The sequence below is a fragment of the Epinephelus fuscoguttatus genome, linkage group LG7 (genome assembly GCF_011397635.1).
Source record: "Epinephelus fuscoguttatus linkage group LG7, E.fuscoguttatus.final_Chr_v1".
Lineage (NCBI taxonomy): Eukaryota > Metazoa > Chordata > Actinopteri > Perciformes > Serranidae > Epinephelus > Epinephelus fuscoguttatus.
In genome coordinates, this window is record NC_064758.1 from 45,798,501 (window position 1) to 45,917,490 (window position 118,990).

The following is a 118,990-nucleotide window of genomic DNA, read 5'->3' on the forward strand; positions in this document are numbered from 1 at the left end:
GACTGCGGAGCAGTGGACACGTGTTCTGTGGAGCGACGAGTCACGCTTCTCTGTTTGGCAGTCAGATGGGCGAGTCTGCTGGGAGAACGCTACCCGCCTGGTGGAGGAGGGACGATGGGCTGTTGTTCAGGGTTTGGGCTCGACCCCTTGTCTCCAGTGATGGACGATCTTAATGCTTCAGCACACCAAGACATTTTGGACGATGCTATGCTTCCACCTTTGTGGCAACAGTTTGGTGATGGCCCTTTTCTGCTCCAACATGACGGTGCCCCAGTGCACAAAGCAACAACTATACAGACATGGTTTGATGAGTTCGGTGAGGAAGAACAGAGCCCTGACCTCAGCCCCATCGAGCACCTTTGGGATGAACTGGAACGGAGATCGCGAGCCGGGCCTTCTCGTCCACCATCAGTGCCTGACCTCATCAGTGCTCTACAGAATGACTCGGCACAAATTCCACAGAAATCTGGTGGAAATCTTTCCAAGAAGAGTGGAAGCTGTTGGAGCTGCAGAAGGGACCGACTCCATGTTAAAGCTGATGTATTTGACTACAGTGTCATCACAGTCCCATATAGCGTGTGTACTGCACGCCTGTCAGCTTCATGTGTTCAGATCCTTTCAACATGGAGCTGTGCGTTATCATGATGCAACATGAGGTCATGGCAGCGGATGAACGGCACAGCAGTGGCTCTCAGGATCTCGTCAGGTTATCACTGTGCATTCAGCTGGAATATTTTGTGCACATAAATGTAGTCACTGTGGCACTAGGCACAGAGCCAAGGGCCTCAGGGTCCTGATGGTCCTGATGGTCCTGATGGTCCTGATGGTCCTGAGGGGCTTGAGGGGTCAAGGGGGGGGGGGGGGGGGGGGGGGCCGTGGCCTGGAGACACAAAGAGAGGAGCACAGATGGCAGAATGATGTCTTGTCCCTGTAAGAGGCCAGGGGCCCCCTCACATGTCAGGGCCCGTTGCTTCATCATGTGTCCAACAGTTTGTGGGCGTCTGGACTCAGACTGGAGACCAGAGTGTGTGTTGTGTTCTGATGAAACCGTTCACTGACTGTGTGAGAGTGTTGTGGTTGATAATCACCATCAGCGGCTCAGTGTCGCACCTGACGCAGAGATAATCTGGCCGTCCTCCGACCACCAACCGCCCTCTGTTCCTTCTGTTTATCTCCTTTTTCCTCTCTTGGCCTTTTTTTTCTGGCTCCGGAAAACCAGAAGCCTCCTGCGTTGCACAACAGCGGCCTCCAGCAGGCAGCCTGGAGGGAAGGAGGGGGGCAACCAGTGATACCAGCAGGCTGCCTTCACTGTCTGCTTCGACATCAACACATGATGCTCTTCCTCCAGACTGAGGCCCCTGTTACACCTCATCTATCCATGTGCACCACTGCTGCCACCACAGAGCAGACACAGACACAGACACAGAGCCCTCTGAGATACAGCTGAGTGACAACACAAGAAGCCAGCAGTCAGACTGGAAGCTGAGCATCAACATGTGTGCAGATCTGAACAGGAACAGGTTCAGTCACGTCTCCAACAAGCTGGGAATCACTTTAATAAAGCTTGTCTTTGTCTTCACAGTAGAAACAGAGACCAGAGTCATCTGGACTATCAGCTCAACATTGATCAGTTCAGTTGAACCACTGAGACGACTGCAGACGACTGACTCAGCGTTACTGAGGTTCAGTAATGATCCAGAGTCACTGAAAACAAACCCAACATCCACATTAAGGCTCTGTGCACCAGTACAGAGATGCACATCTGCTGTCACCAGCGGTCGGCACCCAGATTTCTGTTTTACTAAAACAGTACAACGTACATGAGTCTCAAAAGTTTCTGAGAACTGTGGGTGTGCTGTGTGCCACTTTGCTCAGCGTCAAGCTGATACCACTGTGACGTGACCTTCCAACGCTTTCCAACAAACCCCAGCCTTCGTGCACCGTGGATGCACAAAATCAGGAGCAGAGGGTCTCCAGTGACCTGACACACTGAGGCTGTGATTTTGTTCATCATGAAAGCTCCCACAGTCCAAAGACATGCAGGTTAACTGGTGACTCTAAATTGTCCATAGGTGTTAATGTGAGTGTGAATGGTTGTCTGTCTCTGTGTGTCAGTCTTTAATCTGAACAGGTTAGATGAGGAGTTAAAGTGAAACACAACTAAAGAGGCTCTAAAAAGACGCACAGTACATTCAGGAGGTCTGCAGATGAAGAGGAGCGATGCTGATGGGTTTGTATATTTAATATCTAAGACTTTATTTATCTGTATTAATGTTTGTAAACACTCGGAACATGGCTGTGTCTCTGGTGCACTTCACCGCTCTTCTTCCAAGGAGAGGACAAAAGCCTTAAGCGTGGCGAAAACCACCACAAGTCTGGACATGGAAAGTTTCAGCCACGAAACACACCAGCATCTTGATCTGATCGCTCCGTAGATCGTGGCAGAAGACGCAGCAGCAGCACCGTGAGTTGAGAAGTGGAGGGAAAGTGTGATGACGTGACGTCACATAGGCGACATGTAGTCTTTCTCATTACGTTGTTTCCACAGCCTTTAACTGAAGAATCATACAATGAACTGTAAAACTCTTAACATGAAAAAATATTATTTAGAACCACACAACACATTTGTGTAATCAAAGGCATTTAATGACTGGGACCAGAAAATAATAATTTTCTCTCCATCGACTCCCATTCATATTTTCCGAGCCTAGAGGTCTGATGGGGGTCTACTGGACTTACGAGCTCTATTAGCCCAAAATAAATGATGTAGGCTAACAGTACAAAGTGCTCGCTGCCAACCAAGAGTGATGTAGGGCCAGCTAACGAGCTAAATGAACCCTGAGATAATGTTAGCCAGCTAGCTGTGAGTTAGCTTCAAGGATCTGATGTTGGTAGCTCCGTAGCGTTAGCTACAAACAGTAGGTACTTGGTATCACGGAGCCAACGGTCCAAATGAAATACAGGAACATTACAGATAGTAACACTTGTCTAAATATGATTTGAATTTATTTTCCAGCCGTCTGTCAACATATCACGCTCACTGCTCAGTGTGTTGACATTAACAGATATTAACTGTGTTGTTATTTAAATGTATATTAAATCATACAAACTGTAAATGTGAAGAAGTGAATTAAAGAGCAAAGTGATGGCAGCTGATTACAAACATTTATTTTAAAGAAAGAATCAGTTCACAGGAAGCTTCAATGTGTTTATTACAGAAGTTGAACAAATACAGAAATAAAATCTACAGAACACAGAGAGTACACATCTCAAATCTACAGAAATCTACAGCAAAACAGGGAGGAGGAGGAGGAGGAGGAGGAGGAGGTCACAGGGCACCTGTGTGAAACATGGGCTGTATTCAACACACTGCAGCACATACTGTGTTCATCAGTAATCTGCTGTATGAAACAGTTAAACTGATTTATTTGGCAGGTAACGTTAGCTGCTCCACTCTACTGGCTTCTGGTTTTGTAAAGTATAAAGAGTTGCCGTGTGTTCACCAGCACGTATCCTGCTCTGTTCTCACCAACCGCTTGTCAAGGTTAAAGTGTATGTTTTCAGACGTTAGCTTAGCAGGCTAACTTAAACACAGTGGCTTTGTTATGAGTAAAAGGATGAAAGTAGCCTGGTCGTCTAGCACAGGAGTGATTACGTGACAATGTTAGAACATTTATATTCCTCCTCTGACGCAGTGATGTTGCTGTCCAACATTTCAACAATGACCCTCCCAGTGCATTGTGGGAGCCAGTAGGTGAGGTAAACTGGAGATCTCTTCTAAATCATTACAACATCCAGGTGTTTCTGTTCTACTGCAGATTTAGTTTTGTTTGCGTAGCGCACATCACGTACCAGCCTACGTGTTGGCCACATCAGTACGTGCTGCTCGTACAGTAAGTGGTGTCAAATACAGCCATGGCCTCCTCAGTGGGCGGGGTCAGTCGGGACAGCTTCATCTCTGATTGGTCAGATTTCCTGCTCCTCTTGTTCTTATTGGTCACTTTACGGTTTCTGGTTTGGATTCCATCTTTCTTCATCGCCAGCGGCCGGTTGACCTGAAACACACAGAGTACACATCTCAAGTACTGTGGTAGTATCTGTTGTACTTTGTAGTAGAGTTGTAGTACCTGCTGTAGTTTGTGGTACAGTTGTAGTACCTGGGGTAGTTTGTAGTACCTGGTGTAGTTTGTGGTACAGTTGTGGTGTAGTTTGTAGTACCTGGTGTAGTTTGTAGTACAGCTGTGATGTAGTTTGTAGTACCTGCTGTAGTTTGTGGTACCTGGTGTAGTTTGTAGTACAGTTGTGGTGTAGTTTGTAGTACCTGGTGTAGATTGTAGTACAGTTGTAGTACCTGGTGTAGTTTGTAGTTCCTGGTGTAGATTGTAGTACCTGGTGTAGATTGTAGTACAGTTGTAGTACCTGGTGTAGTTTGTAGTACCTGGTGTAGATTGTAGTACAGTTGTAGTACCTGGTGTAGTTTGTAGTACAGCTGTGGTGTAGTTTGTAGTACCTGGTGTAGTTTGTGGTACAGTTGTAGTACCTGGTGTAGTTTGTAGTACCTGGTGTAGTTTGTGGTACAGTTGTGGTGTAGTTTGTAGTACCTGGTGTAGTTTGTAGTACAGTTGTAGTACCTGGTGTAGTTTGTAGTACAGTTGTAGCGTAGTTTGTAGTACCTGCTGTAGTTTGTGGTACAGCTGTAGTACCTGGTGTAGTTTGTAGTACCTGATGTAGTTTGTAGTACAGTTGTAGTACCTGGTGTAGATTGTAGTACAGTTGTAGCGTAGTTTGTAGTACCTGCTGTAGTTTGTGGTACAGCTGTAGTACCTGGTGTAGTTTGTAGTACCTGGTGTAGTTTGTAGTACAGTTGTAGTATCTGGTGTAGTTTATAGTACCTGGTGTAGTTTGTAGTACAGTTGTAGTACCTGGTGTAGTTTGTAGTACCTGCTGTAGTTTGTAGTACAGTTGTAGTACCTGGTGTAGTTTGTAGTACGGTTGTAGTATCTGGTGTAGTTTGTAGTACCTGCTGTAGTTTGTAGTACAGTTGTAGTACCTGGTGTAGTTTGTAGTACCTGGTGTAGTTTGTAGTAGAGGCCACAGGCGTTGCAGACGGGTTCTCCTGCAGAGTTTCGTCTCCACAGCGTTGTCGTTCCAGTTGCACAGTTGACACACTGAGTTCCTTTCCTCTTAGCCACAACCTGAAAACAGGAGATATATATTTATTATATTTTTACACAGAGAATCTCAGAGATGTGACAGGATGTGGTTAGCCTAGCTTAGCACAAAGACTGGAAGACTGTGTGTGTGTGTGTGTGTGTGTGTGTGTGTGCGTGTGCGTGTGTGTGCGTGCGTCTCTCACAGCTCTCCTCTTGGGTCGCAGCAGCGGTCTGTTGCTGGTTTCCTGTTGGAGGCAGCAGGTGTCACACAGGTGATGACCTGCAGCGTCTCTCCTCCACAGGGCAGCGCTTCTCGTCCCACAGCTCACACACTCACGCTGCTCTAAACACACACACACACACACACAAACATCAGTCATACTGCAACACCGCCAGACAGACGGATGGACACACACACACTCACACACACAGGTAGATGTCTCACCTGGGGCACTGCCCTGCCTCCATGACAGACTGCCAGGTAATGGCCAATCACTAGAGGAGGAGGAGGGGGAGGGGTAAAGGTTGCTGTAGTAACCGTTCCATCCAGGTGTTGAGAGGAGGCAGTTGGGGGGCGGGGTTACAGATGGATTACCATATAAGGAGGAGGAAGGAAGAGGCGGGACATAAGCAGAACTGAGTGATTGACAGCTGGAGTCGTCCAACCAGAGGGAGGAATTGATGACGTGGTAAAGCTCTGGCTCATGGGATGTGTTTGGTGATTGGAGGTAGGTGTGTGAAGGGGCGGAGCCAACCTGTGAGGAAGAGAACGTTAATTGTATTCATTAAACACAGAAGAAGAAGAAGGAGAGCAGAATAATCGACTCTGAGGTGTGTTAGAGTTTTAACAGTTATGGCTGCCTTTGGAGCGCCTCAGGGTTCAGTATCAGGGCCTCTGTTGTTTTGGTTTTTCCTTAAACAGCCTTTGCCTTAATGTGCATGATTCATGTGTTCATCTGAACGTCGATGACACAGTTATTTATTGCTCTGCTTGTACTCAGACTCAGGCCCTCATTGACTCCTGCTCAGTCTGAAGTTCATCCTGTACGCCGATAACACAAAGTACTCGTTATTCTCGAGTTAGAAGCTCTAAAGTCTCCAAACTATTGTTACACATCAGAACAAGAGCAGTGTTTCATCCTGGACATTATGTTAGACAAGTGTCTTTATTTAAAGGCACAAAATGAACTACATGTGAAAAGGCTAAAACTGAAAAAAAAAACCCAAAACAAAACAAAACATAAAAATAATAATAAACTTTATTTATACAGCATCTTTCATGTAAGAAATGCCACACAAAGTGATTTACAATATGGACATTATAAGCTCTGAGTGCTTCACATGAAAACAGACAGAATGAACTGATTAATAAAATCAAAGAGTTGTAAAACTATAAATCATTAAATCAAGTAAGACTTTTCATACAGCGCAGGTCTCGACTGTTCTGTCTTTAAGAAAATCAGGTCTCTATGAAGTGATTATTGGGTTCATTTGTAATAAGTACAACATGAGTGAAAATGGGTCGGCCTGTGGCAGAGGCTCAGTGTGTGAAAATGTAAAGTGTTTCTGACCTTTGTGTCGAACATCAATGTTTTGCATGGCATCGTTATGACAGCAGAGGACCAATCAGATAGCTGCAAATAATCCGACGTCATCACTGCGTGTCAGAGAGGAAACGGAAAGACAAAGAACGGAAAGAAAAATGTGAGACAGAGTGAGAGCTCCTTCTGATCACATCACAGGAACTCTACTGCATCACCAGAAAGATGTATTAATTAGAATTATTAGTTAAAGAAAGAGGATAAAAGAAGAAGAAGACAAAACAAAAAGATAAAACACAAAACAGAGATAAAAGATTAAAAAAATGAAGATAAATGATAGAAGTAAGAAATACAACATAAAACAAAAAATAAAAATAAAATAAAGAAATAAAAATAAAAAGAGAACAAAGAGAAAAAGATTAAATAAAAATAATCAACAGATAAAAACAAAAAGATGAGAAAGATAAAAAGGATAAAAGGAGATAAAGATAAAACAAAAAGATAAAAATATGAAACAGTGACAAAAGATAGAATAAAAATTATCAAATAAAAAGATAAAACAAGGTAAAATAGAGAGATGAAATAAAACTAAATGATGAATCCATAAATCTCCTCTGTCCTTTAAGTCTAATTTATATAAATATTAAAGCAACCCACCTGTGTTCGTCTCCTCAGGTCTGCAGGAGCTCAGAATAAACAGACAGGCTGATAATAAATGAAGCTGAAGGCAGTTTACTGCTCGTCTGACTGATGCTGTGAGCTGATGGAGGAGAAACAGGAAGTGTGGGAGGGAACTACATGAACTGAATTTTTTCCTTTTTCAGTTCAGTATTTGATTAAGAGAGGTTTTTATTTATTTTATCGATGCTCACAGACCTGATGTGTGAAGCAGAGAGAGGAGGAAAGTAACTAAGTACACTCATACTTCATTATGAGGTACTGTACTTCCATTTATTTCCATTTTGTGCCACTTTATACTTCTCCTTTACATCTCAGGGGCAGGTATGGTACTTTCTACTGTGTTACATTTATTTAACAGTTATAATTATTTGTACTTAAACACTGACACGTAAAACATTTTATATGACTTGTTTGCTTTGTTAAAGGTTAAACTCCTCAGCAGTGAAGTATTAATGAAGTCTGTAGATCCACCTGGTGTCTGCACACAGCTCTCAACATGGAGGTGTCTGAGCCTGTGGCTAACAGCTAACAGTGCTAACTCATTGAACAGTGCTGACGGAGCTAACGGTGTTAACCAGGGTGGAGCTGGAGAGTGGACAGTACACTGCCACAATGACGCCGTCCTGATATCAGCAGAAACCACCATACAAGCACAGTGCAGAGCGGCAGCGATCAGCTAACACAGTGGGATACACGCAGTGGCGCCTGTATAGGGGAGAAAAGTTAGGACGATTCCAAATAGGTAAAATTTAATATAAAGTTATTAAACCATCATCATTAAGAAGATTTTTTTCAAATATAGTAAAATTAATGATCTCTTTGTTTTTACATGCGTTTGGCAGTAAAAGTTTAATATCCCCATTGACCCAAAAGGAAACATCCATACTGACTGTGGGAATCTCTCTCTCTCTCTCTCTCTCTCTTTTTTACCATTACAATAAAGAAAACGAAATATTTTTTAATGACAGAAATTCAAACAAATTATTTTTCCACATCATGATCATTATGAAACAAAACCAGCCTCCAGCTGTCTGTACTGGATGCTGGACAGTTGGAAACATTAAGTAGCCTAACTCAGCCTGTATTAAAGGTACAGGCAATAATAAAATAATCCAGATGATTGATGCTTTCATTTAGATTGAATTATTATTTATTATTCCCTCATGAAGGGCAATTTATTTGAGCAGCTTGCACGCACACACACACACACACACACACACACACACACACAAACTTCATTCTCTGCTCAGGATGACATCAGGGGTCGAACACATGCTTCAACCGCCTGGAAAACATGAGGTCGGGCGCTGGGCGCTCCTCTTGTACCTGCTTTCAAGGGTGTGGTGGCAGGTTGCGTCTGGGGTTGCTAAGCAACCATAACCAGCACTGTATCATAACCTACATACCAGAAATCCTGAGTGCAGAGCTGATCTCCTAGATGCCGTACTGTAAGTGTGTATTGGTCAAAAGTATCGTCCATGGGACAGATGTAACGCTCTGACAGCTCTGCACTAACATCAGACAGGAGGTGACTGTGGTTCGGAGGTAAAGCGTGAAAACTCACTTGTTCAGCACTTCTGATTAATTGTTGTTTAATGTGATCTGTGTATCTGAAACTCCTCAGACTCAAATCCCATAATAATCATCTCTTCAGTAAAGTCAACAGAAGCCTCGAACACGCCGTATTTAATAAACGTGATTTTATTATTCATATTGTGTTGTTTCACTGCAGTAATATGTTGATGTAGATCTGAGTAAAGAGGAAACGTGAAGGTTCTCTTCCTGTCGGAGAGCGTCAGCAGGTGAGACTGAAGAAAAACACGTCAACAAGACAAAACAAAAAAATAAATAAAAATAAATATAAAAACGTTTGTAAACATCAACACTGACGTAGGAAGCTGATTGGTCGGTCAGTCGTCTGTTCAGAGGCAGGAGGCGTGTCTCTGCAGCAGCGCAGGGTCTACCACGCTGTTCTGCAGGGGCAGGTCCACTGAGAAGTCAGTGGGCGGAGCCTGCAGCCGCTGACGGGGGGGTCGGCCCCCCCTCTGAGGAATGGGCAGCTCTGAGTGGTGAGCAGGAAGAGGAGAGGAGAAGAAGTACGGATGGAGGAGAGCCTGCAGAGAGGAGGAGAGGGTCACCAATCAATCAGTCAATCAATCAATCAATCAATCAATCAATCAATCAACCAACTAATTATTAATTCAATCAACCAACCAATCAATTAAACATAATAACACACCGCCTGCAGCAGCAGAGATCAGTCGGGTCCAGAAACAGTTCAACTGATATAAATTTTATATCTCTGGACTTTACTGGCGATCAAAGCACTGAAACAGTAAAGAAGAGAGGACCTCAGGTCGAACCCTGCGGAACTCCACCTTTAGAGTCCACTTCCTGTTTCCTACCTGCCTGGCGGAGCACCGCTGTTTGGACGGATAAACCAGGAACTTGTAGAGCAGGTCGACGGCCTGAGGAGACGTGTCAGGGACGATCTCCTCCAATGGGATGGCTGGATTCTCCTTAAAGGTGATTTTATTGTAATCTGGCAGCTCAACGATCTCCTGGAGAGACGGAGAGGATCAACACACTGATGTCATCAGAGATCTACTTATATTACTTCTATACATAATGTTTGTAACATCAGAGGTTCTGCATCCTTTTAACAGTGGACAATGTCAGCAGCCAATCAGAGAACAGAACTGAGCCTGACTTCTGTTTTCATTTTGGAGACACAAATATTATTTTAACCTCTGTGTGTTGCTGCTCTGACTAATGGCTCCACTATAGTTTCTATTTTTATAATTTTCTAAACTATTTTATGTTCTTTTAATCTTTTGTTATTTTATATTTTAATCTGTTCTTATTATTTGATTTTGTTTCTGACTGTATCTGCTTTTATCTTTTATTCTCTCTCACTATGTTCATAAGTAATTAGGAGAAATTCTTCTATGTGAAAACCTGCTCGGCTGATTCTGATTCTGACTTTGTGCTGCTGAAACACTTGAGTTCCTCCTCTGAAGATCAATAAATGATGATCTCATCTCATTGATCAGTGATCAGCTGATATTGGTAGATGTGTCTAACTCCAGTTTAAATGTTAGAAAAGTCAGATTTTGCTGCTTTATGTTGAAATATTAATGTCAGTTAAGACACACGTATGGATTTATGAATGACACGTGTGTGTGTGTGTGTGTGTGTGTGTGTGTGTGTCGTACAGGCCAGCTGTCCTGTGTTGGAGTTCCCAGCACTCTGAGGACGCAGCAGAGCTGTTCAATGTCGTTTTCTCCAGGAAACAGAGGAGACGAGTTCAACAGCTCCCCGAAAATACAGCCCACCGCCCTGAAACACACACACACACACACACACACACACACAGATCAGGGCTTTTATTCTAAAGAGCTACAGGAAGAGAAACATGTCAGCGTAGACTCAGTGATAACATGTCATCATCGCCCCCTGCTGCTCAGCTCTGAACACTGCACTGCATTATTTGGTCACTGCCAATGTGTTGGAGTTATTTAAGTAACTATATGATGTTTTATTTTTTATATGTCCTGTGTGTGTGTGTGTGTGTGTGTGTGTGTGTGTAGTGTGAGAGCGACCGATTATATTTCACTGTGCTTTGTTGTAAAATGAATGCTTGTTTCCTCCAGGTGCTCTGACATGTTCTCCCTGTGTCAGTGTGGGTTTCCTCCAGGTGCTCTGACATGTTCTCCCTGTGTCAGCGTGGGTTTCCTCCAGGTGCTCTGACATGTTCTCCCCGTGTCAGCGTGGGTTTCCTCCAGGTGCTCTGACATGTTCTCCCCGTGTCAGTGTGGGTTTCCTCCAGGTGCTCTGACATGTTCTCCTTGTGTCAGTGTGGGTTTCCTCCAGGTGCTCTGACATGTTCTCCCTGTGTCAGCGTGGGTTTCCTCCAGGTGCTCTGACATGTTCTCCCTGTGTCAGCGTGGGTTTCCTCCAGGTGCTCTGACATGTTCTCCCTGTGTCAGCGTGGGTTTCCTCCAGGTGCTCCCACATGTTCTCCTTGTGTCAGCGTGGGTTTCCTCCAGGTGCTCTGACATGTTCTCCCCGTGTCAGCGTGGGTTTCCTCCAGGTGCTCCCACATGTTCTCCCTGTGTCAGCGTGGGTTTCCTCCAGGTGCTCCAGCTTCCTCCCACAGTCCAAAGACATGCAGGTTAATTGGTGACTCTAAATTGTCCGTAGGTGTGAATGTGAGTGTGAATGGTTGTCTGTCTCTATGTGTCAGCCCTGTGATAGTCTGGTGACCTGTCCAGGGTGAACCCTGCCTCTCACCCAGTGTCAGCTGGGATAGGCTCCAGCACACCCTGTGACCCTCAACAGGATAAGCAGTTACGGAAATGAATGAATGAACCTTGTAGCTAAAAATGTTTTTCCATCAGCAGACGTTACAGCGTCGTCACGATGAAAAGAATAAAAACAAAATTGATCAAAACTAACAATAACTAATCTTCAGTATTAATCCGAGTAGTTTTCTCACCACAGGTCGACTCCCTCGTCATACTTTCTGGCCCCGTACAGCAGCTCAGGAGCTCTGTACCACCTGAAAACACACACAAACACACACACACACACACACACACACACACACACACACACACGATCATAATGAAGTTCATTGTTTGTATGTTTACAATGTGAGAATAATAGTGTCGTTTTTTTGCAGACTCGTCTCTCCCTCTGACACAGGCTCCTTTAACACTTCCTGTTCAAGGCGGGAATATCATGCCACTACGCTGCCTCGCTGTTTGTATATAAAGAACAATCATGGAACAGGGGGACAAAATGTCTGTATAAGGGACAGCTGACAGGACGGGATCATGTGTTATGTGTACGACACACCACAGGAGTTTTAAAAAGCAGCTGTTAGCAGTTAGCAGCTAACTCAAAGAGGAAGAACAGCTGCTGTTAGCAGTTAGCTAGACTCACAAGTCAGTCTTTAGATGCTTTGCTTAACTAAAGACTGATGACTTTCTCCCTGATTTTGTGTTTAGATGGGCGGATACAATTTCAGAGTTTAAAAAAACTCCTTACGTTGCAGAACCAATAGTAAATCTGCAGGGCGGTCCTTCGGTGGCTTGCTGAACTCTTGTGCTCGTAAACATAGTCCCACTAGAAACGTGTAGCGGTACAAAATGGCTCAAGTCGCTGTAAGTCCTTCATTTCCACAATCTTGTGGACTGAGCACACGTTTGATAAAGTTAAATCTCTCGGCATTCATTTTCAAGCTCTCTGTGTGTTTGTTTCTTTGCGGACGAGAAAAGGGGGAGTGCACATTTCCAGGAGGGCGTGTCCTTTTCAAAAATGCAAGAGCCGTTGCTTTGTTGCCGGCCGTTTTCACCGGTGTGTTAAACACACTTTAGAAAGGAGTGTCCCCAGACTATCAGAAGACGGAGATCTCTGATTGTCTGGTGGCGAGACTAGCACTTAGCAGCTAACTCAAAGAAGAAGAACAGCAGCTGTTAGCAGTTAGCGGCTAACTCAAACAGTGAGGTCCAGGAACTCCTTACCCTCCGAGCAGAGGATGAGATCAGCTGCCATATAACAGGGATGCTAAATGATTGTTATTGACATGTGATGTCATTGTTACTGTTTATACGTATGACATATAACATATGTTGACACGTATGTTATATGTCACACTAGAGGCTGACGCTGTTGTGTTACATGTCACGCCTCTTTTGATTCTGTGATGTCATCATGCTGTCTGACATCACACACTGGAGCCACATGATGCCGCTGTGATTTGGTTCTGTGTAAAAACCTGTAAGACAGTCTCTCTGTCACACAGTCCGGTCTGTTCACATTAACGAAGCATTTTCTTATTTTCTTGATAAATAAAGTTTTATGGTCTTTTCTGATTTTAAGGTTGAATGAGTGACTTATTTTACACTCATAGTGCACATCCTTTGTGTGGGATGAATTTATAGTGTGTGAGTTTCGTCAGAATATCTCTGGACCGACACCCTACAAAACTAAAACCCAAAAATAATACTTGCACACAAAGGTGTCTGTGTGTGTGTGTGTGTGTGTGTGTGTTACCTGGTGGCCACCTGGTGGCTGTATAGTCTCTCTCCCTGCTCACTGAACAGTCTGGCCAAACCAAAGTCTGCGATCTTAAGGTGACCTGAAGAGCTGATGAGGAGGTTCGCTGGCTTCAGGTCCTACACACACACACACACACACACACACACACACATCACAGGTTTTATTCTGAAGGGCTACAGGAACAGAAACGCAAGCGCCCAAAACAGAACCTCAGGAAGTGCGCTGGGCTTTGAAGCCAATTTTTGTAGTGGCCAAATAGTGGTGCTGATATTTCTGGGGTCTGCTGCATGATGCAGCGCAAGAAAGACTTTTTCACATTGTGAAAGAAATGTCTTTAAATCAGTAGATGATCTTAGTGAGTGCCCTCACTCCCAGGAAGTGACTCGTTCCATGATCAGGATTTGATCCATTTGGTCCAATAACATTTGGAAAGTTTGGAAGAGCTGCAAGATTAATTTATTTTATGCCAAAATAAGTTGGTGAAGTGCTAAACTGGAGGTTGGCTGCTCGTGGTGTTTTCCACTGTAATGATGTCATCATGTTTTATATCTCATACGTGTTTTTAACCTTCCTGATTGTTTTCACTCTGTAACTTTGTTATTAAGCTGCTGTGTGAATAAGTAAATAAAGTGATGACCTCACCCGGTGCATGATGTTGTTGTGATGCAGGAAGGCCACGCCCTTTAGCAGCATCATCATGTAACCTTTGACCTGAGCCGGGGTCAAAGGTCGCTGAGAGTTCCTGATGACCTCAGAGAGGTCGGAGAGCATGAAGTCAAAGACCAGGACGAAGCCCGTCCCGTGAGGGAAGACATCCTTCAGCTTCACCACCTGAGGAAGAAGAGGAGGAGGAGAGTGAGGTTGACCTCTGACCTCTTATCCTAATAAGATGTTGTCTGAGACTCACATGTTGGTTGTCCTCGATCTCCTGCAGGGCCTTGATCTCCCTCAGAGCCTGGTTGGGGATGCCGTCCTCCAGACGCCTCAGAGCCACTTTCTTCAGAGCCACCGTCTCTCCTGTCTGACAGGAATGTAATGAAGGTTAAACAGTCTGTTAAGTCTACATTAGTCCTCGTGTTTGTACCTGATGCTGATTCTTTTGTTTGACACAAAAGACCTGAGACACTCCACTACATCCTGTGCTGCACTGTACACAGGAGGAGGACTACACCGTCTCTCTTATTTATACAGTATCATATATCTGACAAAATTAAGCTGAAACCAGAAAATATTTTACTTGAAAAATGTCTGGATTAATTAGATGATCAAAGCAGTTATGGATCATTTTTATTATTATTATTATTTGCTATAAACAAAAATGATTGTTAGTTTATTGTTGTTGACCAGCTGAGTTACCTCGATGTGTTTGGCCTTGAAGACGATGCCGTGAGCTCCTTCTCCGATCCGACCCAGAATACTGTACTGCTCCATGTTCTCACGGTCACTGCATCAACCTGGACTACAGGTCTGAGCGTTGAACCTGGACTACAGGTCTGAGCGTTGGACCTGGACTACAGGTCTGAGCGTTGAACCTGGACTACAGGTCTGAGCGTTGGACCTGGACTACAGGTCTGAGCGTTGGACCTGGACTACAGGTCTGAGTGTTGAACCTGGACTACAGGTCTGAGTGTTGAACCTGGACTACAGGTCTGAGCGTTGAACCTGGACTACAGGTCTGAGCGTTGGACCTGGACTACAGGTCTGAGTGTTGAACCTGGACTACAGGTCTGAGTGTTGAACCTGGACTACAGGTCTGAGCGTTGGACCTGGACTACAGGTCTGAGCGTTGGACCTGGACTACAGGTCTGAGCGTTGGACCTGGACTACAGGTCTGAGTGTTGAACCTGGACTACAGGTCTGAGTGTTGAACCTGGACTACAGGTCTGAGCGTTGAACCTGGACTACAGGTCTGAGTGTTGAACCTGGACTATAGGTGTGAGTTTTTATCCAGTCCTGACTGAACTGTGTCAACACTGAGTGTCTGATCTGTGGTCTTGTTGAATCAAATACTTCCTAATTTAAACTGTGTTCAGTCCTTCAGGATTTGTTCTGACCATCAGGAGGAACTTTTAGCAGAATGATTGTTTCTGAGGTAAAAAACACCAGTCAGGGTTTTTCTTGTTGCTTCCGGTTTACTAGAAAAAGCTGAAAATCAGAGGGACTGAAGCAAAACACGAACTCCGTTAATAAATCTATCATTTCACCGATGTTGAGGTTATTTGCTCAGTAACTAAGAAAGCTACACAACCATATGTTAAATGATTTAAATATTATAACCGTATACTTTGATTCGGGGTGTGAGACAACCGTAAAGAAACAACCTGTTGTCAGTAAACATTAATTTCTACAGCGACAGCCTCTGAGGGGAGCTAACTGCTAGCCACCTGTTAGCTAACGTTGCCTTGGTAACCTACTAGCTAAGATAGCAGAGCTAATTGTCCGCTCTGAACAACTGATGGTGTCCCACCACGCGTGTCCGACAGGAACTAAAGAGACGCAGAGTTCCGTCTGTTAAAAAACACACACATTTGTTCATGCGCAGCATTTTAACTACAGTTGTTAAACCAGCTAACTACAGAGCGACCGGTGGTCCGCCATATTTGTTTACAGTGACGTCAGGGACGAGTCCCGCTGCAGAACTACAGCAGGTAGAAGAAACTCACCTGACGATCCGTCAGACTGTGAAACGCTGAGCCGGCTGTCAGTGCTCGATCATGCGGGATTATTTCTGAGAGAGCAGAGTATATTTTACAAAGTAGTATTACTCACATTTAGCTTGGTGCTTCTTCACTGTTTCTTTAGAATTGTTTCTTCTATTCACTCTAGTTCTGTGTGCAATGCGTCACCGCCTCCATATTGAAACCTGGAAGTACTTGTTTTGCACATCCGGGGTATGATCGGTGTTTACGTTACGTGAGTCCTCAGCAGCATGCTAACCGGACAGTTTGTGGACCGGTAACGACTCTGAGGCGTTGCCGTTAACATCAGTCAGACACCCAGCCGGTTACCGGAGAAGCTTGTCTTCCACACAGTTTGGATTTAAGGAGAAAAACAGAGAAGATGTCTCCGCCTGCCGATGCTAATGCTAATGCTAATGCTAACGTGGATCAGAAGGTTCTGCAGTATGAAACTTTCATCAACGAAGTTCTGAGGAGAGATTTACAGTAAGAATAGTTATTAAACATTATTTACACAACCAGAGGGAAGAGACACAGCAGGATATAACTGGATTATAGTAATAAAGTTTATTGTTGTTTTCATTCTAACTGTTGATGTTTGTGTGTTTGTCAGGAGGGTGTTGGAGCAGAGAGACACTGTGTATGAGAAGATCTCTCAGTATCTGCAGCTGAAGAACACCATACAGAGTCTGCAGGTACACACACACACACACACACACACACACACACACACACACACACACACACAGATATATGTATTCAGAAAATAAGAATGAAGAAATTAAAATCAAGACGTTTAGATCTTGTGCTGAAATAAATTAAGTTCATCTTTTTAACATAAAAATAAATGTTAACAGCGTTTTTGTTCGGTAGATGAAGAAATAATTTCACATAATTTTGACATCATCAGAAATTAGAAAATTAACATCTGTCCAACACACTGAAGCAGGGCTGCACGATATTTGATTTTAAGTGGATATGCCGATACTTATTCGACTGATAACTGATACTGATGTCAATATATCCACTTCTTTCCCACCTGATGTCAGTGATCATCATCAAGTCTCTTCTGTAGTGAATTCACATCACATTACACACACAGACTGTGATGGTGATGGCCCACCAGCAGGTGGAGACATGAAACACTGTGCAGTGTCTGTGACATTCAGTCATTGTGCTAAACAGGAAAAAACATGTTGGCTGATTCTGAGAGTTCATTTCAAAGCTGATCAGCTGATACTGATGATGCACAGATGTTATTGTGCCTCCCTGTTCTGTGGGTTTATCAAAGTAGTTTGTGTTGAGATGAAAATATGCTTTATCAGAAAATCAGTGACACAAAAATTGTCTTTTTAATTCAAGTGATGACTCGTTCTCCCAAATCTCTCGGCGTAAACGATTGGCTTGTTCAAGATGAATATGGGCGAGATCAGGCGGTGACAAAAAGCTGCATTGAGGTTGGACAGTTTCCAGGAGCCTTTGGTCTGTACAGGAAGTCACAGAAACACTCACATCCTGTCAGATCTGAAGACAAGATAAAATCAGCTGTTAGATCAGATGAGAGCCAGGCGTTTGCAGTCCGTGGAGCCTGGCTCTAAGAACTGCGACCACCTCGCTCCCGTGAGATTACCGCTGTCCACTTTTGTATGACGTCAGAGCGAGTTGGGATGAAGTCGAACACAAATCTAACCAGCATGCACTGTGCGCAGATCGCCAGTGATCAAATAAGTACAGGCCTGGCTCATCTCTAACGAGCTCACTGAGAAACATGAAACATGTTCAGTATGAAGGTCACGTGTTAGTGACATGCTGAGTGATGTCATTTCCCTTAGTGTGTGTGTGTGTGTGTTCCTGCAGGAGTCTGGCTCTCAGCAGCTGAAGACAGACGTGGATCTCGGCTGTAACTTCTTCGTCCAGGCTGAAGTGTAAGCTGCTGATACACTGATCAATAACTCTGATCGATCAAACTTTATTCATGTTTATATGAAGACGTCAGAGGTTCATTACACTTTGATCATATTTAACAAGACAGTCTGAACTTTTCTGCTCATTTCTATGTTGTATTCATACGACTGTGTTTAATCAAGTGTTTCTGTTTCGCTGCTGCTCACCACTTATTTATGTATTTGACTGATTGATTGATTGATATCAGCTTTAGAACACCACATTCTCACTGTCGGGGTTTTCCATCTTGTCCTCCCACACTTCCTCAGATTAGAAACAAAACAGAGCTGTCTTGGTGTTTTAGACAATGCAGATGAACCTTGGAGGATTACCCAGAATCCTCTTCAAACCCGTCATTTCCACTTCCTCTTCTTCTTCTGTCAGGGAGGACTCATCCAGGATCTATGTGGCGGTCGGTTACGGTTTCTTCGTGGAGATGACCCACGACGAAGCTCTGCGATTCATCGACAAGAAGACGAGTCAGCTCACAGCGTCAGTTCACATCAACTGCTCTTCTTCTGTGGTTTTATTCCTGCAGCAGTTAAGAAAAAAAACAGCACTGACTTTAGTTCACGTGTTTGAGATCTCAGCCAGACTGTACGCTAAAGCTTTGTGAGGTTATTTTTGCGGATTAAGTTTAAGTGAAAAAGGAAAACATCCTTGTGTGTTAGCTTGATGCTAACTGTGTCTGTTGTTTTGAGTGCGACATGCTAACTGTGCTAACATTATGTTGCAGCTTCACAGAGCAGCTCACCAAAGACTCTGCAAAGATTAAAGCCAACATCCGCATGGTGCTCGAGGTCAGTTCTCTATTGACACACCGTAAAGTTACTCATGATCAGTTTATTTTCATTCACATTACTGATTAATCTACTGATCTTTTTTTTTTTTTTTTTTTTTTACTGATGGTTTTTTACTGTTTTTTATTTTATTGATATTTTTGCGATAATTTACTGATATTTTGGAGATTTTTTTTCAGATTTGTAAACATTTTAAAAATCATTTTCTATAATATTTTGGATATTTTGCTAATATTTTTTCAAAGATTTTACTGTTTTTTATTATAAATATATTTTTACTAATATTTTGGGAATATATATATTATGATAATAATATATATATATTTATATTATATTTCAGATATTTTACTGATATTGTTATTTTTATTTTTTACAAATGTTTTTCTGAAATAATCCAAGTATGCTTCAGATAATTTATATTAAAAAAAATAGATAATTTGCTATTATTTTGGGATATTTTAATGATATTTTTTTCCAGTGTTTTTAAGATATTTTCCAGATTTTAAAAAAATATTTTACTGATATATTTCAGATAATTTACTGACAAGTTTTGGATTTTTAAAAATATTTTTAAGAATATTTTTTGTAAAACAGAGTTTTTGATATAATTTACTGATTTATTTATTCATCCTCCTCCTCCTCCTCCTCCACCTCATCCTCCTCCTCCCATCTCCACCTCCTCCTCCTCCCATCTCATCCTCCTCCTCCTCCTCCACCTCCCATCTCCTCCACCTCCTCCTCCCATCTCCTCCACCTCCTCCTCCTCCTCCACCTCCTCCTCCTCCTCCTCCACTTCCTTCTTCTCTTCCTTCTCCTCCTTCTCCTCCTCCTCCTCCTCCTCCCATCTCATCCTCCTCCTCCTCCTCTACCTCCTCCTCCCATCTCCTCCTCCTCCTCCTCCTCCTCCTCTACCTCCTCCTCCCATCTCATCCTCCTCCTCCTCCTCAGGGTCTGAGGGAGCTGCAGGGACTGACCGATCTGCCAGAGAGCAGAAGAGAGGTCTTTTAGACGCGTCCACGTGTTGGACGAGCTGAGGACGTTCAGACCTGCTGACTTCACGTTCAACAGACTGAAGCTTTGTTCAGATGGGACGAACAGACCTTGACTTTAATACAAACTTATCACTCAGTATACTGTAACCATGGTGATGGGATAGGATATTATGGTCTGTAACAGAGAAGGACATTCAGCAGGACAGATGTCTCCACAGGAGGGCGCCAGAGAGGCGAGCAGGAGGTGAATTAGAGTCTCTCCTTCATCGCTCAGTGACCGTGAACACACAGACGTGAAACACATGTTGATCTCGTTCAGTGTGACGTCTCAACGTCTCTGATGTTCGTCCAGACGAAATAAACCCGCTCAGAAATCAGAGACGAAAGAATCATCATGTTTTCAGTTTTCCTCACTCGTCCGTGTCGCTGCAGCAGCTGTGGGTCTGATTCCAACCTGCGACCCTTTGCTGCCATCATCCCCTCTGTCCTCCCCGTCACGCTGCCACCGTCCTGTCAGATAGAGGTCAACAAGACCAAAGAAATAATCTAAAATAATAATTATAGTGTCACAGGAAGTGACTGAAGTTTCAGTGTGCTGCAGAGTGAAGATTTTGTACATTTAAATTATTTTCATCAGACCTTAAAAACTCTTCAAATCACGTCTCACTGCCAAGAATATGTGGACAGCTCAGTGTTTCCTGGTTTGGAATCTGACCACTGCAGAGGACTCCTCAGATATTATCAAACTGTAGACGTGACACTTTGAGGTGGAGAGACCTCCACAGTTAGTTGTCTCGTGTGTTTTAAATGTGGTGGTTCAGTTTGAATAAACAGCTGCTGAGTGTTCTGCGTTCACACACTCTTTGTTTGATTTTGTTTCACCTCTGCAGACGTTCACTCCTCTGAGCAACAGCAGGTCTGTAAAACTGAAAGTTAAGTAATAAAAGTTCAGTAGAAGTACAAAGTCTTTATTGTCACTGTGGAGGAATTCGACCACGTTAGTTGTGACACAAAAAAACACAACACATGACGTTCAGTGAGGACGAACATGCAATGAACAAATAGATAAATATAAACGTATTTAAAGTGCTCAGTGGATGGCAGAGCCGTGTGCTGATGGCTGCAGGAAAGAAACTGTCAATCAAATGATACTTAATAATTTGAGTCAGTGAAGCAAATGTCTTGTTGGTTGGTAATCGTGTTCAAACGCGTCGACCTTGGACACCAAAGACGTGAAGGAGCCGTAAGTCACAACTGTATTTGGCACCACGGCTCTGTGTCCAAATACTTTTGGACATGTGACATGAGCAGTGGTGAAGGACGTCTTCAGATCCTTTACTTAAGGGAAACAGAGCAGGAGGAAACAAACACTGGACTGACAAAAATAATCATTGGATTCTCACATTTCCGACGGTCCTTCAACACATCATGTGCAACAAACGCTCCATCAGGAGGAAATTACCCAAAACACCAAAAACACATCTGATCTTAAAAAGTGACATTTCATCAAAATCACTTTATTCTACGTCTCATTATAAATTTGTCCAAAAATAAATCGTCTGCACGACGAGTGGAAAACTGAGACTTTTTTCAACTCCAGGAGTTCATCTTTAACTTTCAAACATCAAAGTTTTAAAAATCTAATAACTCATTTACAGAGGAGGGAGGGTCATGGAGTAAATAAATAAAGAACAGTCCCTAATCAAGTCCTGCCCCCTTCTTCATATATTTTAATATCAAACATAAATATTCTCTTTCCGCCCCAGTTTTACACATCTTGATCTCGATTAAACAAAAATGTGACATTCAAGATGAAACAGGAACAGATCAATCTGATTCACACACACACACACACACACACACACACACAAAGAAAACAAAACACTATCAACAATAAGATGCTGCAGAGTTCAGTAGTAATAAAACCATTGAGCTCAGCTGCTCTCAGAGCTGTTCTGTCAATAACGCGGACGGAGCCTGTTGCCATGGAAACTGGATGCTAAATAGAGGCAGTGGCGTGAAGAAGCCGAGAGATGACTCTTGAAATAGACACACACACACACACACACACACACACACACACACAGAAACGCCTCCTGTTTGGTGCTCAGGAGGAAAACGTGACGCTGACTGAAGGACTGCAGCTGAGTTCACTGCTGACACAGTTTACAGCAGGAAGTGATCATCACTCCACCTGCAGCAGCTGATGGGTGGTGCCCTGCTCAGAGGCTCAGAGGCAGCAGCTGATGGGTGGTGCCCTGCTCAGAGGCTCCTCGGCAGCAGCCATCTCTCCTCTCAGGGCGCTGATGAACAAAAACTAAAACCTTTAAACACCACAGAGATCAAACTGCTTAACAAACTCAATGGAGTCATAAAGTTTGACAACGTGTGTGAGATCGGCTCAGGGACTGTTCTTTTGACCCTCCCGCCACCATAAACGAGTTATTAGATAGAAAACATGTCCACCTGTGTCCTTGTTAAAAAATCAGTACAGTAAAATAAGAAAAAAAATTCCGAAAATTAAAAACAAAAATTGCCAAATTATTAAAACGACAAAAAAGTTATCTTTCTAAACAAGCAAACAAACAAACAAACAAAAATTGTTACATATATGAAAATATTGCCAAAAAATGTCAAAGAAAACAACCTGCCTTCCAAACCTGGTTTCTTTAAATATCACCAAAAAGGTTTAAAGAAAAAATAAATCACCAGAAGTTTAAACGAAAAGAAAATTGCTAATTTGTGGTAAAATATATAAAGACACAATCACTTTAATTTGTATGCCCCTCCTCTGCGCCGGTGACAGCCTCGACTCCCTACGTGTGTACGTACATCTGCCCATCCCATTTTTGTGAGTGATATCTCAAGAACGCCTCAGTAGAGTTTCTTCAAATTTGGCACAAACGTCCACATGGACTGGAGAATACACTGATTAGACTTTTGTGGTCAAAGGTCAAAGGTCAGCTTGACTGTGACATCATCATGTTTTAACGTCATATCTCAGGAACAGAAGGGGAGACATTTGGTCAGATACTGAATTGGTGACTCTAATCTTGAAACTGTGCTGATTGGATAGATCTTCTGTGTGTGAAACATCCTCCATGTTTTCACCAGTTTGTCACGTCGTGGTTTAACGAGCAGAAAGAATTTCTAACTTTGAAGCTCCGTCGGTTTAAGAAGTTAAGAAGCAGCACGGTGATGTTACGAACCGCTGAAGGAGAAAAATAGATTTGCTCTGCGTCAAATAAATTAGTTCTTTATTACGTTTATATCAAATATATTTGTTATATATTAAATATAAATTATAAATAAATTAAACTTACGTACGGACGACTGCTTTCCTCATATTTGTATATTTTAGAAATACTGACGTCATGACACACCTGGGGAATCTGACCCGCCACCTAAACTCTGTACAACACTGAGTATTCTGAAAATATATAAAACACTTCAACTGTACCTTTAATTTATGTGTAAATGTTTTCACCTCACATGGTCTGGTGTCAGCAAGATTCACAATGATCCTGATCATGATCCTGGCTGACACCAAGTTACTACCAGGCAGCTTTTACTCTGAAACACGTGTTGCTCTGCGGCTCCTCGGCAGCTGGTTGTCGGTTCGATGATGAGCAGAAGAAGAAGAAGAGGCGTCACATCGTGCTGACGTCACCACAACCGCAGCTGCAGAAACACGAGCGAGCGCTGCGTTAAGTTTCACCTGTTGAAAAAATACCGGAACTCAGAAAGAACACGACGTTTGACCTTCAAAAATAAAAGCGCAAACTTTCTCGGGAAACTTTTTTAAAACCAGATATTTGCTTAAATGTACGTTGTACAAAAAACAAAAAACAGCAGAAACATGTGTAGGAGCTTTTTATCTTAATAAAGTTCACCTAAACTGTTTTACATTCGGCACAGACAGGTCACCTGCTCAGGTGTGATGAAGCAGCTGTTTGTTCAGGTGGTCTCTGAACACACAGAGAAACATCCTTCAGTTCATCACAAACATCTGGAGTTTCTTTCTCAGCTGGACCTGAAAAGAATCTAAAACTGTCAGACAAATGTAAAAAGTACAATATTAACCTGTGAGAAACAGAAGAGAGGAGGAAGTAGGAAACAAACCCTTGAGAAAGGTAGCTGAGTACATGAACTAAGGGACTGTTGGTTACAAGGGGTGGTGCAAGAAGGGGGACGCATGTGAAATCATTTTTAACCACTGGGGAGGACTTTTTTTTGGCTTATGGGCTTTTGGCTGTTATAAATCACAACTTTCATCACAGCCGGAAACTGAAAACAGAAGTTATCGTTGGATTTACGCGTTCATGGGACAGACAGACAAAACACTATATACTATATGATGCTAAAAAGAGGAGGCATGTCATTTTTTTAAGCACTTGGGAGGGACTTGTTTTTTAAATTGTTGCTTATGGGCGGGGCAGACACATTTAAACAGTTGTATTTTGTATTTATTTTACCACAGAATCGCGAAGACAACATGTGTGGATGGAATGTTGTCCTTTAAAACAGCCAGTGACACCATTTATCAGCCAGAAACTGTAAAAACAGAAATTATCATTGGATTTTCAAATTTCCAACGGTCCTTGGACGCATCATGTCAAGAAAATGCTTCCACCAGAAAAAACACAAAACTCAAATCTGATCTTAGAACAAAGTGATAGTTCATCCAAATCACTTTGTTCTACGTCTCCTTTAGAATTTGTCCAAAAATAAACTGTTTACACGACAAGAGTGAAAAACTGGGACTTTTTCAACTCCAGGCTTTCATCTTCAACTTTGAACTTTCAAACATTGAAAGATTATTTTTTAAAAATCTACTAACTAACTAACTAATATGTGGACACGTATTCCATCATTTACCATCACTGACAGATCGTTTGTATCATATTTAATATAAACTTTATATTGTTTACATTGTCAGTGTGGTTTACTCCCAGAGTCGCTCATGACTTGTTTGTTTGTGTGAACAGCTGAACATGGGCGCCAAAAGCAGGTGTGTAGGACCACAGACATGTATACGTCTATGGGTAGGACTCCATGGAAAATGTAAATATAATGATAATCAGGAAGGCTCAGGGAGAAATATTTGTAACCTCAGGGAGGGTAAACAACCCAACAAGGGTCACACCCCCGTCCTCTGATAAGTAAAGAACAGTCCCTCAGTAGATCTCACACACTCTAACTTAATCATTCTGTTTTCATTCAGCAGTTTAATCTCCATGGTAGTTTAGTTTCCGCTGAAGTTTCTCTCCACCACTTCAAGTGAGCAAACTTTGTCCTCTTTCCCAAGGTCAACAATCAACTTCGCTCTGGAGATACGTTTTATTTTGAAATCCATCACCGGAAGTGTGACTGTGTGAATGGCGGGTAGCCTGACTGGTGTAAAGTAGTGAGGAGGCGTCCGTCCAAACAGGAACTAACTGGGAAAACACACCGAAGTGATGTATTTGTGTGTCCCGACACACGGACACCTCGCTCCGCTAAACTACGAATAAACAACCGGGCGGATTCTACAAACTACTTTTCCTCCGTGTCGGAGGCCTCTGGGCGGCTCACGGTGAACTCCAGCCCGCAGTGAGCAGCGCTGTTTGGGGGCTGACGAGAGGAGGAAGGCGGTGGGGGGCTGTCACAGCAGCAGGCTAGGCTAGGCTAGGCTAGGCGATTAGCACGCTAGGCTAACAGCTTCAGCCCCCAGAAAAGCCTGAACTTGGAGAAACTTTGTCAAAAATCAGTCAATTAATCGGCTCCTCCGGAAACACCTGAGAACATTAAAACATCGCTAATTTGCCGCCAAAACAAAGGTGTTAACCTTCCAGTGTTAGCATTGCTAGTTAGCCAGCTAGTTAGCTAATTAGCTCCCACCAGTGTTGTCAACACATCCAGGCTGTGACAGCAGGGTGTAGCGGAGAGAAACACATCCACTGTAACGTTATCCACAGAGATACTTAACTTCTACTTTATGTTAATGGGCATGAATTAGCATTAGCATATTAATTAGCACCAAGTTATATGCAGCTAAAGGCTGAGAAGGCGCCTGTCAGTGCTGTCTGAAACATAAATCTGTTTTATGTCGGTGTGTTATTGGACGGTGATTTTCGGGCTGAGCTGAACTTTTAATTTCTCCGTGCCGTGTGTAGTTAGCATGGAGGCTCTGGAGCCTGGCAGCGGCAGCGGCAGCGGCTCGGAGCGGTTACATAACGCCAGCAGGTCGAGGGAGAAGCTGCTGCACGTCGCCTCCTCCTCAGCCTCCTCAGCCCGGCTCTGACAGCTGTAAACTGCTCCGACATCCTCCCCACCCTCCACCCACCCCCCCAATAGACGGACGGACAGACAGACGGAGACAGAGACACAACACAACAACAAGCACACAGCAGCATGGAGCAGATCTGAGCCTGCAGGGACACAGAGACACAACACAGGACACATTTCGCTCAAGATGGATTCAAACCCGCTGATAAACGGTGAGAGATGCTGCTGATGGAGCTGCTGCACGCTGTGTTTACATGCTGCAGCTGCGCGCGCGCGCGTGCGTGTGTGTGTGTGTTGCAGTTTGGAGGGAAGCAGCAGCAGCAGCAGCAGCGGCGTTGCAACAGGTGTGTGGAAGCTGCTGAGGCCTGCAGCAGCCTGCAGCTCAGTGTGCGTGTGAGTGTGAGAACCAGTTTGAGTTTATACCTTCAGAGTGAGGACATTTTGGCCGGTCCTCACGTCACACAGATCCTCAGAGGCCTGTTTAGGGTTCAGACTTGGTGTTTAGGTTCAGCTTTAGGTCAGTGTTTGGGTAAGACATTTAGTTGTGATCAGGTTTGGAAGTTAGCACCAACCACCAGCTAAATGCTGGTAAAACATGCAAGTGGCTGCCAGATTTTCTTCAGTCACCAGCCCAAAAAACAGTGTTCTTCTTCTGAGTGGCTGATGGATTTTGGAGTCTATCAGCCACTGTGGCAGGTGGACAAAAAGCCCTGGTTGTGATGGTCAAGGTGAAGGCCTGGGGAATACACTATGTAAATGAGTGTCCTCACAAGTATAGAAGTACAGTGTTTTGTGTGCGAGTGGTTGGAGCAGGTATTATCCTGAATGCCAAGTTGGAGCTGGTTTGTTTTCTGGCAGCGTGTAGAAACATGCAGCCTGAGAGCTCGTCCAGTAGAGAATGTGTCAACAGGTGTGTCTCCAGGTTGTAAAAGTCTCTGTCCTCACCTGAACCAGCTGTAGCCAAGGGAAGAGACGGTGAGACCAGACATCAGAAGTAAACTCTCTTTATGATTAGATTTATGATTCTTATTTTATCAGGGTCCCTGCAGCTTCTAGAAAGTCTTGAAAAACATTGAATTCATTTGAATTGAATTTAAAGTAGATCATCACTTTTCCTCAGAACAACAGCAAAAAAAAATATATTTTATGTCACAGTAAACATTTGTGTAAAACTGTCACTAACCCATTACTGATGTCAGTTCGTGTTCAGAAGACAGTGTAAGACATCTGTCACAGTTTTATCTCTTTATATCATTTAGTCTGACAAACAGTCTGAAACCCGAACATGATCAGTTTATCACCTGAAGACACATCCTCACAGCTGAGAGGCTGCAGCCGATGAATGTTTGACAGTTTTGCACAGATCAGTATGTTCTGATCAGAAAGTTGTTTTGTGTGACTGTGATCAGCTGATGATTGATCGCAGAAAAGTTAGAGGTGACAGGAAGTTGTTTTTAAACTTTATTGACATACAGATATGACCAGAATTCCATCATTGTTTTTTCTTACCGTCAATTCACTAAAACACAAGAGTGGACGACGAAAAACAGGAATAACAATGTTGTTTTTTTATTTAGCTGACTTACTGTGGATGTGTCTGAAGGCCCTGGCACACCAAGCGTCTGTTACAGTAGTCCGTGTGGTGTGTCCTGCACCGTTGGCCCCCCATTGAGCATGTTGTGTCAGTGACAGCACAACCCGTTGGAGTGAATGAAATGAGTTCAGTTCAGCGCATAAGAGAAACAGGAAGTGAGGAAAGTAAACAAAGAGCTAAAGTCCAGATGGAGGGAGACCAAAACAGACTTGTTTGATATGGTCAGATTATTTCTCTCTTCAGCAGAAACTCCTGATGGTTTGTGTTATTGTTCACTGGCGCACAGTAAATATGCTCTGATTGTGTTGTTCATGTGCTAACTGGCTAACTAGCATCACGTCTTCTGTCTTCCTGTTTCCTTTTTTGAATGATTACGATGACAGGGTCTGCTGGTATTTCCTCTCACGCAGGTGCAGAACCTACGTGCTGGTTGGCTGTCAGCTGTAGTTTATGTGATGTGCAACTCTTTGAGACATGGCAACGTCGGGCAACACAGCAGGGGGCCTTTGTTCACCGCTAGTTCTCTGAAGTCGGTCTGGTGTGTCTGGGCTGTTTCAGCCCGTCTATTAGGGATGTTTATTCAAGTATTTGCGTCCCTGATCTGAGTCCTTTAATACTGATTATCTGCTGATAATGAGTCTGACCTTATATTTACCTGAATGTTGATTATGTATCAGGACACTTCTGACAAATTGAAATCGATGATACATCTGATCTGACACACCTGATTTTTCAAGAGCTACTTCCAAATACTGGAGGTCCTGATTCCAAAATATAAAGTTGATCATCTTAAAAACTTGATCAGATGTGAATGAAAGTTTAACTGGACAGTGTGACGTCTGGAAACTGACATGAAAAGATCAGTCAGAGAGGAGGTGTCTCTCTTCGTTGAAGTTGTTGGAACAACAGAAACAGTTACTTGTGGTGTTACAGAGCGATGCTTCTGATACCTCAGGGGTGTCCAGCCTGTTTGAATGGTAACCTGAAAATACCAGGGGGCTGCTGCTGCTCGCATCATACGGGTTATTTTAGAAAAATCACATTATGACACGGATGCAACTGTTTGATATGTAAGTGAAAAGTTTTTTAATTTGACACCTCTCCAGAAAGCGACAGCAGGAAATATCTGGTGTTAAGTAATTGTTTGTTTGTTTACCATCCATCATTATGAAAACATGTCAGTTCCGCCTGCGTAGTTCCTACTTCGTGCATTTCTACAAGTTGTATGATTGTCCTGCCGTCCTGAGGTGAACGAAAAAAACTCTCAATGATCTTGCTTTATTAACCATTACTGTGTTAATCATATAGGATATTCTGAAAGACAAACTGAGGGCCGTTTAAACTCAGTCTGGGGGCCACAACTGGGCCCTGGGTAGGGGTGGATGATGTGGTCCTGAAATGACATCAGGATATTTCAGGGTATTTTGTGATAGCAATATTATTGACAATTGACAAATCAGTAAAACAATACTTAATGATTAATTTAAGAACATAGATTTAAAACAAACAGTGATCTAGTTTCACAGTTTGCTTCAAATCTTCAGTAAAAACTAAAGAAAAATGATCTCTCGTTTCTTCAGTTTGTGAACAACAACAGTAACTCAGAGTCAGATTCAAATCCTGTCACAATATTAATAGTTCAACCAAATAAAATCTACCACTAATTACACATTTAAACAAATGTCCCCAGGGATCTATTTATATAAATCATCTCTAACCATCAGGCTGTAACCTGTGACAGGCTGTTATGAGACAGTCACATATATGGAGTTTATTCACGTAGGTTTCCATCAACAAAGGTTTGTGACAGAATCAGAGAGGAGAGGGAGAGACGCTGTGCTGCTGCCAGAGGAGCCGCTGAATGAGTTCCCTCTGAGCGCTAAGAGAAGGAAGACATTCAGGACGCCACACTTTATTCCACACTACTGAAGCTGCTCCTCTTTTTACTGGAACCACAGAGGAGTCGGGAGTCATTTTGCTTTCAGTTATGCTTGTTGTTGTCGAGATATCACAAGTATCACAACATAAACTTTTAATTCATTCATTCATCTTCTAACCGCTTCATCCTCTTGAGGGTCGCGGGGGGGCTGGAGCCTATCCCAGCTGACAGCTGACACTGGGTGAGAGGCAGGGTTCACCCTGGACAGGTCACCAGACTATCACAGGGCTGACACATAGAGACAAACAACCATTCATGCTCACATTCACACCTACGGACAATTTAGAGTCACCAATTAACCTGCATGTCTTTGGACTGTGGGAGGAAGCTGGAGTGCCCGGAGAGAACCCACGCTGACACGGGGAGAACATGCAAACTCCACACAGAAGGGCTCCCACGCCCGGGATCGAACCGGCAACCCTCTTGCTGTCTGGCGAGAGTGCTAACCACCACACCACCGTGCCGCCCTAAACTTTTAATATCATATTAAAAACTATACCGGTGTATTGTTGTGAAGGATATGACGCACACCCCCCTTCTCTGGGCTGGACTCTGGACATGACTGTGTGCTATAAACAATCTTAGATTCAGGACAGACACACAGACAAGTTTCATCTGTTCTGTCATCCTCTGACTGAGTTACATTCATTACTGATCAGCTGATATGACTTCTGTGATTTTAACCAGTGACAGTGACGTCAGCACCGCTGAACATGAGAAGCTGCTGCCTGAATGTTTTCCACACTGATGTCTGATCATGTTGTTGCTGCTGTACTCACGAAAAGAGGAAAAAACGTAATAAGATATAATTTACCACATGAGGACTCTGTGAATATTTCTCAGAGTGATCAATAAAAAGATTAGTAGTGAAGTCAACTGGTGAGGGACTCAACCTGTGCTCTCCTTACAGACGTGATGCTGACTGTTATCATGGAGACAGGTTGAAGTTAGTGATGTAATATTCACACGTTGTCATGGCAACACTGACGCACTCTGATGTGAGTGTTGAATAGTGTTTGTGAGATGTGACATGTTTCTGATGTGATGTGTGTCGATGATCTGAGTTGTGTCAGTGCTGTGAGCAGTATCACAGCAGTATTACGGTAATATTACAGTATTACAGTAGTATTGGTAGTATTACAGTAATAACAGTATTGGTAGTATCCTCAGTGTCTTCTGCCTGTTGTTGAGATTTGATTGACTGACAGATGGCTGTCAGGAAGCAGAGAAACCACAGTGAAACAGGACGTGGTCACAAAACCACACTCTTCTTCTCTGATGGAGAAAGTGGTTTGGTTCTTTTTCCTCTGTCAGTATTCTGTTCTGCTCTGTTAACCGTTTGAAACAACTAAGTGTTCAGGATATTGTTTGAGACTGCACCTTGAGAAGCCCGGTACAGTACTACAGGTGTCATTTCACAGCATCAGAGATGCTTTATATCCTGTTGTGAGCTGTTGTCTTTTGTTAAAGTGTTTGTTCAGTGTTTATAAAGTGTCATACAAAAATGTTCCTTATTTTTATAATGATAATTATTTACCAAAATGTGTCCTCAGTCCCCAGCGGGAGGATTGTGTCAGTATTTAGTCCATTTTACACTGCATGCTCACAGTGAGAATATCGCACAGTTAGGCTATGATGTATTGCTGTCCTGTAGATAAGATACAATGGCAGAATGAGAGGACAGAGTTGTCTCACCTTTAAGTCGCCACAGGAGGTGGCAACAGAGCTGAAATGTTGTATAGACGGGACAGCTGGCAGGATGAGACCATGGGCACAATGGGTTGACGTTTTGAAGACGTGGGCAAACCACTGTGAGAGATTTTGTAAAAGCAGCTGTTAGCAGTTAGCAGCTAACTCAAAGAAGAAGAACAGCAGCTGATAGCAGTTAGCAGCTAACTCAAAGAAGCAGAAGAACAGCAGCTGTTAGCAGTTAGCATCTAACTCAAACAATGAGGTCCAGGAGCTCCTTACGGTTCCACGATGTCGGCATGACGTCTAAAATCACACACTGGAGCAGGATGATGCTGCCATTGTTTGGTTCTGTGTAAAAATGCAAAGGAGGCAGAAAGAAAGGACTTAAAGGACACCCCATAGTGTGAAAGGGCTTTTGACAGTTGCACCTCTGCCTGTTCATAACACGCGACTTACTGATGACTGTTTTTACACATTGACCTATAAAGGTCAAGGTTTTTCTTTCTTTCAGCCGACATCTTTGCCCAGTCTAACAAAGGTAGTCATGCAGGGTCCAACGCTAAGGTTTTTTTTCACTTGCCCAGTCGGACAAGTTGGTCAGAGATCTACTTGCCCGAAGTCAGTTTTTACTTGCCCTATAAAAATTGTTTAATTTGTTTAAGCTATCAAATAACAAAGACTGCAGTTATTTTTATGTTATGTAATCTTTATTCACACTGTATTTATTAATTAAAACAACATATGTCATGTATTGTAGCTTAATTCCTACACAAAAATGACAGTGTCAGGGCTTAAAGTGAAAAATTTGTCAATCGTTCTCCGTCTATAATTTTGCTCCCTACTTGAGCCATGCCCACCTCTATTTATTTTTCACCCCTCTCTCCAGTTCTGCTGTATTAACACCGGGTTTAATATATTTTGCTTCCATCTCTCTGCCCTGCTCTACTCTACTTCAACGCTACTTAGCTCTCTCTCTACTCTACCAGTAGACTACCACATCCACCTGTTGCACAAAACGCACACAGCAGTGTTTCCCCTAGGATGGAGTTGTAGCAGCGGAGGTGAAGCACACGCATGAAAAATAATTTTCACATGCGTGAAACTTTTTTGTATGCTTGCAAAGCACAGCCTGCTGGGATGTTTCTATGTATCTACTGGCACCAGAAGGGCTCTTTAGGACTAAGTACATACAGTACATGTGTGCACAGTATGAGCAGGTGAAATGTCTGTCTAGCTTACATATGAGGTGTCTCAAGATTTAGGAACATACAATTGTGTTGAATATAATAAAGTAAAAAGTCACTTGACATGCTGCTGTTTTGTGCTATGACCTATTTAAGTGTTGGAAGTTGTTATTTACGTGACAACACCTGAACGCAACACAAGCTCTGCATGAGTGCCATACTGAGCTGCTGTGCGAGCAGCTGTTTGTCTGTGCGTAACAGCAGTCTGTTGGTTATTTACACACTGTCCATAACAATAACTTGTCAGCTGACAAACTGCACCGGGCTCGGGGTCAGGTTTGGTCAGGAAAATGCGGCCCGAGCCGCTCTAGCGTGCTCACCTGTGTGTGTGTGGCGGAACTCTGCCGTGCGCGATACAGAGAGCAGAGGAGAATTGTTAACGCGTGACCATGTAGAGACAGAAATGACACGATGACATAACACCATAAATAGTATATTGTTATGTTATTATATGAAACGTCCGTCGTGCAAAATAATATCAGTGGGGGCTGTGGGCAGGACATTGTTACACAGCTGTGCCTGTGACTTCAGACAGAGAGACCGCTGCATCAGAGCCGAAGGAGCACATTTTAAAATACATTTATTTTATCAATTAGTTATTAACTTTTACTATTTTTAGCAACTTGCCCGATCGGGCAAGTGAGTTGTTAGTTTACATGCCCGACTGTGAGTTTTACTTGCCCCGGGCAATCGGGCAATCCCTATTGTTAAGCCCTGTCATGGCAGTGCAAATGATTTATTCTTGGCTGTAGATTCAGAGTCAGCATCTGTGCTACTGTTGCTCGATCTAAGTGCAACATTTGACACGGTGGATCATTCTATTTTATTGGACAGACTTGAAAATGACTTTGGCATCTCAGGTCAGGTGTTCCTGTGGTTGAGATCTTACTTGTCAGACAGATCTCAACGTGTCTTATACAACAACACATTCTCTGAAATGCATGCCGTTAGTCATGGGGTTCCACAGGGGTCTGTACTTGGTCCACTGCTATTTTCTACGTACTTGGCACCCTTGGGTCAGATTTTACGTTCATTTGAGATCTCTTTTCATTGTTTTGCAGACGATTTACAGTTGTACGCCTAATATCCTGCAAAATGGTTCAGAGATAACTAAACTTGAGACCTGTGTAGCTGCAGTTAGGGGATGGTCATCTAGAAATTTCCTTTTACTTAACTCGACTAAGACAGGTCCTGCAAAATTAAGGCATTTCTATGAATGTATTACTTTGTCTCTGGATGATTTTGTGATTCATTGCAGTGACAGAGTTAAGAGTCTTGGTGTGCTCTTGGATCAGACCCTCTCGTTTGATTTTCATATAAACAGGGTTCCTGCGGATCCTTAATAAGTCTTAAAAGGCATTGAATTCATTAATCTAAAAATAAGGCCTTAATTGGCATTAAAATGTCTTAAATCAATCTTTCAAAAGTCTTAAAAATGTTAACACATGGTAAGTAGGATTTTATGATTGTAATTAGTCTCAAATCTAAAAATAATAGGTAACATTTATTTTTTTAAATAATTTGCCGAATAGCAGTAACGTCACGCAATCACAAGAGTGGAACCAACAAAACAGTGATGTGTTTGCGGCCATGACTCTCAGAGCAGATGCACGTCGTTCATGTAGCAGTCGGACCACATGGGAAAGTTTGAATTCAATGAAAATTGGCTGTCCAACAAAGATTTTTCTGGATGACTGAAACCGGTACCAGGCAATTTATACGAGGCACAGTGTATTTTGCGCAAGAAATGTTTCATACTGGGCACGATGGTAATCAAGGCAGTGGAGTCCCACGTGCACAGCGCAAAACACAAAGCCTCAAAATCAAGCTGTCAACAAACGCCAGGTATTTCACTGTTCTGTTCTACTCTTGTCTCTACCGTGCCTCCACCCCCATCTCCGATATCAACAACCAGGACAGCAACACCAAATCTCCGGAAAATGTTCGGGTGCACGCCTACGCTAAAAGCAGAGGTACTGTGGTGTCTGAACACCGTGACAAAACACCAATCATACAAATCAAATGAGGGAGTTGGAGATTTATTCATTTATTTCATTTGTGTTGATTGTGTTGGTGGTCTTAAATTTCATTTCAAGTGGCATTAAAAAAGTCTTAAAAAGTCTTAAATTTAACTTGCCTTAAGCTGTAGGAACCCTGATAAAGGACCAGAATGGCCTTTTTTCACATACGGAACATTACCAAGATTCGACCTATCCTTTCATTTAAGGATGCTGAGATCCTTATTCATGCTTTTGCCACATCACGGCTAGATTATTGCAGTGCCCTTCTGTCAGGTTTGCCAAAGAAGAGTTTTCGGGGTCTTCAGATGGTACAGAACGCTGCAGCTTGTGTTTTGACCGGAGCGGGTAAATATGAGCATATTACTCCCGTGTTGGCCTCACTCCTCTGGCTTCAGGCAGAGGTTAGAGCAGACTTTAAAGTGCTTTTGGTTACTTAAGAAGCGGAGCCTGTGTTGCGTTCAGGGGTTGTCATGTAAATAACAAATTCCAGCACTTGAATAGGCCATAGCACAACACATCAGCATGTCAAGTGGGCCGAGCCCGACCATGACGCCGATATGATTTTTAAAAAAAAAACATGTGATATGAAAATTTTGTCACACCGCCCAGCCTTAGCTAGTTCCACCATTCGAGACTGACCTCTGATGGCACATGCTGTGCACTAAGGTGCATCACCTCAATACAGCATCTCCATATCAGTTTAATAAAAGAGGAGCGTCTGTATTTTTGATTGTATTTAAAATGACACCTTAGGGGTTTCTAAATACTTGTTGTACCGTAACACCTTGACACCACCCAATCCGAATCCTAATGAACATGAATGAGAATTAAATCTCTTTAAGTTTTTGACTGTTAGTCAGACAAAACAAGACATTTGAAGACGTCACCTTGGACTCTGTCTCTTGATAACCACATGTGACCTCGAGTATTTACACCAAGTAGCTGCTGAACAATGAGGTGTAAACTCAGTCAGCTGATTTTTTAAAATTAATTTATAGTTAATGTGGTTTAATTTGTCACATATTAACTCAGTTTCTAGAATCAGAGACGAGATTTGTTTTGTGTTGAGGTCCAGTTTTTTCTTCCCCGCAGTTGTTAATATAATTGCTGTTGTTTGTAGCCGTGGTTGTTCTGGTCAGCTCCCAGTGTGAAGTGAATCATACTGGGATGAAAAGCAGAGAGGAGCTCAGAGAACGTCTCTGTGGAAATAACACACAAACACACACTACCTTTTGTTGTAGCGACGCTCCGAGAACTGAGATAAGCTGCTGCTGTGTCCATTCACTGTTACGCACGCACGCACGCACGCACGCACACACACACACACACACAGTATGACCTTATATCTGATGTGTGTTATCTGTCTTCATGTGTGCTGTTTTCCTGTGTGTGTGATAAACCTGCAGAGCTCAGCTTTCCTCTGATGTGTCACCGTCCTCTGGTTGTGAAGTACAGGACGCTCTGAGGCTTCTTCTTCTTCTGCTGCTGCTGAAGCCTCCTCTGTGTCATTACTGAGCAGACAGAAGCTTTGTTTCAACACAAAGACAAACTGTCAGTCAGATGCAGTAGAACAAACCCAGCTGTCAGTGCTGCAGATTGATGAAGGCACAGAAGCTAATTACAGCCACCAGTCTGATTATAGATGTGATTTCTGAGTGTGTTCCAGTGTGGGTCAGTCAGTGCTGACAGTCACATAAAACCTGACAGTGTGAGGCGTTCAAGAGTTCCCACTGCTTGTCTTTTCACTCAGTTGCTGCCCATCGTTCTCACTGACATGATGTCAGTCAGGTTTGGGTTAAGGACTGTTGACATCAGGCGTGTGAGAAGGAGAAACAGAAATAGTGTTGTGTGATGTGCACTGTCAGTCGGCCATCTTTCATGTTGCTAACAGGAGCAACGGTTCAGTTCAGGATGAATGTTGACAATCAGACGTTTAAATCTTCCTTCAGATGTTCACAAAAGAAACATCAACATGTTTCAGTTTCTCCTTTCAAGATAAATCCAAACAGTGATTGTCTTGAAAAGAGAAGCTGGGAGGTGCTGTGCAGTGGTGTGCGTGCAAATGTGCACACGCTTAGGCGACACAGCTGCCAGCTGCAGACCGCTGTTTGTGACCAGCAAACAACATGTCGGTGGCATTTCCACCTGTGATGGTACCACCAAAAGCAGCCAGAACATGATCGGTTTAAGGGATGCACTGTATTGGATTTTTTGCCGATATACAACAATATATTCTAATATTTGGCCGATAACTGACACTGATATAGATATATCCACTTTTTAGTGATTTTAATTGATCATCCAGTCTCTTCTGTAGTGGAATTAACATCATATGCATGCATACTCTCATCACATACTTTCTGATGCATGTAATATTCATTCACTGTGTAAAACAAGAAGCTCCGATCTTTTCGTAGCTACTAACAAAATCTACTCCTGCTCCTGACCACTCGTAGTGCTTGTGTAAATGTAGTAAAGAACATAAATATTGCTTTTCACGATTGGAAATTACAATTTTAATTCATATTGCGCTCTGTTATGTACACACAGATATGTATGTATACACAGATGCCTTTGAAACACGCAATCTAAACATGACAAAAATATAACACATTTAGTCACATTAGTTGGCAATTAGCAGGTTTAAGATCCAGATTAAGTTCATGATTGTGAATTATCTCTGTAAATCGACTCAATAGATTACACGTTCTTTCTACATGTTGAATGATGATAATAAAAATATCCGTGAGGACAGCCGGATCACAGCCTCTTCGGCCTCGGTGCCACGATTCAGCAGGAGCAGCAGGTGGTGGAGCCACGAAGGAGCACATGATAGCTGAAAGAATTATTTGAGACAACACGTTTTCTTTCTTTCTTTCTTTCTTTCTTTTTTGTGTGTGGCTTTTTGATCATTTGAATGAATAAATTGATTTGAAAAATGTTTAATTTACATTGTATTAAACAGAGCTTTAGGCTATTAAGATTCAAATCATTTGAAGACGATGCATACAAACTGCTGTAGGCTATATGTTATCTGTATCATTTGTTAAAGTAAATGTTAAATAGCTCTACATTCCGACAGCCATCACTGATTTAGAGTTTATCCATTACACACAAAACACCTCTGGCTTCCCGTTCCCACTTCATTCAAAGCCCCACAAATGAATCTTCTGTTTGTTTGGTGACCTGTGTATTTTTGGTGTGTGCTTATGCGTTTCTTTGCCTCCAGTTTCATATCAAAACATTTACACTTCACCTCTGACATGGTTCTTTGTGCCACGGAGACAACATTAACAGCACCTGTTTCCTCCCTCCAGGCCTTCGCTTTGCCTGTCCCTGTCACACCACTACTAACTGAAGAAAATAAAATGTTTTTTCTTAAGTCCACTTCACCCAAAATTATTTCGATCTCCGCTTCGGAAAAATTCTTTTTTCTTTCTCTCTCTTTCTTTGTTTGCGCCATGACTGACAGGTCGACTGGATGCACCTACACCTCCTTATATGGTGGTCATTGGCTATTCATGGGCGGGGATTTATGCTAATTGCTGATTACCGGGACCGCGCTGTCACTTTACGATGGATTGGCATTGATGATCATACACACGTGTTTACGATCAAATCTGAGTTTCCCGCGGCGTTCCTGAATCCGGAGTAGGTTTTTAGTAGCGTAGGTTTTTATGTGCAAATCTACACACAGATTTACTCACTTTTCATGAATGAGACCCGCTGAGTGTGAAGTGCCTTTGAGCAGGGCAGCAGCAGCAGCAGCTCACATCTCTCTGTCTCTGTCTGTGTTTCTACCTCTCTGGACCGCCATCCTTCTGCCTTAGTTACCATTGATGAAAGGTCTCTCACCATGGCGATGGTTTCCAAGGTGTTTCATAGGTTAGTTGTGTAACAGGTCAGCCAATGGTAATGAGGCTCATTTGCATGGCTGACTGGCATCTCTCTCACTGTAATCTGTTTAATGTCGACCTTCTCTGGAGAGTCGCTGCTTCACTTTCTCATTCAGTCCACTCTGTGTGTGTGTGTGTCTGTCTGTCTGTCTGTCTGTCTGTCTGTGTGTGTGTCTGTGTGTGTGTGTGTGTGTGTGTGTGTGTGTGTGTGTGTGTGTGTGTGTCACACTCTGTCTCTGTTCCTCCATGATTGTTGTTGTTTTGTCCGTTAAAGTCTCTGATTGTGAAATTCTGGGCTGATACAATGGTTAAAAAAACCTCTTTGTTTGGTAGCTGATACCGATGTTTTTATGTTCTTGTTTGTTTGTTTTTGTTGTTATTTATTCCCCCTTCTGTGCTGGAGAAACAAAGACATCTACACTATAAAAAATAACTGAACTGTTAGTCATTCAGCCCTTCATTACTTTACCTTTGGATGAGCACAGATTCAGTCAGACACGTTTATGAAACAACCTTTAACTATTCACATGAAGTATATCTGTATTTGGAAAAAAAAAAACCTCTTCAGAAGTCTTTTTACTGTACATGATGCATCATATTTCCCTTTATAATATCTTATCAATTATATATTGCTGTGAAAACAACAACAACTTTCTCCTTCAAACAGCTCAACTTAGATTGATAACATTTGAACACATCATGATAACATTACAGTTTACCTTCTCCCAATACCTATTTGTGCTGAGGAGAACTTGAACGCATCATTTCTATTTTTAAAAAACGGTTTTGGTACTGAAACTTTACCTTTAACTTGTAACTATGTGTGTTTGTCTCTCCGTCTCTGTCCGTCCCCCTCAGCCATGGACCCCTCCATCACGCTGTGGCAGTTCCTGCTCCACCTGCTGGAGGACCAGCGACAGCGTCACCTGATTTCCTGGACAGGTGAGGACGGAGAGTTTAAGCTGCTGGACGCCGAGGAGGTTGCACGACTGTGGGGGCTCCGCAAGAACAAGCACAACATGAACTACGACAAGCTGAGCCGAGCGCTGAGATACTACTACGACAAGGTACTACTGATTCTACTACGACAAGGTACTACTGATACCACTACGACAAGGTACTACTGATTCTACTACGACAAGGTACTACTGATTCTACTACGACAAGGTACTACTGATACCACTACGACAAGGTACTACTGATTCTACTACGACAAGGTACTACTGATTCTACATGAACTACGACAAACTCAGCCGAGCGATACTACAACAAGGTACTACTGATTCTACTATGACAAGGTACGACTGATACTACTACCACAAGGTACTACTGATACCACTATGACAAGGTACGACTGATACTACTACCACAAGGTTCGACTGATAGTACATGAACTACGACAAACTCAGCCGAGCGATACTACAACAAGATAATACTGATAATACTACGATAAGAACAAAACAAAACAAAAAAATCCTGATTCTCTTTCGGTAATTTGTCTTCCTGTTGTTCTGATTATCTATTTGTTTGTTTGTTTCTGTTTCTGTGTTTCAGAACATCATAAAGAAGGTGAGCGGTCAGAAATTTGTGTATAAGTTCGTCAGTCAGCCCGACCCCTCCCTGTCTGAGGGGCTACGTACTGGAGAGGAGGGCCAGAGGAGGGACACCACTGACCCCAACAGCCAATCAAAAGGCATCGGGGGCGTGGCCTCAAACTGTCAATCAAAGGGCTTACCCCAGGTAAACTTTGACTTGCTTTGTTTTCTCTTTGTAGATTGCTGCAGGATAAGGACACAGTGTTGATATGAATATACTGATTGATTGATTGATTGATATATTTCTGTATTGATCTCCAGCGTTCTTCACCCAGCGGCCCCCAGAAAAGTTCTCGTAACGACTACATGAAGTCCGGCCTCTACTCCACCTTCACCATCCAGTCACTGCAGGCCTCACCCAACCCACGGCCAATCAAAACAGAGCTGCTGCTACAGCAAGACCCCGCCCCCAAGCTCGACCGCACGCCCAGAGAGGTGAGCGTGTGAAGATGCAGTTAAACATGATTTTGAAGCCGTGGATAAAAATTTTTTTGATATGAGTAATCTAAATTGATCATAAACCGTTTCAAATTCTACATCATAAACATTCTAAATTTGTCTCTTTGTATTTCCTGTTATTGGAATGTTTGTTAACGGGGTAGCTGACAGGACGTAAACAGGAAACAACAACAAAAATGGTCTTGTGCGAGATGTGACATATGAAGTATTAAAAGTAGCATCAGCTGGTGACGATGGTGTTTCAACACGTTGTGTTATGTGGACATTAAAACATCACCAGGTCATCGACATGAGTCACTACAGTATCGATCAGCAGCACAGTCACATTATCACACTGGAGCACTATCAGGAGAAAAAACACGGCACGTCTCCTGGACGGTAAAACGCCATCACTGACCTGAGTGAATAATCATCAGCTGTCACAGCAGACGTTGTGATGTAAGATAACAGGAAGTTTAATGAACCTTAAAATACAAGGTTATTGTCTACTGGCGGTCCCCGGGGACCTCTGTGCTGCCCCGCCATCTTTACCAGGAAACGCCAGCGCACTGAGCTTCAGAGAGTCGGGGACGAATGAGACATCATAATAGATCTGCTAATTATATTTTGCATTATTAATCTAAATCTGTAGAATAAACACTGATAGAACAAAGATGACCATTGAGATCGTCTCCACCTTGATGCCTTTTTCTGTTTTTTTCCTCCTCCTCCTCCTCCTCCTCCTCCTCAGGTCTGTGTGTTATCAGAGTCTAAGTCCTCTCCGTCATTGGGTGGAGCTGTTGACTCTGCTCTCCAGGTGATTGTCACTCAGCCGTCTCCGTGTCCGACTCCGGCTCTCAGCCCCCAGATACCAGTCAACACCACCAGCCAATCACAGGTCAGTGTCAGGCCCCGCCCCACTGCTGTCCCAGTTACAAACTGGTCATAAACTGGTCCAAAGTCCGTGGTAAAGTTTTACCTTGGTCCGTACTCTGTGTTAAGTCCTGGTTTCTCCTTCCTTCCCAGAATCCTCCTGCACCTCCTCTGAGTGACCCTCCTCAGATTTATCTCACCAGCGTCACGGACCCATCCTCCCTCACCCCCCTCATCCCCCTGGGTCCTGTTGGGGGGTCGGTGAGTCCGGCGCCTCCCCCCCACGTACCAATGGGCCCCCAGGGGCCTCAGCAGGACGACTGTGGGGGAGTCAACAACCCGGCCAGCTTTCCCCCTCACCCCCACACTGCTTCTCATCCCCACACTGCTCCTCACCCCCACACTGCTCCTCACTCTCACACTGCTCCTCACCCCCACACTGCTCCTCACCCCCACACTGCTCCTCACCCCCATACTGCTCCTCATCCGTCTCACCCTCCACCTGTCTTCGTCATCATCAACCCCCCTCCCACCCAGCAGCAGCAGCAGCAGCAGCAGCCGCAGCAGCCGGCGGCTGTGGTGGCTCCTCCTCCCTCTGTTCCTCCCCCTGCACGTCCTCCTCCCCCACCAATCGTCATCAAGGAGGAGACCCAGCCATCAGAGGAGGACTTGCTGGAGATGGTGTCCATGGGGGAGAAACAGGTGGAGCAGGTGAGAGGAGGAGATGAAGAGAGTCAAGATCTCTGCTGAGTCGTGGTTCAGACCGATGACTCATGACGTCTCTCTGCTCCTTCTTCCAGGTCCCTCAGCTGGTCTGTGGCCCGGGGGATCCAGAGCCCCCCCTCACCATCGTGGAGAGCCCACCCCCTCCCTGTATGGAGCCGGGAGTCGGAGGTCAGCAGCCTGCAGGGGAGGGGGAGGGCAAGGACACGCTAACAGGTATAGCATCCATGTTTTCACAGACGTGGATTAAGCTCTTACTGCACCTAAACAGGTTTGCAGAGGCGCACAACCGTGAGGCGGATAGATCAGTTGTTACAGTAGCCCCTTTTACACTGCCTGTTCAAGGTGGGTAATTCACGCCGTTATTCCACCTCATTGTTTTTATAAAAGGTACAATCACAGAATGGGGGGGACAAGGTTGTCTTGCCTTTAAGGCGGCATCGGAGGTAATAACGAAAACGGTGTCTGTATGAATAATAGCTGCTAGGAAGGGTGTGAGATTTTGACAAGGTGTTATGTGTGCAACCCACGGCAGGAGATTTAAAAAGCCGCTGTTAGCAGTTAGCAGCTAATTCACAGAAGAACAAGAGCTGTTAGCAGCTAACTCAAAATAGAAGAACAGCAGCTGATAGCAGTTAGCAGCTAATTCAAAGAAGAAGAACAGCAGGTGATAGCAGTTAGCAGCTAATTCAGAGAAGAAGAACAGCAGCTGTTGGCAGTTAGCAGCTAACTCAAAGAAAAGAACAGCAGCTGTTGGCAGTTAGCAGCTAACTCAAAGAAGAAGAACAGCAGCTGTTATCAGTTAGCAGCTAACTCAAAGAAGAAGAACAGCAGCTGTTAGCAGTTAGCAGCTAACTCAAAGAAAAGAACAGCAGCTGTTGGCAGTTAGCAGCTAACTTAAAGAAAAGAACAGCAGCTGTTGGCAGTTAGCAGTTAACTCAAAGAAAAGAACAGCAGCTGTTGGCAGTTAGCAGCTAACTGAAAGAAGAAGAACAGCAGCTGTTATCAGTTAGCAGCTAACTCAAAGAAGAAGAACAGCAGCTGTTAGCAGTTAGCAGCTAACTCAAAGAAAAGAACAGCAGCTGTTAGCAGTTAGCAGTTAACTCAAAGAAAAGAACAGCAGCTGTTGGCAGTTAGCAGTTAGCAAGTTCCCCTTGTTGCACTCATGCATAGTGAGCAGAGCGGCTCCCTAAAAGTTGAAGATTCAAATCATCAGTTGGAGACCCCAACTCTTCGGTACAGGCAGCTGCAGACATGGAGGCAGCAGCCTGATACTCCACAAACTGGCAGCATTATCAAATTTTGTATAGTGATAAATATTGATATTTATCACTATTGAAAAAAAAATGTCAGGATCATATTTTTGCCACATGACCCAGTCGTAGTTTAATATTATTATTGAATAAAGAACAAGCACAACATCACACAGCACCGGCCTCCAGATATTATTCCCACATCCAGTAACCTCAGGGGTCGTTCCTCTGAGACTTCAGCTGGTTACTGGGGTGATAGAGTGAGTTCACACTCCTCTCTCTCTCTCACAGGCCTGAAGCAAAGTGTGTTTTATTCTCAGCAACCCATAAGTCCAGCTCCAGACACACAGTGGAGCTGAAACTGTCTGATCTTATTAAACTGAGAATCTGACTGTTAAACAGCACGTTGGTGTGGAAACATAAACACGAGTTTGTTATATCAGGATAAGGCATGTTTGTGTCTTGAGAATCAGATCTGATTGTCTTTTAATTCTGTACTCATCTGGTCCTGAAACTGATGGATCAGATACTGATGGATCAGATCGGGACGTCACTCCTTCATAAAGTCAGTCGCTGTGTTCACGTCAGTTTTTCTGTCACAACAAACACCAGTTTCATGTCTCTGTGTGTCAGATCCCTCCGTCCTTCCAGTGACCTCCTCCTCAGCGGTGACCTCTACGGTGACCTCAGAGGCTGCTCCTCCCAAACCAAAGAAGCCGCGGGGCCTGGAGCTGCCCTCCTCTCCCTCCCTCCCCCCAGGCCTCTCCCTGGATAAGGTCAGCAGCCTCTCAGTGTTCTGACTGTAGCTACAGACACACTGACTGTATTAACCTGTTCTCTGAACTCATCGTTTAATAATTATGAGCTAATTAATTAGTGACATTTTATTTAAAATGTAATGAGCATCTGGGATCAGCTGGAGCTATGACAGGTGTGACATCACATCCTGTGTTTCCTCTTCAGGTGAATGCAGCTGTTAACAGTTTATTGGCTCCCGGATCGGCGACCAACACGCTCACACCGACTGTCATCACCTCCCACGCTCTGGTAAACACTCACCTGTCAGTCTGTGTGTGTGTGTGTGTGTGTGTGTGTGTGTGTGTGTGTGTGTGTGTGTGTCTCTGTCTCTGTGTGTGACATACAGAGGAGATCTGCAGTGTTTTTTCTTTTGTTCTGATAATGTGTGTGTGTGTGTGTGTCCAGACTCCGGTCCTGCTGACTCCCAGTCCTCTTCCCTCAACCATCCACTTCTGGAGCACACTGAGTCCCATCGCTCCGCGCTCCCCGGCCAAACTCTCTTTCCAGGTAATACACCGAGCCCACTGTGCATAACCCTGATTGTAACAGCAGCACGTTCTCTGTCGATTTTTAAAAACAGAACACAAATATAACATAAAAAATCCCAATAAAAGTAAAAGCAGCTGCTTGAAGAATTTGAATGTGAAACATCTTCAGGAACTGTTGTGTTTCAGTGACGGTAACTTCACAGCGTTTAAAAAACGGCCCGGTTTGTGCATCGGTCTGTTTGTCAGCAAGATTACAGAAAAGGTTCAGATTATCAGTGGTGTTTCCAGTTTAACACCCGGCCCACACTGCTTGCATGAGCAGTATGTGTGTGTCGTGGAACCTCTTGGAGTTTTTGTTGTTTTTGGTTTTTTTTTCAGCACCTGTGTTAACAGGTTAGAGCAGCCACACCCCCTGCATGAGCAGCGCTGCTCAGCTGTGGAACTTCTAAAGAGAAGTAATCTCGCTTATTTTTTCAGCACAACGTGCACAGTTTCAACAGAATGATCTTTTGATAGTAACACTGGCATTACACCACCTTTCAGTCATTTCAGGTGTAATTGTCACTCTGTTGTTTATGACAGGAAGTGCTCCTGGTCCTCTGCAGCTTGACTGTGACCCACCAAAATAAAAAAAAGATTTAAAAAAAAACATGTTTTTAAAGGAGCAACTCCACCGTCAAACTTCAAGTCGCCTGTTTGATCTGAGTTTCTGTAAAAACAGAAAGTATCACGTGTAGGCTGTTCTCAGGTCTGCAGAGCTCAGATCACACTTAAACCCACAACCACTGAATGTTTCACAGGTTTGTGTGCAGAGTGTTAACTGCGGCTTTGCTCTTCACCTTCACATACAGGTTACCATACACACACACACACACACACGTGTTATCACACAGCAGCATCTGTCAGTCCAACACTCGGCTTCAGATACGTATCTAAAAAGCAGCTCCATGAAGTTCTGTTCAGGTGAATCCTGATGGTGACCTTCTTTCTTTTCCTGTAGCACCACCAGCAGGTCTAAGTGTCTGTTCACTTTATCTCCAGAAACATTAAAGGTGTCCTCTGCAGGAACTGTTGGTTTCTGTTTGTTAACAGTTTCACCAGCGAACGTGAAAGTGAAAGTCAAATCCACCTTCGTCCGCTTTGCATTTCACCTCGCTGGATTTGCATGTTTTTATTTTCAGTGCTGTGTCCACCATTTTCATAGCTTCCTCTTGGATGCATGGTGCTGAAGGTCTGACACCTGGTCCCTCACTTTTTATTAAGTCTGGACCTCACCTGTGTGCCGTACCCAGGAACGTCCCGAACACAGAAAGTAAGAAGACAATAAGAACAGGGATGCACTGATGTATTGGCCGAACATTAGTAATGGGCTGATATCTCTCCGTGTTGACTGCTCCTGGGGACAACAGAAAATGTGTTTGGGGCGAACACAGATCTTTGCTGTAAGTTCCCTTTTTGCGTGTCAGAGGACGCAGCCTGTTGTTTCCCTGATGGTGTTACATTATGAGTGACAAATCTGTGATGACATCAGCAGAAGGAGAGCTAGTTAATGTTAGCTGTTAGCTGTTAGCAGCTGGTTGCCAGAACCAAAAGCTCATGAAGGTTGCACTGAGTTACATAATGATGTGTTTAAACTCTCCTAAATAAATACAGGGCAAGCAGCAACGTCTGAGGCTGTACCAAACCTGCAGTTCCTCTAATGTCCACTAGAGGCTGGCTCCAACACTGAGTCAGTCCCCACAGACCTCCATGTTCACATGTAGAAATAAACATGTTTACAGCCTGGTACAAAAACAGTTTGGTCTCTGGAGCTCATTTCAACATTCATGACGCCTGTACAGACTGAGTTTATATAGAACTCACCTGTTGGTATTTTATTAAGGATTAAAGTTACAGTTAATGGAGGGGGCGGGGCCTCTTTGAGTGACAGGCTGTCTGCAGTCACCACAGTCTCTAAGTCAGATCCAGCCCTCGCTCCTCCACAGCTCCAGCCTCTTGCCTAAATATGGTCACTTCTGGCTCCAAAAACCAAGATGGCCACGACCGTATTTTACAATCATTGCATCATTAAATAATAAACTCCAGTCAGGGGGCGGAGTCTCTGCAGATAAACACACCACACACTGGGAGTGGGTCACAGTCATCATTTCTTCTGTGTGAGTCTATACTTTTTATTTTAGGAAAATCCTGCAGAGCTTATTTCAAAAACTGTGAGACAAGATACGATCATTGTGGGATTCTCTAAAACTCCTGTGTTATTGGAAACATTGGTTTTAATCTGAGTCTGAATTAGCACATTTTATTCTAATTAAACTCCTCACATCTCCTCTACCACACACACACACACACACACACACACACACACACACACACACTGTGCACTGCATGTACCTGTACCTGATCCAGGTCACACACACACACACACCGTGCACTGCATGTACCTGTACCTGATCCAGGTCACACACACACACACACACACACACACACACTGAGCCGGTGTCTCTGCAGGTTTCTGGCTCAGTTTTTTCTCCATCTGTTTTTCTGTTAACAGACAATTATTAAAGGTTCAGTTCACTCAAATCATAAACAACATTTTCTCTCTGCTGTCTGTTCTGTTTAGTTTTTTATTTCAGTTTAATCATTAAAACTAAAACTGGACCGACGTTAATGTGTCCAGATTTAAACATTTGTATCTGTGTCACTGAGCTGAAACATGACGTTTAAAAGCTTCATCTGAAACAGAGTCTGTGTCCGTCTGAAGATCCACACAGCTCTGTTTGAACCACAACTACTGTCTGAGAAATATAATAAATAAATAAATAAATAAAGAGCAAATAAATCAGCATTATTAAGGAGACATTCAGGAGCTTGTGTCAGCGTGGGACATTACAGCACCATAATGTTGACGCTGTTTATTGTAAACATCATTGTCACAGCTGATTTGGTGTCAGTTAGGAAACAGTTTGTAATTTCTGCTGCGTTGAATAATTTTCTTCCTCTGATGAGAAAACAAATCGCCTTTCTAAAGAGGTGTGTTTGGTGATTGTGACACTTTGCTGCCTCCTTGTGGCTCAGCCGGGAAACACAGGGTGGCACCAAATTAATTTACTACTCATCTCCAGTTGGTTTGTTGTTCAGCAGAAATCCTAAAAATGAATTAAATATTTTCATTCTTACACAGAAGTTGTGTTGATATTCCACCAAGTGACACATTTTTACACCAAAACAAAAAAAACTGTGCAAAAATTATTTCAATTTTTGTGATAACTTGTTTCTCAATTAAAAAATGGTCTGTTTGAGATTCAGTTGTCACACATGTATAAACCACAGCAGGGTGTCTGTAGCTGTCTGAGATGAAACCATAATACAGATTTCTAATTAATTCTGCAGCTTTAGTTATCATCAGAGAATGATGACAAAATGTTAATCAGGCTCTGATCACACAGGAAGTGTTTCAGCAGCTGGAGGCTTTGTGTTCAGTTTTCAATGAGAATTAAACTTTTTGCTCGTGTTGTTGCTACGCTCCTCGTGTTTGCTAGGCGCCTGGTGTTTTTGTCGGAGCGCTCTGAACTCCTCGAGTTGAGAAAGCTTCATGTCAGAGCAGTAAAAATGCCCACATCATCTCTGCTTTTCCTCATTATCCAATGGGATGATGTGAGAGGCGGGGCTTCTGTGGTGGTCACGACAACCAGTTTACAGCTGGTAACCAATGGAGGAGAAACTGGTGGTAGTGGTTGCTGGATACCCAGAGCTATACGACTTTACAAAGCACAGTTAGCACCATCTGAATAGAAAACAGCAGATAAGTGCAGTACTGTAAACGTCCATGATGGAGGAGAAGCTCCTGGACCAACTGGTGGTACTCCCCATGATCCAGCCTCTTTTTTAGGGTCTCATGTACCCACACAGATCTCTGTTTATCTGCTGACAGCCTCTCACCCTCAACCAGAGCTACAGACAGCACCCTCTGCCTCAACATGGCAGCAGCTACACACTGATCACTGCAGGATACACAAACTGTAGACTGATCACACAGGAAGGTTAGGGTGAGGAGGTGATGGGGTGGTTGCCTGGCAACAATAACAAGGTGCAGCAAGAGTTTTTTTTACTGGTATCATTCAATTTAAAATAAAAGGCAGTGCGATTTGCAACCTGCTGAACACAACTAAGATAAGGTAAGATAAACCTTATTGATCCCACAATTGAGAAATTCCAGTGTTACAGCAGTCAAGAGGGAGTCGGATTAAAAATTTTAAAAAATTTAGACTTAAAAACTTCAAACTTAAAAACTAGGCATGCAAAAGAAAATACAAAAATACAAGAAACAGCAATAAATAATAATAATAATAATAATGATAATAATAATAATAATAAAGAGTCTGAATCTTTAGTTTTGTTCTTTATTCTTTGATTCATTGTTTCTCAAACTGTTGTCACATCACATGGTGAGTGAAGACAAAGACACAGCTTCATGGACAGATGAAACACTCAGAGCAGATTATGCAGAATCACTTAGCTCTGTGTGTGTGTGTGTGTGTGTGTGTGTTATAGATGTATAGGATTAGAGCAGCTTTAATGTTTCTCAGATCTGATTATAAAATATAAAATCTCTCAGAGATGTTTAACATTAAATCTGATTCACGTGTCGTTTTAACAGAACCAGTGAGGGCTGAATACTTTATATAAATTAATTTGTAATTCATTAATTTTATCATTTTATTTTCAGTGACTCTGTTTCTGAAACATCTGTAGATTTTATCAGAGCTTCATTTTACAGTTCAGTAACTCCTGAATCACTTGTGAATGATTTCTGTTCTAATTATTGGAAAAGTATCAACAGTTGGTTCAGTGAAGAGACGTGGTGTGAATCCTGTACCTGTAGTTTGAACAGAATAATCTCAGGGTCTGTGTCCACATAGTGTTTTTGTCTCAGCGTCTTTTTTCAAGTGTCATCAATGAGGAGTGAGCGTAGCAGGCTGCATGTGGCTGCCTGGAGAAAAGGTGCTGCGCCCGGCGTCTTGTCTCAGAGTACTCCACCTTTTTTGTGCGACCACTTTGAACGGTTTAAGTTGAAAATCTCTGAACTTTTCCGACGTCACTGCCGCTTTTTTTGGGAACAAGTTGGCCGGCGGACTCTGAGTGTTGCTGCTGAATGTGCTTTTATCACCGTTAGCTTTGTGAGCTTGAAGTTAGCTGTGTAGTCAACCCCCTGTTAATGTGGCGTCATGTTAACTACGTGGCTGACGTTAGTGTCATACTGTAGAAACAAAACCCAGGTGCAGAACGTCACGAAAAGCAAGTAGGCCTCCTCCCCAGCGCTCTGCCACTGCTTTTCTGCTGGAAAATAAAATTCTATATGGAGTCGTGCCCTTAACGTTCTGTGTTTTTATGGGATTTTCATGGAGAGGAATAAATGTTCAAGCTCAGTTTCATCTGTGCTCTCTCTGTTACCTGGTTTGTTACACCTGGATGGTTTTACTGGAGAATATTAAACCTTTGTAACCGTTACATGTGAACTGCTTCTTTTTTTTCTTTCTTTTTTTTTTACCTCTCTCTTTTTTTGTCAGTAAGGCCCCGTGTCCACCAAAGTGTTTCATCCCGGCTGAAAATACCAGGTGATCCTCAGGAAACGCCCAGCTGGGAGCGTTTTAGAGCGCTTTGGAGGCGCTGGATTTTTCTGCCTCCGTGATAGCGACAGCCGTTGTTGGAGGCATTATGTTTCCGGGTTGTCCATCTGTCCCGTCCTTGTGACCATGATGTCTCAGGAATGCCTCGAGGACATTTCTTCAAACTTGACACAAATATCTGAACTGAAAATATACTGATTAGTTTTTAATGGTCATAGGTCAAAAGTCAAGGTGACTGTGACCTCGTCCGTCTCATTCTTGTGAACGCAGTATCTCAAGAACAGGGAATTTTGCAGTGAAAGATCAGTGTGACCTCATAATGTTCTGCATAAAACACTTCTCTGTTCATTACTCAGCGTCATACCTCAGGAACAGAAGGGGAGACATTGTATAGATCTTCTGTGTGTGAAGCATCCATGTTTTCACTGACATGGATGGAGACTGTCAGAGACACTGGACTGGTGGGCGGAGTCATACAACCACAGGGTGGACTGGTGGGCGGAGTCATACAACCACAGGGTGGACTGGTGGGCGGAGTCATACAACCACAGGGTGGTGATTGTAGTCTTTTATAGCATCAGTACTTCAGTACGTTTGACAGTCTGACAGAAATATGGAGACATGTTGTAGCAGATGAATCCTGTAATCTGTGATCCAGCTCTCATGTCACACGAAGAAAAGAGTGAATTTAAACCTTCATCTCTCTGTTTCTGTTTCTTCTTTAGTTTCCCACTAACGGCAGTAATCAGATCCACATCCCGGCTCTGAGCGTCGATGGTCTCTCCACCCCCGTGGTTCTCTCCCCCGGCCCCCAGAAACCCTGAGCTTCCTGCCCGCCTCACACAGCTCCTCACCGGGCTCAGGACTCACATCGCCTCCCGTAGGGTCGGAGGACAACTGGATCTGGGACTCTCCACTCAAACCAGGAACCACGTAGTTTTTGGGCGCTGTCGCCTGACTGGTAAGACTGGTAAGACTGGGAGATTTGGTGGTTTATGGGGACCTTTTACTGGTAGAATATTCACAGCTGGAGAATCTTCGTCCAAAACAGACTGAAGTCCCAGTTTGGTGAACGCTGGAGACGCCGCAGCCTCTGAACTCCTCTGCTGATAGATTGCTGATATATTTTAAAGATGCAGGTGGATGTCTGGGCTTCATCCTCCTCTAACCCTCATTTCTTTCAGAGGTTTCATAGCGGCGCTCAAATGCCGTGACGGGGTCGTGGAAAAAACGGAACGCATCTGGAGAAGCCAACAGAAAAGAAATCACGTGACGACAGATGAGGTGGAGGGATTCCTCTTCTTCTTCTGCTGAAGGCTGCAACCACCAACAAGACTTTAGGACAAAGATAGTTTTTAACAGACGTGACTGTTCGTCTGTGAACAACAGAAAAAGATTTATTTTGAGATAAAATGGAGAAAAGCAGCAAACTGGAAAAACACTGATTTAATATTGTCGGACTCACTGAAGAGCTTCAGGCCAGTGAGACGCCGCTTCCTGTCAGTTTGTCACATCTTTAAATGGAGGTTCGACCTGAGCCTCGTTAATATTCATGAGGAAACTTCTGGAGACGCAGATTTATCTCACATCTTCTTTTCAGGGTTTTTTTGCTCGTCATCGTCTGTTTTTTTTAAAACGTGGTTATTTATTTCTGTTTCTCTGCAGATTGTTTAAAATGACTCGGCATCGTGGCTCCTGACTGTCGAGGGCGCGCTTGATTTGATGACTCCCTGATGACTTTTACTCGTTTTATAAACCTCTGACGGATCCCTTCAGACTTTAAGGGCCATTTAAGGGTTTTTGCTTCGCTCTTATTGGCCGCTTTTGTAAAGGCCACGCCTTTCTCCAGTTATGCATGGCCTGTTATTGGACTGAACTCCTCAGCATTATTTTTGAACTGACCAATCACAGAGGAGGGATGGTGATGGTGATGATGATGGACCTGAGCTGCAGGCGCTCAGAGATTTTAAACAGCCAAGTTCTTTCTCTGTAAAAGTTCCTGTGTGTGACAGATTGTATATTTTCTGCAGGAGAACAGAGAGTTTATTAGTCACATTCCTTCGGCTCTAACGCGCTGACAGAGGGGTTCGTTTTACTGATTAATCTCTGCTAATCATTTTAGTTTCAGCGTTCATTCCAGACCTAATGTAGATGTTTGTTGAGCAGCTCTGATGAATGTTTTGTTCCTGAAAGCCTCGGACTCATGGTGTTGTAACTCTGCAGTGATGTTGCCACAAGTTTTTATGAGAACAATCAGATTCATTCAGACGCCACAGTTCAGTTAAAGACTTTTGAACACTTCGAAAAATACTTTTCAGCTTCTGTGTTTCAGTTCGAGTGTGACTCGTCGTGGACTCTGTAAAGTGGCTTCTCATCATTTGGACTTTCACATTAATGTTCCTCATGGTTTTGTTCACGTGACGGCACATCAGGTCAGGTCAGAAAAATGCGCACACTGTGTTTGTTTACCAGAAAGTTCTTCTGTTTTTTGATTTGACGAGAGGAGGCATGACAGAGTTAGTCTGTCTGTAGAAAACTAAAACTGCACCAATATGGCAACATGTCGGGTACAGCCCTGGTGCATGGCTAACGTCACAACAGTCAAAGAGAATGTATTAAATGGTCCTAAGTGGCCTTGCTTTAGAAAAGTCAACAGCGTCAAGGAAAAATGCATGTGAGACGCTAATACGCTAAAACACTGAAAAATATGGAAATGTTTTTGTTATCTAAACTTCTTTTTTTAAATTTTATTTGCGGTCAGAGTGCAGAATTGAAAAATTCAAACGATCCCCAACCCTGACGCCACATTTATGGAAAGAGGTGCACGCTCTGAGCGCCGTATTTGGAGACTCTACCCAGCTCTTTTTATCAAATGGCAACTAAACCGTTTCCCTGACAACCGACGGCAAGATGTGGTCGAAAGCTTCAGAATAGGTTGTGAAGTGAACCTGCAGCACTCTGACCAATAAGAATGCCTCCTGACAGCTGACCTGCGTGCAGCTCATTCGCCGTGCGTCACTGACGCTCCTCTGACATTTTAAACTTGTGGCAACATCATCGTCATCCTGCACACGCCCAAAAAAACAGCTGCAGTTTTTACAATACACAAAGTGACGCTGTCATGTGTCACGGTTCTCCTAAAAAGACTGTTGTTGTTGTTGTTGTTGTTGTTGTTGTTGATTCTGATGCTAGCTGAGCTCTGTGGTTGCCACGGTAACCTGACCCGACTGTTGTTGCTGCCTTGCAGGTTGTTGTTATTGTTGTTGTTGCTGCGGAGCGTCTGAAGCTCCTCCCTGTGATGACGCTGTTAACGTGTTGCAACGCTTCTGTGTGTGACGACGAGGCTGCTGATACACACACACACACACACACACACACACACACACACACTGGACCATCAGGAGCTGAGTGACGCTGATGTTGTTTATTAGCTTTAATCTGTAAAAATAACATAATATATAATATTGTCAGCACGCTGCAAAAAGTCCAGACAAGCCAAAAACAAAGATCTTTAGTTTCAGAAGAATTATTTTATCTTTTATCAGGATTAACATTCAAACTGTACAAACTGTACAAACATGTAGAAACATGTAGAAACATGTTCTGACTGACTGCATGGCTTCAGAGGAGAAACAGTCAGACACTGGTCCGTGTTACCAGACGCCACGTGCTGCACGGTGTTACTTAACAGCGTTTGGCACGTCCAGGACGACGTACACGTCACACGCTACTGTGGAAAAGTTCGTAATCTGCTGCCACAGAAGTCAACGTGATCCTGTCCGCTGTGTGAGAGGACTCATCTGTACGTCTGAATGAAAGTCCTCTTCACAAACACATGTTCCAGGTATCGTCAGAATGAAACTCATGTTGGATATGATCGACACAAAACATAGAAGATTTGAGTTTTCCCACAACCCGACTGATTTGACCGGCATGAATGACCTCGTCCTCCAGACCTCCTAATGTTACTAACGTGACACGGTGAGCTGATGAAAGCATACAAGCATGTGTTTCAGAACGTATTTTCGCCAAGGGGTGCTGTGCAGTGGTGTGCGCCCATATGAGCGCACGCTTAGGTGAAACAGTAACGGATAACATTGTGGTAATTCATGGATCTAAAAAGCAGCTCCAAAACTGTCCCGGCAATATTCTGATCTCTTCAGCCATCCTCTCATCTTATGCTGTTTAAAATGTTTAGATAAATGTTTAATCTGCAGGTGATGGTAAAATAACTCACTCAAACTGTTTACAGACCCTGTTGTTCCTCCCCTTGTCAATAGGGGGTGCTGCAGCTCTTACAGCACCCACTTTCCTGCACCCTTGCGTACAAGAGTCCAGTGGACCACAGAATCATCCAACTCTTTATGTATTCATGCTTCTCTATGTCCAGTTCACACAGTCCGTGGATTAATCACTTCCTGCCCTCCATCAGATTTTGGCGTGTCGTAACAGTCATGTGATCGGAGACAAGCTGTTTGTGTTGTAATGATGACGGAGGGTCACTGATGCTTTTCTGCACTGTAAAATATTGACGTAAAGAAGAACATCATCAGTATAACAGCTGATTTTAAACATATCAACAGCTGTGTTCTTGGCTTGTTCAAACTTTTCAGCGGCTGCTTCCAGTGTTTCAGCTCTGAGTTATTTTACAGCTGATTGAATCTCTGACGTGTTGGAGCTCAGTCAATCAGCTGATTGATCAGCCTGAACAGAACCAGCTGTCAGATTCAACCTGAGGAGACGTTTATATAAAACTCTAAACACATGAATAACTCTCAGCCTCACATCAGCTCCTGACGGTGTGATTTCTCAGCCTCGGCGGTGCCGTGAACGCAGCACCAAGCCATCGTGTTCGACTGTTCTCTCCTTTTACAGCATGACTCTATTTTTCTATCAGAGACCACGACGTGTTTCTATTGTGTCCCGAGTTTAAAGAGCGACGAAGCCTTAAAGAGTTCAGAGACGCATCGTCATCGTTTTTTAAAGAGATATCCTCCACGTGATGACGATGATGAAGAAAATTAAGCCATTTCTAGAGAAGAGCTGAACTTTGGACGAAGGTTTGGAGTCCGACATCTTTTAACGTTTCTCTCACCAGCAGAACATGAGAATGTTTTTATATTGATTAGTAACAGCGCTGCATTCTGGGTAATGTTTCAGCTTGGCAAAAAATAATGTGCCACTTCAAACAGTAACTATAGTATCACAGGATCAAACAGTAGATAGTCTGATTAAAACCTGATCACAGTATTGATCGAGGTGTCAAGATTTCCTGTGGCGTCATTGAAATCTGATTCATCCAGTGAAAACAAAGAAAAACAAAAGTTTGGAATCTGATGAATGTGAAACTAACATCAGGAGTTTCTTATTAAATCTGGCACATTATTTTTCAGGTGTTGCCGCAGAGACGGACAGACGGTCTGTTCGTACAGACGGATCCTAAATGTTTGCAGCGTCTTGTTTCACTGAAGGTCGTCTGTCTGCGGCCGCAGAGTGAAGACGATCTCATGTTGTTAAATGCATCAACATGTTTGTTTCATTCTCGAAAGTTTCTCTACATTTCTATAAAAAAGTGTAACCTGGAGATTTCTGTCTGATCAGCTGTGTCGCCGAGGATACGACACAGCTGCTGTCGCCATGGAGACGACTCCATCCTGCTCTGTGATGAAGCAGACCGCTTAAAGTGAAACTATTAATGATCGATGAAGATCATCCTGTGACTTCAGCAAAAAGCTCTCTGATTGGACGATCCTTTGACTTCTTCACTCAGTGACTCGAGATAAATTCACTTGGCCAAAAGTATGTGGACACAGCTGTCACTTAAAAAACATCCATCTGGATCAAATGAGATGATCATGATAATAAACTTTATTTATACAGCACTTTTCTAACAGCGTGACAAAGTGGTTTTATTAAAAACAGCACATAAAAACAAAATAGCAAAAAAATACAGGGATGCACAATGTTGGATTTTGTGCCGATTTGCTGATATGTCAATCAATCAATCAATCAATTTTATTTATAAAGCCCAATATCACAAATCACAATTTGCCTCACAGGGCTTTACAGCATACGACATCCCTCTGTCCTTATGACCCTCACAGCTGATCAGGAAAAACTCCCCAAAAAACCCTTTAACGGGGAAAAAAACGGTAGAAACCTCAGGAAGAGCAACTGAGGAGGGATCCCTCTTCCAGGACGGACAGACGTGCAATAGATGTCGTACAGAACAGATCAACATGATAAATTAACAGTAATCCACATGACACAATGAGACAGAGAGAGAGAGAGAGAGAGATGCAGGTAATGACAGTAGCTTACAACAACATTAATGAAAGTAATAATATTATAGTTATAGTTCTGGCTACTGTGGTACAATATGTTGAAAGTATGTATTAATACCTGGCAGTATACATGTGTGACAATAATCATATGTGTATAATAACATATGACAGCTGATTTGGCTGCAACCTGATACTGATATATCCACTTTGTTCCCACCTGATTTTAGTGATCAAGTCTCTTCTGTCGTGGAACTAACATCATATTATACAAACCGACTTTGATGGTGACGGCCCACCTGGAGGTGCAGCTGCCTCTCCCCCACAGGGCTGTAGGCTCCATAGGAGTGTTAAAATGTGTTTGTCTTGTTGTGTTATTGGGAGCCAGAATAGAAGGAGTCATGGCTCAAAACCAGCCGCCACTGCCCGTCAACAAAAACAAAGACAACTATGGTTAAATGTGATAAGACCAAAGGACTGGACGGAGGCCATCATCAAAAATGCTCACATGTGCAGCGCACACTTCATATCAGGTTAGGGAAAAAGTATTTCCTGTTGTAGGGATGAATAAGGTTATGTGTATTAAGGGTTATCATGTCCACCTCATCAGAAACTGGGGAGGGATTAAGAGGAAGATTGGATTTCTCTGCAACGCTAACTTTTTAGCACATTAGCTAACGTTAGCTTCCATAGCAAAACAAACAAGTGTGGTCCTCCTTTGTAAGATTGGCTTCCTGTGACATCATCCATCCACTGAGTGAGAGCATACGGGTCGGCCAGTCTGGTCCGTTGGTCAGTGTTTACTTATTCAAGTAACACTGGCGGTCGCGGAGAGTGAGTGACCTGACATGGTGCGTTGGTAAATTCAGTCTGACGCTCTACACTAAAATGAGAGCCCTGTTGGTGGAAGAAACGCAGCGTTATATTTCTACATGAATGAACCAACGGTTAAGTTAATCACACATTCACTGCGCTCGGCGCTCTGCTGCTCCGTCTCCACAGACAGAGTGTCCAGAGTGCGCTCTGCCACTCTGAGAGTGCGCTGCTCTGGATAACCCAACGCTACATTCAGACAGCGCTCCCAATTTATCAACGCTCCAGTTTGTGTCAGAGTGCGCTCCCACACTCACAATGAGTGTTTCTGAACGCAACACTCACATCATCTTCCTCCATCGTCTAAAACAAGACAACACAGCTTGTTAGCTAGCGCTAGCTAATGTCTGTGGAGAACTGTTTTGCCTCCAGCTAAGCCCCGCCCACCAAAAATATCATACTGTTTACCAACAGTAAAAGGGTCTATAAGAGTACTGTTAAAGTACCTGATCAATAAGCAATATCAGTAAGAGTAGTTTAAATTTAAAAAAATAACAAAAACTGATGTGCAGAATCGATAAATAACTTCCTGCTTCAACATGAAAACAAAAAAACATGAAGTCAGTTTTTAAACAGAAGACGTTCTGTCCACATACGTTTGGCCATGTAGTGTCTTTTCATTGAAACATGATCTCTTGATGTTTCTGACAGTCCCATGATGCTTTGCAGCAGGATGGAGTCGCAGGTGGATGATGTCAGGTGGTTTCTAAGAGCTAACAGTTTTTCTGTATATAAATATAACCTAAACATACAAATCTATATATTCTGTACGACGGAGGAGGAGTGTTGATGACGTGTTGTTTCGTGGCCTATCGTCGCTGTCAGATCCTGCGTGGCCCCGCCCCTCCTCGGCTGTGACTGGCTGAGGGGTTTATTGATGTAAAGGGGCGGGGCCTGCTTTTATTTTTCTTAGACAGAGTTTTAACGTGTTCCACGTGTCATTTACTGGAAAATAATTAAAAGAAAAGCTATTTTTTATGGACATGACTTTAGTTTCTGTTTAAGTGTAAATGTTCAAAGATGATTCCTCTGGTTTTCTACAAGCTGAGAGCTCTCTCTCTCTCACACACACACACACACACACACACACACACACAAAGTAATAAACTATTTTGTTCTGTACACTCTGTCTGATCACTGACTCACCTGATGGTGCTGTGTGTGACATTTACTTGACATTAATCAATGAATGAACTGACAGGAAATGAATGAAAATATTTTTATGCTTAAATTCATTTTTCCCGTAAAAACTTTTGAACTTTTCCTTTAAATGTTAAAATATGTCTCTGGTGATTAGATCACAGGTGGACGGCTCTAAATACAAGTGTGAATGACCACACTGTGACCTGATCACTCCACTCAGCGAGGGGCCGGGGGCACATTGGACCTCATATATCTTTTATTGTGTAAACACTAACATGTCCTGATGTGTCTCCGAGAAGGACGCAGTCGATACAGGACGTGTTGGTTGTTTGGAGGAAACACTGAGGATCAGAAGCTGATCAGATATTTGATCATGATTGGTCAGAGTGAGTGTGTTTACTGCTCTCAGGTCAGCTGGAGGTGTGTCTGACAGAAAGTCTTCATCATGTTTTCAGATGATTCAGAATCTGCTCACTCATTGCTGATGATGTCATACCCGATCAATGACACAGCCTGGAGAGCCGTCGTCATGGAGACCACACACTCACTCAGCAGTAATCAATAAGATTCTTCACAAACTGAAAATAATCTGCTGACAGAGATTAACAGGAAGCTGCTGCTCAGAGTCGCTGCAGAAACTGTCAACATTAAGAGTTTTATTTGAATTAACAAAAAACGTTCAATCAATTTATCCTCAGTTAATGTTGATTAATTTGAAATCAGTGTGACAGTACAGAGAGGACGGAGTACCTGAGCAGGTAGAGGACAGAGTATCTGAGGAGGTAGAGGACAGCGTACCTGAGCAGGTAGGAGGTAGAGGACAGTGTACCTGAGCAGGTAGAGGAGGTGGAGGACAGTGTACCTGAGCAGGTAGAGGACAGAGTACCTGAGCAGGTAGAGGAGGTGGAGGACAGAGTACCTGAGCAGGTAGAGGAGGTAGAGGACAGAGTACCTGAGCAGGTAGAGGAGGTAGAGGACAGAGTACCTGAGCAGGTAGAGGACAGAGTACCTGAGCAGGTAGAGGAGGTGGAGGACAGAGTACCTGAGCAGGTAGAGGAGGTAGAGGACAGTGTACCTGAGCAGGTAGAGGACAGAGTACCTGAGCAGGTAGAGGAGGTGGAGGACAGAGTACCTGAGCAGGTAGGAGGTAGAGGACAGAGTACCTGAGCAGGTAGAGGAGGTAGAGGACAGTGTACCTGAGCAGGTAGAGGACAGAGTACCTGAGCAGGTAGAGGAGGTGGAGGACAGAGTACCTGAGCAGGTAGAGGAGGTAGAGGACAGCGTACCTGAGCAGGTAGGAGGTAGAGGACAGTGTACCTGAGCAGGTAGAGGAGGTGGAGGACAGAGTACCTGAACAGGTAGGAGGTAGAGGACAGCTGGTGTGTAGTTCAGGGACCCTGGGAGAGCAGCTCAAATCATCCCACAATGCAAAGTTACTCTGATTGTGATGTCACTGTGTCTCACACACATACACACACACACAACTGATGGGAATTAATGTTTACTTCAGTGTTAATCCAAACTAAGCTGGATTTCAGAGGCAGCAGGATTGTTTTCACTCAGCTGGAGTTCAGACTGGGAAACACACACACACACACCTCTGTTCTTGTTTTTAGATGGTGTGTGTGTGTGTGTGTGTGTGTGTGTGTGTGTGTGTTCACACAGTGAAGCTGATTCTAAGGGACTGTTGTTTACTTATCAGAGGAGGGGGGGCTGCTGGGGTGGGACATTTAAAAAATATTATTATTGTTATTGTTATTATTATTATTATTACTGGTAGTAGTATTAATCAGACCCTCCCTCCATAAATGAGTTTTTAGATTTTTAAAATTTTGATGTTTGCAAGTTAAAAGTTGAAGATGAAATGCTGGAGTTGGAAAAAGCCTCAGTTTTAAATGAGACGAATAATAAAGTGATTTTGATTAAACATCACTCTTCTAAGATCAGACTTGGTTATGATGTTTTTTTCTGAGTAATTTGAAAATCCAACAATAATTTCTGTCTTTGCAGATTTGGGCTGATAATCGCTTTGGTGATTTTCAAAGAAAACGTTAGAATTAACAACACACACAAAAAAAACATTTACATTTTTTTTTAAAAATGACAATTTTTTTTAAGGAAATCAAATTGCATAGCTTTGTTTTCTTTTCAAAAAATAACTGCAAAATAAAATCATTTGAATTTGTATGCTCCTCCTCTGAGCTTATAAAATAAGCAGTGCGACTGTACACCTGTTTGATAAAGTGAATTATTCTTTAATTATTCAGACCTGATGAAAACACACAGACCTGCAGCTCCACCACCTGCCACACATTTAATAAACAAACTGAAACCAGGTTACACACACACATACACACACACACAGAGGAGATACATGTGTGTGTGTTCATCGTCTGGGACTAAAGCCACACACACACACACACACAGGCTCAGAGGCTGACACACACACACAGAGAAATAGGGGTATCAGTTCTGTACCTAAAGGTACATTTGTCAGAAAAGTACCCTGTAAGGTACAGAAAAGGTCCCTAAGTTGATAATTGTGGACCTTTGTTTAATTTTAAAGGTACAAAATCATTGCTGACAGCAAAGGGTACATAATTGTACTTGTAAGGTACAGACAATTATGCAGCAAATCAATCACAAAATCTTGATTTAAACAGAGGGTTGGGTTTATTGAAATAAAACAGACTACTACTCCATCAAATTCTTGGTCTGTGTGGCTTGGGGATAATTTTATGAGCTTCATTAATATATTATTAATAGCTGGGTGTGTATTTTAGTGAGTTCAGCTAATCTTTACATTGCATTGTGGATATGCAAATGATAATTTAATAGTTTTAGAATATAATGTTGTAGGATCATTGACTGTAAAAGTGTACCATGATGGTTGTGTATTCCAAGAGGCTATCACCCTCATGTCATTACTTTGAAAGACCACCAGGGGTCAGTGATCTGGGTTCACCAACCGCCCCCACCCCTGCTCCACTGCATCCCTTCCGGGCATGAAAAAGCTCCTAAAACCTGAGACAAGGCTGCTGAGACCAAAATGTCCATTAGCTTTCCTGCTTTGTCGAGCTTGTCCACTGATGATTTAATCAAAAGAATAATTGAAGCTGGAATACAAATTAATGAAGAAGAAGCAAGGAAATTCAGGGGTAAGTAAGTTAACTGGACCTTTCATTTCTGTTCATGCTACTTATGCTTAGCTAACGTTAACGTTAGCTAACTTAACAAGCCTAACTACTAGATTAACCACATTATAGGTTTGTTTCCAGATCAGCTAAGTTCCATTCTTATTAGCTATTTCAGAATGTAAACTGTTTAACTTTGTGACAGGATACTTTTTTGAGCAATTTTGTTCATTTAGTTAATAAACTGTCAGTATAGCAGATTGAAATGCTTCCACTTGCCATCACTATTACTCCCTATTTTAATATATTTTTTATTTTTTATAAGTAACGTTATTACAAGTATTTACACGGTTTCGTTGAGCTCTGTAGGGACCATAGACTGTATAAATAAGGTAGGGACTTGTTTTTCCTGTAAGTTATTCATTGTCACTCCCTTATGGAGGCCCTGCAGACTTGGGTGTGGCAACCCGTTTGCCTCCCGCAGTTTGCTGTGGCATGTGCTCGTGACATAGTAACGTTCTGCTCGTCCTCCGACAGTGACTTTACCGTGCGCTCCGATCCGACGGCCTGTGCTTCTGTCATGTAAGTTTTAAATTACATTTTGGCCGTGTAGCTTGTAGTTTTTTATGTAACGTTAATGCCAAATTGCCTTGAAATGTCCACGAGTTGAAACGAGCTTGGTGTGTTTAAGCTTCGCTTGGGATTTCGGATGCAACACGGCAGATACGTGCGCTAACGTTAACGTTAGCTCATGGTTTAGCTAGCAAGCATTCATACAGTTAAGCTAACGTTAAAATGCCATTTGCCGATGGCTCTCCTCATCTCTCCCATACATTTGGTTGCACCTAAGTGTATACATGTGTTCAACACTTATTGGCCCATAACTGTGTTGTAATTTTGCGTGTGTGTGTGTGTGTGTGTGTGTTTGTGTGCGCGCGCGTGTCTATGTCTGTCTCAGAAAATGACGTGGATGGAGAAACGGTGGATTGTGGACTCACTGAAGCCATGGTTGGATACCTGTTTGATGGTTCCTTCAAAAAGCAAATAAAATTTCAACAGTTTGTGCACCAATACAAGGAGGGTGAGACCATCATTACATTGGAGCCAGTACCAGTTCAGTCTACAGCAGAGCTCCAGCCTCAGCCTTCAGCTGATCCAAAGTAAGTACATGAAACTTTTAAAAGGCAGTTGTGGTTAATTTCTTCAACACAATATAGATGTGCCACTGTCTTACAATATGGAAACACATTTTGTGTTTCTCTAACTGAAGCTACCTAAGGGGGGATTTTAGGGAAAATAAGTGTTCAAGGGGTTAATATGCCTAACGTAAAAATTAATCAATATTTTTTTAATGATGGTTGTTGTCTGCTCATTTGCATGGTGTGTGGTTCTGTTTTTTGATAACGGTATATAGTGAGACATTGTGAAATGAAACTAGAAATTGTGGGATTATTTTATTTTTTTTTAAGCTTAATCCTGGCTTTTCCTGGTCTTAAAAGGCAGCTTTACAGTAAAATGTTTAAATTTCATCAACTTATTAGACAGTTGTATCTTGAGTGAAATGAATATTGAATGGCTTTACCTGTTTATTCATTATATCCACATTACTAGTGATTCTTTAAAAACATTTTCTTGTGTGAAAATACTTTTATAAAACCACTAATAGAGTAGTCATCCCAAAATAATGTCACATCTTTGCCGCATGTTTTTTAAACCTCATTCCTAGGCTTTCTTTAAAAAAAAAACAAAAAAAAAAAACAGCTGAATGTTTTATCTGTTTTCCAGCAAGGACCACAATGGAACTGCTTTAGTACTTCATTATGCTATCCTCTGGGTTCAAATCCACATGTTTTATCATGTATGTTCTATTGTTTAACCCAAATAAATCCAAATCAAAGCCTGAAAGAAGGCTTGTATCTATTGTAGAAAAAATGGGAGCTAATAAGACCCACCTATCATATTTTTTCTGGAGTTGTCCATACAAATGTGAACAGGAAAATGAGCTTGAAGAGCTTTGTCAATGCTAGAAGTTTTTGGTATTTAAGAAAGAGGTTTGATTTTGTCAATAATGCCAAACTCTAAGTTTCCATGTGAGCAGCGAGAACAGGTCTGAGCAAGAGCTTTCTGGGTGAAGAATTTCTATTATATGGTGTTTTCTCAGTCTTCTTGAATTTGGTTCAGCTTATAGTTTGTCACAGACTTGCACATATTGTGGCTGTCTGCTGGTCAATGGTCCATAATTGGGAAACACTGTAATCTTGTTGCATTGCAGTGGTGGACCAGCTCGCAAGAGACTACCCATTGTGATTGTCCTTCCAACCTTTCCCAGAGATGTCCAGATGAGGCTTGATGCCAAGGAACCATGTCACAAAGTACCAAAACTACGCAACAAAATAATCAGAGTGCTGTATGAAATGATGGCAGAATACACCCTGTAAGTATAACTGTAACCTCTGCTACTACAACTTAACTACTTGTGATCCTCATAGATTGTGAAATTATCTTTAGACAAAACTAAGAGGTTGTTTTAAAGTTTATGGCTACCTTTGAACTAGGTATCCAACCAACGCAGAATATATTCAAGTTGCCAAAGCACTGATTATGAAATACCCTTTCCTGAGAGATATGGAGGGGAATGGCTATGTAAGTTGCATTCTTGTTTTGTTTTTAAATCATTGACTTATCTGTATGTATATATTTGCATAAGGTATTGTTACTTAATCCTTACCTGAATTATGGCAAATAATCAAATGTGTTTTATTTTTACTAGCACACCTGGCACATGTCCCTAAAGCGGAAATTTAAAGCAGAACGTGCACCACTTCTCAGCGACAGTGAAGTCAGAAAGCTGAAAGAGAAGTTTGGCCACACAAGACAGTCCAAAGCCACCAGTGCATCAATGAGTTTGTGCCGAAAGCCAGCTAATGTAACATTTGTAAGTCCATTGCCATATGCATAACTTATACTCACATTTTTAATCACTTTTACTTTAACACTTAGTGCAAGACAATATGAGGCTGATATTATAGACATTTAAATATTTTTTGTATATACTCTACTCCCATCCTTCCTCTGACTGGACACTACTGTATGTCTCAAATATTTCATGCAGTTCAGTGGATATTTTTTATCCAAAGCTCCTTAATGTAGAATGAGTGTGCAGACTTTTAGGATATATCTCTGTCATTATCTGTCGCTATCTGAGCATTATCTGTCTCTGTCCTTTTTCCAAAGGACATTTGTGTTGGGGAGGATTCCGCATCTGTTGAGGCCCATGTGAACGTGCTACAAAGTGAGTATCGGAAGACGCATCCAGACATCTCAACTGTCAAAGACCGCATGGCGCGAACATTTTCCTGGCGACGTCGCGAAATCATGGAAGGGATGTCTGTGGGGGATGTACTCAACAAATACCCATACTTAAGGACGCCTGCTGGAGTATGTACAGTGAAAAAACTTGCATGTTACAGGGGACCATTATCAATATGTGTAATAATTTAGAATATTGTAACATTTGCAGTCACTGAAAATAAATAAATTAAAAGTCTGTTACAGTCAGTTACAGTCTGTAAAAGCCATAGTATTGAGGCTTAACAGCAATTGTATGACTTACAATTACTTTAAATGATGTACTTAATGTTAATAATAATGTCTTCATGTATATTCTACAGTTTTTTGACGAGGTTGATCGAATCCATCCTTCAACAAGTAGCTTCTGTCATCGCTTCAAAGAGGGCTTTGCTCGAGTTTTGCCAAATGTGCTGAAACTTGCCGAGGGAAAATCTCCCCTCGCAAAACAGTACACTGATGCAAGACGGGATGCATTAGCTGAGGATCTACCAGGTAGTGACAGTCACCTTGTTAATGAACCTGACAGTAGATCTGCTGTAATTACCACATTGCACACTTGAAAATGTGTGATCGTGAATGTAGGATATTTTTCTGCATTGCAGAAATCGACTTAAGGGCCGGGCTTATCCTCTTGCCATCCATCTTCAGAGAAAAGACTGAACACTACATCACAATGGGAGAGGTAGGCATCTGGATTGTCCTACTGTACTGGTAGACCTCATGCAAATACATGCTCAGGAAAAGATTGCTTGAATACAGGAATTAACTGCCTCATGTAGATATGCTTGATTTAAACATTAACTTTTTAAAACTAACACAGTCTTCATCTGTATTAATATTGTGTTTGTTTGTAGTATGAAAAATATAAGGTTAGTGTAAAGCCCTTAAGCCCACCTCTCTGTTTACAGGAAATTTTCAACGTAAATTTGCTGCATTTATACAGAAAAAAATATGGCTAAACTGAAAGATTAATTGCATTTGAAATTTTGTTGATTCAGTTGTAGAATTATTTAATATGTGAATAGAAATACATTATATATTATGTGAAAAGTCTGGCATAGACTTAAATGGGTTATGTACCGATTAAACCCATGTCAGATTATTTAACATAATTGTTGATATATTGTACATGTTTTTCTTACCTAGGGGGACCCTGCTACACCCTATCCAACCATACAACTGATGGACAATGACTGGAAAATGGCGATCACAGGAAGAGGGCTTAGTGTGGTGAAAGTAGATGGAGTAGATGTGTGCCAGTGCACAGGCCTTGATGAAGCCTTCATAACAGCCTTCAGTATGTATTTTGCTTTCAACATTACCTACCCACTGCACCTGAAAAACACACTGACCTTCCTTCAGAGGCATTGTCAGTATTGTGGAAGAGGGAGACAAGCCCCTGCCAGTAACTGTACTCCGACTGATTAACCTTCTGTGTTAGATCATGCCTCAACTGCACCAGTGCCCAAAGTGCACTCGAAGGACATTTACTCTAGGGAAGCTGCTCCAACATGTTGGACTTGTTCATGCACATGAACCAAATTTTAGTATCACCTGTGGGGTAGGTGATTGCCTGTCAACTTTTCCCGCTTCCATTCTTTTAGAAAACATGTGTACAGGAAGCACAGATGCTTTGTGTTTAGGCCTTCTGATAATAGAAATGATTGTCCCATTGAGTCCACAGTACAGCAACATAGCTTGAACCTGGATCAGCAAAATTCTGAGACTGATCCAAGTGCTTCTGATCCCCAAACAGTTGAGCCAAATTTAGATAAACTATTAGAAGATTTCAGAGATAATCTGTTTGGATTCATTCTTAAATGCAGAGAGAAAACCTTCTACATTTGTCAGTCCAACAAGACATTACTGATGATGTGAAATTTCTCTTTGGTTTCTTCAAAGAAAACTATGATTCATTTATTTCTCACCATCTTGAAAAAAGTGGTTTTGATATTTCAAAGTGCCCTGAACTTCAGCAAGTTTTGCACTCATCTGATTTCTTTGATAAAGCTTATGAGGTGGTTCGTTCTCCACACATGATTAAAGAACACTGTAAGACCAAGATGGACTATACAGAACCTCTACACTACACACTGAGAGGCTCTTCAGGGCAAAAAATAGGAACCTATTCCTATGTTCCCATCTCTGAAGTTCTAAAGAAATACTGTTCTCATGAAGATGTCTGGGATCAAATAATATCTGAAAATAACGAGGTCAAAGATGAAGAGCTTCTGACGGATTACAGAGATGGTATTTATTTTAAGGAACATTTGTTTTTCAGAGAGCATCCAGATGCTTTAAGGCTTCATTTATATGAAGATGAATTTGAAATAGTTAACCCTTTAGGCTCCAAGAGAACTAAATATAAGTTGTGTGCATTTTACTACACTATTGGAAATTTGAGTGGAAAGTATCGATCTCAACTTAAGCACATTCACTTAGCTCTGCTGGTTCGTTATTCACATGTGAAACAATTTGGTATGGACGTCATATTGAAACCAATGATAGATGACTTGAAATGGCTTTCTACTGAAGGCTTAATTATAAGTGTCTGTGGAACAGAGCACAAAGCTTTTTTTCAGCTGACAATCTGTCAGCTCATATGATCGGTGGCTTCCGCCAGTGTTTTAACTCGGGTCGAATTTGTCGTTACTGTATGGCAACTCATTTAGAAGTTAAACACAAATTCCTGGAAGATAATTTTGTTCTGAGAACCACTGAAGTCCACGAATATCATCTCCAGTGTGTCCAGCATAACAAGGAAAATGCTGCTTTGTATGGTGTACATGGCCCTAATTCATTTGATGCTTTAGGTTATTTTGATGTGACCAAGTCTTTGCCTCCAGACATCATGCACGATATGTTGGAGGGAGTTGTTCCACTGACAATGAAGCATGTTATTTGCGAAGCACACAGACAAAAGCATATAACTATAACTGAGCTAAATGAAGAGCTTCAAAAATTCTGCATAGGTCAGAATGACAAGGCCAATAAGCCTGTGCTGTTGTCTGAACGACTTCTCCAAACTTCAGGGATTGCAGGAACAGCTACTCAAAAATGGTGTCTTTTTAGATTGTTGCCTTTTATAATGGGGCACCGTATTCCTCCTGGCAGCAGATACTGGCACGTGTTATTATTATGTAGAGATATTGCAGATATTGTCATGGCAGCTAAAGTGAGGAAAGATGAATTGGCATGTCTAGGATTACTTGTAACTGCATTCCTCTCTGAGATGACAGAGGTATTTGGAACCGTTTAACACCTAAATGTCATTATCTTATACATTATCCAAGACTTATGTCATTGTATGGTCCTCTTCGTTCTCTTTGGTGTATGAGATTCGAAGGAAAGCATCAGTATTTTAAGAATCTGACTAATAACTGTCGAAATTTTATAAACATAACAGTGACCCTTAGTAATCGTCACCAGCTCAAACAATGTTGGGAATTTTCCCCTATGAATATCTTGGGTGATTTTGAAAAGGTGCCTGGTAGAAGTGTCAGCACACCATTATTGTCTCTACCCATTGACCTTCAGACTGCTCTAAAAGCAAGTGTCAACTTCAGAGATGTAGAATTAGAGGGAAAAATAATTCAGCGTGTCTCTGAAATGACTGTAGACAATATCAAGTATGCTGTTAGAGATGTGTTGACATTGGACCTTTTACATGTTGAAAAAATTCCTGTGTTTGGGCAGATCAAATACATTATTAACATTGATACCATGTGGGTGCTTTGCAGTAAAATGTTGCTTCCATTGTTCTTTGACTCACATTTTCATGCATATCGTGTAAAAGTAGACAGTGATTGGATTTTGCTCAAACCTGGAGATGAGTTGGACCACACATCACTTGACACATACACAGTTGACGATAATTTGTATGTTGGATTGAGACATTTTGTATAAATGCTTGCAAGGTTTTGGCAAGGGCAGATGAATGGAATGCTTCGTGTTGTGCAAGTATTACGAGACAGAATTTTTGCCCCTTTTTACACCTGCCTTTAACACAAGTCTCCTGTCCAGATTGTAGCCAGATAAGTGATTTAAACTTAAAGTGCAAAATACAGATTGACACTCTGATCATCAGGTATGGCTGTTAATGGTAAGTGTAAACAGGGACAAAAGTAAATATGAAAACAAGTCTGCAGAAAGTTTCAGGATAGCTGGATGTGTTTAACTGCTTGAGTGTTTTGCATTAAAAGCTGATTAATGAACAGCTCATTGGGCCTGATGCTTTCAGTTTTGTGTTAAGCTCTGAAGGAATTGAAACGCATACCGCATGTTTTCATTTTGTTAATGTTGTGTTTTATGCAGAATTAATATCTTGTATGAGTTATAAATTTGAATTTTGTTCTGTACTTTATACTCAGATTTGAAGTGTTTTGCATTTAAAACTGTTTCATGAATGGCTCAGAAAAGCCTGATGTCTCCAGTTTAAGTGTCATAACAGTTAAGAAATTGAATCTTACCCTGCATGAGTTATGAATTTGTATTTTGTAAGTGTGGTTTTTACTCAATTTTGTACTCAACTTTAACATGTTACGCAATGAAAAGCACTGTTTTTTTGTTTGGCTTAGTTTACATGTAAAAGTGATTTTGTTAATGGATGTAAACTAATTAATACTTTTAATAAATTTTGGTGAATAATTGCAAATGTTTGTGTCTCTGAATTTAAGGGTATGTTTTTGTCTCTTAAAGGTACAAAATGGCATGTCGCTCCAGCTGTACCTCATCAGGTACAAGTTCTGTACCTTTCCAATAGGTACATTTTTGTACCAGGACATGAAGGTACATTTTTATCGCTAGGGGTACAGAAATATTCCTTTAGAGGTACAGACAAGAAGGTACAAGTATGTACCTTGTTCAAAGGTACATACTTGTACTCTGCTAGGGTACTGCTGGGGCGACAAAGCATATGTACCTTTTTAGGTCCATTCTTGTACTTTGATTTCTTAGTGTGCATTTACAGATAAAACAGGCCGGCAGGAAACACAGCAGTGCATTGTGGGAGTTTTTGGGTTGGTACAGACAGTGAAAACTCACTCGGAGAAATCTAACTCCGACATGACGTTCAGTCAGTTCAAATATAAAACTGCACAGAAGCCAAAAAAAGTTTCTCCTGCATGAAGCACGACGACACGTGACATTATTAAACATCTTATTGTTGATGTTTCCTCAGAGTCTGACTTTGTCTTCAGATGTTAATTCTCTCCTGACAGTAACGACACCACTCTTCTTCTTCCCTATGATATTTTATCTGAATGACAGAAACAGAGGGCTCAGTGGGGACGGAGCATCTGTGGTCATTTTGACTTGACCAGCTGACTTCACTACAAGCTGATTGGCTGTTGAAACAGGTGACGTGCTTTAAAACCAGCCACCGGCCATTTGACCAGCTGAGTGTCAGGTGACATCATCAGCCAGTTCACACCGCTGACACTTTTCTCTGTGACGTTCTGAAACAGTTTCGTCTCGTTGCCAATCTTTGGTCTGAACTGGACTTTTTAACCGTTTTCTTTTTTAATGTCTTGCAGTGTGAGTGACATCAGCTGACAGGAAGTAAACACGGACCCAAGCTGTTGCCTGGCAATGTAACTCCTGTGAACGTACGATAAAGACGGTGACTACAGGTGTGTGTTCAGGCAGACAGGATGAGACAATAATGTGTTTCTTAACCTGAAAGCATGAATGGGACCTTTGAGTTCAGTTTTGAGGTGACTTTACTTTACCTGAGTATTCTCATGTTATGTTCCTCTACACCAGGGGCATCAAACTCATTTCAGTTCGAGGCCACATACAGTCCACTCTGATCTGCAGTGGAGCCGGACCAGTGAAACCATCACACAGTAACCTATAAATAACAACACCTTGAAGTTTTTCCCTTTTTTATTCATTCTGAAAATGTTCATCTGTTTACAAAACAAATGATCCACAGCTGTGATAAATTAAGAAGCATATGTTCAAATTCAGCATTCAGTTTTTCCACATCAGTCAGTCGACTCCTCACCTTCATCACATGTGACTTTCACATCATGTCCTACTAAAATGGAAGCTGTTAAAGGCGCAGGTTAAACTAACTAACTAACAGCCTCACAAACTGTTTACAATCTGAGGTTTGTCAGTGTGATGTTGTGTTCACACCAGCGCTGTGTTACTCACACCAGTTTGAACACTAGAACATTTTGTGTTGACTCGTGTCATGCGTGTGTGAAATCACTGAATCCATGAATGAACTTCTGCTGGTTCGTCCTCACCATCATCTGTCCTGGAGGATCTCAGTGCTGATTGGCTGTCACGGTGCAATACGGTCGATTAACTTCTGATTTTTCAACTCTTGTGAATCAGTGTATGATGTGAACTCCTGCTGCTCGCTTCATTGGTATATTTTGCATCTTTACATTGACTTCATGTGATTCATGTGTGGGAATTGTTTTATTCGTGCCCAGTGTGAACACAACATCACCACCACCCGTATTGTTTAAATACAGAAGTCTGATTCAGATTCTTTTGTACTGAAGCTGCTGGTTGATAATATTTTGCACAATGTTTAATATCTTTAAATCAGACCACAGGAAGTATCGTTGTTATTTCAGAGAGCTGTTCTCTGGTCGTTGTGAAGAAGCCTCTGAGGCAACATCATACATGAAGCATCTCCTCACTGTTTAGCCCGACTCCTCTCAGCCTTCACAGGTGTGTTAATATCAGGTGTGCAGAGTCATCCAGTGGCCCGGATTGGACCCTTTGATGGGCCATTTCTGGCCCCCGGGCCGTATGTTTGACACCCCCGCTCTATGTGTCCTTTTTAAACAGGAGTTGTGCAAATTTGCAGGAAAGCCCAATCAGTGTTTTTTCAGCATTGGCAGTATAAAAACAAAATCGGGGAGTGCAGCAAAATGCCGCCTACCTACTTTTGTTTATACAGAATGTGCCTTTTTCGGGGCAATGGGGGGCGTGAGCAAGTAACAAAACCTGTAGCTCAGCGTGTGACGTAAACAGTGACGTGGGAGGGAAGCCGCGGCTGGTCAGTCCTTTGGCGATTCTCTCGTAAGTCGGCCCGTCCTTCACCGTCCCCGTCATCTGACGGTTAATGGCCTCTTCGTTTGCGAGGACAAGGAGGGCGCGCAATTCCTTGTCTCCCCAGTTGCTCATCTTTACAGTGTCTGTCAGGTTTGTGTTTCCCTCTTGCTACTAGCTGCTCGCTAATTCCTGCTATCAGCTGTTTCCTGTTTATCCACCGCCAGTGGCTCACACGTGTCATCAACAGCTCCTCCCACAAGTCATCAACAGCTCCTCCCACAAGTCATCAACAGCCCCTCCCACAAGTCATCAACAGCTCCTCCCACAAGTCATCAACAGCTCCTCCCACAAGTCATCAACAGCTCCTCCCACAAGTCATCAACAGCTCCTCCCACAAGTCATCAACAGCCCCTCCCACAAGTCATCAACAGCCCCTCCCACAAGTCATCAACAGCTCCTCCCACAAGTCATCAACAGCTCCTCCCACAAGTCATCAACAGCCCCTCCCACAAGTCATCAACAGCTCCTCCCACAAGTCATCAACAGCCCCTCCCACAAGTCATCAGCAGCTCCTCCCACAAGTCAACAGCTCCTCCCACAAGTCATCAACAGCTCCTCCCACAAGTCATCAACAGCCCCTCCCACAAGTCATCAACAGCCCCTCCCACAAGTCATCAACAGCTCCTCCCACAAGTCATCAACAGCCCCTCCCACAAGTCATCAACAGCTCCTCCCACAAGTCATCAACAGCCCCTCCCACAAGTCATCAGCAGCTCCTCCCACAAGTCAACAGCTCCTCCCACAAGTCATCAACAGCTCCTCCCACAAGTCATCAACAGCTCCTCCCACAAGTCATCAACAGCCCCTCCCACAAGTCATCAACAGCTCCTCCCACAAGTCATCAACAGCTCCTCCCACAAGTCATCAACAGCCCCTCCCGTTGCAGAAGGCCGCCTCGGTCTGTTTAAACTAAAAGCGTTCCGCCAATATGTCTACCCTACGAGGCGGAAAATTGGGCGCCCAGCTGGCCGGCAAATCAGCTCAACATTCACAGAAAATCTGGCGGTGTAAAAGAGGCTAATGTGTCCTCTCCATCACAGAGGTAAACGTTGTACTTTTCACTCCACTACATTTATTTGTAGTTATCAGATAAAGATTTAACAGAAAATATTGGCTGAGTGTGAAACACATTAAAACATATTAAACCAGTGATTCTCGACCTTTTGGACCAGTCGTGGCTCCTGGTCGTGACTTCTTGTCACGTCTCCTCATCGTGTCTCTGACGTGTCCGAGTTTCTTTAAACTTTTCACATTTCATTTCAGTAAGTGTTCAGATGATCAGTGCTTCACTAACAGTCAAAGAGAAAAGTCCCAAAGGTGAATCAGATCTTTGTATCAGAGCTTAGTTTCTTCTTCTTCTGTCCCATTAATGCTGTAACGACCCCTCAGGTTTACCTGGTGACCCTTTGGAGGGGCCCGACCCCTCAGGTTGGGACCCACTGGACTGAACTCACTACCTGTCTATGAACTGTCTCCACCTGGAGCAGCAACAACAGTGACATCACTTCCCTTTGTTCATTATCATCATCTTCATCACTCCTGCCAGCTGCTCACCTCATCCTCGTCTTCATCAGTGGAACAGTAACTCTGAGTCAGGCTGGAGATTTACTGGATGGCTGTGACATCACTGATGATGTCAGCAGCCGTCTGTCTTCACCATCAGCTCCTCATGTTTCTTCTTCTCTTGTATTTAATTCTGTCTGAACTGAGTTTTGTTTCGTCAGATAATAAAACAGTTTGTGGCTCAGACATCAACATGATGATGTCATCAACATGATGATGTCATCGACCATCATTTTTTCTGGTTTTCCTGCTCTTTAACGTCTGTTAACTTTCTCAGACTCAGAGGAACTTATTTTAATTCAGATGTCTTTTAATTAAAGTTAAAGTTGCTGATTTCTACTTCCTGTCCCACAGTGACGTCTCAGCTGGTTCCTCTTGAACCTTTAAGTGTCGATGGATTCGACACCTCGACGCACCTGAAGTCCAAATTTACAACCACATCCACCTGTTTGACTCAGCACCACCCAGACAATGTTCAGGTTTATGAGTATTAAATAACATACAGATATTCTGAGTGACTTCAGTCGGGCGTCAGCTGCAGACACCAAAGTCTCGCTCACCGTCAGCGTCATTAAAAACAGACACCTGTTTGGTTGAAAGTTGAACCCATCATGTGATAAACGATAACGTGACCTGTAAACATGATCCAGGACATGAAAATGAGTTTGTTCTCATAACACTTGTCTTTTTGTTTTCTGACAGTTTGAGCAGCTCTCAGACCTCCTCAGATATCAGCTGCTGTTTTTACTGTTTGTGTTGTTTTTAAATGTGATGTATGAATAAAAGTGATCCGACTTTACAGGTTTTGTATTTTTTAGTTTTACGGTTTTACAGTTTTACAGTAGTTACAGTTGTTGTAGTTTTACAGTGCAGGACTCGTGTCCCGCTGCAGTGACTTGATCAAAGGAGACACGAGAGACAAATGAAGCAAAAAGACATTTATCAGCAGAGATAACTCAGCGAGACAAGTTTTCACAGCAGTGATGGTTTTTACAGTGGGCTGGTTACAGTGGTGTATTTTTACTGGTGTCCCGCTGCAGAGGGACAGAGGTGAAATGAGACACGAGACACAAATGAAGTGGACAGACATTTATCAGCAGAGATAACCTCACAGAGAATCACACACTCACATACAGTCGTTAGGAGAATCTGGAGCATTACGTCATGTGCACAGACCCCTCCCCTCACCCCCCCCCCCCCTTCACCTCTGTGCAGCATCCGGGCTCTGATTGGTCCATCACCCAGTGGCCTATAAACCACATTGGCTGATCCCAAGTCAGCTGCTGCGGACCTGACAGAGGACAGGAGGGAGACACAGAGACAGAGATGTTGGGATAAAAGCGGCGGCTCAGCAGCAGCGGGACTCAGCTGGATCCACGGAACCTGAACGAACCACAGACCGGATCCTGCCCGACTCTACCGGACCCACCTGCCCGGCGCGGAGCGACTCTGCCCGGCCTGACGTGCCGCTGCGGCTCGGAGCGGCGGAGCAGGAGGAGCTGCAGGCGGAGGAGCAAGGTGAGAACATGGGCGGCTGTCCTCCAGCGCGCGCGCGCACACACACACACACACACACACACACACACACACAGGGGGACCGCGCAGTGCTCCACAGACAGACAGTGTTTTTATTATTATCATCATCATCATCAACACTCTCAGGTCGCTTCAGAGCTGCTGTTTGATTGTTAGGATGTAACATCAATAGATACGACGGTCCTTAAACGCATCATCCAGCAGCTTTTTATTTTTATAATTGAATAAAATGAAGTTATAATCAGAGTGCACACAGTTAGTGTTTATTGTGATATTATGGGATGTTGTAGAATTTAAAAAAATGCTCAAATCTTAAACAGTTTTTATTGTCATGAAGACAAACACTCACTGTTTTATTTTGTAATTACTTTATTGAATTTTAAATTTTCCAACAAAACAAAACCACCTGATAAAAAAAAGAAACAACAACAGACAGAGGAGAGAAAATATTAAAATCCATCAGGTAAAGATTGAGTAAAACTTGAAGGTAAAATAACAACAGATAGACAAAACATGACGTGATTAGTAAATTTGTCAGATTTCAACAGACTCGTTAAATGTTTGCTCATATTATAATATATATAATATTTCATGAGACTTATTGAAACTCCACATGGTGATGAACTGTGTTATGACAGGCTGATAAACCAGTGTCACCAGTTTAATATGATTCTGACACTTTATTTAATGTGACTGTTTTCTTCTGAATACTTTCATCAGATAATGATAATAACAATAATAATAATAATAATAATTTAAAGGAACTTTTCATCATGTTTATTGTTTGTTAAAGAGCTGGGATCAGAGTGTAGTTAGCTTAGCTTAGCTTAGCTTAGCTTAGCATACAGACAGTAAACAGTGTGACTCCTCCCAGCACTGACTGACATGTTTCATCTGGTTTGTTCTGAACACAAATACATCAGTATCACTGGGACTATTTCTTGATGAACCACAGCGTATCCCTCCGCCCTGTGAACCTGTGTGCGTCACATTCAGTGAACTCAGGTTTTAGTTTTAATCTCTCTGTGAAGCGGCAGCGACGCCATGTTTATCTGTCAGGACAGAGTTTGTCCAGATGTCCTATGTGTCGTTGATGTTGGACAAAGAGTCTCCACTCAGAGTTACTTCCTGTCTTATTCCTGAGCTGTCGGTCAGGTCACATGGTCTTCTTCATCTTTATGTGTTTTTATTTCTCTCAAAGAGAGCGCCATACTGCTTCCTCTCCTTGTTCCCTTGGTTGCTTCCTCTCCTTGTTCCCTTGGTTGCTTCCTCTCCTTGTCCCCTTGGTTGCTTCCTCTCCTTGTCCCCTTTCATCTCTCGTATCCACTCTTATTTCCTTTTTTTGTGTTCCCTCCTTTTATCCTCTTTCCTTATCTTTCATCCTTGTTTCCTCTCCTTCTTCCCTTTCCTCTCTTGTTTTCTCTTCTTGTGTCTTTCTTTGTTTTATTCTTTTGTTTCCTCTTTTGTTTCCTTATCTTCTCCTTTGTCTCCTCTCTTGACTCCTCTCCTCATCTCCTCTTTTGCACCCTCTCTTGTCTTCTCTCCTTCTCTTTGTCTTTGACTCCTCGCCTTGCCTCCTCTCTCCCAGTCTCCTCTCGTTGCCTTCTCTCTCCTCTCTTCTCTCCTTGCCTCCTCTCTTCTTGTCTCCTGTCCTTGACGCCCGGGCTCCTCTCCTTGCCTCCTCTCTCCTCTCCTGGTCTCCTCTCCTCAGTGAGACGGGGACAGGAAGTGGACTCGTTGTTATGCAATAGAAGTGAAACTTGATGAAAGTAGGTCACAGAGTTTCTTCAGTTCAACCGAGTTTGTTTCACATTCGGGAGGTTTCCACGGCAACAACCACCCAGTTTTATGTAATCGCTCCTCTTCCTCACCTCCTCGTCTCCTCGTTAACCCCTCGCGTCTCCTCTCAGGTGATCAGACTCTGTGACGTGAGACGTTTGCTTCCTGGAGACGAGTCCGTCCAGGTGTTTCCACAGGTTGTAGTCCAGTCACCTGTAGATGAGAAAGAGCAGCGTCCAATCAGAATACTCAGACCGTATCCAACGAGAGTGCAGTGAAACTGTAGGCGGAGCTTAGAGGGAGAGTTAATGACATCATTAAAGGGAAACTTGAGTATTTTTCACGTTTTTTAAATGTGTCCAGTACTGAGAGAGAGCTGCAGTGACACAGGCTGTGATGTCACCGCTCTGTTCACAGCATCAGAGTCCGTCCACTGACAGTGTTTGTTTTTGTCACTGACAGGATCAGATTGTTATTCTGAGTGTCTGACATCATGATGACAGGATCCCTACAGAGACAGAGCTTTGTGTTAAAGAGGAAGATCCTTTTTGTTTCACCAGAAATCACCATCACCGAACCCTCCACACTGCATTTGTCATTTCATCATCAAACGTCGACAGAAACAAAATAAAACAAACAAAATCCATCTTGGTTCGTCTCTCCACTGCTCCAACAGGCACCAGCTCTGGTTTGGTTGAACTTAACCCTTCATTCACCATTAGATGTGAAAACATGCTGCCTCCTTACCAAGCGGCATCTTCTGGGGCTGAAACATAAGGCAAAACCTGCAGTTCCTCTAATGTCCACTAGAGGCTGGCTCCAACAGTGAGTCAGTCCCCACAGACCTCCATGTTCACATGTAGAAATAAACATGTTTACAGCCTGGTTGGTCTCTGGAGCTCATTTCAACATTCATGACGCCTGTACAGACTGAGTTTATATGGAACTCACCTGTTTATATTTTATTAAGGATTAAAGTTACGCATAATGAAAGGGGCGGGGCCTCTTTGAGTGACAGGCTGTCTGCTGATAGAGGTCAGACCCACTCCTGGCTCCCCCACAGCTCCACCCTCTCGCCCAAATATGGTCACTTCTGGATCCAAAAAATCCAAGATGGCGACAGCTGAAATGCTGAACTTGAGGCTTCAAAACAGAGTCCGCAAACCAATGAGTGACGTCACATGATTGATACCGTCTGTGTTGTTGGGCCAAGATAAATTTTAATGTTCGGTGCTCTACAGGTTAAAATGAGTGTGTATTTAAATAGAGTCTGGTGGGTTTGGTGAAAGTGATTTTGGGATTCTCTGCTGATTCTGAATTAAACATCTAAAACAGAAAAGTCTCTCAGTAACACAAACTAAGTAAGAGAGGCAGCAGAGCAGCAGCTCCTGTGTTCGGTGAGGTAAGAGTAATGTTGATGTCAGTGCAGTCTGACTCTGAGGAGGACAAGTTTAACTGTTAGTCCAGTTTCTCACACCGAGCTTACGACAGGATAAATGAGACATGGTCTGTGCTGCATGAGCTGTGTGAGAGTTTGTTAACGGATGGTTTCATATTATTTGTATTTTCTTTCACATGAACCCTGTTTACTTCAAGTCATCAAGAATTTCCCCAGTTTTTGGTTTCTTCATTCACCGTGGAGGCGTCAGAGAAAAAAATAAGTTTTCTTCATGAATGTCACGTGACACAGGAGAGTGACTGATGTGCTAATGTCACAGTCAGTAATAACTGACTGTGTTCATAGCTGTCAGCAGTTTTAACGTTTCGATCATTTCTGGGATGCAGTGGATTTTTCGTTGCGACAGTGTCAGTGGCTGCTGGTTAAAATTAGAGGTGAAGCTGAGTGGCGTTCAGGGTCTGTTTGTAGAGTCACATGGTTCCTTGTTTCCTGCTCTGTGACCTCTGTTTCTACATCAGTGTGTGATAAGCTGTGATGAAGTTCACCTGCTGCTGCTCACCTGGTGAACAGACGCCGAGCTGCTCACTGAGGAGCTGCCGCAGGTTGAGTCCGTTGACCTTCAGTGTTTGAACACGGCAGCAGAGTTTTACTGTGAACACAAAGTATCAGCAGGTTGTTTTATTCTGACAGTCAGATTGTTTTAGTGTTTCCTCCCAACATGTGAAGTCAGATTCACACCTGTGACAGCAACAAAACATCTGGTTATTTTTATATATGAATGTGTTTAGAATATATAACCTATCAAAACAAAAACAAATCGATGTAGCAGCAGTGATGAACGGGGAGAAGAATTTACTGAAGCAAACATTTTAAATTCAAAACATTTAAGGGACTGTTTGTTATTTGTGAGGGGGAGGGGTGCGGGGGGGGGGCAGGTCAACTGATTTGTTAAGCAGTGGGGAGGGACTTATGGTTTTTATTTTAGCTTGGGGGAGGGGCAGACATTTTTCAATGGTTGTATTTTGTATTTATTTTACTACATATTAAATTTTGTTTTTGTTTTTACTTTCAACATTTGATTTTTTTTCTTTAAAGAATTTTGTTTTTGTTTTTTTAAATTTAAACATTTGTGGTAATATTTAAAGAAAACGTGTTGAAGTTTTCTTTGAAAAACGTTGGCAATTGTTTTTCTCTTGAATTTTTTTGGCTGTTTCTTTTTTTCATATATTTTTTTGTTTGTTTAAAAATTGCTTTTTTAATTTTTGGCAATTTTTATAGAAAATATGTTTGGAAGGCATGTTTGCTTTTGTAAATCTTTGGCAATATATTTTTCTTTCCCTTTTTTTTCAATTTATTTTTGGCATATATTTGGCAATTTCTTTTTAATTTTTTGGCCATTTGTTTACATAAGAAGTTTTCATTTTGGCTTAGGGTAGGGGCATACAAAGTTGAATGGTTTATCTTTAAAGAAAACATGCCTTTGTGTATGGAGGGCATGTTTTCTTTGAGTATCTCCAAAACTTCACAATTTATCAACCAGAAACTTTAAAAAAAAAACAAAAAAAATGAAATTATAGTTGGATTTTCAAATTTCCAACAGTCAATGGACACATCATATGTGACTCTTACTTTTGTCAGAAAAAAAACTCCAACCTAATCTGATCTTAAAATAGAAATATTTAATCAAAATCAGTTTGTTCTGCGTCTCATTTGTCCAAAAATAAACTGTTTGAATGACAAGATTTTTCAACTTCAGGATTTCATCTTCAAACATCAAAGGATAAGTTTATAATAGTCATTTATGGAGGAGGGAGGGTCATGGGTTTTCCTCCAGTCACTCAGGGAGTCCCTAACACAGTGTTTCTTCCTCCTCTGACTGTGAACACGATCTTTGCTCATTACTGTGTGTTACTGTGTGTTCTATTGTGTGTGTGTGTGTGTGTGTGTGTGTATGTGTATGTTGACAGCTCTGAGGTAATTAACGAGCTCTCATCCAATCACAGCCTCTTCAGTGGGACATTTAATGAGGCACTCTCAGCTCGTTAAATAATTAATATCATCTCATCAATATTCCATCTGCTCAGCAGCAGGAGCAGGAGGAGGAGGAGGAGCAGAGAGACGAACCTCCTTCAGTCTGTCGTTAACATGATGAAGGAGGTTCATTCACATGTTTGAACATCTGTCAGAGCTGCTGTCACTGCGCTGCATTCAGGGTCTGTCTGGGAAAACAGAAACTCCAGCAGTGTTCTACTGTGAGCTGCTGCAGTCAGCCTCTGTCCTCCCAGCCTCTGTCCCTCCAGCCTCTGTCCCTCCAGCCTCTGTCCCTTCATCCTCTGTCCCTTCATCCTCTGGCCTTCATCCTCTGTCCCTTCATCCTCTGTCGCTTCAGCCTCCGTCCCTTCAGCCTCTGTCCCTTCATCCTCTGTCCCTTCAGCCTCTGTCCCTTCATCCTCTGTCCTCCCAGCCTCTGTCCCTTCATCCTCTGTCCCTTCATCCTCTGTCCCTTCATCCTCTGTCCCTCCAGCCTCTGTCCCTTCAGCCTCTGTCCCTTCATCCTCTGTCCCTTCAGCCTCTGTCCCTTCAGCCTCTGTCCCTCCAGCCTCTGTCCCTTCAGCCTCTGTCCTTTCAGCCTCTGTCCCTTCAGCCTCTGTCCCTATAGCCTCTGTCCCTTCATCCTCTGTCCCTTCATCCTCTGTCCCTCCAGCCTCTGTCCCTTCAGTCTCTGTCCCTTCATCCTCTGTCCCTTCATCCTCTGTCCCTCCAGTCTCTGTCCCTCCAGCCTCTGTCCCTTCATCCTCTGTCCCTTCATCCTCTGTTCCTCCAGCCTCTGTCCCTTCATCCTCTGTCCCTTCATCCTCTGTTCCTCCAGCCTCTGTTCCTTCATCCTCTGTCCCTTCATCCTCTGTTCCTCCAGCCTCTGTTCCTTCATCCTCTGTCCCTTCATCCTCTGTCCTCCCAGTCTCTGTCCCTCAAGCTTATTAGATTTCTGTCTGTCTCTGTCTGATGTCATCCAAACATAAACGATGATGACCTCATGAGATCAGCTGCAGTTTTTGGAGCCTGAGCCCAGTGCATGATGGGAAAGACCTGTCTGTCCCCCGATAAAAGACACTTTTTAAATTTTTGTTTTAACTGGAGACCCTCTGATTGTTAGTCTGATTTTTCTCTCTGAAAGTTTCTTCTGTTAACAGAATAAATGTGTGGTCGATGATGACTTTTGAGTAATGGTGATATTATTAACAATAGTAATACTAATTAATACAGTCATATATTATATATAAAATTCGATTATATATAAAATATAATCAAGGTTTTAAGAGTGAAGTCACTGAGAGAGACACCAAACTAACAAGTGTGTCAGGAATCTGACAAAACGTCTGTAAACTCCTGAATAATTTTTTAAATTTGATTTAATTTAATTTAATTTAATTTAATTTAAAAAATATTTAATTTTATATACTTTATTAATCCCCCTGAGGGGAAATTCAATTTTTTCACTCCTTTTGTCATTAACACACAGGTCCAAAAGACACACACATGGACAAACAGGACCTATACATGCACAAAGTGGAGAGATGTCAGAAGTTCAGATTCAAACACACAACAGAGAGACTGTGCGGACCAGTCACAGAGCAACTCAAAGCCCCCTCCTCCTCGTCCCCTATGTCACTTCCTGGCTGGTTCCCATGGCAGCAGAGGCAAGGTGTCTCTGTTTCCTGCCCCGCTGAGTGTGTGTGTGCTTGTACATCTATCCTTGTGAGAATCTTTGAGTTTTAGATCTTGAGACTGAGGACGTTTTGTAAAGTGAGGACATTTTGTAAAGTGAGGACGTTTTGGTAAAGTGAGGACGTTTTGGTAAAGTGAGGACATTTTGGTCAAGTGAGGCGTTTTGGTAAAGTGAGGACATTTTGTAAAGTGAGGACGTTTTGTAAAGTGAGGACATTTTTGTAAAGTGAGGACGTTTTGTAAAGTGAGGACATTTTTGTAAAGTGAGGACGTTTTGGTAAAGTGAGGACATTTTTGTAAAGTGAGGACGTTTTGGTAAAGTGAGGACATTTTGTAAAGTGAGGACATTTTGTAAAGTGAGGACATTTTTGTAAAGTGAGGACATTTTGTAAAGTGAGGCGTTTTGGTAAAGTGAGGACGTTTTGGTAAAGTGAGGCGTTTTGGTAAAGTGAGGACGTTTTTGTAAAGTGAGGACATTTTGGTAAAGTGAGGCGTTTTGGTAAAGTGAGGACATTTTGTAAAGTGAGGCGTTTTGGTAAAGTGAGGACATTTTGTAAAGTGAGGACATTTTGTAAACCCGTCCGTCTGTCCATCCATGAGGAGGTGTAGCAGTTCAGAGTTCAGATGTAAAGTTGTCATCAGTAATGACATCACTTCCTGTGTGCTTCCATCCAGCCGTAGATGTGACCCGCCTCCTCTGACCCTCTGAAGGAAGTTGTCATCACAATTGAATCAACACTTCCCCTCAGCTCCGCCCCCAGTGCACCATGGGATTTGCAGTCCTTTCCACTCTCCTCCTGGTCCTGGTGACATCATCAGTGTGTGCTGCAGTGGGCGGGGCCAGTCTGGGTAAGCAGCAGTCATACAGACGTCAGATACAGACACATGAAGAAGAAGAAGGGTTAAACAGAGGCGTGGTGTGTGTGTGTGTGTGTGTGTGTGTCCTGTAGGTGGTGCCGTGCTGTGTCCTCTGCAGTGTGTGTGTGAGACAAGACCCTGGTACACGCCACAGTCTGTGTATCACCAGGCCAGGACGGTCGACTGTAACGAGCTCCACCTGCACAGAGTCCCCGCCAACATGTCAGCTGACACACAGGTAACGGTCGTTATGATGTAATACTGTGTCCATATAAAGCCTCAGAGGGAACATGCTGTCAACACGTTGTGTGTGTTGATGTTGTGTTGACGTTGTATTGATGTTGTGTTGACGTTGTGTAGATGTTGTGTTGACGTGTTGACATTGTGTTGATGTTGTGTTGACGTGTTGACGTTGTGTTGATGTTGTGTTGATGTGTTTCAGGTGCTGCTGCTGCAGAGTAACAACATCTCCTCCATCACCACTGAACTGCAGAGTCTCACCAACCTGACAGAACTGGACCTGTCACAGAACCACTTCACACAGGTAACACACCTTTACTACACCTGAGCAGTCATGTTACACCTTTATTACACCTTTACAACACTTTAATTACACTGTTATTACACCTTTATTACACATTTATCACACCTTACTACAGTCACATGATGCAGTAAACGCAGCACATTTTAATTTATAGTTTATTTTAGTTTAATGTTTGTCTGTAGGAGCAGATCATCTGTTTTTGGATCTTTATCATCAAACTTCATACTGACCTCAGATCAGACATTAATAACTGGTCCAGTGTTTGAGTCTGAACTACAGCTGAGAAACACAGTGACATCTCAGACAACAGTTTGTCTCTGTTTCCATGACGATGTCCTGGGGTTCCATGCAGCTCCGTACACTGTCTGTCCGTCTGTCTGTCTGTCTGTCTGTCTGTCCGTCTGTCTGTCTGTCTGGTGAGCTGTGTGTCCAGGTGAGCTCTATGGGTCTGTCTCTGTCTGTGTGTCCAGGTGAGCTCTATGGGTCTGTCTCTGTCTGTGTGTCCAGGTGAGCTCTATGGGTCTGTCTCTGTCTGTGTGTCCAGGTGAGCTCTATGGGTCTGTCTCTGTCTGTGTGTCCAGGTGAGCTCTATGGGTCTGTCCTCTCTGGGCCGGCTGGTGACTCTGTACCTGGAGGAGAACCACATTGAGGAGTTGGAGGACTTCAGTCTGAGGAACCTGTCCAGTCTGGAGGAGCTCTACATCAACCACAACCACATCTCCTCCATCGGACCCAAAGCCTTCACTGGACTCACCAACCTGTTGCGGTCATTACTTCTTCTTTTCTTCTTCTTCACCTTATTTTTCTGCTTCTACTTCCTCCACCACAAGCACCACCTGAGAGAATAACTTGTCTAAATGGGTTTTGCGCCCTCTGCTTTGTCCTGCAGGCTCCACCTGAACTCCAACCGGCTGGTGGCCATTGACAGTCGCTGGTTCGAGTCCCTGCCGTCCCTGGAGATCTTGATGATCGGCGAGAACCCGATCCTGGGTCTGGAGGAGAAGAACTTCCTGCCTCTGTCCCGCCTCCACAGCCTGGTGCTGGCTGGGATGGGTCTGGTCTCCGTGCCCGCCGCCGCCTTCCTGGGCCTCGACTACCTGGAGAGCCTCTCCTTCTACGACAACAGGCTCAGGTGAGTCTGAGCTCTGTCGCTGTAACGTTGTCTCACTGTGACGTCGGCTCATGAGACCGCTGTTCTCCTGACAGGTCGGTCCCTCGGGACGCTCTGAGCATGCTCCCTAACCTCAAGTTCCTGGACCTGAACAGGAACCCGATCAGCCGAGTCCAGCAGGGAGACTTCCAGAACCTTCAGCACCTGGAGGAGCTCAGGTCAGTCTGAGACAAGGATGAAGATTGAACTTGACCCTGATTAAAGTCCTTTATTATTGATTATCAGCTGATAACGACTCTGATCAGATCCTTTTATTGATTTAATTATTGGTTAAATATGTCTCTTATCAGCTGATGAAAGTCTGATCTGGTATTTCTTAATTATATTTATTGATTAAATGTGTCTCTGACTCGCTGAAATAACAGCTGTAGACTCATCTGACAGACACAAACCACTGGATCCTGATTCAAAAATCTCCACCTGATCATGTTAAATGATTGATCTGATTAAATGAAACTTTATCTGATTTTTATTGAACCAGCAGTAAAAGACTTGTTGAAAATAAAAATCTCTTTTCCTGCCTGTGTCCCGGCTGAAACAGGCAGCGGCACAAACAACACAGAACAACTTAACATGAAAACAAAGAACAACTCACAGGAACATTAAAATATCAAAAACGTCTTCAGGCAGGTGAGCGTCAGGTCGTTCAGAAACACTCTGAATGCGTCCAACGAGACTCATAAGACTGAATCAGCAGAGCAGCAGTTACACATTTGTTTTTACAGTTCAGTTCAGGACTGCAGGAAAAGTTCGCTCGAATAACTCCTGGGAGTGAAAAGAAGAAGAGACGTCTGACTCTGTTTGTGTTTCAGTCTGAACAACATGGAGGAGCTGCTGATGGTGGAGCGAGCTGCTTTCCAGAACCTTCCAGAAATCGCCAAACTGGAGCTCTGCAGCAACCCACAGCTGTCCTACATCGACCCGCAGGCCTTCAGGTGTCTGTCTGTCTGTCTGTCTGTGTATTAGTGTCATTTCTTTCGTCCGCTGTGTGTCCACGGTGACTTCGCTCCGTCTAATGAATACATGAACGTCACAGTCACACAAACATGAACTAAACAGGCGTCACAAATGAACCTTTGAGTCTTCGTGGTCGAATCAGCTGACAGTTGCTGCTCACTGCTGTGAATGTGTGCTTCATGCTAACGCTAGCTGTTGTTAGCTGCTGACAAGAGTCTGTGGCCACGCAGCGTCTCGAGCTCCAGCTCAGGGGTCGTGTTATTGTGCTGCTGGCTTTGAGTCATTTTGAGGCTCACTGTCCCCGTGTTTCTCCTCCTAAACCGTAACGTGACGTTAATTAAGTTATTGTGGACGTGACATCATTTGTGGAGCAAATAGCATGAGGACACGTTGCTGTTTACATACGTGAACAAATGAAATAGAAAACTATTTTTTTAACGCTCCTTTCCTGGTTCTCCCTCTCATCCCTTCTTATTTCATTCATCACGCACCTCCTCTCCTCTCCTCTCCTCTCCTCTCCCCTCAGTGAGCTCTCCTCCCTGCGGACGCTCCTCCTCCACAGTAACCAGCTGAGCCTCCTCTCTGGAGACGTCCTGTCCTCCCTGCCGTCCCTGGAGGAGGTGTCTCTCCACTCGAACCCTCTGCGCTGTGACTGTCTCTCCTCCTGGGGGCCTCACCTCGGCAACCAGTCGCACCTCAAGATGCTGGAGTCCTCCATCACGCTCTGCTCCTCCCCGCCTCACCTGGTTGGTCGAGAGCTGCAGGAGGTGGTGGGGGTCGGATGGGGCGGGGGCGGAGCTAACAGCTGCCTGCCTCACATCTCTCCTCACGCCTTCCCTTCCACCATGAACGTCAGCGCCGGGCAGCCAATCACACTGGAGTGCTGGGCAGACGCTGACCCCGCCCCCCAGTTCTACTGGGTGACGCCCACTGGAGACAAGGTGTGTGTGTGTGTGTGTGTGTGTGTGTGTGAGCATTAACCTTTTGTTAAATCTCTTATACTTAATGTTTCCTCCTCACCTGGTCAGGTGAGCTCTGAGGCCCTGGCTGCACCAATCATATCAGAGGAGGGGCGTGGCCTGAGCAGGAAGAAGAAGAAGCATCGAATGTCAGAGCCTGGAGCGTTGGTGATCGAACACGCCGAGCCGTCAGACACAGGTCAGTCTGTCAGTCTGATAAATCACATCACTCTTCATATCTAAAACTTTCAGACTGCTTCTGTGTGACTCTGCTGCAGATCACACTAAAGACGCTGAAAATTAAATGCAGATACAAATAAAAACAGATCGTGTTGGTAGAAATGACTCGTGGTCGTTCAGCGTCTGAGCAGTGACGAATATTTACACAGGATACAGACAGGAAGCTGGATATATGAAGATCAACTATGACATTATTAATATGGATGACACCTCTCGTCCTCTCTCAGGTGTGTACACCTGTGTGGCGTGGAACACGGAGGGCGCAGACACGAAGAGCGTCTCAGTGTTCGTGGACTATCAGGGGTCAGTGGGCTTGTGGTTGGGCGGGGGCACGAGGTGGGGTGGTGAGCCCAGCAGAGAGCAGCCCTGGCTGGGGAACTCGTCCAGCGCTGCAGCCTCTCTGGTGGTGCTGGCGAAGGTACCTGCTCTGAGATTTATGTTTATTTCAATTTAATATCTTTATTTACATCTTTTTATGAAGCACAAACAGTGAATCTGTGTGTTTGATGCGTTTTATTAATAAAGTTATTTTTAATACTGATTCAGACTCATTTCTGATCCAATAAACATGTTTCCTGTTTCCTGTACAGGTGGTGCACGCCCAGTCGGTGGTGCTGGAGTGGAAGTTGTATCCCAGCGGAGGAGCTTCGTCTGCAGGAGAGAACCAACAGGACGCCCCCCTCCCTCTGACCCGGTGGAGCAGCGCCACCGTGCACATCGACAATCCTCAGATCAGCTACACCGCCAAGGTGAGCACATCCACCCTCTGATGCTACACCTGATTTTCACACCACTCTGAAAAGTGTGTGCATATCAGTTTGTGGGGTGACTTTGTGGAACGCAATCCAACAAACTAAAGATATCAGACAGTTTAAAAAGAGGTCCAAAGACAGTATTTTCGTAAGGTAGAGGGTGAAAGAGACGTCTGTAAATCAGTGGAGCATCACAACCTCTATGAAATGACTTGTTTCACTGTCAGGATTTGATCCATTTGGTCCAATAACATTTGGAAAGTCACAAGATTAAATTATTTTATCCCTATTCGAGTTAGCAGAGTGCTAAACAGGAAGTAGCCAGCTTGGCCAGCAGAGTCTCTGGTGCACCTGCTCGATGGGCCACACAGTGCGGAAGCAGTGCTGATAATAAAGGTCATTGTATAAGAGACAGTTGGATCATTCTGAGCAGCTTCCATAGGAATAAACTGAGCCCCGCCTCCAACGCTGGTTCATACATGTGCGGTGGGGTGTCTGCGTCGCTCTGCGGTTACACCTCCAAAACACTCGTCAGAGTTTCTGTGAAGTGCTGAAAAAGTAATTGATTCAAAACAACTCAACTCAGCTTTATTCATAGCTCACCTTTCAGACAAACACACAGCCCACAGTGCTTCACGTGGCGACGCTGGAATGAAACAGACACAATTTAAAGGATAACTCAAACAACTATTTGAAGTTTTGCAAGACGAGAAAATTACAACAATAAGACATAAAATATTTTAAAAAATCAAACCAAACAAAAGGAGTGATTAAAAGTTCATAGAATTAAAATAAACAATTAAATAGAATAAAAATAATCAGGAGGGATAAATAAAGGTAAAAACCAGTGGTTAAAACCTAAAAATCAACACACATTAAACACACGTTAAACACACATTAAACACATATTAAACATGGCTTCACAGAGACAGTTTCAAACACAAATCAGCTTCACTATAACTCGCAGCATTCACAGACAAACACTTGTCTTTATCTGGACACATTTCCCCACAAATACAACATGCTAACGTTATTAGCACAAGCCTATGGCATTTTACATTGTATAAATTAGCCTAGCAGCTAGCAGAGATTTCCTCTGCTCATATTTCAGCCAGGATAAATCACACACAGTGTGTGGAGGCTTTATTGTCTTCACAATTTAGAGACAGACAGGAGGTCTGTGTCACTGTGACACTGTGGAGTTACATCTCTGAGGAGGTGCACGTCAGACTAAGGTGTAAGGTACGTGTCAACATGAAGCCTGCAGCAGAGGTATGATATCGATATGACACAGAGATATAAATGCTCCACCTGTCTGTGGTGCGTTCATGTGTCTGTAATAGCGGCAGGAAAGAGACGACTGAACTGACTGACGACATCTTTAGACAGCGTTAAAACTAAAAACTTCAGAAAACGACTTTTGTCGAGAGCGTTTCTGAGGATAAAAGGAATTAATGAGGAGTTTCTGCGCTGCAACGACTGTAGTTTTTTTCACGGGAGTTGTAGTTTCTTTCTGCGCCTGAGGAACAAACTGTGGAACAGATGCTAGACAGGAAGTGACATCATGTCTCCCTCTCTCTCTCTGTCTCTGTCCAGGTCCCAGTGGACGTTCAGGAGTATAACCTGACTCACCTCCTTCCTGCCACTGAGTACCACGTCTGCCTCACCGTCTACTCCTCCTCCCCCTTACCCTCCTCCTCCTCCCTCAGCTCCTCCCCCACTCCCATCACTCCCTCCTCTCCCTCCTCCCCTTCCTCCCCCATCCACACTTCCTGTCTGAACGTCACCACTAAGGAGGCAGGTTTCTCGGTGGAGTTGGTGGCGTCCCGGCGCAGCAGCGTGGCGTTAGCGGCGGTGATGGGCTCCATGTTTGCTCTGTCCATCATGGCGCTGCTGGTGGTGTACATGGGCCGCCGCGTGCAGCAGCACAAGTCCTGCGGACACTCGCTGAAGAAGTACATGCAGCACGCCACCTCCATCCCCCTGAACGAGCTGTACCCACCACTCATCACGCTGTGGGAGAGCGAGGCCGAGAAGGACAAGGAGGACAAGGAGCAGGAGGAGAGGGAGGCGGGGGAGAGGGGGGAGGAGGCAGGGGGGAGTCAGATCGACACCACAAAGACTTACATGTGGTAGCTGGAGGAGGAGGAGGAGGAGGAGGAGGGAGGCAGGGGGCGGAGTTTAACTGACAGAGAGACGGACACTCGAGGGTTAATGGAGGAAAGAAGAGGAGCGGGATGAAGGTTAGCAGAAGACAAGGAGAGGTCACATGACTCAGCGAGGAGCCTGACAGACAAACAGAGGGAAACAAACGTCCACGCTGTCAATAACAGTGAGAGGTCACATGATCGTCAGGTGGATAAAAACTGTTAAAGGAACATTCTGGTGTTTTGTCATGTTTTAGCCCTTTAAATGGATCCCTGCTGTCAGCGTCCGTCACGTTACAGATAATCAGTCCGTCAGCCTTCAGTTCACTTTATTCAAACAGCCTGATTCAAACTCTGATGATGCGTTTAAAGTCACTTTATTCATGGTGACCAAAGTTTATATAAAAATAAGAACATAGATTTAATAAGCCTAAGGGACTGTTCTTTATTTATCAGAGGAGGGGGTGGCTGGGTGTGACCCTCCCTCCTTCATAAATGAGTTATTAGATTTTTAAAACTCTTAAAACCCTTTGATGTTTGAAAGTTTAAAGTTGCAGATGAAATCCTGGAGTTGGAAAAAGTCTCAGTTTCTCACTCTTGTTGTGTGAACAGTTTATTTTTTGACACATTTTTAATGAAAAATAGAATAAATAGATTTTGTTGAAGGGTCACTATTTTAAGATCACATTTGTTAATTTGTTTTTGTTCTGATGGAAGCGTTCTTCACACATGATGTGTTCAAGGACTGTCAGAAATGTGAAAATCCAACAATAATTTCTGTTGTTTTTTTCTGGCTGTGATAAATGGTGTAATGGCATTTTTGGCAATTTTTAAAGAAAACATGCCTTCTAAACCCCAGCGGGTTTTAAAGGAAACAGAAGTTTTTAACAAACAAGCTCTCTTGTTCTCTTTAGATGTCACAAAAAAAGCTAAAATTTTTCAAAACATTTTCTTTAAAAATTGGTGGTAAAATAAATAGAAAATACAGCCATTTGTATGCTCCTCCTCTAAGCCAAAATAAAAACACATAAGCCCCTCCCTCGTGATTAAAAAACTATTTGACACGCCTCCTCCCTTTTTTTGCAGCACCTCCTCCCCCCTCATAAATAAGGAACAGTCCCTTTGTGGAGCCCAGTTCATGATATAGTTCAGAGATCAACAGTGTTTGTCTTTAACGTCAACTTTGTTGAAGAAAATCTGTTTATTAAAGAACTGCAACCTGAAAGATAAAAAATATAAGAAAAAAACATTGGTAAAAATTTTACATTCCAATAATTTACAAGTATTTGTTATATAAAAATAAATGTTTACAGTACACAAGAGCCACTGCTGCTCGGTTTAAAGGCTCCCTGTGGAGCTGTTTCCATGAACAAGCCCTTGTTTGATTTATAGCAGTGGTTCCCAAACTTTTTACACTGCGTCCAACTTCAGAAAATATTTATACAGGAATTATTTAATGGTTTTGAGATTTAAAACCATTTATTAAAAAATGTGAACTCTTCTATATTTTATTTAGTGATTATGATTTCTATAAAATGTAGCGGAAGACTTTTTGTCACTAATTTTAACCTTTATTTATAATTCATCCTGAATTTCAGAGCTCAGAGGGTTACATTTTTTCTGTATTGAACTCGGTCAACTAAAGTAAAAATCAAAATACATTTACACTCGTACATTTTGTATCCAACACCATGAAAATAAACAGGACAGAGGTGTAACAGCCAAATAACAAAACTGCAATTCGTGACTGACATCCAATCAGATTATAATATCCAGTGATAACATTAGATTATAATTTTGGTGTTAAGATTTATAGTCAATAGGATTTGTGTTTAAAGGGCTGAAAAATTAAAAACACCACTAAGTTTCTTCTTCTGTTTCTAATGAGCTCACAGTTTCAGTTGTTATTCTGTCTGAGGTTCAGTTGACGTCCTGACGTCCTGAGGATCTGACTGAGACTTTAACAGAAGAGGTCAGCTCAATGTGTTTCTCCAGGTGTGGGTCGGAGCCGCAGGTTCAAACAGGACGACTCGTCCTCCAGCAGCTGAACAGACTCCAGATGAACTGTTGAGCATCTCTCCTCTCTTCCGTCCTCCTCCGTCCATCTCTGTCTGCACACTGACAGGAGCTGGATTGTTAAAGAAAATCTAATTATTGTAATTATGTTCATCTGATGAACCTGAATGCAGCACTAACTCACTGAGCACAGGCAGCCACGTGGATGATCTCACTCTAACAGTCGTCAGAGGAACTTAAAGGTCCCGAGTTCAAACCAGAGTTCAAATGTTTCAAGAAAATCAGATTGGATTTTTATTTTACACCACACAGACAGGTCCACAAACTCCCTCCATATTTATATTTATTAATGATTCTATGAGCTGCAGTAACACAGACCTCCGACACATCAAACTGTACGCAGATGACACCTTGTTTTGCACAAAGAAATTTAAAAACATATACACATATTTATTGAACAACAGTTTACTTCCTGTTGTGGAGATGAGTTAGCAGCCTGCAGGAGACACACATAAACATGTTTACAAAGACTTTATGAGTGACACATTTAATGTTTTATACTTTTCACTTTATGGGAAAGAGAAACACTGTCACTGTAAACAGCACATTTATATCAGTTCAGCAGCGTTTCCTGTCACACGCCGCTCCTCCGTCCTGTTTACGTTCTCCTCACCTGCTCCTCACCTGCTCCTCACCTGCTCCTCACCTGCAGCCTGAAACAGTCTGAGTTCAGCTTTGACCTCGGGACCTTTAACCTTCCACTAATTTCACTTTACTTGACACGCTGTCTTCATCAGCGCAGCATGAATGCATCACTCTTTTGTTTTATTCTACGTGTTCTGCACGCAGTTGTCGTCATGGTGACGGTCCTCCTCCAGGTCAAAGCTCCGTCACAGATGACACTGTTCTGTCCATGAGGAGCACTTTATGGACACCTTCTGCACGGACACTGACACTGACCACGTCGTTCTGATATCTGTTTTATATCCTGAGACACCGAGCTCCTCTGGGGTGTGTCACGGTTTAGCTGTTGATGTGGTTGCACTGGGAGGTGGAGGAGGTGGGGGAGGTGGAGGTGCTGCATGCCTTTGCACTCATATTTAGGACTGTTTATATAAAACCACGTCTGTGTGACGACCTGCAAACTGTTCGGATCAGTCAGAGAGAATTCAGTTCTTCCACAGTCACTCTGAACACCAAAGACACTGGACGTGATGTCATCAGAAGATTTTAAGATCTCAGAGAAATAAGATCAGTGTCAGTTAAAAACTGACGAGTCGGGACAGGAAATTAATTAAGAATTAATTAACAATTTTAAATCATTTGTTGTTTTCTGTCTCATGTCACAGTGAAGTGAATCTCTTTGGGTTTCACACAAAAACTAAACATCTGAGATGTCGACTGGATTTTTGCATTTTCACTTTTTTGTAGATTAAAATTTATTAATCTGAAAAATTAAAGACAACAAGAGTTAATGAATGTCTGCAAGTTTAGTTTTTCTCTTTGGTGATGGAGCGTCGACAGAAAGTCAGAGTTTAGCACAAATAGCTGATGTTAATGGGATCACTGGGATCACTGGGATTCAGAAACAGTTTAAAGTCTTTATAAACATCAGATTCTGAGTTATTTTAGACTCGTCACGTGTTGATCTGTCAGTTTGCAGGTTTGTCGTTCAGACTTTCAGCCAAATATTCTCTCAACTGTCTGTCAACCAAAAGACTTCAGGAACAAACACTCAAAGGATGCTGTGGGCATTTAAAGATTATATTCTGTAAATATATTTACATAACGCTGAAGATGTTCTCTGGTCGCACCGTCTGCGCTGAGAGGAGCTCCTCTGTCTCTCTGTCCTCTGTCTCTCTGTCCTCTGTCTCTCTGTCCTGTCTCTCTGTCCTCTGTCTCTCTGACGGTCCAAACTAAATGTTTAAAGACGTCACTGACTAAAACACAGAAAATAATGTGGAGATAAACTGATAAACAGTGACCATCAGTGTAAGACAGAGCGGCAGAGGCGGTGCCCTCTGCTGGCGACCAGAGTGAACAATGACATCACTCTCCTCATGTCACTCAAACTAAACTTGACAGTAATATGCAGGGTATTTTGTATAAAGTGTATCACTCTATATTTGAAGACAACTATTATTATTATTATTATTACTCAACACTGAGCACCAACTGTAACTAAAGATGTGTGTGTGTGTGTGTGTGTGTGTGTGTGTGTGTGTGGGATGGAAAGATATAATATAAATACACACTTTGTCACTCCACAGCCTTGTGTCTGATTAATGACTCATATAACTGTAGAACCTGCGACGCCGTCATTTCACATTTATAATTACAGTTCAGTCGTTTATTTACATGTTCACATGTGAAATGTGAAAAGTCTTTGACAATCAGACCCAATCGTGATGTCATCTATTCCAAGAGGGTGGTAAAGACACAGTGACTGGGAACCCCCCCAAATGTCTCCGCCCACCAGTCCACCCCAGTGACCTTTGACCTTTGACCACTGAAATCCAATCAGTTGACGAATCAAAGAGAATGTTTGTGTTGAATATGAAGAAATTCTCTTCAGGTGTTCTTGACATGTTACATGCACAAGGATGGGACAGACGGACGGATGGACGGACGGACAGATGGATGGACAGACGGTTGTACGGATGAGCAAACTGAAGACATAATGTCTCCTGTTTTTGGTGCAAAGGTATAAAAAATTGTTTTCCTGACGCTGCTCTTTGCAGAGGAAGTACAGTGGCTGATGTGCCAACGTGAATGTCCCTATGTGGAGCCAGCGTTTGGTCTCATCACATCACTCAGACTAAATAACAGATTCTGAATATTATGGATTATGTTTAAAATACTTCAGAATCATCTTCCTGAACTCTTGTTGGGGTCTTTCCAGGCCTGGAACACCTGACAGTGTCCTGACCGTGCGTCTCCTCTGTCGTCATCGTTTTTTAATCTGATTATGGAAAATTCCTCATATGACTTTTAAACTGTGTCCTGGTAGCAAGCGAGCGACGCTCTCTGTTCACATTCAGTCAGTTAAATATGCACATCTGTAGCATCATCTAAACAAACACTGCAGGCTACCAATCAGCTGTGCACTCCACTGGAGACTGGCAACAATATAATCAACAGTTGGCAGGTTGTTATTAGCGATGGTTATTAACCTGAAACTTTCCCCTCCATGTTGATCTCCCTCCACACAGCTGACACCCTGTGAAGGTTTCTGTGATGAAATTAAGACGTATCATGGAGATAAATCCTCATTTCAGCTTCATGAATCAGACGCTCCTCGTCCATGGTCAAAGCAAACAACAGGAATAAAGACAAACAAGGCATCTGATAAAAGTTTAGCTCCAAACAGCAGCTCTGTGTCGCTCACAGCCGACTCAGACATTGTGTCAGAGCAAATACAACAAAACTAATTCCTTCAGGTGTCTGTTTCTGAGACAGTAACTGTATTGAGAATATCACCAGTTTAAAGTGTAACAGAATAAAGTTACTCATATTTCATATGTTAAATGTCTCACGCCGTCGCTTGGCCTCCTTCACTCCCCGACCCCGACAGTTGAAGTCAGCGAGTCCTTCCTGTGGGCAACTTGTCAATCCTAGGATGGTGACGGATCGACCCAGACTTATTGGCTGGTTCTGGTTGCCTTTGTTGGTGGGATTGGTTAGGTTTAGACAAGAGGTGTGGGATTGGTTGTCAGGGAGAGCCAATCAGAGGCAGAGTAAGGCGGGCCATTCCTTCACCAGCCCAGGGTTTGCAAATTCGCTTCCTGTGGAGTCTGGAGATGGAGTTCATACCTGTCATGTGACTGAAGGTGAGAGTGGACAGAGGTGTGGTGAAGAAGCTGTGGAGCAAACATGGCCGCCTTCAGACACTTCCAACAACAATATTTATGTTTTCGCTGATGCTAATGATACTAACAGTTAGCCTGCTGTTAGATCAGTGTGAGGAGATCTGACAGGAAACAAAATGGTGTCACAGGAACGAGTTCACCTCAGAGGAGGAGAGAAGGATGGACTCCAGCTCAGGTGAGTCACATCTGTCTGTCTGTCTGTCTGTGAAGCTGATGTGCAGCCTGTTGGAGTCTGTCCACAGAGAGACACCAAAACTCGTTTGTCTTTTACCCACATTCCTGTTTTTATTTATTTTTTTGTTGATGCTTAAACAATGAGACAACATGAAGACAACAGCAGCGTCTCTGAGCGTCAGTGAGACAGACTCTTCAGTCACAGCTGATGGATGATGTTTCTCTGCGGTGACGCCTCTTATAAAGAGCTGCCGGCTGCTGATCAACAACAACAACAACAACACAAAAACACACGCAGGAAATGAAAATGAAACAACAGTAAAAGAACAAAACTGTGGAGCTGACAGAGGCTGAAACATAAGAACCCAGCTGGCACAACATGACGTCAGAAAGACGCCGGACTCTTCTGTCGGACAGCTGTTAAATTTGGTTGTAATGAAAATGGGGTCAAGAATATTTTAAAAGTCTAATGACATTAGAATTTCATGTTGTGTGGAACATTATGATGTTTTTGTTGACATGTTTTTTTGTCTTTACCTCATTATTAAATGACGTACTCCGATGTGAAGATGACGCTGGCAGGAGACGTTTGGACGACGTTGGAGTTTGGTAACTTAACACAACTTCAGACCAACAAAACACCGACGCTGGCGTTTGACCCGGGATACTCAACATTTGTAAAATGATAGGAGGCCAGCGGACGGTCACAAACGCCCTGCACAGGTCAGAGGTGTCCACAGGGGTGTTTCTTGGATTTGAGGACATTCGGGGCTCCACCAGGACCTGTGTCAGGGGTCAGGTGGATCCTCCCCTGGCTCCTCATTTACATTAAAAAAGGAAAAAAACCTCCCATCATGAATTAACTTATTTTCATTGTGCCACGCAGCACCCTGCTTCAGGCCAGCGGTCTCATTTATAAAAAAATGCATCGGATCCGTACTAATAATGCACGTACAGTCAATCAGGCTCCACCTCACCATCTGTGTTGCCAGTTTCTTGTCTCCCTTATGTTTGTCAGAACGGGTCAAAGTTTCTCCCATCAAGTCTGTTTTTACAGATCACAATGTTTGCGTGGGAAGTGCCGTGCACTTCTTTCAGGCCTCGTTTGTGCGTACGCAGTGTTTATAAATGGGACCCTAGATTTGGTCCACGGGCAGCTAGTTGAACATCACTACATTAGATGTTGACCTGACTTTGACTTCACAACCTAAATTCAACCAAATGTGACGTCAGAGCTGAAACAAGTTCAGGCTGCATTGACAGTGATGACACTTGATGAGGTCAGACAGTCACCGCCGAGGATCAGCTGACGTGTTGCTGCTTCATCTGTTAACGTGTTTTAGCTTGAGTTCATCCTCCAGACTGAAGAAATCAGCTCTGACAGAAACCCACAGGTCACAGGAAGAGTTGTTAGTGCAGATACATATGAAATGAAACCTTCACCGTGTTTAGTTGATTGATAGTATTGATTATAGATTCAGTTCCTTCAGGAGCTCAGTATCTGTGATGCTGATATCAGACCGAGGCCCCGTCTGTACGTTTCCAGATATTTCCCTCCATGTTCGGGCCTCTCGTCCACACACAATTTTCAGGTCACTGAAACAGAGATTTATCAAAACTCTGTTTATCTGTGAGGACAAACACACGGAGCGTTTGGAAAACGATGATGTCATCTTCTCAAATCACACATGCCTATTGATGCTTTGTGGTGGAAACAACAACAACAACAATAGAGGACTGCTGGTTTGCTCATGTTTTGTTTGCACCGCTCAGCCTGATGATGACTTTACACTTAAAGGGGAACTAATGTTGTTTTCAGCCTGGGCCCTATGTTCAGATCTGCTTTTGTCTAAATGAGTGATAGGACATAAGTAGAAGTAGATCTGAACATAGGGCCCAGGCTGAAAACAACATTAGTTCCCCTTTAAACTCACCACTTCACAGATGACCAGAGGCGTCCGCTGCGTTCAGTGTTTCTGCTCCACCTCAGTGTCAGCAGTTTAAAGTCTACTGGATACGACGGTTCTGGATCAGGACCGGTGGAACTAGCAGATGGTGGGACACTTTCCAGAGTGGGATTGTTGTTGGAGGAAAACTTTCACATGTCCAGAACATGACTTGTATGTTTTAAACTGAATGGGAATCAGCAGTGAGATCTCCAGGAGGTGTTAACGTTAGCCTGTTCACTTCACAGACAGACAGCTGTCGGCCGGACCACAGGTCGGCTCAGCTGCAGAACATGGAGAGATAAGCAGTCTCGCCTGTTTTGCATTTTCTGCAAAATATAAGCAGTGAAAATAGTGTTTTGATGATCATATTATCATATCTTTCACAAACATGATTTTTTTTTTGACTAAACGCTTCCTGTTTCAGTTTCAAAATAAAAGTCCCCGACGACGTTTCTGTGGACAGAATCCCTTCATTATTTAACACGAGGCTTTTATTGTGAAATATTATCAGGACCATGTTGTTGATAATTCAGCGGCTGCACAGCTCTGTACAGTTCTGGAGTACTGGCATCCAGTTGTGGAAATACAGAAGTTACAGCAGCAGCAACACTGTCTGTGTGAACACTGCACGTGTGAGTGTTTGGAGTCGTTTTAGTGTTCTAGTGTAGATGGAGATATTCTGTAAAACCAGGTTGTGTGGACGGAGTTTGTTTTTTTTTAAATGGAGGGGAAAAATATTCTTTTCCAAAAATATCTGGATGCGTACAGACAGGACCTGAATGTTCCCTCCCACCTGAGGAGAAACAGCTTCAGATGTCATAAACTGGACTGAATCAATCGTGGTTGTTTTATCACGACTTCACACCAGTGATAATGGAGCTCACATGAAGAGACTGTAGATATGGGGCGAATCATTCTGAAGGTCGACGGCCGGTCAGTCACTCCAAGATGGAAACAACCTGAGAAGAACCAGAACAAAGGTCTCATCAGTCCTGCTGTGTGATGAACACGTGTCTTCTTCAGACCTGCAGGAACCATTTCTAACAGTCAGTCTGTCTCCAGTCACAGTGAAGTGGAGCTCCAGTCCCAGCTGGACGAGGACATCTAACTGGCCTACTGTCCTTGTCCCAGTATACAAGCACGGGAGGGGAATCCATTTATTGAGCCAAGTATGTGCGACTCCTCTACGATAGGTGGAGATATGCCCCCTTTCAGCTTGTTAGTATTGGACCTTTTTCCTGTTGACCTATTACGTCACAGACCAAACAATGGACAAACAAGTTAGCTACGGTTAGCTAGCAGCTAACTGCTACCATGGTGGACAACTTTACAGCTCTGTACATTTGGTCCGTCCAAAAAGTCACGGCTCTGGATGTAGATTTCTCCATGTTGTTACCGGCTTCTTCTTCTCTTACACATTTAATGCTATTGGACTTCCGGGTCAAAGCCCGGGGCGGAAACTGTGGAGCATGCTCAGAGCGCCTCGGCCAGTTTGGGTCTGATTGGCTGTATACATGCAGGAGTCACGTGATCTGGGTGTGTTAGTCCCACTGTGACACATTCACTTTCACTCACACCGACATGTTTACAGGGATTTTAAAAGTCTGACACAATAAATCCATTTCCTCTGACGACGTGGAAACAGACTGAATGACCTCTGTTGGTTCTTTGTTGTGAACACATGAAGACCCTCCCCTCCTTGTGGCCACGCCACCTCCTGGTGCGTTTTCATCCAGTCACCTTCAGCTTCATCACACTGATTACCTCCTGTATTACAAACCTCTTTTCCACCAACACAGTTTCTGTTCCAGTTCATGCACCTGATTTTGAAACGCTCTGTAGCCTGATGGAAGCAGCCAGCAGCAGACTCGTGTCTTACCTAAGTCCAGGACATGGAGACTTGGGCTGGTTTCTTGTCTTCAAACAGACGCCGTCCAGATCTCCGTCTGCGGAGTTTGCTCGGGCAACTCTGATTCACAGTTACAGACACAGTGTTTAAGTTTTTTTCAGTATCAAAGTCAGTGATAATTGTCTGTGTATCCATGGGGGCACTGCAGACAGAGACACTTGGAGACACTTTAACTACATGGAGACTGATAGAGGATATAATGAGCTAGAATATAATAACAGTCATACCGGCATGCAGCTTTTGTTGCTCTTCAGACACAGCTTCATGTTGAAGTTCAAGTTTATGCCGTCGTTGTTCCCCTTAAACTGGAACATCTGGAATGCTACGACGGTCCCTCCCTTTGAGTTCGGCACCACACTCACTGTGTTGTCGTCCGGGTTCCCACAGCTGCTCAGAGGCAGGAAACAAAAGGTTTGGTCTCCTGTGATCCACAGTCTCCACATGATCCAACATCTCCACAACCATTCAGGCACCAGTTCAATCAGAGTCACAGTCAGACAAACTAAACATGATCTGTGTATGATAATAGAAATGAGAAATACTACTATATTCACAGATTCTGGTTCATATTCTAAATGTAATTACTACGAGCTGTGATGTTTAACCTGCTGAGGAGCTGTTCCCCGAACCTCCAGATAAGTTAGTAGTTTTTTAAAACTTACCCTTTGATGTTTGAAAGTTAGTTGAAGATGAAATCTTGGATTTGGAAAAAGCCTCTTTTTTTATTTATCTAATTTTATTTTATTATTTTTTATTTATTTATTTTTTTTTTTTACAATTTTTAGCTGTGATTTGGGTGATTTTTAAAGAACATGCCTTCCTGCCAGTGGGTTTGTAAGGCACATTTTTAGAAATAAAAAATAATTCAAAACACAGCCATTTACATTTGTATGCCCCTCCCCTAACTCAAAATAAAAAATTGCCCAAGATTTTTAGAGGAAAAAAAAAACATCAAAGATTTTAAAGAAACAAAAAAAGACCAAAAGTGTTTAAAAAAAAAAAGAAAATCACCGAAAAGTTTTTAAGAGTGCACACCCTCCAAACAAGTTTTTTTTAAATAACCAAAAACTGTTTAATGCCTTCTCAACCTGCCCGCGTGTTTTCATTTTCATTAAAACTCAAAATAAATACAAAACACAGCTGTTCATATGCCCCTCGCCTAGGCAGAAAAAAAAGGAAAAAACATTGTTGTCGATGTCTGCATTCATAAACATGTCATCACTGGTGTTTCATTACCTCCACCAATAATCTGACTTATTCTGGTAAAAGGAGAATTTCAGATTTGTTTGTACATTGTGTGGGTGAGTCGCCTGGGGGGTTCCATAATGTTTCGCCATCTTGAGAATACCTCCGCCAGCGAGGGACATACAGCCCCGCCTTAGGCCAGCGCTGCGTGACTGAGGAGCCGAAGGAGAGGATCAAGAGGCGCTTCGCTACGACCCCGGCACTACTGCAGCATAACACAGTCCCACTCTCTGAGCATAGAGCAGGGTCATGCACATGCAGCATCGCGGGAGACGCAATGCTCGTCGCCAAGAAAGCACAAAGGGAATCAAAAAGGCAACGTGAGCGGCGAATTCAAAAAACGAGGGTCAACATCGAGGCAGCCTTTCCCAGGTGGAGAGAGCTGCTGAAGGAGAAAGGTAATGCAGTCACAGGCAGTGATGTGAGGAGAGGGATGAGGTGTGTGAGGTTGAGCCACTTGTCAGTCGTCAAAAGACCAGACATGATTGGTTTGTTTGGATTTACACCCGCCCCAACAGTCCTACGCTGTAACCACAGCCAGCGTGGTGAGGAGGGGGTTTGTCACCTGGCGTCACGTGTGTCTGTGTAGCAGCCTGAATGAGTACTCCATGAAGCATCCCATGACATGGTTTCATCAATGGTATCATAGCTTTTTGGTACACAGCAGCTACTGTAGTTGCAACACGCGTTTGAAACAGTGAGGCGCTAGAGTGCGCTGTGTGTTTGACTGCAATGTATGATTTCAGCGTTAGATGGGAGACATTCCTGCACACTGAGGCTTGAAGTAGTACAGTACTGCAGTACAGAGTTGGAAAGAAAATAGATCCATGGACACTCAGTGTGGGCGGAGTCAAACATTTTCCTCCGCCCACACTGAGCATGTTTGTCTTACTCTACGGCACCACTGAAAAGTGGACAATACTTTTAAATTCTGAACACTGAAGCCTTGAAAACATGTAACACCAGCCTGCTGTGGCCCCCAGCACTGGGTTAGCAGGTTAGCAGGTTAGCTCTCAGAATTCAAGTTGCATCACTAAGTCCGTCTCAGCCTCTCTGGAGGTGCTGGCCTTTCTCCTTACGTAAAAAGTAGTCTCATAGGCGTGAGTGAGGCGGAGAGGAGTCGTGAGATACCAGCAAACTAACTGGCAACTAACACAGTGGTAATTACACACACAGGGCGGCGCTCAGTGTTAGACTCCACCCACATCAAGCTCAGCCTAAAGTGCACACTGCAGTGAGGGGCCTCTCAATAGATCCAGACATTAACAATATAGGTATCAATAAGGTGCACAAACCACATGTGCAAATTCCAGAAACATAAGCTGGTTAAAAACCATAAATGTTAAATAAATGACGTACAACATATTTTTAGTTATTAGAATGGTTAAAAATGTCAGTGGAGTTTTGAATCAGTTTTTCCTGAGTTCTCTGCACACACACACACACACACACACACACACACACACACACACAGCTGATGGAGGTGTGAATGCACGTTTTTGTGTTTCTGTGTTCTTCTGTGAAACAAATCCTGCAGCTCACCCGTTTTCGATGAGGTTGTATCTCTGACCGTTGCCGTCCGCCGTGTCAGTTGCCCAGCAGTCCTTGATCACCAGGGTGATGATGGAGGGATCCAGCCCATCACTGTCCAGGCTCATGTAGATGATCATGTCCGTCGTTAACCCATTTGAAAAGTCGACGGGTTGAGTGCAGGCGAGGTCGGAGAACATTCCCATTTTCACACTGTAACTCCAAGATCCAGCTACAATCTGCTTTAAACCATCGCTGCAGGGTGCACGCACACACACACACACACACACACACACACACGGGTCAGATCAGCACATCACTACTACTTGTTGAACCTTGGTGCTTGACAAAGTTTTTCCTGCACAAACTCAGCTCTAATCAACCTTCACTAAGTCCCTCCCCTCAAACATAGACTGGCCAATCCTAGCATAGCATCGGCCAGCTCAGACAAGGGTCCGACAGCTTCACCTCTGTGTCCCATTGACTCTCATTCAGTCATTTCAGATTTTCTTCATTTTCAGGCTGGGTTTGTCGATCTAAACGTCGTGTCTGGAGCTCGTTGTGTATCGGTGATACTTAGCCGGAGAAGCTGAAGGAGATGTACGTGTCCTCCTCGTTCTAAAATGAAACCCTGAAGTGTGTAGGGTTAGCTCGCTCCTGAAGGTACAGCCTACTGAATGTGAAGACATGCTGCTTTTGAGTTTTAATTATTCTGACAGTGGATGAAGACCGACCTGCTCTACGGGAACCAGTGGAGGAAACAGGGAAACTTTGCTGATATTCAAGCGGCTATATGTCAAATATCATTCATCTGCGCACACTGTGATGACACACAGCTGGTTGAATATCATCAATTGTCTCCTGTCTCGATCATCAGTGATGTGATGGTTCACTGTTACACTGTGATCTGTACGTTAGCCTTTACCGTCTGTCTTTATCTTTCTAACCTGTTTTTGCTGCTGAGTCAATTTGACATCCTGACGTCCAGCAACAGCTGATTGCCACCGATAAGCTATAGCTGCCATTCAGAGTAGCACTGAAGGACTCCATAAGCTACTCTCCTCCTGCTCTCTCTGTCTGTCTCACTGCCTGGTTAGCATGAACACAGCCACAGTGGCTAACATCCGACACCAAGCCATTAAATGGTCCCAAAAATCTCACACCGATACTGAAACAGTTCGACTCTGTCATTAAACCCATTGACAGACGTTGAGTAACATTTGCGTGTGATGCTAACAGTAAGCAGAGTGTGTGTGACTCTGTCCCAACAGGCCCCCAGAAACACCACTCAGCCTTGCCTCTAATGTTTCCCGGTGGCCACTTGCAGTATTGCAGCAAAATGAAATAAAATGCAGCCCAAAAATCGACCGCCATTATAAAAGAGACGCCTGTAAAACTGTTACGAGACACCTCAAACTGCAAGTAGCCCAATCATGACTCTCTCTATTCTGAATTTTTGATCCATGGAGGTTTTATATTTGTAAAACGTATCTCAAGCTGAGAGACTTTAAAAATCTGTGACATCATCACAATGTAAAGTCTGAGCGGGCACATGTGGGCGGGGCCAACGGGAGAAATGCTACTGCGCATATTCTTTGGGCCGCGTACTACTGACGTAAACCTGAAGCGTGAAGCTTGTTTTGGCGTTTACTACACTGGAATGAATAGGTGCCATCTTGGGGTCCGATATCTGGGTTAGGGACATGAGATTTATCTGTTTTAAAGATATTTTTTTAGGGTGTTTTTACCTTTAATAGACAGGACAGGTAAGTTTGAAGGGGAGAGAGAGAGAGGGGGTTGACATGCAGCAAAGGGCCACAGGCTGGACTTGAACCTGGGCCGCTGCGGCAACAGCCTTGTACATGGGGCGCCTGCTTTACCACTAAGCCACCAACGCCCCGTGATTTTATCTGTTTTAAATGGTCAAATTTGTGGTAAGGTTGTGGTGATTGTCACGCAGAATTCACAGGGATTGGCTGAATTTGTCTGAATTGCTGTGATCACAGCATCCAGGAGGGACAGGATCTACAAGATTATTAAAGGGAAATTTCGGTTTCTTTCAACCTGTCTCCTATCGTCCTAAATTTGTTTCAAGTGAAACAAATTTAGAACGATAGGAGACAGGTTGAAATAACCGAAATTTCCCTTTAAAAGCTGTGACTTACGATGGTACAAGGTGTTGACCTTCTCACCTTCCTTTTATTGTGAAGGCCATGCTCTTGTCTTCCGGCTGGTTGTAGAAGCAGGAGAAGTCGACTTTTACCGGGTTTTGACGAGAGATCGGACCAGTGGAGCTGTCAGTCGTGATGGTGTTTTCGTAGAAGATTTTGTTTTCTTTGGCCTGCAGAGTCAGAGGGAGTCAGATGGTGTCACTGCAGGATATTAGAGATGCAGGAAACTTTAAACTCAAGGCCTTTTCAGACAAAGTGCTTATCAGGCTGTAACAGACTACATTTATATTGACGGCATTTCTGCAGCCACAAATCGTACAAATGGAGGACACTTTCAGACGATATTAAAAAAACATTTGTGGTGTAACGCTCAGCTGATGATGGAAGTAGTTGTGTTAAAAATTAGTTCAAACCCTGTGGGCCTGATTGTCAGATTTTCTTTTTCGGAAAGTTGCAAAGCTTGTTGGACTCAGTTCCCTGAAACTGACGTCAGAAAGGAGACTTCAGAACAATTTGTTGGAGGCCTTTAGTAAAGGAGAGGCGCCCACCGTGATCAAACTTCCACAGGACTTGCTGGACTTGAAGGTGAAGGTCACCATACCACTGTCTTCATCAATCTCCCCTCCACAGCTTTGCTCGTTGAGATGTAAGTCAGAGTGGTGGATGCCTTTTTCTGCCAGGAGACAAGCAGCTAGAGAAACTGAAGCCGTGTTGTCCCCGCACACCGTCGCGTCACCTGAACAGGGAAAAAGGAAAGTTTTCTGTTAGTGTATTGTTGTATTGTGTTAATATTCATTGAGGCGTTCCCCAGGGAAGTATTCTGGGCCCCTTTCTACTTTTTTTTCACCTGCTGCTTCTGGGAAACATCATGAGTCAGCACAATATCAAATATCATATGTTTCGCAGATGATACACAACTGTATACCTCTGTTTGCTGCTTCACAAACTTCTGAGAAGAGACAGAAACAAACAAGAAAAAATAGTTTTGCTGTTCGTACATCAAAAATTAAGAACAAATGAAAAGCATTTTTAAAGGACCAGTGTGTAAGATTTAGGGGGACAGAAAGTCAGTATAATCTAATCAGTGTGTTTTCTTTAGTGTATAATTCCAACCAGGAGAAGTTTTAGTCAAATCTGTCAGTGTTAATTTCGTTGACAAAACTATGACAAAAAAAATCAGAAAAAAAAAGAAAAATTATAGACAACCTTTTTTCCACGATGAAAACAAGACGATGATGAGCTAAAAATAGATCCTGATAATAAAAACTAAGATGAAATCTAAGTGTCATTTTCGTTGATGAGATGTGGTGAAAATGTCAGTGGTAAACTGTCGACATCAAAAGCCGAGAACGGCCGTGCTTGTAATTATCTACAGATGCAGCATGAGCGACAGGCTGGTTAACATTTCAGTATCCAGCAGAAACAGTCAGAGCGGAGCAGCATCAGCCGTTGGTGCGAGTTGTGAGCTGTAACTCAGCAGTAAATAATCAGCCGTGTGTGTCTGACTGTGGATGGTGGAGCTGCTGAATGGATTTGTGGAGTTTGTTAGTTGCAGCGGTGGCTGTTAGCAGCTAGCTCCGCTCGCAGCCTTCACAGCTTCACCCCGCAGGACTCCACTCAGTCCGGACTGGAGAAGGTTTGTGGGTTGGTGGTGTTTGACAGGCAGGTAGGAGGCTCAGTTATCTGTGAGTGTAGCTGTGCTGTAAGTAAACAGTCTGAACTCAGATCAGTTTTCTCTGACAGAGATGAAAGTTTAGTTTGAATCACCAACTCTGTGAGAGGACAACAGTTTAAACGTCCAGACTAACATGTTGCACATGAAGAAACAAGTTATGTTTCTGCTTCTTAACAGTCACATGGATAAGTCAGAGTTTACAATGAACCTGGGGACAAATCCTAGTTGGCTCACATTAGTTATTTGTTGAGAGCATCAATAGAGAGATGTTGAGCTTTTCAAATGATGATCAGGAAGTGTGTGCTCGCAAATCAGCCCTTAAACCTGTCACACACTGCTGGAGACATGACACACACATTATGTTATACAACCTGTCACCTTGAGTCTGATTTATGATCCATGAATTAGTCTCACTAAATTATTTTAAAGAGAAGAACATATAGAAAACATCAGGACTAAAAGTTGATGAAAACATTTTAAATTTTCGTCAACTAAATCTGTCAAGAATTAACACTGCTGTCTGTAATCCTGACAGCTAGACTCCACTTAATCCCCCTAAATCTGACACACCGTAACTTTAAATATTTATTTTGTGTTAAATGTGAATTAAAATTTGTGTCTATGTTCGTTAACGGTGAATTTCAGACTTCTGAGACATGATTATCTTTGTTTCTGTAATGTTACTGTTGTCAAGCAACAGTTTCTCATGTCCTCATTGAGGCTCACAGTCAGCGTTTATATCACTTCCTCCGACTGTAGTGTTTTACTTCAACATAAAGCTCCTGCACTCCTCTGAGGATTTGCCATCTGCTGTATTCCTCCTCAACTGGAAACACAACAACCTTCCTCTTAACCCTTCACCTCCCAGAGCTGACGTTCACGACATCGCCCTCCAAACACACAGAGTGTTTCAGGTGGGCGACGGCAGTGAAATGTGCTGATCCGTTCCTCTCGTCACGTCCTCTTCGAAAAAATATCAGAAATTCTTAAATGTTGTGAGACAGTTTCAGGGACACCTGTGAAGACTGGTGATGGTGGACGGAGTGAGATCTGATTTCTTACCCAGAGAATCTGCCTGTCTGTATTTGGAAGCAAAGTGACCCCGACACAGACAGGCGGGGTTACCACTGATGTCTTCGCCACAGAATTCATGAGCGCCACAGGTGTTCTGACAGGAGCTCTGAGAGAGTGCTGCAGACACAGATAGTTTGATCAGACACCACTGCTGGACTGTTGGTAACTGCAGAGCAGGCGGTAGTGATGGACGCTCTTACAGCAGCCGGTCTGTGACCTCCAGTCGTCCAGTGTGGCATCATTCTGCAGTCTGCAGACTCCGACGTACGCCTCCAGGAACTGACAACCAAGACCGTCCACCGCTGGGTAATTACATAGCGTATCCTTGCAGGCGGTGAAGTAGGGATCAGGGTCGATGGAACAGGAGGTGAACGGCGCCGCCTTTAGGAGCTCACAGCTGTAGCGGGAGATAAACAATGTGTGACACATATCTGATGTTTCATTGGATAAGAGGAAAGTGTGTGTTCAGGTGTGGCTCCACTCACTGTTGAGTCATCTTGGAGCACTTGATCCCGTCTGTGTTAGATTCAGTGGACTGCTTCCCACAGCTAGGGGGCAACAAACAAACAGCAGAAGACCTCAGTAATGTGATGAAGCAGCGGTCTGTGAACGTCCAGGTGCTGAAGATATCTCTTACCTGTCGGAGCTTAAGTCATCGTCCTTCAGTTCATCCTGAGAGCTGCTGGAGTCCACACATAAACCTGTCTGGGTCTGGGTGGGCGATCCTGCAGAGACAAAACAGTTAATACCTCCACATGCACTCCAGTCCCTGTAACGACTGACCCTGATCTGGATCAGAACATAAAGCTGCTCATTCATCTCTCTGAATGATTTCAAAGCTGAGTTCAGACCGAAGATTCACCACGAGACAAGTTAAACTCACACTTACTTGCGAAACTCCGGCCTGCAAAGTTTTGAAAACCTGCCAGTTTGCACCAATGCTTATGGTCTTATGTCTATTTTGTACGTGTTGGTGGTGCTTTTGTGGTTGGCGTTGGACGGTGGTGGCTACGAGTCACCAGTCCGTAAACTCCATGGATGCATTTAGAGACCTGGATAGAGTATTGGTGGCGGGCACCGTTCATTCCCATGAAAGTTTCTCTGTGGTGCATGAAGGCAGTATGAAATCACCTGGAAGATCAGTGCTGCTACCACATCTTTGGGCCCATAGAGCAAGTACGCTAGATACTTATGGCAGCCAAGCGGCCAACTTCCGCCGGCCGAGTGGCTGACTTCTGTTTGCGTGCTCTGCTAACTTGAATGGTGACAAAATGATTTGGTCATGCGGCTCTTTGAGACTTTGGAAATGTTATCGGGCTGAATGAATCAAATCATAGCGAGACAGGTCATTTTGTGTATCCACTGATTTATAGGCATCTCTTTCACAGTGTGGGCCCATGTATTTTTGGGCCGCAGGGCATCACAGGACGGACCCCAGAAATTGCAGTACCACTGATTGGCCACTACGAAAATTGGTGGTGGGGCCCCGTTCATTCCTATAAAAGTTGCTAAGTTGCGCATGAAGGCAGTGTGAGATTACCCTAATGACTGGCACTGCTTCTGCATCATTGGGCCCATAGAGCAGGTGCATTAAAGACTTAAGGAAGGTAAGCTGAGCTTTTCTAGACTTTCCAAATGTTATCAGACCAAATGGATCAAATCACAATAGCGGGATGAGTCATTTCACTTGGTTATGCTCAAAGAAATGCATCCACTGATTTACAGACGTTTCTTTCGCCATGTAAGTCAATGGGGAAAAGTCTTTTTGGACTTCAGGGTGTCACATGAACCTGGAAACTGCAGTACCACTGTTTGGCCACTATGAAAATTGCTGACGTAGGCACAGATGTTTCCTCCTGCTGACTTCTGCTGCTAACTAAAAGCTGGCCAGCTTGAGGTTTTCAAATGTAAACATCGGTAAACATCGAGGAAAAGATGGAGAAGGATGAACACCACCTGAGCTAGCATCCTTTGAGCTATTGTACAGGTGTTGGAAAATAAACTGGACGACCTCCATCAGTTTCCAACAGGATATCAGGAACTGTAACATCATATGATTCACTGAAACTTGGCTTAATCCTGGACAGCACCATTCAACCAGGTGACTCTGTTTCTATATGCCGGTCAGACTCTGGGAGAGGAGGAGAGGAGGAGTGTGCTTTATGGGGAATAAGGACCGGTGTGACGGTGGGAATGTGAGCTGCTGTCCTGCTCCTGATGTGGATCACTGTTATGCTCCAGCCTACATGAAAATTTGTTTTGAAAAAGACTGTCTACATCTAAGGAGCAGAAACTGTTCATTCCCTGTGAAAATGGAAGTTTATTTTGAAAAGACACAATACATGTAACCAAGCATGAATTGACATGCCATCCCTGAACATCCAAAACAGACGCAGGAGGTAACCAATTGCGTTATAGATGAAGGCATTAACGCATTAATCGCGATGTGATTAAGGTCTGAACATCCAGCTCCCTGCTGCTGCAGTGATGGAAAATAATGACACCACTGAGCTTCTGAACGTCTCCTCTCACTTTAAAAACTCTCAGACAGCTCAGCTGACAGTCAGTAACCTGCACCTTGTGTCAAACAGATTTAAAATATCACTGAAGTACTTTGAGTTTGAGCTCCGCCTATGAGCTGAGCGCACAGGAGCAGCTGATCGGACTGATGTCAGTGGACGACCACATCGCCAAAGACGACAAAGCATTATTAGGGAGTGAAAGAATCAGCACAGACCTGTGGATGAAACTAAATCTAAGGTGTTAAATACAGCATAACTGACTGAAGACCTGCATCTTAAGTCCTGTGTGTGATTTATCCTGGCTTCATGTGAGTAGAGAAAAACTCAGCTAGCTGCTAGGTTAATTTATACAATGTATAATGCCATAGGCTTGTGCTAATAATGTTAGTATGTTGTTTTTGTGGGGAAAACATGTTTAGTATAAGACAATTAATTTGTCAGTGAATCTTGTCTTGTTTCGTGTCATTGTGAATCTTCGGTCTGTACCAGACTCACATTGTCAGGTTTTGTGTTTGACCCCACTACATCCCATCATCCAGCACATACACACAACAAGTACTTTTTTAACCACGTAGGATGTGTATCTCTGCACCTGTCATGTGGATGTGTGCAGTGGTGCCATCGAAGATGACAGTGATGGTGTGGGCGGAGAGCGTCACTTTGGCAGTGACTGTGTTTTCGTCCTTTGAGAGCTCCACGCTGTTCTCAGTCTGAGGCGTGCTGCTCAGGCTCAGAGTTGTGTCGCCCGCCTGCAGAAACCGACAAACACAACTGAGAACAAACCAGTGATCAGTTAATCAGTTAGACCTGAGCCTGGATTCATCAAACTTCTTGCTGAAAGTTAACCTCGGACTGAAAACACTCCTGTTTGGTCCTTTTGCATCACTTTGTTGTTTTGTGTCTTTGTAGTAACATGTTGTCTTTATCTGTGATGTCTGTGATCACTGAAGTATTAGTATGTGAAGTATCTGAGTTCTGTCTTAATAATTCTCCACACCAAGTCGTTAAGTCTGATGGTTTTCTGAAATATAAAGTAGAGTATCATCTGCATATGTGAGGTAGTTAACATTCTGCTGCCTGTTGAATTGATCCAATGAGAACTTTTTTAAAAGTCAGTGTAGCTGCAGGTTGCTTACTTGCACTTTACCGCCCTGATTCAGCTGAACGTTATCACTCGCCCCGTCCACTTGCAGGATCACATGGTCCAAGAAACTAACGTCTTGACGGCGGCGTTCCTTGAAAGCACCAATCACCTGGAGGCCCGCACCTGACACCAGAGTATATGCGCAGTGATCTCCGACAGCGCCAACATTGCTGCTGAAATCAATGACAGCTGGGCCGGTCACAGTGCAGGTGGAGATTTGTTGTTGTTGTTGTCCACCTGCAGACATGGTGACAGTTCAGAAATAAAGTCAGTCATCTGGAAGAGCTGCAAATAAAATGTTATCTCACAGTGACAAATAAAGTTAAAAGTCAGAATATTTTGAGATTCAGTTTATAATATTCAAAGAGAAAGCTATATTTGAAATATTAGTATCAAGAGAATATTTCAAGATTAAGTCAATATTTTTTGAAAATCTTGAAATAAGTGTTTGAAATTCGACAAAAAAATAAATAAATAAAGTGGAATATTTTCAGGAAAAGTTCTTTCTTTCTTTTCAACATTTATGTCAAAATGTTTCAAGTTTAAATTCATAATATTTTTATATTAAAATCAAATGTTGATTTCTATCATTCAAGGAAAAAAAAACTGTTTTTTAAGTCATAATATTTAAAGATAAAAGAAATCAAGTCTTGAGATTTGAGTCACCATATCAAGGTGGGCTTCTTTTTTTAAAAAATTGTAATATTTTGAGATTTAAGTCTTAAAAGGGAAAATGTTACAATATTCTGGGAAAATGTTTTTACGATTTAGAGAAATTATTGGAGATAAAATCATAATGCTTCTGGATTGAAAGAAAAATGCTTTGAGAGTAAGGTTGTAATATTTCAAGAAGAAAAAGTCATAATTACAGAAATCAAATAATTTGAGATTATAGTTAAAATATGTAAGATTAAAGTTGTAATATTCAGGCAAAAAAATATATATTATATTTCACTGATATTATTTCAAGGATAAAGTCATAATATTTAATTTTTTTCCAAAGATTATATTCATAATATTTTAATGATAATAATAACCATATATTATAATAATAATAATATTTTGAGATAAAAGTTGTAATACTGAAGTTTTATTCTCAAAGTACAACAGTTTTTCCTCAGAGCTATGAGAACAGATGACACCGTGAGTTTAGGTGGTGCAGGTGGAGCTGGGTGAAGTCAGGTGTGTGTTTACCTGTGAGCTGACTGAGTGCAGCCAGGTAGAGCAGGAGGTGGAACATGTTGGAGGAGGACAGTCAGCTAACAGAGAGCTGGAAGAGACACAGCAGGTCATGTTTGAGTCATGCTAATGTCATGCTAAAAACAGGCTAACATCATGCTTAACTCATGTTAACGTCAGGCTACACTTACGCTAACGTCATGCTAAAGTCATACTCAAATCATGCTAAACTCATGTTAAACTCATGTTAACATCAGGCTACATACATGCTAAAGTTGTGATGACATCATGCAAAACACAGGCTAAAGTCATACTAATGTCATACTTACGTCCTGCTAACATCAAGGTACACTCATGCTGATGCATGGCAGATACCTATTTAAGGCAGTAGAAGGCGCTGTTGTCTGTTTTACAAAAAATGTAGCATTTCGCACTGTTTGTCCCTGGCATGATGCCGTAGCTTTAAGATTTGCTTTTGTTTTGGGACGCCATGTTCAGATTGTTAACTGTCTCTGGTGCCGTACTTTTGAGGATGAGATGCCAGCAGCAGGGATCGCATTGAATGTTTGCTTTGAAGAATAAAACTGTGGTCCATGTCGACCACAATCCAGGACCCCGCTTTCAGTGCCTCCTTTGTACCTGCAAGCACGGCGCTCCACCGCCACATTTAACAACAAAACACAATGCAGAGCCCGAGGAGAGGCGCAGAGGGAGACTGGCAAAGGGCGTGCGGAGGTGGCGGGTTAAACTAATATCATGCAAAACTAAGCATAAAGTCATGCTTAAGTCATACTAACATCATGCTAAGGTCAGGCTAACACCATGTTAATGGTGCATTCAGTGTAAAGATAAAACAGGTTGCTCAGAGACACAGTTACAGAAGTAACTTAAGTACATGTTTACATGCAGTACCCACAATTCTTTGTGCACAATTTGCCTTAATTGGAGGCGGGGCTTCTTCAATGACGAACACCTAGGTACTCGCTAACCTGTTACAGCGTGTGTTTGAGGAATGGTAGGAAGGAGTCTTGCCTATATAGTCTCTGTAGGACTCAACTTGGAAGGACCTGTCTTAGAATCAGATTTCTGATCTGACCAACAGTGACACAGATGTGTGTCTGCATGTGAATGAAAAACTCTTCATCATGTGGATTTTATTTTAAATGACGAGTGTCAGTGAGCCCTGAACGTGTCTTCATGAAGGTATCTGCATCAACAGCAGATCAAACTAAACCCACATCTTTTTAAACCCTGTTAATGCTGCAGACAAACAGGTCTAACGGGTCACTGACTGTCAGGGGTGAAACACCTGCAGACGCTTCACCTGTAAATGTCACCTGTTGTTCAGCTGACAGCTCTGAGATCAGCCGGGAGCCCTCAAACTAAAGAGCCCGAAAAACAAGACAAGAACGAGTTTGACAAGCATCTCTGAGACGTTCAGCCATCAGCGTCTCTGCAACTCCAACGAAAAACCACGTGGATCTTTTGAATAGCCTGTGACCTGCAGCTCCATGTGGACCCGGGGAACCTGTGAGAGGGTTCAAGGTTCTGCTTTGTTTTCACTCCTGAGATGATTCTGTTTTAAAAGATTAATTAATGTTGTCGACACGTATTTATGTTGAGCAATTATAATATCTCAGTGATATTAAAAATAAAGTTACTGATCAACACGAGTCAGAGCTCTGAGGAAACAAACGTTAAACGTGAAGATTCAGTCCTGCAGCTTTGTTTATTCTACGTTGTAATTTAACAACAAAATCTGTTCATCAAATTTTATGTAACTTAAAATGTTTTTAACAAAGTCTGATGAGAAGCAGTTTAAACATTTACAGAAACAGTCAGAACAATATGTGATACTGAAAAAGTTGAAGTATTTACAAACAAACGTATTTTACAAGTATATAACTGAGCTAGAATATTTTTCTAAGTTTTTACATTTTAAATTTAAAGTTGAAGTATTTTGAAATAATACTTAAAATATTTCAGTCATAGTGTTTCAAGACAAAAAATTGCAATAGTTTGAAAGTTGAATTATTTTAGGAGAAAGACATGTTGTAATTTTCCAGATTATTGTAATATTTCCAAAAATGTTTATTTATAACAGTACACTTTGAAGATAATATGTGAAGAAAGTGACTCTGACTAATTCCTGAAATTGGAGAAAGATTTTAAGTCAAAAAAGGCTGGTTTTGTTTGCAGTTTTTTTATTTGTAAGTAAGACAGGCCAAAAACTAAATTAAATCAGCTAAATAAATCAGTTGAAAGACCTTGTGTAAATAAAATTGTGGACGCTCCCTGAGGCCCGTCTCACCCCTTCAAGGCGTAAAATGGTTTAGTCCGCTCTTGCACTAAATACAGCTGGAGCCCCAACGTACACTGTCAGGTCGTCAGGTCTTTCCCTGAGAAAATGTCATCAGGGTTTTACAAAAAGATGTTTGGTTGGAAAGAGAAGGAAAAATAAACTAAAATATAAAGACAAAATATTTAATAAACAAAAACCCTCACACTGAGTCTGAGTGGAGCAGAGAACGGGCCCTTGTGAGTGACTCAACTCGCCACCTCAGAAATTTGTGGTGTTCAAAGAAGAACTCACGTTGAACTGCAGATGCTGTATCTGCCCTCCACAAGTCAAACACATCTCCATTAGTGTTTCTTTCTTCTTTATACAGAAACTATAAATAAACTATTTCAAAAAATCATTTCAATGAATCATTTCTTATTTTATTTGGTATTGTTGTCAGATACAGATTTGCAGTGATGATTGGGTGTGTATCTGAATTTGATCATGTGATGATACTATAAAACATACGGCAGCTGTTTCGATGCAAAGCCTGGCCCTGGGCCCGTCATAACTCAGATGAATCCATAACAAAAATAATCATTAGTTAATAGATAAGAATGAGCTCCAGCTCAAACAGAAACATCCTGCGCTGAGTCACAATCCTCTGATGAGGTCAGATACCACAACAGTCACTTTTAATACATTAAATGAATTTTACTGATTAACTTTACGAACATATTTAATGCAGTGAGTATTTTACAGTGTGGTATCAGTAAAGGATCCAAGTAGTTCCTGCTGTTTACAGAGACAGAGACAGAGACAGACGGAGTGTGGTCTTACCTTCTGGACGTTTTTGGACTGAACCTCAGTGTGGACGAGACACGTCTGTCTCTCTCTGTCTCTCTGTCTCTCTGTGTCTCTCTGTCTCTGTGTTGTTCTCTAATGTATGTCTAATGTATGTCGCCTCCACCCCGACACACGAACACACGATGTTCCCACAGATTCCTGTGATGTTTTGTTTCTGTCTCCACAAACTGGTTCAGTGTCTGTGATTTACTGACAGTTAAACAGAAGAAGTCAGTAATGACACCAGGGTTCGTGTGAACGCATCATTTCATCACAGCAGATCAACGTCTGCTGGGAGAAGGACTCAGATATTTTACTGCAGTTAAAAGTTGTACAGAGCAAAGTCCTGTGGTCACAGCTGAAAGAGTCAGGAGCATTATGAGCGAAATAAAATTATATTTTTGGAGTGAAGCATTGATGTTAAAAGTTGAAGATGAAATCCTGGAATTGAAAAAAGCCTTTTGGCGATTTTAAAGAAAACAGACGTAAAATATTTAAACAGAATCAGCGGTGCGTTGGTCACCCTGCTGTGTTGCACAGGCGCACTGCCTTTTAATATGGCAGGGTTTAGGACAGTTTAATCAACAGGGGCTTTACTGGCATGGGATAGTGTGAAATAAAAACAAAAATGTTACATAAAGATCAACCAAAAAACATAGGTAATAGCCTGGTGCACATCGTTTAGAGCAAACCTGTTGTTCAGCTTGGAAACCAAATTAATATCAAAACGGTACACAATGACATGTTCTACCTGTGTCAGTGTGGGTTTCCTCCAGGTGCTCCGACATGTTCTCCCTGTGTCAGCGTGGGTTTCCTCCAGGTGCTCCGACATGTTCTTCCCGTGTCAGCGTGGGTTTCCTCCAGGTGCTCTGACATGTTCTTCCTGTGTCAGTGTGGGTTTCCTCCAGGTGCTCCGACATGTTCTCCCCGTGTCAGCGTGGGTTTCCTCCAGGTGCTCTGACATGTTCTCCCTGTGTCAGCGTGGGTTTCCTCCAGGTGCTCCGACATGTTCTTCCCGTGTCAGCGTGGGTTTCCTCCAGGTGCTCCGACATGTTCTTCCCGTGTCAGCGTGGGTTTCCTCCAGGTGCTCTGACATGTTCTCCCTGTGTCAGTGTGGGTTTCCTCTACGTGCTCTGACATGTTCTCCCCATGTCAGCGTGGGTTTCCTCCAGGTGCTCCGACATGTTCTCCCCGTGTCAGCGTGGGTTTCCTCCAGGTGCTCCGACATGTTCTTCCCGTGTCAGCGTGGGTTTCCTCCAGGTGCTCCGACATGTTCTTCCCGTGTCAGCGTGGGTTTCCTCCAGGTGCTCTGACATGTTCTCCCTGTGTCAGCGTGGGTTTCCTCCAGGTGCTCCGACATGTTCTCCCTGTGTCAGCGTGGGTTTCCTCCAGGTGCTCCGACATGTTCTCCCCGTGTCAGCGTGGGTTTCCTCCAGGTGCTCCGACATGTTCTTCCCGTGTCAGCGTGGGTTTCCTCCAGGTGCCCTGACATGTTCTCCCTGTGTCAGCGTGGGTTTCCTCCAGGTGCTCTGACATGTTCTTCCCGTGTCAGCGTGGGTTTCCTCCAGGTGCTCTGACATGTTCTCCCTGTGTCAGCGTGGGTTTCCTCCAGGTGCTCTGACATGTTCTACCTGTGTCAGTGTGGGTTTCCTCCAGGTGCTCCGACATGTTCTCCCAGTGTCAGCGTGGGTTTCCTCCAGGTGCTCCGACATGTTCTCCCTGTGTCAGCGTGGGTTTCCTCCAGGTGCTCCGACATGTTCTCCCTGTGTCAGCGTGGGTTTCCTCCAGGTGCTCTGACATGTTCTCCCTGTGTCAGTGTGGGTTTCCTCCAGATGCTCCCACATGTTCTCCCTGTGTCAGCGTGGGTTTCCTCCAGGTGCTCCGACATGTTCTCCCTGTGTCAGCGTGGGTTTCCTCCAGGTGCTCCGACATGTTCTTCCCGTGTCAGCGTGGGTTTCCTCCAGGTGCTCTGACATGTTCTTCCCGTGTCAGCGTGGGTTTCCTCCAGGTGCTCTGACATGTTCTCCCTGTGTCAGCGTGGGTTTCCTCCAGGTGCTCCGACATGTTCTCCCCGTGTCAGCGTGGGTTTCCTCCAGGTGCTCCGACATGTTCTCCCTGTGTCAGCGTGGGTTTCCTCCAGGTGCTCCGACATGTTCTCCCTGTGTCAGCGTGGGTTTCCTCCAGGTGCTCTGACATGTTCTCCCTGTGTCAGTGTGGGTTTCCTCCAGATGCTCCCACATGTTCTCCCTGTGTCAGCGTGGGTTTCCTCCAGGTGCTCCGACATGTTCTCCCTGTGTCAGCGTGGGTTTCCTCCAGGTGCTCCGACATGTTCTTCCCGTGTCAGCGTGGGTTTCCTCCAGGTGCTCTGACATGTTCTTCCCGTGTCAGCGTGGGTTTCCTCCAGGTGCTCTGACATGTTCTCCCTGTGTCAGCGTGGGTTTCCTCTACGTGCTCTGACATGTTCTCCCCATGTCAGCGTGGGTTTCCTCCAGGTGCTCCGACATGTTCTCCCTGTGTCAGCGTGGGTTTCCTCCAGGTGCTCTGACATGTTCTTCCCGTGTCAGCGTGGGTTTCCTCCAGGTGCTCTGACATGTTCTCCCCGTGTCAGCGTGGGTTTCCTCCAGGTGCTCTGACATGTTCTCCCTGTGTCAGCGTGGGTTTCCTCCAGGTGCCCTGACATGTTCTCACATGTTCACAAGTTTATTTTGAAAAACACTGTATGCATCTAACGAGCAGAAACTGTACATTTCCTGTCAAAACAGAAGTGTATTTTGAAAAGACACGATGCATGTAAGCAACAGAAATTGACACGCTGTCCCTGAACGTCCAAACGAACACAGGAGGGTAACCTGCATGTCATATTTAAACAAAATGGTGGTATTTTAAGAGTTGGGATGAGTTCGTGTTGATCTTCTGTACAAACCCACTTGCGATGGATGGTGAATTAAGTGAGGTGAGGTTTTATAGTAACGACCAAATGAGCAGTGGCATTGTACGACGCACGGTTATAGGCCCAGGCTGCACGATGAACATCAATGTCTGCTCAGTGTGGACAGTCAGAGTTCTTAAACTAGTGAGTGTGACATGTCATGGCTCCGCAGCCGTATGATGTCGTCATAACAACAACAATCACAATTTTCTGTTAAACTATGACCAGGACAGACAGCTCCATGTCTGTTCCAATCTCATTTTGTTTCTCTGATTCTAACAGGAACAGCTGATCCCAGAGCAGTGCAGGGTTGCTCTGTCAGAGCTTCACTCTGTTATTTGCATGTATACTCTCACTCCAACCAATCAGAGTTTGCCACCACAAAGTTTCTGAGCCAATCATCTCATGAGCTGTTAAACTTTAAAGGTCATGGAAACATATTTTCTTAATTGACGTCTTACTGGTGACGAGCTTCTGCAGGAACAAACTGTTATTACTGATTACATCACACCACAGATTTGTGTCTGAGTTCACTGAGCTCGTCTCGCTGGTTTGACACTCAGCTGGAAAAAATATCTGAACAACTAAACGTCGTCGAGTCAATACCTGAGATCCAGTTTAATGAGTTTTATTAGCCAACATTTTATTTATCTTCACTTTTAAGACTCAGAAAAATGGGACAGC

At 43.2% G+C, this 118,990-nt stretch overlaps 8 protein-coding genes and 1 long non-coding RNA gene across 42 annotated transcripts; 4 read left to right on the forward strand and 5 right to left on the reverse strand.

Annotated features, from left to right (window-relative positions):
• Positions 1-3,316: 3,316 nt before the first annotated feature.
• Positions 3,317-5,935, reverse strand: gata1b (GATA binding protein 1b; the record flags this gene model as incomplete). The annotated part of the gene is made up of 4 exons (XM_049582336.1): positions 3,317-4,055; positions 5,070-5,195; positions 5,357-5,496; positions 5,599-5,935. Coding segments are annotated over 4 exons (786 nt in total), but the record flags the coding sequence as incomplete, so codon positions are not given.
• Positions 5,936-8,767: 2,832 nt separating this feature from the next.
• cdk20 (cyclin-dependent kinase 20) lies at positions 8,768-16,032 on the reverse strand. 34 transcript variants are annotated; one of them, XM_049582106.1, is made up of 11 exons: positions 15,338-16,032; positions 15,078-15,129; positions 14,974-15,025; positions 14,798-14,895; positions 14,349-14,462; positions 14,084-14,272; positions 13,436-13,557; positions 11,874-11,936; positions 10,591-10,714; positions 9,781-9,936; positions 8,768-9,489 (listed from the first exon to the last, which is right to left on the reverse strand). In XM_049582106.1, the coding sequence occupies exons 4-11, from the start codon at positions 14,870-14,872 to the stop codon at positions 9,298-9,300; spliced, it is 1,035 nt and encodes a 344-aa protein (XP_049438063.1). In that variant the 5' UTR covers positions 14,873-14,895; positions 14,974-15,025; positions 15,078-15,129; positions 15,338-16,032; the 3' UTR covers positions 8,768-9,297. The 34 variants fall into 34 exon arrangements, with proteins under 34 accessions (XP_049438063.1, XP_049438041.1, XP_049438051.1 ...); XM_049582084.1 differs by having other exon boundaries at positions 14,798-15,025; positions 15,078-15,103; positions 15,364-16,032; XM_049582094.1 differs by lacking the exon at positions 14,974-15,025 and having other exon boundaries at positions 14,798-14,973.
• A 275-nt stretch (positions 16,033-16,307) lies between these two features.
• Positions 16,308-20,232, forward strand: uxt (ubiquitously-expressed, prefoldin-like chaperone). Its single transcript, XM_049582063.1, has 6 exons — positions 16,308-16,605; positions 16,733-16,814; positions 17,977-18,044; positions 18,448-18,555; positions 18,800-18,863; positions 19,812-20,232. The coding sequence occupies exons 1-6, from the start codon at positions 16,502-16,504 to the stop codon at positions 19,869-19,871; spliced, it is 486 nt and encodes a 161-aa protein (XP_049438020.1). The 5' UTR covers positions 16,308-16,501; the 3' UTR covers positions 19,872-20,232.
• Positions 20,233-25,243: 5,011 nt separating this feature from the next.
• On the forward strand, positions 25,244-54,210 carry elk1 (ETS transcription factor ELK1). Its single transcript, XM_049580536.1, has 11 exons — positions 25,244-26,334; positions 39,367-39,575; positions 40,063-40,248; positions 40,365-40,538; positions 41,293-41,439; positions 41,568-42,125; positions 42,215-42,353; positions 44,024-44,166; positions 44,354-44,437; positions 44,594-44,695; positions 51,029-54,210. Exons 1-11 carry the CDS (start codon positions 26,310-26,312, stop codon positions 51,125-51,127), a joined length of 1,866 nt encoding a protein of 621 aa, XP_049436493.1. The 5' UTR covers positions 25,244-26,309; the 3' UTR covers positions 51,128-54,210.
• A 2,632-nt stretch (positions 54,211-56,842) lies between these two features.
• LOC125892367 (dynein heavy chain-like) lies at positions 56,843-61,520 on the reverse strand. Its single transcript, XM_049582337.1, has 4 exons — positions 61,515-61,520; positions 59,764-60,038; positions 59,643-59,732; positions 56,843-59,585 (listed from the first exon to the last, which is right to left on the reverse strand). The coding sequence occupies exons 1-4, from the start codon at positions 61,518-61,520 to the stop codon at positions 59,309-59,311; spliced, it is 648 nt and encodes a 215-aa protein (XP_049438294.1). The 3' UTR covers positions 56,843-59,308.
• A 192-nt stretch (positions 61,521-61,712) lies between these two features.
• On the forward strand, positions 61,713-77,188 carry LOC125892368 (uncharacterized). Its single transcript, XM_049582338.1, has 13 exons — positions 61,713-61,758; positions 62,693-62,894; positions 64,007-64,168; positions 64,290-64,377; positions 64,505-64,669; positions 64,969-65,172; positions 65,406-65,577; positions 65,688-65,767; positions 66,232-66,454; positions 73,552-73,590; positions 73,709-73,797; positions 75,024-75,243; positions 77,172-77,188. The coding sequence occupies exons 2-13, from the start codon at positions 62,740-62,742 to the stop codon at positions 77,186-77,188; spliced, it is 1,614 nt and encodes a 537-aa protein (XP_049438295.1). The 5' UTR covers positions 61,713-61,758; positions 62,693-62,739.
• si:ch211-180f4.1 (uncharacterized protein LOC100144405 homolog) lies at positions 74,975-94,029 on the forward strand. Its single transcript, XM_049582013.1, has 13 exons — positions 74,975-75,243; positions 82,841-83,014; positions 83,116-83,261; positions 83,466-83,567; positions 84,149-84,333; positions 84,457-84,699; positions 84,774-84,896; positions 85,551-85,673; positions 86,222-86,636; positions 86,724-86,853; positions 87,122-87,312; positions 87,485-87,643; positions 89,243-94,029. Exons 2-13 carry the CDS (start codon positions 82,933-82,935, stop codon positions 89,780-89,782), a joined length of 2,439 nt encoding a protein of 812 aa, XP_049437970.1. The 5' UTR covers positions 74,975-75,243; positions 82,841-82,932; the 3' UTR covers positions 89,783-94,029.
• Positions 94,030-98,640: 4,611 nt separating this feature from the next.
• LOC125892193 (uncharacterized) lies at positions 98,641-100,001 on the reverse strand. Its single transcript, XR_007449715.1, has 3 exons — positions 99,938-100,001; positions 99,681-99,770; positions 98,641-98,760 (listed from the first exon to the last, which is right to left on the reverse strand). It is a non-coding gene; the product is annotated as an uncharacterized LOC125892193 (long non-coding RNA).
• A 2,492-nt stretch (positions 100,002-102,493) lies between these two features.
• LOC125892370 (alpha-tectorin-like) lies at positions 102,494-111,318 on the reverse strand. The gene is made up of 9 exons (XM_049582339.1): positions 111,064-111,318; positions 110,520-110,676; positions 108,043-108,130; positions 107,891-107,953; positions 107,606-107,802; positions 107,394-107,522; positions 105,205-105,392; positions 104,678-104,826; positions 102,494-102,740 (listed from the first exon to the last, which is right to left on the reverse strand). Exons 1-9 carry the CDS (start codon positions 111,316-111,318, stop codon positions 102,494-102,496), a joined length of 1,473 nt encoding a protein of 490 aa, XP_049438296.1.
• Positions 111,319-118,990: the final 7,672 nt, after the last annotated feature.

What these genes read in the sequence shown, in the direction of transcription:
- cdk20 (XM_049582084.1), bottom strand. Translation starts at nt 14,872, where the DNA reads ATGGAGCAGTACAGTATTCTGGGTCGGATCGGAGAAGGAGCTCACGGC. An exon ending in TCAAGGCCAAACACATCGAG is followed by an intron (nt 14,463 to 14,797) that starts GTAACTCAGCTG and finishes CATTCCTGTCAG; the next exon opens with ACAGGAGAGACGGTGGCTCT. An exon ending in GACGAGGGAGTCGACCTGTG is followed by an intron (nt 10,715 to 11,873) that starts GTGAGAAAACTA and finishes TGTGTGTTTCAG; the next exon opens with GGCGGTGGGCTGTATTTTCG.
- uxt (XM_049582063.1), top strand. Translation starts at nt 16,502, where the DNA reads ATGTCTCCGCCTGCCGATGCTAATGCTAATGCTAATGCTAACGTGGAT. An exon ending in GTTCTGAGGAGAGATTTACA is followed by an intron (nt 16,606 to 16,732) that starts GTAAGAATAGTT and finishes TGTGTTTGTCAG; the next exon opens with GAGGGTGTTGGAGCAGAGAG. An exon ending in AAGACGAGTCAGCTCACAGC is followed by an intron (nt 18,556 to 18,799) that starts GTCAGTTCACAT and finishes ATTATGTTGCAG; the next exon opens with CTTCACAGAGCAGCTCACCA.
- elk1 (XM_049580536.1), top strand. Translation starts at nt 26,310, where the DNA reads ATGGATTCAAACCCGCTGATAAACG. An exon ending in GGGAGAAACAGGTGGAGCAG is followed by an intron (nt 42,126 to 42,214) that starts GTGAGAGGAGGA and finishes TCCTTCTTCCAG; the next exon opens with GTCCCTCAGCTGGTCTGTGG. An exon ending in CGGCCAAACTCTCTTTCCAG is followed by an intron (nt 44,696 to 51,028) that starts GTAATACACCGA and finishes TTTCTTCTTTAG; the next exon opens with TTTCCCACTAACGGCAGTAA.
- LOC125892367 (XM_049582337.1), bottom strand. An exon ending in TACCTCCTCTACCTGCTCAG is followed by an intron (nt 59,733 to 59,763) that starts GTACTCTGTCCT and finishes CTACCTGCTCAG; the next exon opens with GTACTCTGTCCTCCACCTCC. An exon ending in TACCTCCTCTACCTGCTCAG is followed by an intron (nt 59,586 to 59,642) that starts GTACTCTGTCCT and finishes CTACCTGCTCAG; the next exon opens with GTACTCTGTCCTCTACCTCC.
- LOC125892368 (XM_049582338.1), top strand. Translation starts at nt 62,740, where the DNA reads ATGGTTGGATACCTGTTTGATGGTTCCTTCAAAAAGCAAATAAAATTT. An exon ending in CAGCCTTCAGCTGATCCAAA is followed by an intron (nt 62,895 to 64,006) that starts GTAAGTACATGA and finishes GTTGCATTGCAG; the next exon opens with TGGTGGACCAGCTCGCAAGA. An exon ending in GGAGGGGCCCGACCCCTCAG is followed by an intron (nt 73,591 to 73,708) that starts GTTGGGACCCAC and finishes CACTCCTGCCAG; the next exon opens with CTGCTCACCTCATCCTCGTC.
- si:ch211-180f4.1 (XM_049582013.1), top strand. Translation starts at nt 82,933, where the DNA reads ATGGGATTTGCAGTCCTTTCCACTCTCCTCCTGGTCCTGGTGACATCA. An exon ending in ACATGTCAGCTGACACACAG is followed by an intron (nt 83,262 to 83,465) that starts GTAACGGTCGTT and finishes GATGTGTTTCAG; the next exon opens with GTGCTGCTGCTGCAGAGTAA. An exon ending in CGCCGAGCCGTCAGACACAG is followed by an intron (nt 86,854 to 87,121) that starts GTCAGTCTGTCA and finishes GTCCTCTCTCAG; the next exon opens with GTGTGTACACCTGTGTGGCG.
- LOC125892370 (XM_049582339.1), bottom strand. Translation starts at nt 111,318, where the DNA reads ATGTCTGCAGGTGGACAACAACAACAACAAATCTCCACCTGCACTGTG. An exon ending in TGCACACATCCACATGACAG is followed by an intron (nt 108,131 to 110,519) that starts GTGCAGAGATAC and finishes TTGTCTCTGCAG; the next exon opens with GATCGCCCACCCAGACCCAG. An exon ending in GCCTTCACAATAAAAGGAAG is followed by an intron (nt 102,741 to 104,677) that starts GTGAGAAGGTCA and finishes TGCACCCTGCAG; the next exon opens with CGATGGTTTAAAGCAGATTG.